The 144179-nt window shown below is 40.4% G+C and overlaps 1 protein-coding gene and 1 long non-coding RNA gene across 5 annotated transcripts; both read right to left on the bottom strand.

Annotated features, from left to right (window-relative positions):
- Nucleotides 1-40870: 40870 nt before the first annotated feature.
- Nucleotides 40871-45209, bottom strand: LOC118214912. Its single transcript, XR_004762715.1, has 2 exons — nucleotides 44695-45209; nucleotides 40871-42548 (listed from the first exon to the last, which is right to left on the bottom strand). It is a non-coding gene; the product is annotated as an uncharacterized LOC118214912 (long non-coding RNA).
- A 3670-nt stretch (nucleotides 45210-48879) lies between these two features.
- On the bottom strand, nucleotides 48880-100704 carry LOC118214843 (TOX high mobility group box family member 3-like). Of its 4 annotated transcripts, none has more exons than XM_035395106.1 (7): nucleotides 99806-100704; nucleotides 67946-68011; nucleotides 61554-61808; nucleotides 52176-52439; nucleotides 51643-51873; nucleotides 51416-51496; nucleotides 48880-51002 (listed from the first exon to the last, which is right to left on the bottom strand). In XM_035395106.1, the coding sequence occupies exons 1-7, from the start codon at nucleotides 99905-99907 to the stop codon at nucleotides 50160-50162; spliced, it is 1842 nt and encodes a 613-aa protein (XP_035250997.1). In that variant the 5' UTR covers nucleotides 99908-100704; the 3' UTR covers nucleotides 48880-50159. The 4 variants fall into 4 exon arrangements, with proteins under 4 accessions (XP_035250997.1, XP_035250998.1, XP_035251000.1 ...); XM_035395107.1 differs by having other exon boundaries at nucleotides 61554-61805; XM_035395109.1 differs by having other exon boundaries at nucleotides 50160-51002; nucleotides 51643-51870; nucleotides 61554-61805.
- Nucleotides 100705-144179: the final 43475 nt, after the last annotated feature.

The raw sequence follows: 144179 nt of genomic DNA, 5'->3' as shown, positions 1-144179 counted from the left end.
TCTATTACTGACATAAAATTTGCATAATTACTGACTGCACGCATTATAATTTCTCAATGACACCAAAAAATCTGAATGTATGATGATGTGCACCTGGTGGAAACATTTATTTGCAGGATGCGGAGAATGGCAGTGAACAGAATGAACTATGGGGCTTACATTTAACAGCATCCATGTGCACAGCTGGATAGAACTGGATAAAACATTAAGCTTAAATAATCTATAGCTACAGGACCTTATTTATAGGCAAAAGGCTCACCTGTTATACTGCTCATACAGTATATCCTTTGGCTTCCAAATTCAGTTCACCACTGAGCCTGAGTGTCTAGAGTGTCTAATGTGACTGCATGAATGGTACCATGATGAACACTGCACTGCTATCCATCTTGGTTTGAATCAGGAGGCTTGCTTTGTATGCAACGACATGCAATATTTGTTAATGCATGCAGCACAGTATCTCAAACAGAAGCAGTACCGTCATGCCTATTTTACAGGCAATGCATTGTAGAATTTGTAGTTTCTGGGCAGTGTAGCTAAATCGAATTGTGTTTTCATGAATTATTGAAAACTATTTTATGGAGCTTTGGAGCTTCGGCTGGAGCAGAATACCAAGCACTGAATGGAGTTGAGATCAAACAGAGCGCAGAGCAATAAGAACTGAATCAATGCTAAACGGATTCCAACCAAATGCATGACATTTTCCAAAATCCTAACTGACATACAGCTTCATATTCTGATACATATGCAAATAAAAAGAAAAGAAAGACAGAATTTGGTTTTTTAACGGGTAAGAGAAGTAGACTCATTAAAAACATACAGTGGCAGGAGCAGTGTCTCCAAACTATTCAGTGTAGGTTCACCCAATTCAGTACAACGTTATGGGTAAATTCCAGAACATCTCTGGAGAAAATGTGAAAACTGATCGGATTTTAGTTGTACATCTACTGAGAGATATTGAACCTGTTGCAGTTGGAATGATATAAACACAAGATACACACCTACTTTATTGGACTGTACTGAAAGCTTACTTGCTGAATTGTGTGTCAACATAAAAATTTAACTTGATCACAAGCATTGCGTAGATAATAAAGTTTTTGGCTGTGTTCTATAGATGCTTAAGCGTACATATTCATACCAGGCCACGTAAATATATGAACCAAAATATTTAAAAAGTATAGGCAGTGCTATTCACTTTATGTTTATTTGAAAATTTAATACACCTATACAGTACTACCTTTGTGAGCTCACACTAGGTAGGAAAGTATAAAACCAGACTTGTCACAAATGTAGAAAGGGTTCCTCAACAAAACAACCTTTCCTCTCTGTAAGCATTACACAGAATGCAATTAAAATCACAGCAACAGAAACACAGACACATTTTTCATTTATCTTTTTTTTTTTTTTTTTTTTAAGAGTGAAAATGGACATTCCTATCCTAGTCACTAAATTTGGCTGCAAATCTATGGGTACATTAGTTTTTACTATTGGTGCTTACTGGATGCAAGTTATATCTAAAGTTAATGTATTCACTGCATAAATCTGAGGCCGTGGTTGAAAACTCACTGTAGACCACCCCCCCGATTACATAAATATAGGCATATATAACAGCAACATATGTTTACATACGTTTATGCTTATTTTAATTATAAACCGTTTGATCCTTAAAAGGTTGCACTTAAGACCGGTTGAAAAGCAAAGAGAGATAAGACCAGATGTTAATCACACAGAAATGTCTTTTCCTTTCACCATCTGAAAGGGTTGCCTTCATAAAGGTCCATTAGAAGTATTTTCCACTACCTCACAGGGCTATATGCTCATGTGCTAGCCAGAGCAGAAAAGTAAATAAACACCAAGCATTTGAAAGTCTACCCTTAACCTCTGTTATGTTTTACTACTTTAAAACAACATTTCATAATTAGATCTGATGAGTGCAAATGAATCCAGACCTGAATTTTTTCAAATAGGCACAATATTCCTTCTTGTGTAATAAGAGTCTTAGAATTAAACAGTGATTAAGTACAGTACCTGTCTTTATTGGCGACATTTTTTCCCATTTAGCTTTTAAACTCAAGTAAAAAAGGATCAAGTTCCTACTCTGTTGTTCCCTACATTATCACGTTTACATTTATCAAATTTACAGTTTTCAATTTAGTTATTCAACACATTCATCCAAAGCAAAAGTGTAGTTAACAGAGTAAGCAAAAGGCAATCAAGCCAGATTTAGATTTTGTAAAACAGAATTAGCAAATCACAACATACTACGAATAGGCTACTGTATATCCACATCAAGTTCATCCACTCACTAAAAAATATGATTCCGTTAAATCTCAGTTATTAAAACATAAATACATTTCACTGGTGCTGAATGTCTTTATAGTTCAGTCTTATGTGATGTGATGAACAGAAAGGAGGCCAGAAGTTTGCCTTTCTGGACAGATAAACTCAGCGGTTTCGAGTTAACACTTTCCGGGAAGAAAATGACTTCCCAATTTACAAAAATTTCAAACTGCTAACCATTAAAACGAAAAGAACTAACTAACTGAAAAACCTATAGCCATTCATTTTCTACGGAATCTCTCCACTCTACTGAATGTGTCTATAAAATTCAGAGAGAAAAGTAGGTTGCTAAAATGCACTTAATTTGGCATGATAGATTGAGTCCATGCTTCACTGACTGTAATTGAATCTGTGACCTATTTCTTTAGAAGAAAATTGTCCCTTGGGATTCTGTCACTATACATTTTAATGAAATTCAATAGACTGTCACAAAATTTGTACATTTTCAACTAACTTAACATCCTCCTTTTCCATTTCTACATCTTTTTGGTGATACTAATTTGCATAAGACATTATTAGCATGCTTGGAGGCCAAGATACAAAAAAGTCTCTCTTCATAAAATCAGTTCTTTAATCAGTAACAGCATTTATTCCGTTTCTTCAGGAGCTTATATACTGCCTCAGTAATAATCAGCTGCAATATTATATTTGCAATGAACCGTGATCTTTGACTAGAGCGCTAAATTGATAGATTTGAACCATGACTTCATTAGATCCCACCTGAATGCCAAAAACAAAAAAACAAAAAAAACAAAATTGACTCGGTGTCTTAACGGTGTAGCACAAACCAAGACTCATAATGAACAATCTGCTGTAATTGCCATGCTTATGTGCTATAATTAACCTTTAATATGTCACAGGCACAGGAGTCTGTATGCAAAACACACTCCTAACAGTTCAGAAGAATAATGACTATGTACGATGCATTACACAATCAGATTTTGGGGGGAATTGCAATAAACATACTGTAAACACAATCTGTGGAAAATAAACGCGTAACACAGAACTGAACTGCTGGAACAGAATCAAATAATTTAATTACCAAGACCCACTCTAACAGATGCCATCCAACAAATCTGCTGTCTGACTGAAGGCATTAGTGAAATAACAGAACCCACTGTTATATTTTCTGGAGAAAATGCTGGCGCATCCCTCAAACAAACAATGAATGAATGATAAAAAGAAATAAACCATTCTGAATCATCTCTGACCAATAGTGACAAGGGCATGAGGGGCTCTTTCAGTACTTAATGACATAATAAATTGTTCTAAAAAGAAACCCTGCTTGAAATTGGCCTTCAAACACTGAAAGACGATGTCCGCAGTCACAAAATTACAAAAACGAACAAGAAATGACTGCATAAAACAGGAAATACAAGCACTGAGCTATATCTGAATCCTCAAATGTAGATACTCCAATAATGATATAATCAGCCAAACTAAAACTTCTGAAAAAACACTGGAGTTTATTTGGAGTATCTTTGATAGTTTCCCGAAAATGAATCTTCCAGGATCCTTCGGGCTGCACTTGTGGACTGGCCACTTCAATTCAAAACACAAATTTTCAATTAAGTCCCAGTCTGGAGATCGAGACGGCCATTGCAGTACAGTAATGTTCCGGTCAGTTAACAGTTCCTTTGTTGATTTTGAGGTATGCCTGAGATCCTCTTCTTGCTCAAAGAACCATCTGCACCACATTTGATTTGGGTCTCCTGGTTGAGGGAATCGGGTTTTGTTTTGCCAAAATGTCTGGGACGTGCCGGAGTTCATGATTTCACTGACCTTAAAGAGACGAGAGCCCCAGGAAACAGTGGATGTAAAAGAACCAGTTTTCAAAAATCATCCACAATATTTCACTGCAGGCATAACGTTCTTTTCAACAAAAGTGCCCATCTTCCAATTTAAAAAAAACACACCATTGGTGGGGCATGGCCAAAAAGCTTGATTTTGGTCTCATCGGACCATAACACCAAGTTACAACTGAGGTTCCAGTGCCATTTAGAAAACTCTAGATGCTTATTTTTAGATCACCATCAACAGAAGATTTTTTTTCTGACATCCCATACGGCTCAAGGCCAAGTTGTATACTCGCCCAAACAATATAATTTTTTTATTGCGCCACATTTCAGATCGTCCAGCTATCTAAGCCATTGTTGCGATAAATACAAACGATCTAAAAAGCATTCCACATAAAATTGTACGAACAAAACAAAACCTGTCGCCGTTTACACAAGTACTGTTCAAGCAGCATGCCATGAAAATACTGCAGCTGCAGTATCAGAGTCGGTAGGCGGTAATCAAAACTACGTGCGCTCTACGAATACGGAGATAATAAGAGGAGATGACAGCACCTGTCAAATGTTTAAAAAAATGAAGAGAGAAGAGAGAAGAAACACCCGATCGGGTGTGCCTGAGGCAACTCCAGTCTTCAGCAGCCAGTGTTCTTCTGATGGGACCTTAAATTAGAATTGAACATCAAAGTTCGCTGTTTCCACAGACAGAAAGCATGCCGTGATTCAATGAAGAGGTTCACTTAGCAATGCTTCATAATGTATGAACCTGCTTAAATGTGCATGTGTCTAAGATTGAATTTTGCGTAAAAGCATCCAGTTATATTAGAAAAGTAGAAAAACTAATGTAATTGTACGAGCTTACATTTACACGCATGACCTAAATCTGGGCTGCCCAGCCCTGTTCCTGATTATCTATAGTCCTGCAGGTTTTCACTCCAACCCTAATTCCGGCACATCTGATTCTGCTAATTAGCAGCTCATCGAGATCTCTAGCTGTTGAATGAGGAGTGCTTTGTTAGGGTTGAATTGAAAACCTACGGGACTTAAGATCTTCAGGAACAGGGTTGGGCAGCCCTGAACTAAACAACAGGCAAGGTACCAAAATGGATGGGCCAGAAATAGTTAAATTAATCGTGAAACAAACAAAGAAACAGGGTTAATTTTACTGAATCTAGACACAAGAGAAAGAACACGGGGAGGAGGGACATGGCTTTTCTATGGAAAATGGCCGCCATGATTAAAAGCTCTGGACAGATAAGCTGTACCTCCACATTATATCACACAGGTGCCATTGGTTGGGCAGCCAGCCTGGCAGACAGGTGAGGAGGCAACAACAGTACCAGATAGCGCTCTGTCCCTCTATTGCAGGTACCCCCAGGGTCAGACACAAGCCAGCCTGCACCCCACTCTCCCCATCGGATACTACTACCCCAACGCTAAAGCCCCCCCCCCCCCCCCCCCGTGTACCCACAAACACTCCTCTGCCAGCCAATCCCGCCCCTTTGATTATGCTTAATGGCAGTCTGGCACCAGTCCTTATTTATCTGAGGGTTTGCTGGAGCCCCACTTCTTTTGTTACTCCTTGTGTGAATGGCCTCCCCCGGGGGAAAGGGGTAATACTGTAAGTGCCCACCTGGAATCAGCACCAGCTCTTCACCCTCAGTGCGTCAGTGTCCCAGCACAGATCCGCGAAACAAATCCGGCGGTTGTCAGTTAAACCACAGTGAAAATTAATCAAAATTACTTTTACATTACATTCATTTGGCAGACGCTTTTATCCAAAGCGACGTACAAAAAAAAGTGCATTTCATGGTCGTAGACAACTGCTGAACACGGGTTCAGTAAGGTACAATTACTTATTTTGTACTTTTAGACTCTTTGGTCTCTAATCAGTGGATGCAACTTGTTCATTCATAGCAGGCTGAATCACATTCCATTTGTCGTCATGAGGCCAAAATTAAAATGAATTAAATAAGCTATAATAAACTTTGGGGAAAAAATGCAGTTAAAACTGAAGTACACATACACAATTTAAATAAAGTAAAATCAACAGACGACTCGTTCATCCGGAGCTTGAGGTTATGTGACTAATCACCAGAACGGTCTGGAATGGCTGTATGAGCAACGATGAGGCATCGGCACAGAAGAAAAAGGGAAAGCTGAACCATGGCTCAGCTCCTTCAGAGCTTTGTGTCAACTGAAATAGTACCCAGTTACAGTCATTATATCAACAACACACAAACCAACTGACCTTTTTTTTTTTTTTTTTTTTTTTTTTTTAAAAAGCCACCGGGGCTATTGTGATTATTTAGTCTGAGTCACAACAGAACTGGACATTGGTGTCTAATTCTATGACGTCGTTCTTGGTTCGTTGGAATCTACCGGGAGCTAGGTATCGGGTATTTTTCCTCATAGCACAGTGCATATTACTCAATGCTCCACAGTACCCCACAAGCAGTCCAAGATGTGCTACTGTCTGTATTCAAGGTCTTCTTCGATCATGATGTGTTGCTGTACTGCAGATCTCCCCCTGCGGCAGGTGGATTACAATATTGAAACTGCATATACAGAAAGACCAAACAGAAACATCTCCTAGACACTCTTATGACCGGAAAAAAAATGGCAACAGTATGAAAAATGTGCTTGAAATCACTCAAAATCCCTCACAAATGAGCAGGAGTGAATTCGAGCAGCAAGAGATATTCAAAATTGAGCTGAGGGACAGAAAGGGTCTAAACAAATATGAAAATATGAAATTATGTATTAAATTAAAAAGAATGGTACTAGAGAAAGTATTTAAATATCCTAAGGAAGGAAGAAAATTCATGTAACGTAAAGAAATGTCTGGATATTCACTCAATTTCTTTAAATGTATTGCGATTTTAAATAGATTTATTATTAAAAAAACAGGATTAGCTCACTGAGATTCAAAATGTCATTTGAACCAATACCGTAAGAAATAAAAAAGACAGTCATTATTAGTATTCAATCTTAGTAGATAGTGTTATTCATATTCCATATTATTGACCAAATTAGTGCCTCTTTGTCTCTACAGCGCTTGAGGGATAAAGATTTGAAATTCAACACGATCAGAACATACATAAAACAGATAGATTTAAAGGGTTGTAAAGACTCTTGATCTCGGCCTGCTCCAAGGCCTTTTTTTAAATGTAATTTCCAGAGCGAGATGGCATTTTTAATAGAAGGAAAGACAGAATTAAAGAAAGGGGAGACGAAGGAAACCATGCCTGGAGGGATCGGATAGAAGCACACAAGCCACAAGCAACTACATTTTCATTTCAGCACCCTGACAACAGAAATGCAACATGGATATAATCTTCCACTTGACTGGTGCTTTCAAAGAAAATGATTGTCCCCCCTCATTGTACGACAGCTTAGAGCTACAGTGCAAAATGGATTTATTTATTTCTCTGAACAAAACCAGAAATCCACCCTGTTGCTTTAGCCAGCATAGCACTCCAGTTTGTTCAGTTGCAGCGTCCAACGTGACCAAAAAATATTTTATAAATCACATTTAACAGGCACACCGCCAGGGCCATCAGATGAGGAGCGTTAGTCTTCTTAAACACAAATTAAAACGCACAGCCTGCAAAATTGGCTCCATGCCTGTAGCACAATATTAGGCACTAACCACAAAAGAAAAACAAAACAACAAAAAGCAATGTGATATCTGTAACTGTGCGACAATGACTAAAAATTTTTTTAAACTGTCTATTGTCCATGCAGGAGGTTGAAGGGAAGAGACTTTCAACAGCAACACAACATGCAGCTGTTCCTCTCTCAGCAGGGTCCCAGCCCACTTCAACACAAAGGTCTCTGTTTATCTACGAGAAGGCATGCCCAGAACGGCTCTGTGAAATGATTGAGGTTTAACGGAAAGCGCAGTCAAACAAACACACAATGTGTGCCCGCATGCAAATGCGATCCATTAAACGAATACGTTAAATGCTTACTGTACAGTAAGTGTCATACCCAAGGTATTACTGAAGGAAGCATTTGCAACATCAGAAAAATTGCACGGTGCTTTGTAAATGTTTATCAACAGATTATTTAAAAATGTAACTGTGACACAGGGTAAGGAAAAAAAAAACACACACACACACACACACACACAAACAAGAAAAATGTACCCAACTCTCCCCAGGTTCTTCACTTACAGAGGCAAAATGTGCAAATAGTTGTAACAGCAGGGGAGGACGCACAGAAATGACACAAAGCCTGACACAGACAGCCCCGGAGGGAAAGACTGTGAAATAATGTTGAAGGCTCTGTAAACCACCAGCCAGTCCACTTAGAGTACACACAGCACTGAAGGGCACTCCTGCCACTGACAAAGATGGATTCAGAGAGCCAGCGTACGCCTTCCGTCTTAATGCTACAGTTTCGCACACTATAGGAAAATCATATGATGTCTTTCCAACCGTTTACACACAATCTGTGAACTTACTGTGAAGAAACAATTTTAATGCAGGGGGATTTTGAAGTTGTAAGAGAACCCATTTATTTTCCTTTGTTACAGAGCTGTATATGGTTCAACCGTAAACTACATAGTGTAATGGCAATTTGCTGAAACAGCGCAAGATTAAATATTAAAATGCATGTGGGCCCAACGACTGTAGAAACAATAGTGGTTTATAGTTCATTGTAGGAAACTTATTTTTATCCAAGTAATTCAATACAATTTCTTAAATACAAATTCAGTAATGCGCATGTTCTGTATTACACTGAACAGTATACACTATGCTATGACTATGATTAATGCTTTTGGGGTACTAATGCACATTACTAAAACACAACTGCATTATGTCACTAGTTAACTAAAGTCATCAAATTAGCTAGCTTTCTTAGTTTCACAATCAATATTGTTTTCTTGTTTAAACCTAAACAGTAATGTTATCAGACAAGAAGCAGGTTATGCAGTCTTATCCTTGTTTCTCTGTTCTACTTTCACTCAAAAAATACATGAAAATGAACATGCTGTCCATTGAGAGAGAGAAAAAAAAAACATCCTGGATCGTAATTATTCTGTTTTCAGGGCTGGGCAGAGTGGCAGGTTATTGACAGAGATCATTCTTCCGTCAGTAAATGGGATACTCCACTCAAAGAACGCTCTGCTAATGACAGAAATCTAGTGAAAACACATCAGAATGCATGAATATATTCAAAATTATTTTCTTTTTTCAAAATGAGGCAATGATATTTCCGATTTTGATGACCACACACCTCTGCCACCACACATCCAACCTATTATTTGGATCACATGAATAAATCAATAATACTTTTTTTTCTCCAGTGTGTTTTCCGTTTTGCAAGCAGTGCATTTGCGCCCTTTTTCTTGTTACGGTGTTTCTGAAGGAAAAAAAGTAGCACTCTCACTGAATTGTGATTCAAAGTTAAGGACTAATGGTGATTGAATCCAGAGGTCAGCTTCTCTTGAGACAAACCTGTCCTACTTACGAGCCAAACCCTCACCACCAATACCTTTCAATTACTCTAGATGGTTACACACTGTTCCCCTCCCAGACGGTAAAGAAAATCATTATTATTCTCAATGACAAGCTCTCCTTTATGGAGGAGACCCCTGTTGCCTCCAGACACTGCAGATTCTTCCTCAGGAACATCAGAACTATCCATCTGTTTCCCATCACTGTTTCGTATCCCAGATCCTAGCGCAGTCAACTTTAACAAAATGAATAACATACAATTCTGTGACACATAATTTTTCAAAAAGTCGTTTTTTCCCCATCATGCCTCTCCATCCATTTCTGTAGAGCCCATACTTGTCCAATCATACGTCTCAGTCCATCTCTGTAGCACCCATACTTGTCCAATCATGCCTCTCAGTCCGTCTCTGTAACACCCACATTTGCCCAAGGAGCACTGCAGTCGAAGAGCATGTATTCTTCCTCACTTGGGACCCCCCTGACCCCCACAGTACCACAGAAGACCTGGGGGGAAGAGTATTTCTCACTGATGAAGCCTGTGTGGGGGCCAGGTATGAACCCAGGGAACCCTGGCCCACTTAAACTCACCATACCCACAGCAGGGCAAGGTCAACTGTGTCCTACCACTGGTTTCCTGGCCAAGGCCACTTACATCTCTGAGAGCAAAATGTCCACTGTACCACAGAGGCTTGCGGAAGCCTGTATTTTGAAATGATCAATAAAAATGAGCTCAAAAAAGCTGTTGTTTATCACAGTACAATCAGGCACATTACGGTGACACTATGTACATCATTAATTACATTGTTGTTATATTACTTGTCTGTAGCTAGTGGTGTTACTAGCTGTTCCAGTTGCATCCCCCTCATTGATCTTCCACAGGCTATTATTGACTACTTTTGTAACCAGGGCTCTCATATACAAGGACTGGCACTACTGAATTCTAACTGGCTGGCTACAAGGTAGAAGACTATTGACACAATCACATTCACATCAAGATGATCGACTACTCAGCTTGCTAGCTAGCAAGCTTGTATCATCTATAAAGCTAGTGCTAAAGCTATGCTGTCAATAACTGCTCATACTTTTAAGCATTTAAACCCTTAAAATACTCAAAAACATATGTAACCTAAAGTTTTGTCACCAAGTATCTCAAAATCACTGGCTGATTAATAGTGGTAAAGTTAAGGCAAAGATTCTCCGTGTTTTGAAGAGAATGCATGCTGTAGTCTGTATACAATGTATATATCCAAAGTTAGCAAAGCAAATTAATTAGCACATTGTTAAGTGTGTCTGATTCTTCCTTCAGATATTTCAAACAGTTTCTGGTACGAAATACAACTTTGGTTCACACTCAGGTTCTTGCTTTCACATACAGCATAATGTTTACACTAAGCATGTTACAAGTTTCAAGGCAAGTTTCTGTCACAAGGCTAGCCAAATCTCATGAGGTTACTCCTTGCATTATTCGTTCCTATATTTAGCATCCCCTCTGCCAGAGCGCTCACAATGAACACCCTCGATATACGCATGCAGGAGGAAACAGTGAGAAAGAAATCCACACTTCTTTGATTAATTCACTTAAACACTATCACACTATCACACATTAAATATCCGCACACACTGTTATACCCCCTGAAGTACCAAATCCCCACAGACGTTTATTAAATCCGGGCCTATTTTTAGGCTAAATATTTCTATTGCAGACATGTATTTTGGTACAATTTTTCAGGCTGATGTGTATTAATGCTGGTCTTGTTTATGTTCTTGCTTTATTTGTTGCTCCTGTAATAATTTGTGGAGATAATTAGGGCCCTGAATTTTTCCCAGCAGCTTTTAAAATTTTTTCTTTTTTTGGTTTTTACTTGCAGTTCTAACCTCCAACACTAAGAGGTCGATACAGGACAATCTGAGGTCACATGTTAAATAATCAATAAAGTGCAGTGCCTTAATCATAACCTTGATTATTTCATTACCATAAATGATAAGCCAGCTAGTCTGCAGGTGGAGGTCCACACACCCACGCTGAAGCACAAACCTTGATTTCCATTTCTGTACTTCCTGTACTGGAACCATTGGAAAACACGATTATTCGATATGTGGATAATGAGTGAGCTGATATTTTTAAACTGCACAAACCCGCAAAACCGTGCAAAGCAAAATTAAAAGGATTTCTTGATATTAGATAGAGATGTAAATTAATATTTGCATACCATTAGTGCTTAAATCGATGCCTTGAGGATAATGACTGAAATACAGGACAAATGGTTGCCAGGTCACATGCCTCATAATGTAACTTAGCTTTGTTTAAGAAAAGTACATTTATAAGGCAATCTTTCAAAAATGAATAATTTTGGGACTGCTGTTTGACTCAAACAATTAAGGCACTGTTCTAGTTCTCGTACATATCCAGCAAAGAGAGGCAGTCATCATGATCAAACTAGTTCGCTGGCAGCAATCATCTAAAAGTAAAATATTATCCACCAAAATGCACGCAGAAACAAAAAAACGTAGAACTTTTTCAAAGTATGAGATCATCACAACATAATCCTTATCACGAGGAACATGCAATCTTCTAAACTTATTAAAACTTGCATGAATAAAACATAATTAGCATAGGTTAATTAAAAGCAGCCCTACTTTGCACATTAAGATTTCATTAATTGTGATGATTTGAATTTATTTAATGAGGGAGCAATTCGTTTTTCATTCAGGCTTTATACCCTGAAAACAGATATTTGAGGTTTTTTTTTTTTTGGTTTTTTCTTCCCCCCCCTACTGAATCTGATTAGACAGGAAGACTGACAAGCCGAACCACTGAAAAACTGAAAATCATAACATTTTAGCAGAGTTAGCCATTTTACTGTCATTTCTTTGGAGCACAAACAAGCTAGAGAATAATTTAAGTACAATGCTGCAATGTCAAACAGGTCAAGAGCTCAATTAATTACTCCGAGGTACTCAGAATGACTCATAAATCAGTGCAAAGCTGAAAAAATACAGGAGATTCAAAGCTTCTGGTACCGGTACTGCTATACGTCTACAGTACGACATTCAGCAGCTATTTTCCACAGAAAGATGGAAACCCCAGGACACTTAGTAAAGTTGGAGGTCCCCACTGGCCCACTTAAACTGCATCTATAAAGTGTTGCTCCTGTAGTTATCTTTTATTAAGTCTTGTAGCAATTATAATCATGCAGCTGTTGGACCAGATGCCAGCACACCCTGCTCAGAAGTCATTTTCCCCAAATTAAAACCCAAACACAAATGTTCACTCTGCTTTATTAGCCCCAGAAACTGCCAATCAGCGAGAATTGCACGTTGGCATTCGATCGTCATCATCAAGCCCTTTCCTGATTATGTGACAACAAATAGAGTGTACAATAATTCGATGTGAAACGGCCAACTGGTTGTTGTGGTTGAGGCCTTCAACACACAAAAAAAAATTTGTCAACCGTATTTCCCAGCACTGGGGCAATTACACCGATAATAAGCGTGTTTGTGCCATTGAGGCTGTCATCCTGTTCTGTCTGACAGCCACGGGGAGACAAGCCAAACAATGCTGGGTTCCAGATTTGATGAAGTATCAGTGTCTCCCAAGCCTATTTGTGATTACAGATGCATAAAATGAAGATCAAAAATGAAATGACAAGAGACTTGCTAAGATTAGCATTGCCACTCTGCGTACCTGCGGTTCTCTGTTGAAAACATCAACCGATTTCAGGTACATCATGGCAGACAAACTCTCAAACACACATTTTTATAAACTTGAATGTAATATTACATATGAATTTTTTGGCAAGTCTAATTATTACCTGATCTCGTCAGTTCTGTTGTGGTTGTAACAACTCAACTGAAACAGGTTGTAACAGTATTTTGAAACCTACACATATTGCCATTGCAATGATGTGATTAAACAATCCATCAGTGAAGGATGAGTAATTAATTAGCCGATATAAATGAGATTCTCTACACAATAAGCAGAGGCTACATCACTGATTGAATAAGAAGGCTCAAAGGACATAATTAATAATTATCAATAATACAGGCAAATTGTACATGTGTATAAAATCTTCATTTTGATCCCCTACTTAATTATCCTAACAATGAAAGAACAGAATTACACCAAAACTTCTGTGTATGTTTTTAATGAAAGAAATAATGGCAAGATATGTGAGGGTTAGGGGAGGACTGCACTGCAACAATTTTCAATATTCATAATTTTATGGGAGAAATTTGGTTTCATGGTCAAGAAACATCCTCTCACAGTGGATTTAACTATATTTGCAAACCTTTCTTTCCCTGTTTTAAATAGCCTACGTGTAAGTTTTTTTTTTCTTTTCCTGTTCAGGGAACTTTCAAAAAAAGTTTGTTACAAAGTAGGCCATCATAAGTTACACTTACTGTAAATTCACAGTCCCAGTAGACATAGAAGATGAATGGGTATAAATATTGTACTCACATTACTGAGAAGAATTGCCCTTAAATTAATCCATCCTCAACCCCTAAATTCAGAGTGGGTTCATTTGCATTAATTCCATTTTTTACAGTGAAATTTTCCATCAATCTGGTCACACAATTTAACAGTTTGAAAGTTTTAAAACTCAAAGTTCTGTCTCCATAATGCAGTTGATGGGGGTGGGGTATTTCACGAAAACATCAATAAATGGACCACAATCAATGGATTATTAAACTAGATGGCAAATGTAGTTACTTTCTACAATCTTCCAGACCTGCTGCTGCCAGAGTTGGCAAGGAAAGAGCAAGGAGAGGATGGTGGAGCGGGAGGGGTGAGGGAAAGGGAAAGGTTGGGTGACAGGCAGGGGGAAAGGGAGCTAATTTCAGCAAACCTCTTCCATGAGCATACAGTATACACAATATAGCATTTTACACCTCTAAAGACTCATAATATCTTTTGGTTACCAAATGTCCTTTTGGAGTCTCCAAATGGCCTTTTTGGAAACCAGCCTACACATAACTTAGAAAACACAATGTAGAACACTCATTGTTGGTGGTATTGTCATCAAATTTGAACCAGAATTTGGCCAACATCGTGCCTGTGGCTCCATTGTGTTTCTAAGCCCACCAGGCACAGCCATCTGTAACCACTCAAAAAATAAGAATCTTTTACAAGAGAAAAAAAAAAACACTTCCACCATGTTTGAGCTTCTGTTACTTTGTTTCAGTAATATTTTAGTAATTCTGACTCTTGGAAAATAAAGTCAGGATTATCCTTGTAGACAAAAGGATTCAAGAATAACTATTGTATTTTGGGAATGTCATTTTCAGACCTGGGTTAAACAGGAGTGCTACATAAGTGGTTAAAAGACAATCATTGTGTACATGAGTATTGGCATTTTAACACTATCACACTGAAAAAAATGAGCGGTATGTTAATGTAATCCACAAATATTCAGCTAAGATACCTTAAGAATAAATAATGCTTAACTGATTTAAGTTTATTATCTATAGCAATACATTCTGTTGTTCAATATGCTAACATGACTTTTTGTCTATTTCCATTGACTAGGCTCATTAAAAAAAATTGTATTGTTCTCTTTTTAAAATCCCCACTCCAGTTTCCAGATGACTGGCATTTATTGCTTAATTCCAATTAAAGTGAACTTCAAGCTGTATTTTAACTCAAGCATCAAAGGAAAGCATATACTTCCAGTGTGCAGGTGCGCATTACAAATCAAAGCTGACAAAATAGACCAAATGACAAACCCGAGCCGAAGTCGTCCCCTTGAAATATTACCGTTTAAGAAACGGAGCAAATCCAAACTGTCATTAGAATGCTTTTCGGTGAAATGAATTGCAGCGTGTCACAGAGCCCATGTGACCAGTCAGTGCTTTTTAAATGAATATGAAGAAACTCACTGGCTGTCATATTGCGCATGAAATAATGAATGACAACCAGCGTGAGAGCTTTAATGCCTGTGCACAATGCGTATCAGGAGAGAATGAATATAAATCATTTATGGACTTAAACACATTCATTTATCCACATGTCTATCATTTTAATTTAATCACTCCGCTGTGTAACTTTTTCTGTATTGCCTCACTCTAAAAGCTGGAAGCCCATGATAGATAACTGCCGTAGCAGGCAATAGTATATCGGGCTACTGTTCTCCAAATGCCTCTTAAGCGACTTGTATTTATGTTTATATCTAAAAGGTGAGTCCTAAACGCATTTTCTGGAGGCAATGTGCCGGACCCAGGTCTTCTTTGAAGGTTGAATCCCATTCAGACATCTAATTGCACATCTAGTATCCACACTACATACTGAGGTACAGAAATAGCTCTCTTTGAATGAACAGATGTTTCAGCATTTTCATAGCAGCTGTCAGGGACGGGTTACTTGCTGGCATGTACCACTGAGTTACTGTAATTGAGAGGTAGCTCTGCAAGAAAGCAAAAAAAAAAAGACTCATATCTGTCACAAACTGCAACACTTATTGGCAGCATTTATTGATAATGACTGAAGGCTTTACAGGATCTTTAAAAAAAAATAACAACATTTTGTAAACGGAGCCCTGAGCTGGGCGGATTCAAACAGCCCGGCTCCGTCATCAGAGGAGCTTTAAATATCCGCCCTTCATCGGCCAGTGTCTGCTCTCTCTCCCCTGTCACACCGAGGCCTCGGGGGCAGAAATAGGTTTGGGAGTCGTGAGCGATCTCTCTGACATTCTCAAATGCAGGGATGATGAGACCGCGCTGCAGTCTGCATCGTGTTTAAAGCCATCAATTTTCATGCTACATTTTTTTCCTGTGCGCATATATATATATATATGTATAAACGTTTGTATGCATGCATGCACGCATGGTATGTATGTGTGTATGTATGTATGTATGTATGCATATATGTATGTATATATGAATGTATTTATTTATTTATTGGAAAGTAATCTAATTTATTTAAATCACAGCAGAATTATTTCAAATCTTCACTGACAGTCCTTTTTAAATAATAATAATAGTAATAATAATATCTTTATTTGTATAGCACCTTTTATACTGAATGCATCTCAAAGTGCTTCATAGGATTAATAAAAGCAAGGAAGACAGGAAAAACTTCTTCTTTTTTTTTTTTACTTGATTGGGAGCAGTAGTCAGTATCCCAGCAATCTGCATTTCTGCCATCTGAATAATGGCTTCACTAACCCACACAGCAAGGAGTGCTTTGCCCTTATCGCAGTACTGCATAGACAAATTTAATGCAAGACTTCTAGTACAAATTAGGAATAATATACACATGTACATGATTTTTTATTGTATGTGTGATTTTTGGATGCATGTATATGTATTTTTGTATGTGTACATTTGTCAATATAAATTTGGTATTAACAAACTCATATGTATGAACTGCATGACTGACATCTGTTCATTGCATTTACTGTTTTTACCAGTGGTCTAGAGAACATGGGCAAGTCTGAGCTCGAGCCAAAGCAATATTCAGAGGCTTTAGTCTTACAGAAGTGCTGACAGGGTCCATATTTACATCAAAGGGAGGAAATATGTTCTGTGAATGTGCAATGGTGTAATATAATAAAGTTACAAATATCCAATTATCTGTCATTTTAATTTGGTGGAACAGGAAACTTTCCATTTGTTTACATATTTAATGCACTTGTTTTGACTGAACTCTCACTGCCTTTTTGATTTTAAAAGTGATTGAATGGGCAATAATCAGTTTCTAGTTCAATGCTACATTAGAGTTTACTATGTCGAAAGGCCTGCAGGACCTGGCAGTACACAGTCATATTGCATGAAAAGACATCTCAGCCAACAAAATTCACTCTGAAAGCTACACAAACATTACCAAAAGCACAGTTCAGCCATCGCAGTCCGCCTTAATATTTACACACGTTTGAGGAATCTTCTGAATGTAACTCCAGTTCAAATCACACCAGGCCTTACACACACACACACAGACACACATGCATGCGCACAGAAACACACACACACGAACACACATGCACGCGCGCACACACACACACATGCATGCGCACAGAAACACACACACACACGGACACACATGCACGCATGCACACACACACACACACAGAGCGTGCTTACGTTCCCAGGTCTCTGTGTACACGCCAAAGAGGCTCAAATACACCCAACAACAAAGAGCTCAACCAATGGCACAGTCCACCCAACTGCTTCGTGAAAAAAAAAGCAAAATGCAAGAGAAAGAGGTAATAAATGTGTCAGCTCTGAAAGGCTTTGGTGGTGGGGGCCATCGCCAATACGAACGCGTCCTACCGAAACAATGCACAGCGATCAATAATTCATAACCGTTCAATCATGGCAAGCATGTGGGCTCTGTGCCCCTCACTGGGCACAGTCCTACGACAGCAGCTGCTGGCAGTGGAGTCAAAGCGTGACATCGAGGCGAGTGAGGCACGGAGAGCGCGTTAAGCCGAAACAGGGGCGACATAGCTCAGGAGATAAGACCGATTGTCTGGCAGTCGGAGGGTTGCCGGTTCAAACCCCGCCCTGGGCATGTCGAAGTGTCCTTGAGCAAGACACCTAACCCCTAACTGCTCTGGCGAATGAGAGGCATCAATTGTAAAGCGCTTTGGATAAAAGCGCTATATAAATGCAGTCCATTTACCATCCATTTACCCCTGTTCAGACATTTATTTATTTTATTTATTTATTTATTTATTTAGTTTATTTAAACAGGGACAGTGTACAAAAAACATTAACCTTATATAAAACAAGGAAAGGTGTAATGTACCGGGTTATAGCAATTTGCTAATTTCCACCCGTGGTCCCTGGGCAGGTAAGTAAGACATCATTTTGCTTTGCTGCTCAGGCCCTGGTTTCAGCTTTTCCCGCTGCAGTCTGCCGTAACGCGAGGAGACAAGGGGACAAGATGACTCCGTGCTATTCAAAGAAACATCTGTCTTAGTCACTGATGAGCTGGCGACACGGATTCCCCGCCTCGCCTCGCCCCGCCCCTGGCCGCGATAAAAATATCTGTCCATTACAATGTGGAATCAAACGAACGCGTCGCCAGGGTCCTCGGCCTGGCAGAGAAGGAAAGCATCTGGCCAGAATCTACCATTGATATCTGGGTAATGTAACTGGCTCCACTGACAGAAATGTACAAGCATAAGCCTGGCCAGGCACACCATGCACAGAGTTTCTCGCTATACTGCAAGTACTTTTTTTTTTTTCTTTCTCTCATACAAGTGTAAAAAATAGCATGAGGAGAAAATATTGATTGACATAGCGCACGTCTTTTGCTGAAAACATTTTGCTTGCTCGAAACCTCAGAGGGAAATGTGCATCAATAACTGCGTGGGATGAGAGAAATATAACAAGTGTACAACCACAGCAAACACGCCTGTCTTTGAAAGATAATTACATAATGAATCTAATTAACATCATATATGAAATGAGCTCACAAGAGAACCCGCTATGGTTTTGCTTGCAAACACACACACACACACACACACACACACACATACATACATACAGTATAGCAGCTGATAATGAGAAACACTGCTGTAGAACACAAGAATAATAGGCTTATTTTAAAGCGTTGGTGTGTTCAACCAAGGACTTTCCCTGGATAACGTTTTTTTCCCCACTCACATAGGAACCCTTAGTGCTTTATAAGAGTCATAAAAGTTAATAGCACTGTTCCCCACATATACTGCCATTACATTTTGAAAAATAGAAATTGTTGTTTTTAAATGAAATTACAACTATACAGCAAACAGGAAAATGACTCCATAAAACTGAAATGGCCATCATGAGGCACAAAAAGATGAAGCCCTGAGATGAATTGAAAACATTCTGCAGTACACCATTCTGCTGTTTTTCTGCAGGGTACAACACTACAGACATTTTGGAATGTCATGGCCATGCTTACGAATGCTGTTTGTTTAAAATTCACACAAAGAAACGTGGCTTTGAACTTCTGAAAGGCGTGGGCAAGCAGGGAGGAGTGGAGTATCAAGGCGGACACCATTTTGTGTGATCACCGATATCTAACAGCATCAGTAAAAAAAAAATATATATATATATATTTTTTTTAAAACCTCAGACTCGGAGTGAATAAATCACTAAACTAAACGTTTGTTCACATACACCACGGTCCCACAGCAGTATCTACAGCCCCAAGACATGTCACAAGACACCCGAAGGGGTTTCCCTTTAGGTAATTACATTCTTACCAATGTTTGATTGCATTTAGCTCAGCTGGGTCCCAGACAGCGAAATAATATTAGCCTTTTAACATGTATAACATGCCCCTAACCCGCCAATTTCAATTCTCCGTTTTCCATCCCATGCTGTTTTGAGTGTTTCCGTTTGTTTAGCTCCCCCTTGTCTCTGCTAATGTTTGGATATTTTTCAGCTGATTTTATAAACGAATACAGTAATACAGGATAGCTGGGCAGCAGTGTAGTATAATGGGTAAAGAGCTGTTCTTGTACTGTAACCTAAAGGTCACTGGATCAATGCCCAGGTAGGACACTTCCGTTGTACCCTTGAGCAAGGTACTTAACCTGCATTGCTTCAGTATATATCCAGCTGTATAAATGGATGCAACGTAAATGTTAAAAAGTTGTGCAGGTCTCTCTGAATAAGAGTGTCTGTTAACTGCCTGTAACGTAATGTAATGTATACCAAAATATGACCTTCACATGTCAGGCTTCAGCCTGAGGAACATTGCACTCACATGCAGCATAACTTTGGGGATGTACTTTCCTAACAAACCAACAAGAGTCAACACTCGCGATGAATCACACAATCCTGTGTAGGCAAGGAGCCCAACTGGAGCTGGCAATTCAATGTGAAAAAACATTCTCTGGTGATGCTGCTGTAAATATTGTACAAACTGAAGCAAGCCCTAGGGCTTTACTAGGAGCCCTCCCTCTGAGCCTTTTTATTCATGAGTACAAATTATACCTTAAGAAAATGTATTCATGGATCCCCATATATATGTACATCACATAAGAGGCATTTAGAGAACAGTAGCCCTATATACTTTCACCTGCTACAGCAGAATATCTATAGTATTTGCTTCCAGTTTTCAGGGAGGTGAGGCAATACAATGGTAAAATCAAACACCCCAGTCAATGTAACTAAAAAGCGTTGTGATGCTACATAGCATCCAATCACACAGTAAATGCTGACCTCCGCATTTCCAAACAAGCACGAGGGGGGGTATCGCTGTTTTACCGGCTGCTACGGTTACACAGAACTCTATACACCAGCTTCCAGAACTTTGACCTTTCCCGGCGTTCCATGCGAAGGATATGCGAGCGACTTGCAGTACAAGTCTTTTTTCTGCTGTATTCATTGCGCTGGCCTGTCACGCCACTTTGTTTGTATAGCAGAAAAATGAAGAATTCCTGTTCTAGAACTAATTAAAAAAATTATACATATATATATATATATATATATATATATATATATATATATTAAAAGGTGTGTTTTGTTAACTTTGCATAGTTATTAAAGAGCTCTAGTCACTGCAGGAAATGAACAATAAATTTCCCTGTAACGTACAAGAAAGTGAAACCTGTCACGGAGGTAAATGTCAGATTTAAACATAGTAATATATGTGACGTGAGGAGAAAAGAGCGCAAGGATTTCAACATAACAGTGAGAACACTTGTTTAATGGTAATTACTTGAGTCTTTCTATTGTCAAAACAGGCAATGGCCCTCGCGAACTAAGCGTGTTTTTTTCTTTTTCTTTGATGAGGATAGATTCGTGAGTCGGCATTTACATTTCGAGAGAACTTCTTAACGAGTTAAAACAATGAAGGCTCCTGTTTTCATCACGGCTGGCATGTTGCTCCACATTAACATGCCGAAGCTTTACATAATGACTGCTATTTTATGCACTGGTGACAAGAGATATAACCCAAAATGCTGTGGCCCACTTCCTATTTCATGCCTGTTTAGTGCCAGATTACATAATGCAGCTAACTCAATATTCAAGGTTCACGGACAAAGAATTCTGAATCAAAAACACAGTGCAGCCCACTTGTAAACATACTGCTCGCAGGAATAACCTGGGATGGATTAAATCACAAAATACATATGTAATGGCACACACTGTTTCTTTCCCCCCATTAATCATTAATCTTTTCAGCATAATAAATGAGCTTACAAAGGGATCTTCATTTGAAATCTAGCCTAGCCAATAACCTTGAGGCTTCATGTAAAAATGTTCAGGGAAACGAGATAATTTGAAACAAGTGGCTGTTCCTCAACCAGGCAGCTAATATACATAAAGTTTTTTTTTTTTGCTCTGCCAAGGAGCAATGTTGCCTGCTCACACAGTATGACCGTTTGCAGAAAAACATAATATCCCCTTTTAATATCCCCTAGTCACTTTTAATATCCCCTAGTCTACACACTGAAAACTTCTCGAATAAAAAATAAATAAATAAAAGAAATCACACAAAACGAGGGATACAGAAAAGAAAGTGAAAAGGCAAGGGTGGTCGAGCACTTAAGAACCCATGAAGGAATCTGTAACACTGGACAGTTTTAGCAGCGAAACTTTCCACCAGGATCGCTGCCAAGTTACATAATGACGTACTGTAAATGAAAGGGTCGATTTACATCTAAAATGTTCTTATGGCAACCACATGTTAGCCATACATTTACAAGTTGAAAATGCAGCAAATAACTTCTTTTTTTTTTTTTTTTAAGATTCAGGTCTTAATGTTAACATGCCTTTTTTTTTGGGTTTCAGTTGAGTTGACATTGCAACCATGTGGCCAACACATTTAGCAAAGTTCAGATACACCTCAGAGACAGATGACATTCTGTTTTGCTTAGTTCCCTAATATCGTTAATAAAGCATGCCTGTAATTTACGAGTACATTGTCTTTACACAAATTTTGACACTAAGTCCATGTGTTTGAGCACACCCAATTTCTACAAAAACGACCACATGTGAGAATATTATCCTCTGGGACAGACACAATTGTTACCAGTTGGCTGCATTGTACCTGTATAGGCTACTTCCTCTGAATGGCAGGGTTTTTTTAACGGAACCAAATGTGGTATCACTGAAGAACATAAATTATCTTTACCCACAATGTTTCATCATTATATTTCCTCACACATGAAGTGGACTACAATTTGGGAGAGGGGGGCGGGGCCAGTCCTAGCGTCGGGCACTAACAAAGGGCACAAACTCGTGTTTATGAAATCTGGTAACTCGCCAACATTCACTGATTCAAGCAGTGAGCAGCTCACCTGTCCCATGTTTATCTACGAAGCATCTGCCACAGTACAGTAAAAAAAAAGGAACAGGAGGCAGCACCTGCCTTTTTGTCTTGCTGTACCCTGGGGGGATCTCTTAATTCGTGCTTTTTTTAGTACTCAAGGATGTCCTTAGCCGCTTCATTCTTTTAGCCACACATACACAAGAGGATGACTAAAGAGGCAACTCCCATTAAAATAAATTAAAATGAAGATTTGTTTTGTTCACACTCCAACCCTTTAGCAACATCTTTAGCAACTGCTTTAGAATTAAACTTGGATGCACAGTTACTACATTTTAAAACACTGCTTCCGTCTTTCGTCATTACAAAATTACAATATAGCCTATATACACATACATACATAGAGCATTTAAGCCCTCATTCTAAAACATCACATTAATGGCTCAGATGTGGGACCTAGGAAGGTCACAACATATGGATAACTTGGATAACACATGGCCTAGACGATCACTCGGCACCATTCAGTAATGACCTTGCCTTCTAAGGGTATGAGCACATCCGAAGAATAGCAGGAAAAAGTACATACATCATTGCTTTTACAGCAAAAATAACTGCACTTGAGCTCGGCTGAAATGGCGGGAAGGTCATTAGGATTTAAGTGGACAAAACTGATACATTTTCTGAAAGTAGGGACGGGTGTAGGTAAACATTCATTAAAATTCCTTTAAAATGTTAATGAGTACTCTCAGATACTTATTAACAAACAAAGCTGAGTTCACTTCTTCACAACAATGCGCTTAAAACTATGCAGGTGTAAATGATCTCCACATTCTGAACTGTCAGGCATCTCCTGTTTTGAATCTGTATCATCAGTAACTGTCAACAGCCATTAGACAGTTTAAATAAATACACCCAGTAATTTTAATGCAAGCCATACAGTTTTCATGGCATGGTTATAATTCTAAATAAGTATAATTGAAGAAAAGTATGTTTCCACCACATATAATCAACTGCCTCACAAGGTTAAACTTACAGTACTGTAATTTTAAGTGCTGTAATTAGTTATTTACCAGACCAAAAACCAATGGACATTTTAGCATATCCCTTCTGTATTTCAAAACATGATTTCTAATCTTGTGTACAGAAATAAAGAGATCTAAGATTCATACTGTATAGCTGTAAGGAGTGCGTGTACACAGTGCATGAACTAATTGAAGTGTAAGCAAGCTAATTATGACCATATTACACAGGCCAGCAAACCCTGTCTTGATTAGGACACTGAGTGTACCATGGGTGAATCTCTCATGCTTGGCTGGGTCTTAGTGAAGCCACACGCTCATTAAGATAAAACAGGTGACAGCATTCTATTCATATAGTAATCCAGGCTAAGAAAATATGTAATTCTCAGCTACTGAAAGTCGTTTGGATAAAGCTGTGTCTCTGACACAAGGTGTTATTGTTTAATATTTCCACAAGGTAAAATATGTGCAATTACTGAGCAAACGCATACCCGCACAACGAGCAAACGTATGACAATAGGCGTTCAGAATCGGCCCTGTAGTACACTGTTGACAGATCATAAGGCAATATGGACAAATGATCTATTTAGTTAAACTTCCCATTTGGGAGGGGCTTTGGGGTTATTGCATTTCAAAGGTTAGGGCTCCTGAACCAGAGCTGTATTGTTCTGCAGTCAATATTTGTCAGCGTTCCGTGTCTCCCCTCTCTTTCTCTATTTACCCCCAGATGAGCCTCGAGCAAGTTTCAGAATGTGTTCCAGTTGCTCTGTGTTTGACTGGATTATAATACCGGCTGACAGTCCGGACATGTCTGCAACAGATGGCTCTTTACATATTTTCCATGGCATCGGTTACATGTTTTAGAAGGAAACTCTTTCATGCTTGACAGTGGGATCATTAAAGTACCATTTTTCACGATCTTGATTACAGCGTTGCTGCAAGGCAGATGTTGAACAAGCGGCGGGCTAAACGGCTTGTATTGTCGCGGCTTTGTCTGCCGGCTAAACCGGGCCGTTTTTCCGATTTTTTTTTTTTTTTTTTTTTAAACACGTCAAGTTCAACCGCCCGATCACCAGCGCTCCGTCGCAGTACCTCCTGCACGTTTAACCGCTGTTCCTTTAAGGCACGCATCGTCCCCATCAACCTTTTCTCTGTTCAGATAAACGCGCAGGAGTGCTTTTCTACAGTTTATTGGCGAGTATTCTGTAATCTCACAGTCGCAGGCACTATTTGAAAGGAGAAACTCAAAACAAAGGCGAGACTGTTGTAATACCGGAGCAAGCTGCAAGATAGGCGGCAGCTGACTAAATAGCCTTTGAAAAGCAGGAAGACTCCAGCTGCAGCTCCTAGAGGACCATTAACATTTTTCACCAGCAAACAGAAAACCTGGCCACTTTAATCTGCGCACATTTTCCCTTAATACACACTGCACCCTGTCAATGTGCCAATTTAAATTTGTTGGAAAAATTGTTTGAAAAAAAAAAAAAACCCAGAAATATATATGAATATATAGCTTGTACATTATTCTGGCATTATACTCCCAAGAAAAAAATAAGTTTAATGGCTCCCACTGGATTTAGTACAGCATTTTATATGACTCACATCAAAATACTCCTCAGGAGGTTTTTAACCGACACGTTAACTGTAACATCTTAAATGCCCCGATACCGAAAACCACTCCCACACATATCTATATGAGTCAACGGGTCTTTTAACAGCATGAAAAATGACTTTGGCCTCACACTCTAAAAAGAGAAATGTGAACAATGTGCTGAATACATTTAAAACATGAAGGCCAAATCACTTTGTCACTTTAAACATTCAAGAAGCCTGCAGTCGTTTCTGCAGTCTTGGCCAACTCTTTCTTGACTGCAAAAAAGAGATTGTAAAACATACATGGCAATATAAAAAATGAATAACTTCACCAGTGAATGCGATCAAACCTAATTTTTGTCAGAATATTATAATTTTCTCAACACAGATGATAAAAATGTTATTTCAAACAGCACTTATCAGCAACGTATATTTTCAGATTGCATTTGCAGCTGGTGGAAGACTGCTGGTGAGCAAACTAAGGATTCACATCACTTCAATCTCTATCTTAAAAAAAAAGAAAAAAAAAGGAAAACAGTCTTCTTTTCTCATGTTGCTATGAAACAAAGAATGGCAAGATGTGGGGTTTTAAGAGGTGGCAAACAGTGCTTTGGTTATGAGTACGGGCCAGATAAGAGAGTAGGGCTAAGCACTGTTCCCATGCTGAGTCAGTCCGTGAAGACAGACTGCAGCAGCAGCAGCTGGCTTCATGAATAACTGCCAGTCGCAATCAGAGCCAAAAAAACGCAGCTAGCAGGCTACATAGAATCTCACAGCCATATCACCTCACTGTGAGCAGGCAGCCAGAGCATCACTGCGGGGAAAACATGGCAAGTAACATGCGGGTAAAGTAAGCAGGCGTAGCCACTATATCTTTATTCCTAGGCCGATTATCTCCTTCACAGTCCGCCATACAACTCTGAATGAGTCAGAGAAGCAGCCCTTTTTAATATCTTTCATGAGAATGTACGGTAGAAGATTCTAGCAAATACTCAATATTCAAAATATTCAAGCACCCTATTAAAAGTTTAGAACAATGTTTCTGACCACAATCTGATATGGAATACCCATTTCATAGAAAACACCACAGCTTGCAAAAACCCTGTGTGGAGTACAGTAGTACTATAGACCACATGCAAACAGTTCCCCTATGGTTTGGATACAGTATCATTAACTAAGCCTCAGTCCGTATTGGGTTGTTGAAAATGTACTCCAGAAAATAATGTGCTCCAAAAATATTTTATGGGAAAAAAAAATAGTAACGAATAACTAATGCGAAGCATTCGCATACTTTCTGTAACTTCCCACAAAATGTTTTAAATTATTTAAACAGCTGAAAATGAAAATAAACTCAACCCAGCGCTACTACACGTTATAAAGCTGTCAAAATAATGACAGACGAAACTCCAGGCAGTACTGTGCACTAGAGTACAGACATAAATTGCTTCTGACTGAAAACGCCATGCCAAGTAAGAACTTACATCTGCAACGCTGCAATACTAAATATAGCAGAGGTTTTTGGTAAATAATTGCCACATGGTTGTGAAAAATAACTAGACCCTTTTTGCTGGGCAGTACACTGTTCTTTTGGGAACAATCTACAAACAGCCGTTTATTCTCAGGGCACAGACAAACAGAGATTTCCTTGTGTCATATGTCAAGGCTATAAAAGAAAAGAATGATTAATGAACTCCAAAACTCTCTGGTACCATTATATGACCAGCGTTCCCCACCTCAATTCTCTCTTTGTTCAAAGACAGCTTTGCTCAAATCCCGGATGGGAGGGGCTTTGAAGCAGCTGATAAAAAGAAAAGCCAAGCTGTGGCTGTAACCAGTGCTTGTTTAGCATACTGATAATAGCATTCTTTTAACACAGAGTCTAAAATCATCTCTGGTTGCAATTTGAGACGAGCACCCCAAGGACACAGTAACAGTATAACAAAAAAGGAATTGGCGCTTTATTCAAAGTGCCTATTAATCATTTCAGTGTTTCGTTGGTATTCCAGCATGTAGTGTTCAATCATAGCTGAAGAACACACACACAAACATATATATATATGTGTGTGTGTGTGTGTATAGTTACATACATACATACTGTACATATCTGACATTACATATAAACCAGCACGCTATAGATGCAGTAGTAACACCTGAATGCTAATCTATGCGGTCTCTCTGTGTGGTGTGCAGTGTGACGTGCAGTGACTAGCACATGTGTACGTATGCATACCTCACATCAGCTTTTCTGTGGGTCGCTAATGACACGAGAGTTAATTGTAACGGTTGAGAGTGTTGCCCGAGGAATCGGTTACTGGACAGCATTAGTGCATTCCTTATTCAAACACGTCCAGCCTAATCTGAAGAATTGAGGAAGTGAAACCCCTGGAGATTTATCAGGAAAATAAGGACACTGATAAAGCCAGCACCTGGACTGAGGCAACCACTCAGTCACGCATTGCCGTAACTCTTTAGACATGTTACACAGTTCTCCCCCCCCCCACCCCCCCCACCCCAAAAAAGCCAAAAAGCCGTTGCAGCAGGCATCGTCAGAGCATTATCAGAGCCGTGACTCAGACAACGTTCTGAGTCAGCCGACAAACATCGATCTACCTGGTTTTACATGTGAAGCAGCTGCCATCACTGTAAGCGCATTCCATTTGCACACAACATTGACTCTTATGAAACCAAACCAAGGGCAATTCAAGGTCACGCCAGATAAAGAAAACACGTAAGACAGGAGCAGGGAACTGCACAACGTCAGGAGCGTAGACCACTATTAACCGGTGGTCTGCGCGCCTGGCGTTACTATTACATAGAATGCAGAATGTTGTGTAAGTCGCTCTGGATAAGAGCGTCTGCTAACTGCCTGTAATGTAATGTAATGCAATGGTAATGGAATGTAATGGAAGGGAGAGTCGCAGTTGAGTGCAGCTCGTCCAATCTCCGTTCCTTGCGATGAGCAACGTTCTCTCTTGGCTGAAGCCATTATCCGAGTTCCTGTTGAAAACTGATATGGGCAATGAGACTTGGCCGTCGGCCTGATCATGCTGGAGAATGCCAGGCTCGCCTGTGATCCCCACCCATTGACTCTGGTTGCAAATGAGCTTTATTTCCTTCATTAAAGGGCAACATAAACATTACAAATGCTATTGTTAGGAGAAAACATATTTCCCCAAAGATTATCTGATGCATAGATATGTGTAATCAGAACATTTTGCATTTTAACCCGATATTTAAAGATACGTACACAATGCTGGCTTCAGTTAACATTCTTCTTTAACTTACAATTACATCCAAATATTTTCTTTCTGTTATTTCAAAGCAAAAACAATCCGCTGGATTGGCAAAACCTCAAACCACTTAACTAATTTAAGAGCAAATACAATTCAATCAAACAGGACTTAGTGTTTTGTTTTTTTTTTTATTTTTTATTTAATGAAATCAACCTTATTCTCATCAGGGTCCCCTTTATGGTCATAAAGATGAAAATCAAATAATATGAAAGAAAACAGGAAAGGGTGGGGCCTGAAAGCTGGCTGGGTCGTTTTTGTGCACGAGCGCTTCAGTCCAAAGAATCTCCAACTTTACAACTGCTGCAGGTCTAATACCATTACTGAAATATACTAAATACAAAATCTAATAAATCGAGGAACATCGTCACGTTTGATTTGTGCTGCATTTTTAGCAATAAAGCAATTCGTGTAGTAGCCGTTTCACACTTTTTTCTTCCTTATCTGGTGACACCTGTGGTTGATCAGGTTGATCACCTGTTCTCTGCCAGAAGCACTGTATCCTATAGGATCCAACAACAAGCATGGCCCAAAGGCCCAATGTGGGGCTATGGCAACCAGAGCAACGTCGCAAGTGGCCCAGTTTGGCTCTTCATTTTCCAAATTTCTGGTTTTCTTTCATAACTGTCTCACTTTAAACAAAGTGCAAAAAAAAAACTATATCAATATGCATCAGTAAATATGGGTATGAAATTGTACTAATCATACTGCAATCATAAATAACCTTTTTTTTAATAGCTAGATAAAACAAAGATAATAGCCTATATGTAGGCAGCGTTACCCGTTTACCATTAGGACAAAGCCTAGCATCTCTCCAGCCTTTCTGTGTGAGATACTAGTGCCACAGCATTTGCTGCACTCCGTAGCAAATCCATATTTCTTTATGCGACAGCATGACTTGTTTATTACGGACAAAATGTGCCATATGGTTTAACAAAAATAACTTTACAGGCAGTAGTTGCTGCTGCAGTTGAACCGGCAGGACTGAATGACAGAACACCGTAATAAAATCGTATTTCTCGTCAACCATGCATTTCCTAGACATTTTCCTGGCTTGCATCATCTTAACTCACTTTCAAACCTGGAATTATTTCCATACGTAACCATGACAACATACGGAAGGAACACTACTGCCAAGCAGCAGTTGCAAAGGCAGCACTACTACAGTTTCACAAGGGGAGGGGTCAGAATGATACCGAGTCCAGCGATGTAGAAACCGGAGATGATGATGGAAGTGAGTTTTTATTCGGAATATGATGAAGCCATGCAGGAGATGTAGCCTGCAGTCGTAGCCTGTTGGCTTTTCCCTGGCTTGCAGAAAAGGACAGCGGCTTTTTCATAGGTTACAGTTCTGGGAAGGAATCTAAATTCATGGAAGCTGCACAATGGATGTATTCCCGCCTGCCGTCCAAAAAATGTACCAGCGCACCAGCGGCTAGGTCGGGTCAAAGAGATACGATTAATATTTCTACCTTGCCATTCTTCACCCTGAAAAGTGAAAAGAGCTGGTCCTTTAATAAAGAGGTGGCAGTTCACCGGGGGAAAGAGCCAAAGGCGCCTCGTGAAATAAAGATGGTTGGCATTTATTCAACAAGCTACGCTTAAAATATCTGAACAACGGGCTGCTGGGTGGCTCATTTGGTTAAGACACCAAGCTATGGCATAAGGACGTGCCCTACAGCCTCTGATCAAATCCTGACCGGGCCAGTGCCAACTGTAGCTCCAGGTAGCTCCATAGGTAGCTCCATAGCTCCACAGGGCGATGCAGAATAGGTGTTTGTGTTGCCTGGGGTTTTGGCAGGGTTCAGTTTAGTTAGGGGTCCATATTTCATTATTCTTCAGCAGGTCAATCGGGCGCCTGTGGACTGCATGCTAAAGCTGAATATGAAAGGTCCTGCTCTGATTTCACTCCGCGCCATCTCAGCTGCGGTCCGAGGTGTGAAAAAGAAACATCTGACAAGGCCGAGCGTTTCGGGAGTAGAACCGCAGATGTCTACACTCTCCAAAACGCGTGGGGTTTGAATGCGAACGAACGCGCCTGCGCTTGCAGATAATTGGGCCTGTTCAGACCCCAATTTGGGCGCCAAATTCAACACATATGAATGTGGTGGTCTGATCGTACTTTTTTTGTGTAATATCTGAACGTGGTGAGATGAAAAATACATCATATTGTAATAATACACTGCCTAAGCTTTTTATTTATTTTTCATTTCTTCTCGCCAATTTGAAATCGGCCACCATACTGAACATCCCAGTGGTCCAAAGGACCAGTACGGAAAAGAATAGTGCCCATCCCTGTACGTGTACTGCAGTCCTCAGCCACAATGACTTCGCAGGTGGACTGCAAAGTGAAAAAAAGAAGCAGTGGCTACATCCATTTCTGAGGACGTTCATGCTAACAGGCTGTCTCCCAAACTGACACATGCAATTGAGTATTTAAACTGAGACAAAACCAAAACAAATAAAAGGCAGATGTTTCAAAAATCATGCCAGTCCTATGAGCGTGGTTTTGTAATGAAACAACCGAAGTTCTGTCTTGCCAACAGAGCACTGGATGCATAGTTGCCTTTGGCTTGTGTGGTAAAGGCCTGAGCAGCACTGCCCATAACAAAATAAAAAAGCACAGATCAGTGCCATTCTGAAAACAGATACTCAACTCCTGACCTAGTATTTACCATATTACTTCTGAGGACAATAGCCACAGAGCTTGGTACAGGTAAGATGCACCAACGATTAAGCAGCAGTACTTCATCCCAACAGAAAATTGACAAGTGACCGTACTACAAGTTGAGCTTGCGTGACCGCTCGCATTCTTCTGAAAATCACCCACAATGCACTTCACATGCTCCCTCGCGACAGGGACGGATGCTGCCACTCTGTTCCACAGAACACGCCCCCCCCCCCCCCAATTCTGATTAATTGCTTGTTTCCATAAGTACTGTACCCGCTCACCTCACACATTGTGTGGTATGTGCCCCGAGCTGTCATCCAGGGGGGAGCATGCACTCGCTGACATTTTAAAAACCGGAATCGGGGGGGGTTCATTCTTCTGCCCGTCTTGTTACACGTTCAGCGATCTGTCTGTAAACGCAATTGTATTAATTAAATGTCTCTGCGTGCCAACACAGACAGGGAGAGAGTTTTTTTTTTTTTTTTTTTTTTTTTATTAAACAAATGTTATCACAGCAGGTTGTCCCCCAGGAGAACAGAAGAGAAAAAGGCGTGAAAAGAACAGTAATAAACAAGTTCTCCATCCTTTTGTTCTGGCTGATGACAAATTAGATCCAAAAATGGCAGCGTGAGAAATATGCAATGATTTCTTTCTTCCCTCACCCCCCCCCCCCAGCCACCCCCTCACCCCCCCTTTTTACTTTTGTGCTCCCATTTATCCAAAGAAGATCAGTCCCCTGAGCGCCTTTGGAACAAAAAGCTACCGCTACTGAAAATGTCTGTAATACTGTAGCTTCCAGTAACAAAAGAGAGAGGAAAAAAAGCAGAACATTCAAAGACTGAAATTTACCAAGGCTTAATAAAGAAATTATATTAAACATCGACACTGCACATAGGATGAAATAATCCCACTATGAACAGAGGGAAGTAATCAAGTGACTAATAAAAAGGTGTAAACCTGGATTCCAATCCCTGTAAGAAATACATCAATAACAAAAGACAAAATGGTGGTATGCAGTGTCTCTTTGCCAATGCCCCCCAAAAAAAAATATGAATCAACTCCTGTCCACTATAGAAATACGACCAACAAATCCCGAAGCAGATTTAATTTTAGCTTCCCGGGCAGCCACAGGTTCCTTCGGACCCACAGGACACGCGAGCGTAGCGGATATGTATACTCTTTAAATGCCACTGGGATCAGGAGCCTGAGGTCTTATGGAACATATTGTACCAACCGTGGCCACAAACCATGACAGCCATTCATTTCAAACAGAATCACCAAAAGCTCGCGGAAGGTCAGGTAAAGTGTAACTGAAACGAATTGCGTGTCGGTGTATGGTTAATTGGGCCACAGCTCCGCACTAGAATATGGTATACAGTGCATTAATTGTGGAAAGAGCTTTGTAGTGAAGTACTGCGTAATGCCAGTTTTGTTTTTTGTCTGTAACAGTTGGAAATACATCCCCCCCACCCCCTACACACACACACACACACACACACACCTCAAATAAATGCTTGTTAAATATACAATGTTTCTGATCAGCCAACTGAAAAACTAATTTCATTTTCTCATTAGATGTCTCTGCCTGAGGCACACTCGTGTCAGTTTTTATTACACCGAAAACAGAAAATTAAAATCACAGAATGAAAATCTTTTTCAGAATCACAGCAGTGAATCACCAAATCTAAAAGAGAGGGAGGGAGGGAGGCTGCACATAACATATAAAGATCTGCTCGTTTCTTTATTGCTGCAATGAATTTTAAAGTATTTGTGACCTTTTCTTTTAAAGTGATTGCTGCCATGCAGTCCGAGACTACATTTGAGATGCAGCATGATGTATTGATTGCACCACTGAGAAATATAATATCTTGTATCTGGAGAACATTGGACTGGACGTCTGGCATGGTACAGCATTAGCAATAGACCCCAGTTCTCTTGGCTGGCTGTAAATCCTGCGACTAACATCTTAAACAGGAATTTCTCCAAAGATTCATTAACTGTATATTTACTGCTAACGTCTACAAGGGTGTTTTGGAGTCCAAGGCCAGATAAATGATTTATCACCCAGGAAAACTTTGTAAAGGATTTCGAATCGCTACACTACTTTATCACTTATGACAGGAACATAAATGTTTTTCTTTCGTTGTTGGAGATTTACAACACTGAGTTTACATTACCATTACATACCAAATGTCATTAAACATCCCATGTGCATTCAATTTTTTATTCCAAAACATGATTTCTTACCACATGCTACATACTGCATACTACATTGTACATAGTGCACAGAAAAACACACACTTTAGAGAACAGAACTTCTTCACCACTTTAATAACCTTCAGAAGATGTTCCAGAGTCTAAAGGACTCTGCAAATTCTGTAAAGGAAGACTGTTTATATTTCTAGCTCACCATAAGAGGTAATACATAATCGCCACAACACAACTGATGCAGTGACAGCTTCTTTCCCCAACCACTGTATACGATGAAATACCTAGGACATCAACTTTGACAGGGAGCAATATAACATGGTTTTATGACCATTCACTGGGGTGTACACATGACAAATGGTGTTCTAAACCATTATCAAAGAACAGGCAATTCACCCCGCGTCCAATCACCTCATTCTGACGGCACTGTCTGTCAGACGGAGCAGTATAATTGGGTAACAGAAAATAAAAACGGACAGCGAGCCTCATCTCTACCAGCACAGGTTGCACAAATAATGTCAGAGCTGTGCAAAAGAAGAGTTTCAAGTGCAATGCAAAAGAAATGGTGGGAGGTGTGTGCTCATACCCTTAAACATAGGGTGTGCGCGCACACACACACACATGCATGAACACACACGCACACACATGCACACACACAGACACACGCACACACATGCACTTCCCCGCGCACACACACACACATGCACACACACGTGCACACACGCCACGTGCACACACCGTGCGCACACACACACACAAATCTTTTAATATATACACATCTGTGAGTCTCTGACTTTCCGTGTAAGGAGATGCTGAGGGAATACTGTGAGAGGTGCTATTTAAATCCATGCACCAGCGGGTCAGTCACACACTGGTAATGCAAAGATAATGCAAATCCAGTCACTACATGACTTTGTGGTCTTATGAGCAACAGCTGTCTGGGGACCAGTGAAGCCATTTTTTCCAGTGCACATGAAAATGTATCCCAAAATGGGTTCAGCCAGAGACATACAGTAAAGGCCAACACCGTATATTCAGAGAGGATAACCTTTTAAAATGAAAAACAAATCGCTGTGGTTTAATCCTCGTAAACATTGTCATTTATAAGCACATTGTTTTTAATACACCTCCACTACTAAAGTTATACCCAACATCGTACCTTTTCAGAGAACTACATGTTACTGAATGCAGATAAACAGCTAATTAATTTAAGGTCACTTTATTTAAGGTCAGTTACGTCCATGTCGCAACCACTAATAAAATACATTTTATGACTCACATTCTATGTGCATCAGTGAAATTAGGCTTAAATAATTCCGTCATCAAACCAGTGTGTTTATATCTAGGCTTTTTCCTGCATTAAAATAATACCAGCACATAAAGTAAACAGGAAATGCACTAGAAAGTATATCTGTCCCCAGGTCAGTTTGTCCCTGACTCAATGAACACATTTTGCATTTGTTATGGTGTCTGCATCATTTCAACTTAAAGCTCACACTACAATCCAGTGACCCCCCCCCCTCCCCCTCCCATCTCCCCATAACACATTCATTGACCCACAGAGGAAATAAATATGATTTAATGCCACTCTGACAAAGGCAGAAAACAGGAAATAAGCCTACACCGCTCTTCTGCGCTGCACCTCAGCAGCAAGGCTCGCTCAGATCTGGCCTTGCCTCTGAAATTCGGAACTACACAAAATAACTACAGTAATTTGCTTTTCGTGCTGCTGAAAACACCGTTATCAGGTACCTTGTCAGATGTATATTCTTATAAGAACAGTAGGAATGATGTATTGAATGTTGGGGGGAAAAAAACTGGTGTCATCACTGTACCCTCATATTCTGTAGAAAGCACCTGCTGAGCTGAAAACAAAGCAGCATCATAGCCGTATGAATACAAAATGCACACGCTGCAAGAGAACTGCAATGGCTGCTGGGTAATACCAGCAACACCGTAAGACACTGACTGTTTCAGACAAAAAAAATTCTTGATATAGTCCTTCTTTATTTTCTGCATTTCCCTGATGCAACATCAGCAAGGGGTCTACTACTACTGGTAATAAAAAATAAAAAAATACAGAGCCTGATATTTCAGCAACTTGACCTTTTCATAAAGAAACTGTATTTAATGTGTAATTCCGCAAAGTACCCTAAGCTCTTAGCTAAATAAAGGTCAACACAAATTCTCATCTCATCCTGCATCAGTTGAATTTTCTCTTGCATTTCAACACCGCAGAATGGGCAGGGAATTATTTGCTTGATTCTCAGTTGGACATTAACATGAAATGATGTTAGCACTGGAAAGATCCCCCAGTTCTGATAAAGACTTTACTCCACACCTCCTTAAAAATACCATCCTTAAATAACTAATGAGTATGTATCTTTTACCATAAAGCATGCTTTAGCAAAGCATAATGGTGCTAAAACAGATTTCTTTTAAACGGTGCATTGTGATCATTTCACATGAGGTAAGTAAATAATTCAGTGACAATTAACACATCCTTCAGCAATGCCTGCTTATTAATACATGTGGTTAAATATACACATTAATACCAAGCAAGTACATATTCTGAACAATATACCTAGTGATTAGAAAGTGAGGTTTTCTGCACCTCCGAATTTGTAGAGCTACCGTGTGTAATCAGTGACTCACACAGTCAAACCAATTACACCTCCTCCCCATTTAATGTTTTCCCATGGTAGCGAAATCTTTTGATGGCTTTATTGATTCAGTAATTATTAACAGCACATTATAGTACCTCCCATTATGAGCTTCATGGAGCCTCATTCTACCTGAATATAACAAATATCTGAGTCCAATGTGGCAATAAAAAAATAATCACTCAAATGTAAAACCATATGCATCTCCTGTGTATATAAAGAGGATTTCCCCCCCCCCCCCCCCCCCCCACCTGCATAATTGTTGGTGATACAATAATTTAATGTTTAAAGGAGAAATGTAAAAAGAAAATCGCTGCTGGACGTGACTGAGTTAATGCCGTTGCAGTTAATGTTACAAGCAGTGTAGTGTTGAGGCCAATGCACATTCCACAGTCACTCTCAATGAGATTCTAGTTCCTACCAAACTTCCATTTTTATTGGAAGGAAGCCCACAAGTCTGAATGTAAAGAGGTAAGAAAAGATGTGTTGTCCTATACATGGGAGGGCTTTGGAACTGCGTGAACAGGAAGTTGGGGAAACAGTGCCTGTCAGGGAAACACTGATTGATGATGCCGGATTAGATTATGAACACAAAAACAGCAAATTAGGGCCAACATGATAAACAGACTGACCTCTTCCCTGAATCGCACGGAAGCAAAAGACAGATTTGAATCACATTCTGATTAAGCTGCTGCTTCAAGTTACACTGAAAGCAAAGACTCCACCAAGCTCCATCATACTTTGCATCGCTAATCTACACTACAGTCACTCTGATATAAGATATGGACACAGAAAGGAGAACTAAAGCTCGAAAAGTAAGGATGGGTATTAGAAATCACTTCACTGTGGGGGCCTAATTAAACATGGACACCATCGATTGTCAGAGCACTTACTAAATTGACTGTCCCAACTCAGTTCATTGCATAAGGAAGGGGAAATAAGTAAAACTACATAAACATGGATATTTGCCTCAAATGTTTTATCATGCATATGTAGTATCACTGGGCTGCGAGGTCATCAAGGTCCCAATTCTAAGGAACTGAAGTGCTTTTTACACACACAGCGCCTGTGTCACACACTTACGCAACACAGGACTTACGCACACCTGAGAGACACACACCTTCACTTTGTCTGGAGTTTCCATTGTATGACGTTTCCCTTTATATAAAAAAAAGCCCATTATTCAGCACTACAGGCATGGGAGACTAATTATAATTATAGTCCGCAGTATATACGTTTAAAGGGGTTTCATTTTTGTATATTAATTTCCCAGATGTAAGAAACAATAGACCCACATGCACACATGCAAATACAGCAGCTTACAAGCTCCATTTTCATAAGGGCATTGAGGAAAAGAAACAAAAATAAAAATAAAACAGCAGAAATTTCTGCAAACGTGTGGTGATATTCACACATGTATTTAAACATGAATGCCATTTCAGTTTAACTTGAGTTAAACTTGAATTTTTATCATGTGATTCATTTGGAAATAAGTGTAAATTGCCATAAAATGACATTTCAATGTTGAATCAATTTCATCAGCATCGCATTAAAAAAACTCATTGCTGTCCACTCCAAAAAAAATCAGTTTAAAGCTGTAATTCCATATGCTGGTCAATACGGTTGGCCTATTTGTTCCACCTCTTCATGTGAGCATTGGCTGCATATACAAAACCAGATTTAAAAAGTGCATATTTCAAGCCAGGGTCAGGTCTTAAGTGAAGTAACTCGCAAGAGTGTTTTTCTTGCTCAAGTCTTTTTCAGGAAGCAATAAGTTGGTCATTTGCTTAATGCCTTACAAAAATGAACAAGTTATGAAAATATTTTAAGATGATTAATGTTATTTTTCCTTTCTTTTGACTACTGTGCCAGTTCTGGAGGGAACTTTCCCAGCCAAATCCTGCTACAGCATATACTGTAAACCTCAAATAACATGTAAGTTTATGTGCTTGCTATAACATACAGACCACTATAAAAATCCAAAGTCACCGTAATATGGGTATGTAGACACGCAAGATCAGAGCTGTGTTTTCTGGAATGGCTGAGGTATTCTGGGCAAGAGCTACATTTGGATGTGAAGGCTATGTTTATTTTACTGGTTTATGCTGGGAAGAAACCAATTTGAATGGCTATGTGTGTATTTTTTTGTGTGTGCACGCGCATGTGCAAGCATGCGTGTCTGTGTGTGTGTGTGCGTGTGTGAACAACCGAGCGGTAAGGAGGTTATTCTAATGTGAAGGTGTGGAGGGTGCTGTACTGTCCACGGGGCGAACACAACCTCCCCAGCCTTCTCTCCCTTCCCCAGCCCCTCTCCCTCTCCTCTAATGTACAAACAATGAGAGAGCACAAACAATGGCTCACTCCGAGCACTGAATGAATTCTCAGGTCAAGCACTAAACCTCTTTTGACAGAAACACAACCCACACTTGTTCTCCTCGAGAGTGACTGACCCTCCCGGCAAAGGAATAATGAATTCTGGGTCTCTGCGTTAAGCATATTATACTTGGGGGGGGGGGGGAGGATTGTGTTGGGATTCACAAATTAAACAAAAATAAAAAAAGTGGATCAAGGCATTCTCCCCCTCATCTCTCCCCAATGCCCATCGATACTACAGAAAAGAAAGTTACAGGAAGCCTAAATAAACCTAAACAAAAGAAGAAAAACACCATGTATGACCTCAGAGACTGAAATTTTGTGCTTCAGCCAGAGCAGTCAACCATGGTGGTTGTGAAACCGGAGGCAGCATATCCAATTACACCTTATCAAGCTCATTATTAACCATGCAAGCATTAAAAGGAAATTAGTTGCACTTTACAATGTTTTTTTTTTTTTTTTTTTTAAATAAAAAAAAAAAAAAAAACTACCGACGAGATTAGACAATTGGCAGCTCTTAGCAGTACTGCCAGAGAATACAATTTGAGAAGGTCAACAGTGTTTGAATGGGGAAGAATAAAATCAGTTTGCAGAAGAGGCCAAACATGGCGGCTCATTGAAAAATATCCTTTGGAAAGCCTCTCTCTCTCTCTCATATATATATATATATATACACACACACACACATACACTGTATTTATATGAAAAGTGTACAAATTTGGACAAAGGCACCAGCCGTCTTGTTTAAATAAGAATAAAGACTAATACTCTGGCCTTGGAACACCCAACGGGCAGTGTTTGTGTCTCTGAAGTAGTTGTCGCGCCCCACAGTCGGCGCTGTGATAATGACCACCCTCGTGGGCGGTGTCCCAGGGCCAGGACGGTGTGCTAATGTTCATGAGAAACAGCAGCGGCGGCTGAGAGTGCAATCTGCCAGGCCGGAGATCTGAAGGCATGCAAGCTGTTGGGGAGTCCATGACACCTCCCCATCGCCCCGCCTGCAGGTCAGCCACCGTACATTACGGTGGGGGGGGGGGGGGGCATCCCCCCCCCAAAAAAAAGAGAGAAGGGATGATGCAAATCACACTGCAGGTCAACAAAGAGAGAGAGAGCTGGGTAACACAGCAATACCGGAGATCTCTGGCTGTCCTGAGCAAAGCTAACGTAAAAAGGCTTTATTGTCACTTCATTTTTCTTAAATACACACTTAAAACTGTTTTTACATAGATAGATACATTTTTAATCATCTTGCTACCTTACCACATTTTGTTAGAAAGGTTTATGCGCTTTGTATTTTCTATATGTTCATATGCTATATGTGTCTGCTTTACATTAATTTAATAATGAAGGTCTATGCATCCATAAACCGTATTAACTTTAAGTTGTATGTACCTCAGCTTACATGTATGTTCCCTTTGTGAAAGGCATTACGGTGTACATGCATGTGACAGGCTTCCACCGTCATCACACTCTGTTTAATTGCCGGTCCCACAAGCGAGGGCACAGTCGCTAAAATCCTTAAACAAACCCGGGATTTCCCCCCTGCTTCTCCCTCAGGGTTCCTTTCTGGAAAACTTGTCGGTTTACAGGGTCAAAGCCAGCACCTCTCCCCATTAACCTAAAGTCAGGACTGTTTCCATTTGATTTTCAGGTGCCTCATTAATTTTCTCACCCTAAGCAGAAAGGGCGGAGATGACTGTAGGTAGCCCCGCATTTCCAGCCATTTATTATCAACTGACCTATTGGGGCTTTGTGTCTTGTCACTGACAGATGGATTAAATGTTGAGTGTTTAACCCTGTCCCTTGGCTTTGCCCAATATTGTACACTTAATTTCTTGTTTTTTTTTTTTTTTTTTTTTAAACCTCTGAACATCTGAAACCCAGCAGTTTTAGTCACCAGCTTCACATAATTTTTTTTTTTTTTTACACACCGAACTTGTGTCTAACCTTTCCCTGGCTTCCTTTGTTTGCCTTTTGTTTCGCAACAGCTGTTGTCGTGCGTTTTTTTTCTTTTCTTTTTTTTTCTCGGTCAGCTGTGATTGCTTGAGGCGAAACAGGAGCAGATGGTGTTTTGCTATGCATGAATTGAGCGTTAGAAGAGTTTTGGACTGAATAGGCCAAGTCTGAATGGTGTCTATGCAGCACCTGCCCCCCTCTTAGCTGCGAGAACACATCACGGTAGCATGATCTGTCTCTGTTCTCCCCCCCCCCGCCCCCATTGGATGGGGGAAAAAACACTAGGAGAACCTTGTTGGGTTCTGTCCATATTTATTGATCTTCCTCAGAGCAGTGGCATAATGTGGTACACAGTCAATTTGAGTTAATTGGATATGACACAGCATGCACATGCAATCTATCATTTCAGTCTCCTGGTGCACTTTATCAGTTTTGTTGCCATAGAAACATGCGAGCTCAGTAATAGCTTACATTAATGGGCTAAGTAAGTTGCAATGGAAAGCAATTTCAGAGTGGGGTTCTGCAAAGAATACAAAAGCTTATTGGAGACCAATGAAGGGAAATGGATCATAACAATATGAGGGGAAAAACAGCCACGGCCGTAGCAGCAAAATTTCAGAAAGAAACTTCAGCTCGTCACATACCACGGGCTTGATATGAGGACATTTTTCAAACCCCTGGATAGTGTTCTGTCTTAATACAGAAACAACTCGAATCGCTGACAGCTTGCCGTGCCATTACAAAATAAAATATGTCTGTGCAAACCAAACGCTGTGCTGTGTACAGAATCTAAATGAAAAGAAATAAAATGTGTGCATGCAGAAGCAGGTCTTAATGTAGCTCTCTCCAGTGGATATTCAAACTAAATATTATCAGTGGCGTTTTTTTTCTCTTTCTTCCCTGCTTTCCTTCTTTCTTTCTTCCTTCCTTCAATGGTGTTTTCTTTCCTTTTTCTTTCTTTTTCTTTCTTTTTCTTTCTTTCTTTCTTTCTTGATACCATTCTAAAGAGTTAAGAATTAAATTAGAATTAAATCATTATAGAATTTCTCAGGGATGTATTCCTGAGGCTGTGTGTCAGTTCCCTATCCTTGACAGCATCTGTGTGTGAAAAGTTTAGTTTCTATTGTTGCTTGACTCTTTTGTGCATTGGCTGGAGTTTAACATTTGCTCAATGACCTTTTAAGGGGAACACTGGAGACTGTTTAAAGTATCCCTGACTGTACTTAAGGAATTTGATCCAGTTGCTGTGTGCTGCCCTAACCTTTGTTGGAAGTTTGCAAAAAAAAAAAAAAAAAAAAAAAAAATTTTTAAAGTGGTCAGCTAAGGCTTTGCTCTGACTGCAGTAGAAGGATTTAAATGACACGGAGAACAAAAGAAAAAATATTTTTTCCCCCACTAAGAGGCCCCTCCCTGCAAGGCTCTTGACACATTACCAAACAAAACTGCACTTCAACTGACTGCGGAAAAGGAAGGGCAGTCAATAGCCATGGCAAGAAGTGGAGTCAAGGGCAGAGTGAAACGCTTATTAAGAGAGAATTGCGAAACACGTCAAGTCAAATCAAGACTAAGCCACGTCTTATGAAATGCAACCCGCCTGCTATTAGTGGTTAATATCCAGTGTTCATACTCAAATCCCCCCGAAATGCGAAATAAGGCAGCTTACACAGTCTACTGCTTATTAGTTCTGCATTACATTAACATGTCAACGTTGGCTCCTGGATGGTGGGTTCCAAGGATTAGCCCTTGGTGAACCAACACCTCAGATTCTGGAATGGAATTCTGACCCTTGCCAGTACTGAAGAGCGCTACAGCATTACACACATCCGGACATTACTGTCACCCAGAGGTGGTGGTGGTTAACGTAGGCAGGACGTTCGCCACCACATCATGTGACAGCGGCTGCCCGAAGCCATCCGTGCGAGCCCCATTATTGGCTCAGTCCGACGGCACAATGTCTAAGAATCGGCGTCCTCCTGAACAAGCCTCCGAAGATGAGCACATTTGTCAAGACAAGGGGGGGGGGGGCGAGAGTAGCAAATCAGTTAAGATTTCTCATTCCACAATCAATGAGCATAAAAAATACAGGTATTAAAGTTTCATAAAACTGCTAATTTGACTGGACTAAAAGTCATTAAATAATCCATCACTGCCAAAAAACAGAACTGATGACTAATTCAAATTCAATAAAACAACATACATTGAAAGAAAAGGTTTTAAATTAAGGGAGGGAAACATTTTGACAGAACAAAGCACAATTTGATATTACATGAATCACCATATTCAAAATCTTGTACAGCCAGCATGAAGTAAACTTTGTAAAATAATCTCCATTGGCATTTTTTTTTTTTTTAACTGCCCCAGTTCTGTTCAGAATCCAGAGATGAAGACAGACACTCCCTGATGCAAACAGGCCCGTGGTTTCTCTGTATTTCTGGCTAGCAGAAAACTGGTCTTTTTAAATACAAAGCACAATAAAATCATCAATGAAAAGTATCCTTAAACTATAATTATTTCACATTGTAATGAAGCAACAGATGGAACATTGTTTGTAGAAATTGCATTGCTTCCTGCAATAATAAAAACGTAAGGACAAACGACAATGAGAACAGCATTAGTAGTAGTGGTCCAAGGGCAATACATTCATTAATGAAGTCCACACTGTAGCATTCTTTGTCAACTTTTTGACTGTTTTGTAAAGGCGCCAAAGTTTGCCAGCACAGAAATATCCAAGTGTAACAAAAAAAGGCAACATTGGTTCTCTGCTCCTGTCACGATTGTAAATCCTGACGAAGAAAGAACTACCTGAGGAGAGGGGATGGTGACGGGGGGGGGGGGGGGGGTAAAGGGACGGGGGCGGATGGGGGGTGGGGGTAAGAACAAGTGCTCTGTACTCCACTTGGTAATGTAAAGCTCCAACCTATTCCAACAGCAATTCTCACTCTCTTCGGTTACCATTTGCAATCAAAAGCTCAAACATTCACATTATTTTTCCAAACCCGGTGTATTTGCCTTTCCAAGCAATTTGTTTGGGTTCTTGTTAATACCCGAGCAAATCATAGGTAATGAAGTATAACCAGGGGTAGTCTGCCTCCTTGGTGAAAGTGGCATTCACTGTTCATGGTTATACTACGCCTAGTAATTGTGATGACTGCAGCAGACTGTATATTATGAAGTAAATTAGACTGTACCTTAAAGAAGGTTAGGGAAAGAAAATAATAAAATGACTATCCAAAAAAAAAAAAAAAAAAAAACAGTCACTGAAAAGCCTGTAGCCTGTTTCAGCAAATGACTCATTAAAAGGGCATTGAGTACAGAGTAATTGCCATGCTCTTTAGATAGACATTATTACTCAGTCTGCTTAGCATTTGTTGAAATATTACATACAAAATGATGCATTCTTATTTGATCCTGTATGATAGCTGCATGCACAGATTCCAGTACCCATTATATATATAGCCTATATTTCTTCAACTGAAAATATCATGAAAGAAACGAGAAACTGCAAACCGAGTAGTGGAGATTCTCGCATAAACCAGACACGCCCCAAGCCTTTTCATCGCAAAAAAAAAAAAACCCCTGAAGCATTTAATCCATAATACATTAAACAGCCTGCATAGTTATTTGTTACTGAGATAAGGCCAACATGAACTCCGAATCATACTATTAAAAAAATACTACCATACTATTAAAACTGCGTAACAAGAATTGTGTATACATCAATTATAAATTGAAGAAGCGCATGTTAAACTTTCTTTTTAAGTTTTGCCACAGTGTTATTCGCTGTTGCACAGGCCACAACCGGAAAACCAATCAACAAGCGCGACTTTCTTCACGTTTCTGGACGTATACTAGTACCGGTACCGGAAAAACAGTGTCATAACATAACAAGAAAATAACAGCATATGCCACGCATGCAATTACTTTGTAAGCGTGTTTACACTGGGTGTAAATATATGTCCGCGAGTCACAAGGAGAGTCGTCCATTCCAGATGTCCCCACACCAGTACTTTGCTTACAGTTATGAGTTATATTTATATTAAGCTATCGTGCTCGTTCATAAGGCTTAAACTACTTAACTGTTACTGCAGGCTACAGCATGTTACTTCGGGTTAGACCTACCGCTTGAAATGCGTTGCTTATAGCTATCGTTGCTTTTCCTTGGTTGCTTGGTCTCTTGAGGATAGCCCACTAACACTGGTCTTCCAAAGTTCAATAAACAGGTCTTCCATTCGTGTCCAACATCCATGTTTTTTCCCCTGCCATTTTGCTCATATTTTCCTCTCCATGGCTCTCTCAGATGAGGTCAATGGCAAGTTATATTGTTGGAAACTAATGTACCGGTGCCGTGGAATATTTTTTCGGGAGCAAATACGACATTGCGGCCATTAAAACAAACAAGTAGATCTCACAAGCAAGCAAAGTTGTTGACACGCGGAACACTTTGTTTTATAGATTTCACTCATAGTCATGAAACAACTGTTTTGTAACACGGCACTATTTGATTAGTTAGTAGCAGTAGTTTAAATTGCGCTGTCTCCCTCACGATCCAGCACGAACCACAGACTCACCAAGCTTCATTGCTTTTAGAGTAGGCCCTAATTCAGAATAGGCCCTAATTTAGAGCGGGCAAAACTGTGGACTACAATTGATTGCTTCTAGCCTGCAGCATTTCAAAGGAGATCAGCACAATTTACTGACTTGGTGAGACCAATTTATTTATTTATTTGTTTGTTTGTATGTTTGTTTGTAACACCAATCCATGTATAGATTATTAAAGTATTTGTAGCCATCTCAGTGGAGTTGATATTAGAAGGACTGTGACATTCAGCATTCTTGCACCCTACATTATTTAGTTAAAATATACTTTCATTAAGGCACAGACATAAATTAGAAGAAAAAAGTCACCTTAAAAACTCAGACTGAAGCTCGTATAGGTGCATTATTTCATTTGAGGCAAACTTCATCTGTACATCTGGAGGCTATCACTGGCGCATGCTAACCTTGGTATCCTTTCACAGTCTAATACAGACTACCTAAATAAAAATAAATGCAAACAAAACATTATTTTAAATGGATATTAAAGTCCATATGAAAGTACAGTTTGCAGTTTTGTTTAAACAGATAATTTATCAGTGCTTTGGGGGGGTGGGGGTGGGGGGGGGGCTGGCAGTCAATATATAACTTGCACGTGAATAAGTGGTGAAAGATTTTATAGTGAAATCACAGGCTTGACTCTGAACATCTGTAGCTGCTTCTCACTTGCCTCGAGGATATAAACGAATGCATGCCTTCACGTCCCCCTGCCTGACATCAGACACGTAAATATGGGTCATATCATCTGCAACATATCCTTTTTTATCTATGCATTTATACCAAAAACAATCTTTCCATAAAGGTTTGATCTGTGGACTTACATGGTAAATGTTTGGGCTGGCTGTGTCAGAGCAGAGCGAAGTTGTAAATTGTAAAAACCTTAGTTTGAAATTGTGACCACCACACGCGAAATAATTTATTGATGGTGCTTCCACAAATATTCCTAATCGGCTCATCCAGAAGAGGCTCAGCTGTTATAAAATGGCCATTTGCAACATGGTACGGTCACTCGCAAAACATCAAGCAACGAAGCCTGGCAGTGTAGCACCCCTCCACTGTCAATATATTTATTTCCCAGCAGAATCCACTTCTGTCAACTATCATGTGAATACACAACAATGGCGTTGATGAGGTTCATTATCCTTGTGTGTGTGTGTGTGTGTGTGTGTGTTGTTTTCTTCTCATTATTACAATATTCCTGCATTAACAATATGGCCACTGTACTACCATTACAGTGTTCCACCTGTTTTGTGGGGTTAGCTTGGGTCGGAAAAAAATCTGAAGCCAAAAAAAACAAGCTTATTGGGGAAGTCTGTAGCCCTCTCAGCAGGAGCAGGTGTTGAGAAGCGCTAGCTCATCTGCATGTGGCTTTGTGAAGAGGGCCCGTGTTAATTAAAGATGAGGAAATGCGGTAGATTTTCTTCTGTGACAGTAAACCTGCCACATGGTTTTAGCGATGCGGGTCAACAGCGGTAGGGGTTATCGTGGCGACCGCATTGTATCTGTGCAGCGAGCGAGAAAACGTAGCGCCGCGTTGAGCCATAAAAAACAGCTTTCGCAACTGACTCCTCCAGCGACTGCTCTGCACTACAATGCACTTGGCCAGAAATGAGAAAAAGGCTTCTTCTTCTTCTTCTTCTTCTGTTGAATAATACAGATTATTTCGGTTATACAACTGCACTGATTCAGATAGGATATGGATATGAATGGAGGGGGGAGAAAAACCTTTTCGCATGTATTTTGTAGTTTGGAATTATTTATGGTTTCTGCTTCTACATGCACACTAAAATATTTGCCCAGTAATGTATTTGGAATGTGAAATGTAATAAACTGAATTCAGCATGACTAGAATCAGAGGGGGGAGTGTACTTCTCTGTTGAATAAAACAATACAAACCATTCAACATTCATTTGAGATTATATAAATAAAACAATTTTCAGCTGCTGATATACAGTATGTAATGTGTGTGTGTTTTTTTTTTTTTTTTTGGCTCATGTACTTCCATAGCCTTCATTAACCATCACAAAATAAATCATCTCTCTGTTAAATATTTGGTTACAGTGAACCCAGTGTGATGTGGTTATGGGGTAAAAGAAAAAAACATCAGCATGCATTATTAATATCTCTCACCATAAATCTGCTTGGAACAATAAAATTCCATTTCCCAGAGCCTTGTTATTGCATTTTTAAATCTTGTGTTTGGTAGCCATGGACACCCATTTCAACATTCTTGCCTTGCCCATTAAGATTCAGGTCATGCACAAGACTTGCTGTTTCTAATTTTCATTTTATCATAAGCGGTTTAAGAATTTTTGCCAGTGCTTATTTGCAGTTTTCCAACAGACCACTTCAGTACAGATTCTGACAGGACAGATGCTGCAATTAATCATGCAGGAGAAATGGGAATTGCAGCCACAATGAACCCGAAAAGGAAATCATTACTGCTGCTGCTTTTGTTCCAAAAAAATCTGAACACATTTTTTTTTTTTTTTTTTTTAAATAAATGAATTTCAAAAAATGCACTTAGTATTCTCCACTTTCCAAATATGCTATGTTCCAAAGACTTTTCTCACCAATTTTAGCTTTATGTTGTGCTTGAGAATAACCTCCCCACCCCCCACCCCCAGCCAGAAGCATACCCGTCCAGCTGCTTCACACACTTATTGTGGATTTATGATAATAAGTGTTTGCCACCCTTCCCTCCTCCAGTCTCCATTTTTGCAGTGAGAATAGAACACCTGGAGGACGTGCAGAAACTGTGGCCATTCAGACGCACACTGCATCAGGGAAAAAAAAAAAAAAAAAAAAAAAGCCAGAGAAATTGGTTTGTGCAGGAGAGTGAGAATGGAGATTGTTATTGAGACATATCAGTTACACGGCTGACCCTGTCCGGTTTGGAGCACTGGTTGTTCATCACACTCAAATTAACGTGACGTTGGTGGTTAAAAACTAGGAAACGGGAACAAAACATAAGGACGGAGTGTAGCACAGTGGGTAAGGAACTAGACTTGTAACCGAAAGGTCGCAGGTTCGATTCCCGGGCAGGACACTGCTGTTGTACCCTTGAGCAAGATACTTAACCGAAATTGCTTCAGTATATATCCAGCTGTATAAATGGATACAATGTAAAATGCTATGTAAAAAAGTTGTGTAAGTCGCTCTGGATAAGAGTGTCTGCTAAATGCCTGTAATGTAATGTAAATGTAATATAAGAGCTTAGATCATTCTTTGTTGCCATTAACCCCCCTTTCCGTTGTAATGTCTTGTCAGGCAAAAGTTCTTCTTAAGAATCTTTAGCGCTTGCATGAATGGGTTCCTTCAATTACAGGTGATCAGTTATTCCTACTTGCAAACAAGGAAGTAAAAAATAGAATACTTATTGCAAGACTTGGTGTGGTGCGTATATTAGACTTAGAATGAGTTTGCTCTGTTTTTCCCTGTACAACCAAGCTACAGTTTAAACTTAACTTGCCTATTAAGAGCTCGAAACAAGTTGCGTTTTATAGGGAATGCATTTATTCTAAAGACAGAGGTAAAAAGCGAGTGATTTTTTCTTCCTCCAAGCAGAATACAAACAACTGAACTGCAGCTACTGTAATGCATAAAAAGTATAGAACAGCAAAAATACACTATATCAGTGTAAGAGAGCCACAGGTTATCTTACCAGTGTTTTAATTAAAGCTTCACACATGAAAACTTAACAACATGTGATATGAAAGATGTACATCTTTTTCCTCTTTTTATTTTTTTTTTTACAGATTTATCTACAGCTGGCACAAAGTACTCCCACACCTTTGTAATTGGCTTTGACAGTGCAAAAAAAATGGTTCTGCTATGTCTTTTTTTTCTCATAGTCTGTGATAACAAGGGATTGGATAAAAAGTACATTAAGCTTCAAATCATCAAAATGAAAGTAATTTATACTTACAATAAAATATTTGCTTTCAACGCAAAATACAAAAAAAAAACAGGAACATAATTTATGGGTCTATTAAAAGTCAGGTACTGTAAATATAGTACATGAATACAAAAGGGTGATCTTTTTTTTTTGGAGTGCCATTATGTATTTTCAATTTTCAAATATATTTTTCTGGTAGTAGAACTGGTCTGATTTTCTCTCGCATCCTGACATACACACAGATTATTAAAGTTTTGATGTGAAATTACATGGAGTCGGGTTTTTTAAATTTATTCCTTAATCTTTGCCTTATCAGTTCCTCCATCAAACAACCCTTGTGACTGAAGTTCCAGTCCAACTCAAGATGGTCAGACAGTACGTGGTAAATAAACTGTACTCTGGTATCTTCCATCTTGAAATGCAGCACGAATTGAACTTGCACCTTCTCATTGGCAATAATTAAAACAGTATAATCTGCTGGAATGTTGAGGGGGAAAGAGAAGAAAATATTACATTTTCACAATATACTGGCCTCTGAAGAAATGCACATATTTATCAGAATTGAGACTGGTTGCCAGTGTTGTAAATCGTCGAGTCTCAGCATCACCCTCTTGTTTAAAGGGTTTCCTTCACGAAAATCCGCAGAGAAGTCTTCTATGCTCAGGTGTCGCTGTCCCAGTCTGCTCATTTTGTCCGTTAATGAAGCAATACCACCATAAATAAAGCTCTGCCATTCAACAAGAACAGGACATCTCATCGCAAATATTACAGCGTACCATTTTCAATTACACGCCCTAAATCAGTGTTCAGTTCAAGACTGAGAGAAATTTAGAGGGAAAAAAAAACCAGCAAACAAACAAACAAACAATGGGCATTCAGTCTTTGCTGTTTGTCATAACACAGCCTATTTTATAGACAAAATTCTTCTCAGAGGTGTCCCTTTATGCATTCCTTTCTGCATATTCATCAAGAACAGTGGACAGTTCCTTTTAAAATGTACCGATTCTCACACACTTCTTAAGTGCAACGTAGAAAAGCAACGCGGAGTGATGCTTTTTATTATATTCGTTTTTTTCTTTGAATAGATTTTGGCTCAGTAGATGCTGACCTGGGACAGGACCTGGGCGTGGGCATGTGCCTGTATTTGGGACGGGTGCTGTTGCTGGGGGGTCGGCTGGGGGCTGCCCATTGAGGCTGACCCCCCCACGGACTGGGGCGTCGCCGGGGAATGCTGGGGCGGGGAGCACTGCGATTGATGCTGCTGCTGCTGCTGCTGCTGGAGCTGCTGAATTTGTTGCTGGTGCAACTGCTGCATCTGCATGTGCTGCAGCTGCATGTGCTGTTGCTGCATCTGCTGCTGCTGCTGTTGCTGCTGCTGATGCTGCTGCAGGTGGTGCTGCTGCAGCTGCTGCTGGAGGTGCTGCTGGAAATGCTGCTGCTGCATCTGCTGCTGGATCTGCTGGTGGTGCAGCTGCTGCTGCTGCATCTGGTGGTGCTGCAGATGCTGCTGCATCTGGTGCTGCTGCTGCTGCTGCGACGGCGGCGGCGGCTGCATGGGGGGGCTCATCTGCACGGCGGCAGATCCGCCCGGGCCCATCCCACCCCCGCCACCGCCACCGCCCCCCCCACCGCCCATCTGACCCATCAGCTGCGCGTTGGGCCCGCCGGGGCCGGAGGCCATGCTCTGATTGGCCACCGCCACGGAGGTGACGATCTGGCCGCCGGGCAGCCTCATCTGCAGCGGCTTGGGGGCGATGGCGCGCGGGAGGGCCTGCTGCAGGGCCTGCGCGGCGGCCGCCGCCGCCGCCGCCGCCGCCGACATGCCGGGGTGCTGGCCCAGCGGCGAGTTGAGGATCAGCGACGGCGACAGGTTGGTGGAGGCCAGCGTCTGCTGCACCGAGCGCATGGTCTGGGCCTCCGCAGACTCCGCGGCCGCCTGGGCGGGAAGGGGACAGGGGGAAAAGCGGCCGTCAGTGAAGTTAAAATAAGCCAATAGCGCCGCAGCTAGCCGATCTGAATTATTATTTCAGAACACGGACCTAACTGGCACAGCTTAGGTACTACTGAGAGGATAGTATCCATCTCTGACATCTTCATGTACACGAATCTTCTGTGACAGAAGGCTCAGGCATATTTGCACTCATGTAAGCCATCTCAAACAAAATTTCACTGATTAGACAGGCTTGTCACATTTGGATTGTTAATGCTTCTGAGTTGCGGATCGAATGCAGCCAGAGCACGGCACATTTGCACACATCCTCACTGAGAGACCTTGCATGTATAATTCACACACGATTCGACAGAGTAAAGATTTCTCCTGTGTTTAGCCCATGTGAAAAAGAAGCTCACCTTTGATACCAAACTGGCACGGTACGCAGCAAGGGCTTTCAGGTAGTCCTTTTTGGCCGCCTCTGTTTTGCTCTTGTAGACCTGCATTAACATAAAGGATATGTTTGTAGAGAAGGTGATGCATAGAATAGAGTGCAATTCGCAAAATGTATAACAAAAACAACTAACAGACAGTTACGTGTGTTTGTACACAGAATCTGTGTCCCATTATAGACCTATTATATTACCTGCTTCTGTTCTTCGCCTAGGCCGTCCCACATGGAGGCTACTATTTTGGAAACCTCGCCGAAGGTGGCGTTGGGGTTCTGGCCCTTGATGGCGGCCTGGGTGTCCCTGAAGAACAGGGCGTAGGCGGAGACGGGCTTCTGCGGCTCGTTGGGGTCTTTCTTCTTCTTCTTCTTGGGCGTCTTGGGCTTTTTAGCGGCGTCCGGAGCGGGCCGCTTCTCCCCGATCACCTGCTGCGGAACAAACGGCCATCTTTAACAGACCTTCAGACGATGACCTGGTGACCGTACTGTCAGAGAGTTTCTCTCAACTGTACCATTACAGGTATCAAATGAGTCCCAGGAGAGCTGTGCATAGCACGTGAGATATAGATGCATCATGAAAATGAAAAATATGAATGGGGTACTCAGTACACATTTTTGGAACTGTAGATCCATGACAATGAGGAACCACCATATTTTGCCCATGGACAATTTCACAAGTCTCACATTTTGTCGAGTCGTGCGTTGTGTAAAGTCAATGTACACACACTCACCCTGTTGCCATCATCCTGGTCTTCTTCGTTGATTGAGCTAGACGGGGAAGGTGTGGCAGACTTGCTGGCTGGCGGTGACGGTGAGGTGTGAGGGATATTTGGCCCACTCATGTTTAAGCCCAGTTGAGCGTTGAGCTGGGATTGGTTGATTGTAGTCAGCTGGTTTCGGGACATCATGGCAGCAGGGTTGCTCATGTTGATAATGGATCTCATGACCATAGCAGGGTTGGGATGATATTGGCGATGGTGGGCTTGGCCAGAGTTCTGAATCAGAAAGAGAAAAGCGGGAGAATCACCGTAAAAAGCCGTGAAATTAAAACAAGAGCACCACAGCCAGCTAACCAGAATTATTATTTCAGAACACAGACCTAACTGGTACAGCATATAGCAAGTACTACTGAGAGGTTAGTATCCATCTCCAACTGCTCATGTACATGAATCTTCTGTGACAGAAGGCTCAGGCATATTTGTACTCACGTGAGCCATCTCAAACAAAATTTCACTGATTAGTCAGGTTTGGCACATTTGGATGTTAATTACATCTTTCACACATTTTAATTTGTACCATATGCAAGCATATTAATAATAATAGTCTCTGCCTGCATCTTACCAGCTTAGAATGTTCAGATATTACATGCCTATTGGAGTACTGCAAACATAGTAATAGTAAGCAAATATTGTTTTAATCACAAAAAACACACTAAAAAACAAAACCTATATTACTTCCAAAACCACAGCGAACCTCCCAAAATGAGCGCAGCTATGTAAATCTATCCAATTTCATTCCTTTCGATGCTGAAATGGATATGCAGGGACGAGACACCTACGGAAAAACGATCCTTTACACTGGCCAACACAAACATGGCGGGAACGCTGTTAGGCTGCCCGGCCTGCCTCGTGATGTTACTTTACATAAACGCTCCGGACGAAGCATTTCGGTTGCGTTCAAAAGCTTTTATGGAAAGCGAGGGGAGATGGTGGCATTGATTGTGCCGAGAGTGAAATTACTGGTGCCGCCACTCTTCCAGAGGGAAGACGGATCAAGGGGGCACGAGCACTGACAAGGAATAGTGAGCACAACAAAAAAAAAAAAAAAAAAAAAAAGGTGATTTGTTCTCCCTCAGCACATCCATCCGGTATTCAGCAGCACAAACTCAATCTCTTTCAACATCAACACAATGTCAAGAATGCACTGCGCCTGCCTTTATTGAAAAGATGATGTCCCTTTTTTCTTCGTGCAATATTCTGTGTACACCTTTTTCAAATACAAAAAAAAAAACACCTTTTGCAGCCTGTTTGATATCCGCGACATCCGTCACTAGCCAGAAGCACATTTTACAAGCCAATAACATTATTCAGTGTGTCTATGATGCTGCTTATTTAAATATGCTTTGATGGCATAACTTATCCCAGGTCAATTCTAATCGTGGTATACAAACAATACGAAATGGCAGATATTTAATGATCATCTGATTCAAAGAAATGACACCGTAGACCTAATTTTTTAAATGAGAGATAATTGAGCAAATAAACAGTAACAATCTGTTTATTTAAATCTCTTTATTATTATCCAGCAAGATAAGGACATGCTGTCAACACTGTTCTACAGTAACTGCAAAACAGAACTTTAAACAGACGCTGACAGACTCAACTCCAAGCCTCATACACTATGCAAACGAATGCAGTTAAAACCAGGAGGAGTGCACTAGTAGCAATATAAACCCTGGGCAGCTCTGCTTCACATTTCATTGGGATGGGAGCGTTATTAAAACCGATCCTGGAAAACTGGCGTTCGGCACCGTCGCTGGTCGTGAGCCAGCCATCACATCTGTTGGATTAAGTAATGCATTAAAGGATGAACGGACACGGAGGAAGGGTTCGAGGGTCACGGAGCATGTGAAGCAGAAGCACGAAGCCTCACAGAGGCTACACTGTATGTATGTTTTTTTTTTAAAAGGGGGAGGGGCACTGAGCAAAGGTATTTGGAATGTAGGTGTAAAGAAATGGCATTTGAGCGGCCTAAAAAGTCACGTGCCTCTCCCCCACTGTGAATGCTGAGCCCCCCCGCCACCCCCCCTCACCGCCCTTCTCCTGCGAGCGTGCGGACTGACTCACGTGGAGTTTGCTCAGGACCCCTCCAAATTCTGTGTTTACTTGCCAAGATTTTGGGATAGAACTGCAGCCCCCTCTCGATATGTTTGCTCTGCAACCTTCCACCAGAAGCAAAGTTTGCGGCTGTCCACAAAAAAAAAAATCAACAGGAAAAGTGAACGCGCAAATGTGGCCATTTCTTCTGCCCGTTCGACAAATTAGTGATTACATAAACTCCATATATCCACTCTCCCTCCCCTAAATTAAGAGTTGCAAAGCAAATGTGGGAAGAAACAAAGCTGTGAAAACAGCTTGACATCTACCCTAACGCGCAAAAGCTAACACAGGCCAACTGGAATGAGAACAACTCAATGAGTCAATCAAATGTACCAAGGCCAGAATCTCGTTGAAGAGCCTAAGGTCTGTGCCTGCAGACATTGGAACCAGAATTTGGGGGAGGTGGGGAATTTATTAACGGAGGCACCGTGTAAGCTATAACTGGCTGAATGGAATGCTAACAAGTTCAATTTCTGTCCAATCAGCGACAGTGCTCTTGGAAATGTTTCATTGCAGGAGTGGAATAAAATCATCTATATGGTAATTATGAAGACGAATCCCCCTCAGTTACTTTCACCAGCATGAAAGGTCAGTCCTATTAAAGATAGTTTATCAGTCCCCTACACATAATTCCTTCACTGTGCTTTTAAAACAGGAGCACCGTTTTATTTTCCTCCACTTAGAGCAACCAGAAGACTTTAGCACTGAAAATAGGCGAAAAAAAATCATCACAGTGCTAGGAAGAGTATAACAGGATGTGGACTCATTGTTTTTCACCCCTCCTTCCTGCCCACCAGACATCTCTCATTTTATATTTTGTCTCCTTCTTCCTGAGCCGACATTTCTCATTTTATATTTTGTCTTTTGCTCAAACATAATCTCTGTCTTGTTCCTTTTTCTCCCTCTCCCTCTCCTCCCCCCCCCACCCTTTTTCATCCTTCCCCAGTCAAGATAGAGTCTGCCCCTCCCCTTCCCCCATCCTTCACTCATTTCTCCTGGTGCACTGTGGGTATTTAAAACTTGTTCAACATGATTTCATTTCATTTCAAACACTGCCCGAGAAAACGAAATTACAGAATCAATCATACAGAGGGTCAGGCTGAGACTTCATCACACATACTGCATGCTTGCATGAATATCTTTCATTTCTGACTGACCCAATATGTCACAATAGCTGTCTGGTCACACAAAAAAATAAAGAAAAAAGGAAGGGGGAAGAAATCCTATTTCTGAAATTGATGTACAACTGATGTCAATGCTACTCAGCTTGGACTAGAGATAACAAAAAGTGCACAGAAAAAGGTTTTTAAAAGCTCATATTTTCCCGTTTCAAAGAGATGTTCTATTCTGCGCGCTGTCACTTTCCAGATGATTATCTAAACAGAAAACCAGCAAGAAGCCAGGGGTTTTTTTTTTCTTCTTCATTCATTTATTTATTTAATGAAAAATAAGCTAAGTGACCAGAACCTTTACAGTGATTTTTTTTTTTGGTAATGCCTTGGAGCCAAGATTTCCTTTTCAGCACAATGCCATGAGCCAATCTAATATAAATCAGGAGCACAATAGCGCTAGAGTAACAGCTATACACACACATAGCGAGTGGGTCAGTGTCAGCCAGCTGCTCTTTGTCAAGGTGGATGTGTTCCGCGAGCAAATCGAATATAAATCATACGCACAATAGCAGTTGAGTAACAGCTACACACACACAGTGAGTAGGTCCCTGTCAGCCAGCTGTTCCTCGTCAAGGTGGATGTGATCCAGCCAAGCTCCAGCCAAGGCTGTAGCACACCACAGAAGGGGAAGAGAACTGTGGCTCATTGCACTCAGTTATAATCTAATATAATCTGCTCTTCTCAATATTTCAGATAGAAAAATCCTTAAACCGTTCCATTGACAAAAATAATTTACAGTGTGTGTGACTTCAAAAAATATACATTCTCTTAACAGTGACACAGTAGAGACTTGGATTTCATCAAAGATTTATCTTCTGCAAGCAAGTACCAAAAACAAACAAAAACAAAACATAAGCAAGCATGGTTCGATGGGCGCGGTCAACATTCCACACTCATGAGATCAGTTACCTCAGCAGGATTGGTCAAGACAGCACGTGGATAGAAGATGCCTCCCCTAGGAATCTTGCAGTCACCAATCTTGAAGTCACCGACTGTTTATAAACCGCTGCATTCCAGTGACTTCCTCTTTTTCCAGCTGCACCCTACACGCACGTCTCTGGAAAGACAACCCCGTGTAGCAGGTTGACCCCATTCAGAGAGAACCGAGATTACCTGCGTACATCAGTCAACGTGCCGCTCCGACGTGATCAGGAGTGAGGACATGATTCATGAGAGGGTTACGCGGAGGACCCAGCTCAAGAACAACGCCCTCTCTGGATGCTGTCGGATCAAAGTAGATAGAACCGCGGAGATTGAGTCGCTAAGCAGACTCAGCAAGCCCTATCTGCACCGCAACGGAACGCAATCCCGCATTCGTGTGTACAGAAATTTTTTTTAAAAGCTACATTTTCAGCAGAATTACGACTCCGTATCCAATTAATCTCAACGTTCACCATGGAGTAACTCAATATGGGCTAGTACTGTAGTGTTATATATATATATATACTGTACAACAGCTTGATTATGGGAAAGGGCGAGCTATCATATCCAGTGAGTAGTCTCAGAAGTCACAGAAGCTCAACCGAGCTCAACAGAAGGATCCAGTGGAGCAGGATCATCACTGGCTCATTGTCACTGGGTCAGGCCTGGAGGCCACACATGGACCAGGCAGAAGAAGCCTAGCCATGCTCGACTGCCTCTGGGAAAAGCTGCTGAGACAGGAGCAGAGAGCCATGTTATGGCTTCCCCAGAGGTCCACGAGGCAGAGGCGGCACACACCGACAACACTGTCACATTCTAGAGAATAAGAGTCTCATAATTACCAAGGGAAGGGGGTTGAGAAGCCATCCAAAGGCAACAGCAGCACTCTGCGAAGCCGGAAGCCATATCCCACGCCTTTTTACCACACACCAGGAAACATCAGCTTATTCTATCCGATAGGCTAATAAACATTCGGGGAAAGCTAAATGGACTGCATTTATATAGCGCTTTTATCCAAAGTGCTTTACAATTGATGCCTCTCATTCGCCAGAGCAGTTAGGGGTTAGGTGTCTTGCTCAAGGACACTTCAACACGCCCAGGGCGGGGTTTGAACCGGCAACCCTCCGACTGCCAGACAATCGGTCTTACCTCCTGAGCTATGTCACCCTCACCAAGCTAGGAGCTATCAAACTAGCGAGTCCACCAACGTCCACCACTGTTTCTCATATTTGGTTTTAATGACGGAAGATAAGACCCGCAGATAATCCCGGCAAACAGCTGGCGAAGTGACTGTTTGAAATTCAAAATATAACTTTATTAATATCAGCACGTGACACTGGAGAGTAAGTCAGCACAAAAAAAAGCCTTGTCTGTGATATTCCTGTACACGGTGATGGTATTTAAAGGGGTATCGGTTTGGAATCAATCAACGTGGGTTGATTTTACCTAATCAGACATATGAGGTAAAAGCAAAGTTGTTGGTACACAGCAGAATGACAGGCTTCTGTTGTTGAAATAAAGCCCTATGCTAGGCATTCAGCTTCAGATAGACACCAATGTCAAGTGGAATAGAACAACTCATATCTCAAGTAGAAGTGAAAAGCATGCATATATGCATGAAATAAAAATGTAGTTAATTTCCTCTCATGTTTATGATTAATTATCTAAACTTCATATGAGCATCCATCTAATCATGTAGAAAGAATAGCATGATCTTTCAAAACATCATTTCTTTCCACGTTGTTCTACAAAAAAAAGAGAAAACAAGCCTCTAGATTTTAGATGGTTTTGCAAATCATGGCAAAGTGGACATGATTTTCTAAAATAACATTTGCAGGCATGTGTGTTATATAATCAAAAAAAAAAAGGCATGAAGTGGAATCAAGATAAACCAATGGTGACAGTTTTACCTCTAATAGTACAGGGCCCAAATGAATCCAAATCAGAAAAATCAGCAGATCTAACAGGCTTGGGGGGAAGCAAGCTGGGAAAGAAAAATGAAAGTCAGAAGCTTGTTAGGCAAGCAGATTAAAAAATAATGACTCCAGATTCTGGGCTTCCAAGAGATCTCTGCAGCAGAGAGCATCTGTAGCCAATTTGCTAAACATACGCTGCATATTAGGAGAAGAGGAATTACTGCAGCACTTGGCAATTCGTCTACAAAGAGGTAATTTGAAAATAGCACAAGTATGCTGATTGCAATCTTGCAAAAAAAAAAAAAAGAAATCTCAACTCAGAATTGGACTGTTAGTTACTTTGATGAGAAAGGAATATGATCCAAAGATATAGTAACCATCTTCTCTGTGTGCTAACTAAGAATTCAGCAAATTATATATTGTAGTCAATGGATAGTCAGTCATATGTGTGGCTTTATATTCCCACCTTTTTATTGCTGTATAAACTATACACAGTGAGTGTATATGTAAGAGTGAGAGAGAGACTTCGGAGTAGAATACTGCATTAAAATTATATTTTAAATTGTATTTTGTCTTCCTTCTCGTGATCAACAACCCTTTTCTACCCCTTCTACAGCTCATAGCTTTTCCTGCATCTCCAACCATAATAATAGAAAAAAAAAATCTGCAGACTGTGTCACTGCAAAAAGCTATGAGGAATTAAGTAGAAACACGCCGTCTCCGATGTCTGCTCACAGTCACTCAAGAACACGCCGCATATGCACGGCGTTTAAGACAAATGATGTTTGAAAATTAAATCTATGATCTCCCTCTGAAGTCACGAGAACAGTCGGGAGTGTAATTGTTTTAAGGTTCCATTTCTTCCAGATGTAGAAAGCTTAACTGACCATGAAATGAAAATTCTTTAGGCGCAAACCTATGGGGTTCCATTGCACCACACAGATATGTTAAAACCTGCAATTATTTTACGAGCAGTTTGTGGGGGGGGGGGGGGGGGTCTTTAAAACTTACAATGCATGAACGAATTAGAATGTAAATAAATACACCTATACTAACAGTATATTTCTTTCCAGGACCACATCACTGTCATTGAGTCTATGGTGTGTTGCCATGGTTCACGCCACTGGAAAACACAATAGAGCACATTCCCAATGGCTTTTGCATAGACACCACTTCTAAGCTCTCAACATTCCAGCAGTGCAGAAAAGCACCTGGATTTCTGTGAAAGCCGTGCTATGACAACCCCTCCTGCTCCCCAATACCACTACACTCTGTGGTGGTTATAAAGTGCCACTTTCTTTTCTCTAATTTAATAATCAGGAAATCACAAAACTGTTTTGCTTCCTTGGTACTGACACTAGTAATATGACTGGCAGATATCTTCTGAACAGTAAAGATGACGTAAAGTAAACTGCCAAAATCTGGAACTGAATCCCTCTTAAATATTTTCCATACCTGCTCACACAGTAAATCATGACAGGCACTGTTATGAGGAAATGGTTCATTTCTTTACATGTCACAACATGAGTGACATGTTTGAGATATCACATTTAAAAAAAAAAATTTTGGTAACTGATTCTGTTGCAGGAATTACCCTGTGAGAAGTTCTAAATGCTGGGATGCCTATTCGTGCTGCGAGGCTGAAGATGGCCAAACACTGTAAGGTCTGGGTGGGCCTACATTGGTAGAGACACAATACTGTAGTCCTGGAACACCGTTTCTGCCCCCAGACAAAGAGCGAGGGAGACTGAAAGGAGAGAATAGCCAATGTAAACAGTAGCTCAGGAGGGGATGAGCGCACTCTGGCCATGCAATAAAAAAAGAAGAAGGAAAAAAAAAAAGAAAAAGCACCCATGATCTACAGCTCTCCTTTCACATTCATGAGCTGCATTGTACTGTACTCTTTTGTAGATGCGTCGGCGGATGGGTAGACCACTGCAATGATTCCAGAAGTACATTACATGCCATTAGCTTTGGCCTTTCATTGACTTGAATCACTCAAGTGGACCTAGAACCAGAAGTGCGGGCCACTAGCTCAACAAAATGGCACCCAGAGCTATTGATATCCCAGACATTTATGCCTCAGGCAACCTACAGAGCTCCTGGTAATTGGTGTTTATACCACACAAAACTTATCCTTACAATACTCAATGTGGACTCACTGAGTGCTAAAACCATAAATATTGTGTCTTTTGAGAAAAAAATACCGTTTGCTTCCCCCCCAAACAAAACGATGCAGAGCAGTGCAGTGAAACACTGAGCTACACGCTTTCCGAACACCTCATGTGACAATGTACTTAAACAATGCATCAGCATTTTAAGGCGTTTGCAGAAGCACCATGAATAATATATGGACCCATAAAACAGTCCCACTTCTGAGTTCCAGTTTCATTACTCCTGGGTGCAGATGGTGTGTGTGTGAAAATATTTTATTTTTATACACAACTCCATTTTCCTACGCTGACAGCATTTCTCAGTATTTCTTTCTAATCGAAATCGTTCATCATTTGAAGCCATTTAACAACTTATTTTAGCACAGTCTGCATTTCTCCCAAGCTAAGTGACCGGAACATAATCTCCCATTCATACATGCTTATGTGATGTACTGTAGAGCCACATGCATCAAGTCCAGAGGAGGAAAGAGTTTCAGCTGTTATGCTTTTTCCACAGTTGTGTTTCTACGCTGGAGTAAGAGCGCCTGGTTTTCCTAATAGGACTTCATTCAAAACAGGCAACAGCTGCTGCTGAGACTATTATGAACTCCACATGGCCCAAATTTATTTACGCTATTTATTCTATGAACTTGACATGTTTACTTGTCTTAATAAGAGTATGTGGAACTCTGAAATTACACTTGCACTGACACTGTAATTATCTACGATGAAAAAATTCTTTAACTTCTCATTTTTCGCTTTTGAGTTTTCTAGGTCTATTAATTATTTATTACTGTGAGTTTGCATCATTAACCCAGCTGACACAAATAAATGTATTTTTGCAGTTAATATGACTGTGTGACCTTTTCCCAAAAGCGTCTCAATTGTTTCTTCAGCATCTCATTACTTGAGCACTTCTTCCTTTTTTCTTTCTTTATTTATAAATCTGATACCGCTGGTTGTAAATTAGCACGCAGCCTGCAGACATAAGTGAGTGAATCTTGTGCATGTGCACAACGGCATGATGGGAAACAGGCTCGGCCGTCGTCGTCGTATCGCGCTACTCACCCCCGGCAGGCCGTTGCCGCGGACGACCCCCTCCTGGTCCATGAGGTTGCGGGAGATGGTGATGGAGGGCAGCTCCAGACTCTGAGGGGGGAACTGGGGGGTGAACTGGCCCCTCTGCGAGGACAGGGACTCCGGGTGAGCCGGGAAGGGCGAGTCCACCTCCGAAATCCCCAGGCCCGACTCCGTCTCCGGTGGAGGGGTGATGGGCGGGATCTCAAACTCCTCGTCCCCCAGGCTGGGGGTGTGGAATGTCTGCTGCAGGGAGGGATTATAGAGAAGGACGCAATCAGGTTTCAATCTGATTAGCTTCTACGAATTTTCACAATGAGGTCAAACTGCACAGAAGATTCAAGAAGTAGCACCAATGCAAACCAATTATGCGAGCAGAAGTAGGGTATATTGGGATTGTAAAGCACATTTCTTCAAACAAAGGTTAGGGAAAACAAATAAGAAAAAAAAAAGAATTTGAACATTTATCTGAACGTATGTACAAGTATCAATCTATTTCAGGAAAAAGAACAAGAGCTGAACAGAGTGCATCAAACCCATAAATATCAACCAATCGCTGGAGAGGGAAAGATAAACCTTTTTAATCTGTGGGTTAAATTTTAACCAAATGAGATGTTTGGCTGAAGTGTGGAGGAAGTACATGTCACAGACAGGTTTAAATAATATTTTCAAAGATTATTCCTCATGGGCAGAAGTGTTTCTCTTTGTTCCCCCTTTGCTTGGACCTCTAAATCTGCTCATCAAACAGCTTAATCCCACTGACTCTGAATTAAAGCCTCTGGTCACACTTAAATTGCTTATTTTGCCATTTCATGATGGAGTTTCTCACCTACTCCGTTCATGCCCGCGGTCTGCAGATTCAAAGGCAGACCCAGAATTACTCTGTCGGGAAAGACACCGTTCTGATACATGTTAAACATCGCAGCCTGCCGACAACTGTTATGGAATTGCATCTGGGTAGTAAAAAAAAACATAAACAAACAGTCGCAGGTGCTGAAGAGGGGTTGTTTATCTCAAAAGAAGATTGAGCACACAATCATGCACAAAAGGTAATGCATATGATTGTTTATCCCCAAGCACGAAGGCTCACACCAGGGGTAAAATATGCTCTCTCTTGTCTTTGGTTCCAGTTAATCTGCACTTAGAAAGACTATCTGAAAAAGCACAAGTCACTTCTGCCTGCACATAATCATGAGACTCTCTCTCTCTCTCTCTCTCCCACTCAGGTTCGAAAGCAGCCAAGGTGAGCAGCAGTGCGCATATGTTAGCACTTCCTTGATTAAAGTGTATTAATATTGCTTGCACTGCTTTAGCGCACTGACACTCAAAATCAACTCATTTTCTTCTGTGAGTTTTCTTTGGTGAAATAGATAGAAAGTGCTTATGCAGAAAACCATTTGTGTTTATTCAGAATATGTACACACACGTGCACACATGCACACCCGTGTGCATATGCACACACAAATACACACACACACACATACATGCACACGCACGCACACACACACACACACACATGCATGCGTGCACGCGCACACACACAGACACACACACACACGCAGTGGCCTTCCTCCATTCTGCAGTAGTCGCTCATCAGGGTTCTCTATGCAGGTACACCTGGTGTCTAACAAATGACTACCTGTGTGACTGTTCACTCTATGGCTCCACAGACTCACACACCAGTTCTTTCGGTCAATCTGACACCTTTCCACTGCCGACTGAAGGCGTATGAAACAAAACCGTGAAATTCATAATAACAACAGGCTTCAAAAATCTGTCAAAACAAAATTGTTGCCTTGAAAAAAATGTGAGAGACCTAAATTCACAGCCCAAACCAAGCCTGTTTGAAATGGCTCCTGTGTACATACTTTTCCATACAATATAGGTTGAATCTTCAAATCTGCAAGTATAATTATCCAATCATCAATTATTATTGACATCCTTGCAAACAAACATTTGACTTATTTATTGAGTAGCTACATTTCTACGAGGAGAGCAGCTAATGATGATTGTTCCTGTAGGACAATATGGTGCAATATAAATAACTTGTTGTGGAGATGCTTTGATGCGGAAAGGATTTTTATAGAAATCTAAAGTATGAGTCTGACATAAAGCTCAAAGACCAATGTAAGATAGTTCTGTCTTTTATCCCCCTTCAGCTAAACACATATCCTTCTGACCTTTCAGCCAGAAAACAACAGATCCTTGAGAATGAAATTTTTTTTTTTTGTAGTTGTGTGGTGGGTATCGGGAAGGCCCGAGGACCATTATCAAAGAACACCAGTGTGTATCAAAACTTGTCATCGTCCCCCATGGTTAATACTGATGTCACAAATCAACATCTGCATGAGCTGAAAATTGACATGTACGAAGTAACAGCTCAATTTGGCTACACAAGGTGTCAGCTGTCATTTTTGGTCGCTCATCCGCGGTGACGAGCCGTCAGAAAAAGCCATGCCTGGCGAAGCAGCTCCCGAGTTGCGCCACAGACACCATTAGTGTCATTTCACATGAGGCTGGCCTACCTCTGCACCGAGAAAGGCTTACAAGGGCCTCTGATCTCAGATTAAGATATGCAGAATCGACTTTCGTCCCTGCCAACCGCCCGATCGTCCCATTTAAATTGTCCCCGAAAGCTCGGCGGCGAAGCCCGCTGCCGAACCAGAGGCTGGCTCGGGACGGAGGAAGAGAAGAGGCTTCGTTCTTAAGGGTGGATACATCTGCAGATGAGCCACAGCACGCAGGGTTTTGAGAAACGCAGGCCCGGGTCACAACCATGAGCTCTGCGCCGCACAACTAATTTCAGCGAATGCACTGAGCCTCCCAGGGCGATTGTGACAAATAACGTCACTGTGGGGGTGAAGAGAAATTTGGGGGCCAGACAGTGGCACACAGTAGTACAGTACAGTACAGTGGTTTATGGCAAATCCACAAATTCACAATTTCACTGCAGATAGATGTGGGCATTGGCATAATTAAGCTACTAGTCTAGCCATTAGGGTAAAGGGTATTACAGTAGCTACTAAGGTAAAAAACATTTAGGCCTGTATGCAAAACAACCTTCAGAGGGTTTCACCAATACAACTGTAAAATAACTTCCTTTTGACTACAGTTTTATATTAAATTACTTTTCTTTTGAAAATGGAATGGGAAATGTTCAGACACTAAGAGAAGAGTAATTAAGTTATGTAAAACATGGTGTAGCTATGACTGAGACAGAACAGGCTTATGCTCATAAATTTATTATTAGAGTCTGGTCTTCAGTTTTAGCTACACGTCCTTATGTGTTCCTGTAGCACAGACTGAAATCAGAAGTTCAGCAGTACTGCCTATAGGAAACGTTCCAAATCTGTATAGTGTGGGGCCAGGCAGATCAGCTGAAGAGAAATATGCCATCAATATTTTCAATCCTTCAGAAACACTGTTAACCAATTTGGGCCGTGGAATCACCAGTGTCGATAGCTTTAATGCCGCATTTCAATTCCTATCTATGAAGTGATAAACACCAATTACAGCTACGCTGGAGCAAAACAAGCAATAAGGGCTTAGAGGAACGCAACAAACTGTCACACTACTTTTATTTTCATCTATCTGATAGTAAATTCACATGAGGATCTACTGTATGTTGTTAGCTGGAGTTAAATGACACTGATGCTCAATGAATGTACAATTCTCCTTTAGAGACCAAAAGCTTTGTTGCAGGTGAAACACAAGCTGTCACGCTCAGATAAACGCCATGCTATCTAACGCTGTAAATGCAATCGTTTATAAATGGCAGCTTATCTAATATTGTACAAGAAAAATGTTATATATTCCTTCCACAAAATCACTATTATATTCTAGCTGCTGCAAGTTTTATAGAATTTTCTAATTAGGCCCAGATTTGAAAATGCAAATCCAACACTTACACAGAGCTGTTCCATTTGCAGTGGCTTTTGGCAATAGGGCTAAAACCAAAAATAAAGGAAACAAGAGTACTGCAATGCAATTAGCATTAGGCTGAATTTCAAAAAAAAAGTATCCTGAAGTAAAATTTGTTAATGTATTTAAAAAATAACAAGTATCAGGGTCTGATACAGTCGGATGACACTGGAGCATACACAGGAGCTATCCCCCTATTCCATGGTAACCCCCATATCAAGGGCTGACACACTAAGTGGATTATTATTAACATTTCAGCAAAAAAAAAAGAACCTCATTTTAGTGTGAAATTACACGACTCAAAAAAAAAAAAAGAAAAAGAAAGTTATTTTAATTCTCCTCCGGTTCGGGGTCACATGAAACAATACGTTTCTGCGACTCAAATCCCGCTTTAATTAGAAAAATAGAATCTGCGGCGTGTGCGCTGCGCGGTCCGTTTTTAATATTGAAAGCGAAGCCCACAGCGACGGGCCATCTGCAGCGCAACACTGGAAACATTTGTTCCTTTTGATAAAATGCAAATCTGCGGGGCTGTTATATCAGGTCCTCGCAGACCGCAGCCTGACACACAGCGTTTTCACAGCTGGGATTAAATTGTTTCTGAACAGCTGGTGCTGGCTGGGCTCTCTCCTTCACGATCTGGGCTCCGAGCGTCTCGATGTGGAAAAAAAAAAAAGAAAAAAAGAAAGAAAGGAAGGAAAAAAAAGAAAAAAGAAAGCCTATCGAATCAAATGAGGAAAAATGACCCCCGTCACAAACAGCTCCTCCTGGTTCAGCTTTGTGTTCAGATCACTGTATCAGCAGCCAAACCTTGACACACCATGCTCCCCCCGCTCCCCCCCCCCCACCGTGTGTTATTTGGCTTCTTGAATACCACTGATGCTGAAGCAAAGCTATCTGAACAGGAACAACAGCCCTCTCTGTGCAGGACTCCGTATTGTACGTGGAGAAAGGCAAGATCCATTACACATAATTCAGGCGGCTCGTTTTTTTTTTTAGCCGCGCTTTACAGAAACTGTGTCCCGTAGGCTTTTGGAAAACCCGTGCCGTTTCTACCTCTCTTAAATCTCAGCGTTTTTTTTTGGTTTTTTTTTTGGAACAATGCTATAGAGAGGGCTTGATGAATGGAGGAGAATGATGGCTTCTGGTTTGTTAGGGCACAATACAGTCAGAGGAGGGGAAAAGTGAACGATACGCTTACGTAATAAATTTTCCGAATCGTTGAATGAATCGCTGTTCATCCGAAAGCACGGAAAAAGAGATGCATTCAGAAAGGTTTGCTTCCGTACTGCTCAGCACAGAGTCCTCTCCTGTATGTACTGTACTGTGGCTTGTTGAGGCGTCTCAAACGACTCTAACATGATGTTTTAGAGATTGCGGATCTGCCCGTACAAGACTCATTGAAAATTCACTCATGAAATTCATACCAGCTCCCTTCTACGCATGTTCCTTGATCAACTGTCTGAACCGCGGTGAAAGACGGGCAATTATATATAAAACTTTCTGAGATCTAACGGCAGCGAACTGTGGACTGTCAAGATATATTCATCACAGAGCTTTCAGAATGTCAGAATTATTTAAAAGCCTAAACTTAATGCCCGGAGTAATCTTAGCCATAATAAAAGAAGCCAAAATAACAACATGAAGCAATATTATCATCACCCCAAGATTCAAATGTTATAGGAGCGAGTAAAGCATACTGTCATGTCCTTTAATGATTTGGAAAGCTTACTGAATTACTTCAATGTTGCACATGTCATTTGATCGTTTTATCTGTTTAAAATGAGTCAAATAACAACTACATGTCACCAATCTAAGTGGTCAAAGATAAACAAACCTAACCAAAGGTCAACATTACAACCCAGTCACAAAATAACACATTCTTCCTTTTAATCCTAGTGTAGCATCTCTCCGCGATGGAGCCACAGGAACACACTGTGGTCCGAGACAGCCAATAGGCTCTCGAAAGCCTTTGTTTTTACACCATAACCACATTAAACAAATGTCATTCGCCAGCACTTTCAGTGCCAGTTCCCTTCACGGCGAGCAGACTTTTTGAATTCTGACACATACACATAGCCCGAGCCCTTGACCTCCACAGCCTTCTCCAAACTCACACCATTCGCTCGGTGTCATGCTTCCTCCGCGCTCTTCTTCATTCCGACCCCCCCCCCCCCCCCCCCGAATGAAGGGAAGCATGGACGACTGCGCAAATGGAGAAGTGTCATCTCTTCCTGTTTCTCATTAAACCCTCCTTTATTCTGCCCTTCATTGGAAAGGGGGATGAGGGGAGGGGGGGGGATGTGGAGGGGGGGAGACATTTGAAAGCTGGCAATCAATCTCATTTGTCTGCTGCACATCTCAACGCTGCACACAAAGGGCCAAATGAAAGAGGGGGGGGGCAGGGGGGGGGGGGGAGAGAAAGAAAGAAAGACGGAGTGACATGTTGAAGAGGTACTTACATCACCAGCTGCAAGAAGGACCCCATTAGCTTCCGTCATGTTCATGTAGCTGTTATTGTTCCCAAACTGCGAGAGACAAGGAATAAACATTAGAATTTAGACGGGTTTCACAGTGCAGGCCTCATGTTACTGAAATATGAGCACATCCTTATATGCATAACTTACGTATGCTTAACTTTCTTAAAATGTAATGTTTTATGGTGGCTAAGGATTCTTTCTTTAAGCGTACAAGTGATGTCACCCTGTTGCCGTTTAGAATAGGAGATGCAGTCAATTCACCACCAGATAACAAGAGTTTATTCATTCAGTCTTTATTCGTATTTACAGAATGGCGGCCATTGACCAGTTTGCATCATAAAGCCCGAGCAAGGAGGCACTGAATAAGGCTTTAAACTTTCAACAAGCTAGAAGAGAAGATGCAACAGAGGTACAAAACACGTATGGAAGGAGGACCCGTATAACGGGAGGGGCTGATAGCATACAAGTGAGTGTTTTAGTACGGCTGAGGTGCAGTTGGCTGCTTTATAAGAAAATGGCAGTGTTCTCAATCCACCCCCACACCCACCAAACCCCCCACCACACACACCCACACACACAGCCCTCTGGCAGTGTGGCAGACACTTCCTTTATTCTGAGACACAAGTGCACTGACAGGTAAGAACAATGGAACACAGAATGAAGAATTATTGGCCAGGCTCTGGGCTCTGAGGTACCTTTCTATGACCAATGACAAACCCCTATCTACATCCAGAATGGGCTGGGTGGGGGGGTATTGTGGGGGAGGGGGTGCTGGCATTTCCTCCTGTGGCTTTATGCAGAAGCACAATCCAAAATGAACCAAATAATCATATTCACATGTGACTTGGGTTAAAATCATCCCATTGCATTACAAAATTCACATACTCTCACACATTAAAACGCAGAACAAGAAAATGACTCATTGGATTTTACAAAGGCCAAACACTGGAAGAAACAAATTAAGATCAGAGTAAAAAATGGATGCATTCATTTATTTATTTTTACTCTTTTGGTATCTCTGACTCTCTCTTGCTCTTTCTCTCCCACTCTCTTCCTTCAGAGCAGTCCGTGAATGCAATTACTGAAAGAGATGTGGCTAATCATCTGCGAATGGTATCCATTAATTAGTATATGCCCTGGAGAACGACGAGAGAACGGGGAGTGATGTCAACAGCACAAAAACACAGAAGTTGGGAACGGCAGGCCCACAAGCATTTATGTGGCAAAGCAGGTTGTTTTAAGTGGTCCAGGTCATTGATGAGCCATTTGATCTTACGTCCACGTTAATGGCGTCGGCCCTCTGCGCTCAAAGCAAACCTCAGCTATGCAGATAGCCTCTGCTGAAGAACAGCCGTCAATCCACAAGGCCCAGCGCTCCCTTCTCCAGCCATCTTCTGACTCTTCCTCAGCTCTCTCGGTGACTCTGAGCCAGACTTTGCTGGGCCACAGCTGTCGCAGTATGTGACTAGGTGTGACAGCAATCAACATCGCAGAAGCTTATCCGCACGCCGATAATCTTCCTTAGACTGGCACGTCGCAAAAAAATATTATTAACACCCCTCTATATTCAAACACAAAAAAAATTCTACAGCCTTATGTGAAAAGAATCGCGTGCATCATTGCCTCGGCTGCTTTGGCTCATGCCTTGTAGAATGTGAAACAGAAGGCCTCACGGGAAAGTGTGTGGTTTCAGGGCACTCCGACGCAAGAGGAGGGGATATGAGAATTCAAGTGCTTCGTTTGCAGCATAAAGCAAACGGAGAGAGACAGAGAGAGAGAGAGAGAGACAGGTGGTCCAGACGCGCCGAACGCGTACAGAAGTATTCGTGTTTGCCTTTAAAAGGGCCGGGCACAGAGTTACTCATTAACCTCAAAAAAATTCCAATTACCTGCCCCCCCTCGGGCTCCCTAATGTGTGCCGTTGTTAATACACAGTAAATCAGCCCCACTAATATTTACACATTTTGATAAGGGGACGCAATGCACGAACACAATTACACACGCAGCACAGTACATTTTGTCCTAAAGCCAGACACCGGAGAAATATATCTACTTAATTATGGCCCCGAGTCACCTATATTAATCTTGACCATTAACAGCTTGCTAAGACAAGAGCCCGTATGAAACCTTAATTAAGAAGAGCAGCAAGTAGTTATTTTTAATTTGTTCTGTGATTGCATGTTATGTTCATGTTCGCTGTCGGTCTGATTGAGCCAAATGCCAAATTAAATTAACTGTGATTGGGAGGTCTGGACGGCTGTTGGCAGAGCCTGTACAAAAAAAAAATGGGTCAGCACAGACAAAGCGTGCTCTGTAATTACAAGACGAGGAGCCGGGAGAATGCTACTTCAGCCCTGCTAGCATAAACAACGCTGTACACGGAAAAAGCCTTTCGGCTGCTACAGGTCGCCTGCAACCAGCAGTCCTTTCTGAGGGTGGAAAAGTACGGACGGAGTGTAGCACAGTGGGTAAGGAACCGGGCTTGTAACCGAAAGGTTGCAGGTTCGATTCCCGGGTAGGACACTGCCGTTGTGCCCTTGAGCAAGGTGCTTAACCGAAATTGCTTCAGTATATATCCAGCTGTATAAATGGATACAATGTAAAATGCTATGTAAAAGGTGTGCAAGTCGCTCTGGATAAGAGCGTCTGCTAAATGCCTGTAATGTAATGTCAAAGACACCGAAATTCTGGGGTGGACAAAAACGCGATCATTAAAAAAATAACATTTTTACGTTAATCAGTTGCTGTGTCTGAATGCGATTCTCCCCTACTGGACCAGCAACAACAAAAAAAAAAGTGTTAAAATCACTGCAAAGGCAGAGGCATTGAGTTTAGTCAGAACAGTAGCAGTGCATTTAGACATTTCCAGCTCGGTGTGCATTTAGCCCACTTGTGATATCTCTGTTTCTGGAGGGGCTCTGGAAGCAGAGAGCCAGCAGCCAGCACGGATCGGTTTAAAATAGCCACGGGACACCAGGCTTTTATTAACGGAGAGGCTCGCTAGCTCCACCCTCTCACACAGAGAGGCAGACATGACTGGAAGACAGAGGAAACATTGTGTTTCCAGTCTCTGCAGTTTTCGTTTTTTTTTTACCCTTCTGGCAAAGATATAAATAAATATTTCAGCAAGGGGAATTAAAAATTAAACAAGTACTTCTCTGCAATGAAAAGGCAACTTTTTTTTATAAAACATTCTTTGAAGGACAAGAAGGAAAGAAGGGGCAGTTTCTTTTGTCACGCAAATTAAGTCCTTGGATTAATTTCTTCTTTTTTTTGAAAACTGTCAAGAGATAATTAAAAGGGGCAGTTCACTGTCTGAGGTTTTAAACAGCATTTCAGTTTTACTGCATGTTTTTTTATTTGCTCAGACAGTTCTTGCATGTAATAAAAGTATATTTTAGATATTTACAGAACGTCTGACATCTTGCTGACTTTGCAATAGCTGATATAAGGGGCAGTTTGTAGTTTAAATTTAAAAAAAACATACCCTTCATGTAAATACAAAGCAGTTTGTAGAACCTTATTATACCTCCAGGAGTGCCTGATTACTTTAACAAAAATGACAGTTAATATTATTTATCTCACTGTTTGGAACCGTTTCCTACGATGCATGTCAAAAACGTGGCCCAGCTTCCTTTATCAACAGCACAACAAGCAGAGAGCAGCAAATTACTGCGGGAGAGACAGGACCTCAAAGCGACAACAAATCAGCAGCACTGAGAGTGGTTTGCGCTTGTCCAATTCCAACTTGTGGGGGGGAAAAATGATGAAATGTTCATGTCACTTTCACCAGCTGCCATTAGACAACCCCACATCTTTTGAAAATGTGGCTGCTTGTTGTCCTCAAAAGGGATGTCAGCACAATTTACATTCCCGCTCAGCCTCAGCCTCTGTCTGTTCCAACTCCTCATCCGTAAATTTGGCTCAAATAAAGTTCGGCAAACGCAGCTGAAGCCCTGTTCTGTTTCAGAGCAGGGACATAAACGTAGCTTCGGTTTCATGTTGTCAACTAACTTGGCAACTCTGAGCATGTAGCAACACAGGCAGTGTGGTAGCCATGTCTTAGCCAGGCCGGCAGCATCTAAACCATACCACTCTGTCCCTGGGAAGAACAGGGCTGGAGCCACTTTAAGCCTGAGCCATATTATTTTCCTGAAAATAATATGTATCGATGATTCAGATATAAAATTTTTTTTTTTTTTTTTTAAGTGCTAGCCTATTCATTTCTGTACCGCAATTCAAGGTATGTATATTATAAGATAAGTATGACTTCCTTGGATATATACTCAATACCTCTGGCTATATATCCCAGCACTGTGCTGTAGCAGTAAAAAAAAAAGGCCAACAGGATGCTGGGATATATTGCCAAAATTATTGAGTATAAATCCAAGGAAGCCATACTTATCTTATACAAAACATTTGTTAGACCACACTTGGAGTGCTGTGTGCAGTTCTGGGGACCGTACATCAAGAAAGATATAGAGGCTCTGGCAAAGGTTCAAAGAAGAGCAACCAAATTGATTCCTGGTATGAACGATAAAAGCTATGAGGAAAGACTTAGGATGCTTAATCTCTTAAAGCTTAGTAAAAGGAGACTCAGATTGATTGATTGTGGCTTTTAAATTCAAAAAGGGGATCAACAAAGTGAACTACAAGAGATTCTTCAGGTTGGGTTCTGTACAGACATTAGGAAGAATTTTTTTTCACACAGAGAGTAGTCAATGTGTGGAACAGTCTGCCAGGTCACATAGTAGAGGCAGAAACTCTGGGAAACTTTTGTAATATCTAAAAGTACATACAGACCAAGCAAACCATGTTTTGGGGATGTTGTCGCATGAGGAATAAGATGCTTTCATTTGCAACACATAGCATGCACCCTAAATAATTGAACAGTGCCCAAACAGGACTGCACATTTTTTTGCAAAAAACTGCATTATAAAGGGGAGGGGGCGACAGAAAGTATATGAATTAATTTCTACTTTTCATATTCTTGAAACGTACTGCAGCAAATGAGGCTTTAACCCCATAAGGCCTGAGGGTATTTTTAGACTATCCCTGCCTATTTCCATGGAGCCTGAAATAATGACCAGCTGCATTTGAAACGTGGAGCCACAGATTTAAGTAGCTATTTGACGGGTGTGCAGCTGCAGGGTCTGCACACGATCCAGCTGAAAGTTGAGCAGGGTCTGTTTCCATGTGGAAATTTGTGTGCATGTCTCTGTCATGCTGCATTAACAGCTGGCGTCCAGGACTAAGGGAACAGGGCAGTTCACCTCTGACCCCCGCTGGAACCGATCCAAAGTCCAGTTCATCTCTAAACTCAGCACAAATGCATACTACCACCCTGGACCAGATCCAACTTTGTATAAACCCGCTTGAACGAGGACATTCAAAAAATGTACAAATACCATTACCACAAAACATATTCAAGAAACACACACATCAATTCAAATAAAATGACAGGTTCTCATTAAGAACTGGCCATTTAAAGCAATAAGGAGAACTCACTGTATATTTAATTATGTATTTCACTGTATACAAGGAATACTATGCAGGATTTCATAGGCTGTGTTTACAATCAAGTAAGTCTCCTCCTCCATATTCAACCCTACCCTCTCACACCAACCAATTACTCCAACTAGCGTAGCTAGCTGGATGGCTAGAGATAACGTTCGTACTGTGAAATGAGGGACCGTAACAGTAAGAAGTCAGATTCAATTATAGCTTCATTAATTCCATCATGTTGAAAGTAATAGTGGTTTTATCACTGGAACCTTTTGAACATTTCAGACCCTCCCAAAAATCCTTATTGTCTTCTGCAGCAGGTCAGTTCCAACAGAAAACAAGACAACTCCACGTAACTTTTAATCCCCTTGGCTAAATTCAGCTGACACTGCCTAGGAAACGCAATTCCAAGGTTAACTGTTCTTGAACGAGCCCTCCCGGCTTGTTTTTATTTATTTTTTTGCTTCGCTGTCTCCGGACTTCATCGCTAGCCAGCTCTGCAGCCACGCCCACTCCCCCCCCCCCCCCCCCCCACACAGAGGAGCGCCACGCCCAGAAACAACCCGGACACATTTTAGAATAACAAATACAGGTAAAGGCGCACCGATTCGGCGAAAGCGCGTAATGACTGAAATTCACCAGTGCATCACAGACATACTTTAGTATGGTTATTTTATAATATTTTCAAGGTAAAAATCCTGCATAGTGTGCCTTTAAAACCCTCAGCAGTAATCCACAATCCATGCTGCAGCCACTTCTCTCTCTCACACTAATCTTCATCTGTACATTCATTCAGCCAGGCACATAATGCAACGCACCAAGTATTGATCTGTTTATTGCGTTTTTACTGCACTCAATTTATAAATACGTATTTGTATATAACAAACAAAGGAGGCACTAAAATGATATAAATAAAACATCTGAAGAAGGAAAGTAATAAAAAGGTGTAGAAATAAAACTAAATAAAATGTAACCAAGTATGGATTTTGTGTCACAAGAGACTAATTTTCAGACGACTGCAGTACATATTCAGGTAGCATACATAAAGACACATATAGGCAGGCCAGAAAATGCTAGTCTTACTGCTTTATAGTTGATTGCAAAAATAACCACGTTTCCAAACCGTCATTCAGATATTTATTATGTGACTGATCATAATATTTTCATACACTGTATTTGAATATGGGTACTGCTCTTTAGGACATTGCTTCCATTAATGTTACTCAAATGATCTGTCAGATAGACAGACTAAATAACATCCTTACAGCAAGACATCTATTAAAGGACAGGCCTAAGTAAAGACACTTGTGTTTTTTCCCCCCTTGTTCTTTATAATGTGATGTACAGTTGATCTGGTACTTTGCATGTAGATTTGGCAGAATGACAGCTTGGGTCTCTTGGTCCAGTGGAAAGAACAAGATGAAACAGGTACTGCAGCCTCTCCACCCCTCTCCCAGCTGCCGCCTAGACAAATAAACTCTGAGCTACCTCTTGATTTCAAAGGCCCTCGCAGTCAAATGTTCTCTCGTTTACAGACCAGTTTACCATAAAATCCGAGCAGCTGTTCTAACAAGGTCACTGGGCATACTCAACCCAGGCAGAACTCACACATAGAGTATGGCATCAGTATTTTATTTTATTTTTTTCTGTAGGTATCCTTTTTATAACCAGCTTCACTGTGTACCACAGGCTCAGTTTTTTTATCAGTAGGCAGAATCGGTTACAAAAATTTAGTTCAAGTTTTTATTTTATTTTATTTTATTTTATTTTTTTATGTCCAAGGTGCTGTAAGTCAAACAAGGCACTATTACATGGTAGCAGAGTTTAAATTAAGTGTTTTCTCCACTCAAGGTCAGTTTTTCATTTTCAGTCAACCTTCACTAGATCACAGCTTGAAGGGAAAATTGTTTAGAAATAAATGGCTGTCGTTTATGAACCTGCCATTGTGAAAAACCCCAAGGTAAGATTTTGCTGGCAGATTCTGAGATGGATTGTACTCTTAGCATTGACACCACCAAAAAACATGATTGACAAACCTCAGAATTGGAAGAAAAAAAAGTTACAACGGACCAGCTGGCAGTTAAGTTCTTTTGATGTTCATGTCATCAATACAATAGCATAACTTTATATTTTATCACACCAGTTGTCTTGATATAGCTTATATTTAGAGAGATGCTTGCTTGCTGACACAAAAGGAATAAAGCACACCTGGACAAACATTTTCTGCTTTAATGTTCTCTAAAGTAATATATTATTGATTTCCAGATATGTGCAGCTGAAGGATCAGTGAGCATCCTTTTACAACAGAACTGCGCGCACAAAAAAGTGCCGTGTTTTTTTAATATAAAAGAAAGTTCTGTTTATAGGCCTATCATTTGTGAATAATCCACAGAGAGAACGTCAGCGTGAGATTTTCCACAAGCAGAACAAGGAGTCGTGTTGTACCGATTCAGAGAAACATCCCACCGCACTGGGTAAAATTACCAGCGGAGTGCATAAGAACTGCTCTGGCTGAGCAGTGTTTCTGGATTTTAGACTAACATTGTTCTAATCTACAAAGAATCCACGAAAAATTCTCAGGATGTTTTGTAAAACGATAGATGCAAGTACCCATTTCCTCAAGAACATAATATACTGCCAGAGTCTGCTGCAGGGATTACAGAAAAGAACACGTGTCAAGATAAAATAGTAACCTAAGGGATCGTAAAACATACCATGTCTACTTAATTCCTAGGCTATTCCTCGGGGAACGTGGAAATTACAATTAGTAATACTAATATTGTGGCCACAATTCAATCAAATCTCAATGGCAGATTTTGTCATGTGTAAGAGAGGAATTTACTCAATTTTCCCTTTCCCACAACCACAAAACTCGCGCTACATGAGTAAGAAACAAGTGACACGATCAAATTCAGTAGTTAAAGTTAGTGGCAAAGCATGCTGTCATCAGACCTTCCTTACACGGTCTTGAGAATCCAGCACAAGCATATTTTCCTGCATCAAAGCTGCGTATGATTGAGTCGGGACATCTGAAGCAGGACATCCGTACGGTACACATTGACTTGCTCTCATTCGGGACCCTGTGCTCTAACATCTGCCTCGGAACATTTTTTACTCTCGCACACCGACGTGTGGAGTTGTGTCAGCTTTCCCAAGAACAAGCAGGGGCGACGTTTCGACGTTTCTCCGCCTTTGATGTGAAGGGGTACGGGAGCCATTGGCCCCTCTCCCATACAAAAGGGCTTAGGCACCAGAGACCCTCGAAATCCCGGTGCTGGCATCCCACAATGAGAGTGGAACACAGACACCCTTTTTTTAGGAAATGAAATGTGAACGGGGGGCACTTGGTGGTGTTGTCTTGCATTCGCCTTTGAGCGATGTTCCAGGGTTGTTTACGATGGACAGCTTTGAAGTGGGTCCAGTTCAAGATGGTATCAGAGGCATTGATTTAAATCATGGAAGCCTTTTTTCCCCCCAAAGCTTTTCCACCCAGAGGGCCCAGAAAAGTCTTTGAGGAAGAGAGGGTGGGGGAAGTTTACAATCCTTCAGAAGGGTATCTTTCAGTTAGCAACAAAACACCATCACTGTTTTGAAACTCTATTGTTTTGGCTGTTAGCATTGCTTGTGACCACACATTCAGTTTGACAGGAGAACAGAGGCTCAGTAACCTGGCCTAAACTGAATCCGTTTGAAATCTGCAGAATACAGACTTGTCTCTAATTGCTTTGTCAGCAGACAAGCATTTCTTGATTTCCATGACTTGATTACAGGTTCATTATAACCAGCTCTTATACGGCCATAAAAAAAGAATGATGGCACCATTAAAATATGCGAGAATGTCAACCATCCATCTTCTAATTGATTAGCATCTAGACTGCATAATGATAGGCAAATTATACATACATATATATATATATATATATATATAACAGTAATTGGTATATGTATAGTAATATTTATAATGAAATATAGTGCTTTTATAGTAAGAGACCGAGATGACCAATATTTACATGCATTTCCACATGACCTGAATGTACTGTGTGAAGAAACCATTCTCAAGATTCATCCGTAAACTGGAACAGATGAGTTTGGCCTACGATGGCCTTGGCCCTTGTGCTCTCCATAGCATTGTTTTAGATTTAAAAAAACCACAGTCTGCACAATCTTGACCAGCGTTAAATCTTTATAAATCTGAGAAGCACAAACCGCAGAGGGGTGACTCATAGAGTATATCAGTCCATTATACACTACAGGGCTGACTGTATTAAACAAATGGATCTGCCTGCAGCTGGAAAAGGAGAAGCAATACGGGAGAGCAGAGGTTATTGTCTAATTTAAATCTTGGCTGCCTTCCCGGAGCTCTACAAGATTCCAATTTGTGGCTGTGTTGCTTGGCGCTACTGACAGGGGCCCTGCTGCAAATACAATTTGGGCCCTCCTCCAGAAATGTGTCTGCAAAAACTGCCGATCAACAAGTCGGCAAAGATTAACAGTACGACCGGAGAAAATTAGTTTAAATTATGGAAACATGTGGACCGAGGATGTTTTTCTTTTCGCTTAATTCTTGCAGCAGCTATAACACTTTTGACCCCAAGCTCCACCGAGACCTCCCTTTTCTGACTCTATATGGCGTGACATTACAGTTCTCTAATGCTCTGGTTTTGTTTTAGGCATGAAACAGATTCAAGTCCAGAGGGCAGTGGGACTGAACAGCTGTTAATCTCGTACCTGTGCAAAAGAGAAAATTAGCTATTTCAAGTGCACAATCTAAATAAATTACCTTTCATATATTAATTTCTTCACCAGATGTTGTCTTCACAAAAGCACTTCAGATAATAACTCCAGCATGTCTGGAAACCATTTACAAGGCATTATTTATTTTCTTCAAGACAAGCGTTCCCGTGCATGTTATAGAGAGTATTGATCTACATTGTTATTTTAACATTTGGCATTCAAAATAAATCACCATTCCATTATGGTGTTAACTGATTATAACCAAGCATTTCTTCCCTCTACAAATGTACCTTCATGGAGGCATGAGAATTAAGACGCATCAAGGAGTCCTTTTTTCATAATTACTCTGCTGCTGAATACAAAAGGAAAGAAAAACTGTCAGTGATAATAAAAAAAAGCACCTGCAAAATGGCAGTTTTAGATATCAATGGAACCCAGCTGTGTTTTAGAGGATTCTCTGAGAGAGAAAAAAGCTTTGTTGAAATAGCAGGGCATTCATTGTTTGGAGGGATGAGAGAAGAATGAAAAATGTCTGGCAGAAGTAATTCATTTGAGCTGCTCCACTGGAATAGCAATGGGAACTATCACAACAGAACCCTTTTACTCTCAGTGCAGATTTCCCATAGGATAACATTAAGTTAAGTATTTACATTAGCCACTGATATATACACCAATAGCGTTCAATTATATTAAGCAGTCTACTGAGAATCTACCCAACTGCTGGCCAGCATTTGGACTGGTGACAAGATACTGTCATTTCATTAAATTAGTTCTATTTTTTATTTTTTTATTAAGAGCAGATTCCATTAAGGAACGTGTACTACAGGAGGTCCAGCAATGCATTACTTGCAATGCTCAATGAATAGCTCTTCTATATGTGGCTCTAGACTTCAGAAGAAAAATGAAACATATTTCCAAAAAATAACAACAGCTAATACTACCACTATGCTGACTACAACTTATAATAATAATAATAACAATAGTTATTATTGTTATCATTATTATTGACTATATAATTAACTATACTAAGATAAGATCTTATATAGCTAGTGAATATATGTAGGAGAACCCATTTTATATCCCATTTAAATTCCAATCTTCTTCTCTAAATCAGTTTTTGAAAGTCCTTTGTTTCCATCACTGGACATTGCCAGCCTCATTAAATCTTAAAACCATAACAGAAAATGCACACTAGGGCAGCATTATTGCACAAAATAAATGGAAATGATACAACTGCAGAGTTCATAAAGCAAGCAATTTTGGGCTATTTCATTGTTTCCCCAAGCAATTATGTATACTTGCTTATTCACAAGGTCAGAGCATGATAGTGCTGCTTCATCTTTAAAGTTGTAAACAATAAAGCACCATCCGGCCTGTGTAACACAAACAGCACAGCGTCTGGGCTGGACAGATGTGTTCACATACCAGCCAGGAAGCGAGGCAAGACAAAACATTTGAGTTGTATCGGTTAAAATCTGGCCATTTACAATGAGCAGAGACCTGAGAAACAGCTTATTAGTGTTGACTGTTGAGACCCTGTTATACTCAAGCCATACCTCAAACAGCTGAAAATACTGGCATGGTTATAAGTGCCTTATTAAACAGAACCATGCAGACAACAAATGTCGATATAGATCCCATATCATTCTAGCATTTTCCTTTAATCTTTTATTTAAAATATGTATGTTCAGATTGGCTGTGACCCTTCACCCTCAGCTAACTATCATTTCTATTAATCATTCAAACACTGAAAATAAAGTATAAAACTGTTTGTTTTACATGTTGAATACTCATGTCAACGCAGAACTTGATAACTGTGACCGTGAATTCCATGTACTGTGAACAAATACATCAGTGCTCACTCCTGTGTTAAACATTTGTATTAAATGTCCCTTTATTAACAAAATGCACCTTTGATGCCATTTGCCACAGCATGCTCACTCCAAGCAAACAGAAAATGATACTACCCCTTTATCTTTCTCACTTTTAGACAATGACAAAGGCTCTTGGTGCCATGACATGTAGGATGCCACAGTTTTGTTTTTTTAAATGTTTCAAGTCCATCCCTTGATAGGCTCTTTTAAAAACTTTAACTCCCAACATTATTGCCTCCATATGCTTTACTCACCTTCTGTAGTCCGACATTCAGAACAAAAATCTACACGGGCTATCTCTCACAATATTAAAAAGCAACCACTTTCAGTGAAAACAGGGGGGATAGTGGTACAAAGTCCCCACTAAAAAAATATGGCACTGATGAATGAAGCGGTGAAGATCCACCCAGCGTTCTACAACCTGGGCTCGGTTCCCACCACGTGCACCGCAGTTCCCCTCCATTCATCTTCATTAGGCCTCCGTTTGACCTGCTTCTTCACATCTCTGTCAGTGCACAGTCTGCTGGGAGTCCGCTGCACTTCCTAACAATGTACCCTGGAACTCTTCGGTGTGATCTCCAGGATGGGCGTCTTAATCAGGGCCTCTTTCAAAGCTAATGATAGACGCGCGCCTTCCCCCTCTGCAGGATAGTGATCATGATGATTAGCCTCCATTGTAAACAAGAAAAGATTCGGAGGAAGGGGACATTTCAAGCAGTAACTTTTTTTTTTTTTACGAAAAAGAGGGGGAAAAAAACCCACTTCTTGTCATCAGCCGATTGAGAAAGATCAATTCTTGCTGAAATCTTCCCTGGAACACGTTCCCCACTTCCAGTTAGCAAAAAACGTTTGTTGAGGCACAAATTTAATTTTACACTGTTGTAAACAAAACAAATAAGCCTACATGATATATTGAAATGAAAATACATTTTAAAGGCTTCAGATAAGCAAGCGTTGTATGGAAACCTGGTGCGGTACTGGTGTCGTTATGCTGGGACTGCTGAAGGATTTTTGACCTTCTGTAGGTCATGAATCCTCCCTGTTTACAATGGATCCACCAAAGGCTCCAGACTGCACACCACACTGGATTCAGATCCGGGGTCATGGCAGCCTATGACCTGAGCTCCACTGCTCCTACCCAGACCACAACAACTGCTGGGATGAGCTGAAGATGTTTTTTTAAGGAATAAATTACTTAACACTGGCTAAATAATTGCTTCAAAATACATAAACAACAACAAACAAACACCCCAGGTCTTTCAGCAGTGCTTTCTCTGGGGTGGCTTTTGAGATGAGCTGCAGTAGGTTTAGCATGTGTACATTCATGTTTTCCCCACGGCCAATCACAACAACCACTGTCAAAGCATGAAATTCTGAATCAAAATGTATCTGAGGCAACTGTCAGTGAGTAGGGATACACATCATAAGTATTGTACAAGCCTCTCAGATGTACTCAAGATGTATATCGTAGTCAAAAGCAGTCTCAAGAGTTGCAGACGGACATATTTTAAATAATACAATTTTAGAAATATAGAATATAAAAGTATTTTCCAAATACCTCAAAAAAACCTATTTGTACAGTACACCTAGAGAACCTACATAACTCATTTGCACTATTTCTCAATTAGCTCCTATTAACAATATTCACATTTAAAATGAACAAACCCTAAAAATCCATTAACTCTAACATTCATCTATATGCAATTACACAGAAAAGGTCATCTATCACATTATTTCCTTGGTAAGAAATGTTATGAAAGGGGATTTAAATAGCAATCATATACCATCGATAAGGTCGAAAGCATTCATTAGAATTCACCCTTCTAGCTATCCAAATGAATTCAGCCAATGCAAGCACTTACTTGTAACCTCTCTGACCACCATTCTCACAGAATGTTATTTTATAAACAGCCAAAATGCCCTCTCAATTGGCTGGGTAAACAAACAAAAGGTGCTTGACAATTCATGTGCATTATAGACTCCCGGGACATTGTTGAAATTGAACAGTTGTAAAATTCAAATATAACCATATGAATATTAATACTATGTCTCCACTGTGCACGAAAAAAATCAAATCGCATGGTTTAAGCTACTGACAAGACTTTAAAATAGAGAGAGTGAGAGAGAGAGAGAGAGAGAGAGAGAGAGAGAGAGAGAGAGAGAGTGAGAGAGAGAGAGTACATAGTTTTAAGACAGCCTTTTAAAATAGATAAGACAGCCACCATGTACTGATTCCAACGGGATATACTCCTCCAGAGGTCAGCTTTAAATAGCACGTTTCTCTAAAACATTCCTCTCCCACCACTCTTGATTCCATTTTATTTTTTTATGGTCGGGTCTACACACATCTCTTAAAACCACCACTGCAATCCCAATGATTTAGTAGTCGGCCCGAGAATTCCCAAGTGGAACACAGGACCGAAGGAGAAAACGTGCGCAATCTCATTACAGAGAGAGACCGCGGAGGCAGCCGGAGAGAGACAGGAACTGACCAACCTGACAAAGGCTACCGCCGCACAGCTTAATGGGCTGGATTTAAAAGTAGAATCAAAAGCGCCGCACGTGACCGAAGTCCATTGTGTGTCCAAGAATATTACACCTCTGCCACGTATTCAGAGGCTAATGGGGTTTTCCTGGAAATACGCGTTGAGCTTTTCCAACCGCCGAAGGTCGCCGCGGCAACGTTAAACAGCCGTGAACCCGCGTAAAACCATGCAGCGTATCATTATTTTCACAGCGTTTCATTACGGAGGGTTAACCTTGGATAACTCCGAATGAACGCTTTAATCAGCTGCCTGTAATCTGGCCGATACCATTTAATCATTGTTTCTCTTCCCCTTTATCAACTGGTGGAAAAAATATCCATCTGGGCTCTTTAAAAAAAAAGGGGCTCATTTTAAAGGTGTTTGGATAGAGAAAACCCACAATGAGGTGCTGAGGTCAAGGCTGCGTTGGTCATTAATAAGGCCAATTAATCATTTTCACTTCCTATTCATGGGCTACCAGGTAATGCTCTCAAGGTGTGGAATTGTTTTGGATTACTTATGTGCTTTTCTTTTCATACGTTCAACATGTTCAACAGTGATATGAAACCATTAAGTATGCTGATACTACGGTTAGCCATATACATATGAAGGCCGGTGGTGGCTTTGAACAGCAGTAGTAGTTCATATGGCCTTGATGCAGACCATGCCTAAAACAGTTGTGTTTAGCAAACTAAGGAAATAACAGCTTGCAACTCATTTTAAATCACGTCTTGAGATATAAAATAATATTTTGACTACAAACAAAAACAAACTAATGTAGTTTTCTCAAAGAGAGATGCTTTTGCCACCCGATGCATCAAACACTCCTTATGATCCACGCTTTTGCTGCACGTTTGCTGAAAATTCTCCTGTGTCAAACACAGCAAAACTGCTGAATTAACAGTAACTAATTTCTGAAAAAATGGGACATCAGACACAAGCACAGCAAAGTGCTGTTAATGCACTGTACACAGGCATCACTAAGAAAGACAAGGCGTAGCTGACTTAGGCAGTGTTATTGGACTAAACAGATTGGATTATTACTATTTATAGTATTAGAGGTTTTGAGGTAAGAATGCGAACAAAAATACGTTTCATAAATGTGTGGCTAATTTAATCCTCCATGCAAAAAACCACTAACTACTATTCATGGGTTTTAGACTCAAAAGTATCTAACCACTGTCTATCAATGTGGGGCTAGCAGAAGTCTAAATAATCAATCAGAAGTAACGGAAAAACACATCCACTGTGACCTGTAAATCATCACTGACTTCCACCAGCACCTGAGCAGGTGCAGGATCAAAACAAAGCAGTGGATAATGAGGCAAGTGGAAAACCTTGAGAAATTATTCAGACTAAGAGTATCAACAGAGAAGGCCACGGCTCAATTTCCTTAAAAAATTTAAAATAAAATCCACATTGAGAGCTCCCCCTTTCCACAGTTCCACATTCCCTCCTCTGTCACTTCCATCCTGTGCCACCCACGCCAAGCGCAAGATCTGGTCTGTTCACCAACTCATTCATTACAGCGATGACTGTCCCTCTGGGCAAAGTCCAAATCAGACAGGCCCTTGAGCCAGGCCCATAGCACTGCTTGGAATACACCACAAAGAGTGCGCAGTCCAACAGAAGACAGGGGGACCAAGGGGGGGCAGGGGGGATTGGGGGGGGGGGGGGGGGGGATTTGAGGAAGATATCCTCACAGGGAGACAACCCAGTGATCATTATATTCTGCACACAGAAACTAATTTGTGTCATTTGGCTGTCTGTTTCAATATAAGGCATGGAAGTGGAAACTGAGACAAAGAACACACTGGAGAGAAGAGAGAAGCAGCTGTGTTTACATGAAGCTCAAACTAGTAGCTACACCGTTCCTCGCCAGGTAATGTCAAACCTTTAAAGATGACATGACAGCAGCAAAAAGCATTTCTACAGAGTCGTGCAAACTGAACGATTTCTAATGATTACTCATCCAATCACTCCTCTTTTTTCCCCTTTTGCTCACCCTTCACTCTCCCTCCATCTCATTAAATTTTCAAATCTGGTTTATACTGGTGAAATCCCTGCCATCAGATCTAAGTGGGAGTGTGTTGTAATACACAGTGACACTCTTGTTTGCAGCACTTGCACCAATCACTACCAACCTTTGGAATAAAACGGGGTGGGGGAAAAAAACCCTTAGGAAAGGAGTTTTTGGGAGTGATTTTTGTCAGGAGTTGTTCATCGTTTACTGACACAAATGATTTGTAGGTTTGCTAACAATTGCGGGTTGCAATCGAAAATCCTACCTCAGTTGTCTACCATGTGGAGAAGCAGGACAGTGTAAATGAAGCCCATGGTGACTAGCTGGTGGTCTTCCCCCCATATTAATACTCTTTCCAAAGGCCAGATGGAAGCCAGCTGCAGAGTAACCCTAATTGGGTCTTTATTAGAACATCCTAAATGCAACATTCAATTACGTCCAGAGGAAAGGGTGGGTTCGGTTTCTGTTTAAGATGCTTCTGGGGCCAGTAAAGAAAAAAAAAAAATCACATCAGCAGTGAAGCAATCACTGCACAATTTTTTGGAACCGATCTACAAAGCAACCACTCTCCCCTTTTAATACGTGTATGAAATAAATATTAGAGCTGAGCCAGCATTGACACAAACCATATGGTTGGTGGCTATGAAATGAATGACTCCACCAGCATTACCTCAGTTTTTCCCCATGATCACAGTGCTGTCTGCGAGTCATCAAATGCGCAGTTTTTTTTTTTTTTTTTTTATATATATAATCATTTTTATTTATTTTTTTTACTGTCGGTTAGCAACCTATCCAATCCGCAGTATGGTTTCAGCATCATGAAAATGAAGATAACGCAATGCAAGGAGAGAAGCACACCATTCAATACAGTGAATACAAGGGAAAAGAGCACAAAAACACATCTAGCACAACCTCAGTCCCTCCAGGTTCACAGGGACAGACCTGCCCACGATGACAAAAGGACTCATTCCGCCAAGCGCACGTTAGACCCAGATCATTTTGCGTATAATGGCACAGAGGATGGCTTAACCACATTACCCATCTGGTTACTGCCTCCCGCGAAAACCAAACGATTTTGCTCTAAAAGGATTTTATTTTTTTCCCATTCCTTTGCTCGCATTACTCTGACACCAGGCCTGGCCTGCCTAGTGTGTCTTTTTTTTTTCTCCCCACATGCTAGCCAAATGATTAATTGCCCAGGGTTGTACAGTCAAGCTCCATAAAAGACAGAGCATAGAAATGAGCTGGCTGGTTTTAAAACAAGGTGTCCTTGGAGCCACAATGGCGATCTGGTAGCACAGACCTGGGAGAGTGCATTATGCTTCAGCGGAAAAAGGGACCATAAAGTATCTTCTGAATGACATTTGTGAGTTAAGATGGTCTTTTATAGAGAGAGGAGAGGAGAACTAAGCAGAGAATGAACACAATACAGCGACAATGCTTTATATATATCTTCACATTTTCAACTCAATCTATACCTCAGAAACCCAAACAGAAAAAAAAAACATGCAGCAGGCGAACAAATTCTCCAAACAGGCTTTTTCATATCAGTAGATGACGCACTGAGCACAAAAAACACAAAAAAATGCAGGGGTGACTCGATGCAGTGTTATTTTACAGCCTGCCCTACAATATTTAGATTTGTGAGATATGCTATCTACTGCAGAAGGGGAAAAACTAACATACAAATTACTTTCACGGGAAAACAAAAGATTTCTCGTAATAGAATACTCTTATCAGTCTAATGCACATTGATAAAAAAAAATCCAATTAAAATATGACAGAGTATGATGGTGCTTTTTCTATTTATATTAGCTTTCGTTGAGACTATTAAGGTATATTTATAGGGTGAAGCGACTGTAAAGGCTACATTAATGCCAGAGCAAATTGGATTAGTAGAGACTTTAATAGGGTAGCCACTCTGTGATATATGACTGCCTTCACACTGTTGGGGCAATCTACCATTTCTCAGTGTGAGCTCAGACAAGTATGATGAGGACAGATCTGGCAGTAGGCTGTATGGCATGCTAACTGACTAAATGACAAAAAAGAAAAAAAACTAAAAAATGTTTTTCCTTTTCTTCTTCCTTTTTTCTGCAAACCATTAGAGCTGCTTTCAATTCAAATGGATGAAACCGCTGTACTGGAACATTATCTATGATTACTGAAGAAAATTATGACTCTTTTGTGTTACACCGGTCAACCGCTGAGATTTGATGCAGCAGAAGAAACGGGTATTGCTGGGCCCAAGAAAATGGATGCCATTTCTATCCATTACAGCAAATTTAGGTTAAGTTTCAAAAACCTTCATAAAAAATGACATGGATCATCGACGACCTTACAGTACACCACTCCAAAAGTGAATGATCCCATAATGCATTGCTCCTTTGCTGAATGACCTCACAGCACACACATCACTCACTGTGAGATCTTTCACAATAGCCATGAGTGGACATGACTCACCAAAAAGTAAAGGTAAAATAGAGTTCAACTTTTGAGATAATGAGTCGGTTATTACAATAAGTTGTAAACGGTGAGACAAATTTTAGATTGTTGTATTTGCTGTATTATGTAAATATGTCACAAAAAATATGAGTACAGTGTCCTATTCACAAAACTTATATAAACACTGTAATAGGTCCCAGTTCCTCCATCTAAACAAGCTCCAATAATTTTGATTCGCTCGCTATATAAATACACATAAACCTGATCCCATTTCTCAATCTAGGAAGTTGATCTGTTTGGCTCAAAGAATTGTGGGAAAATTCAGTCTGTTAAAAGGTAGGCTAGTGGGAGCAGCGGCATGGAATGATCAGCTCTCATGCTATATCAGTTTCAGTCCATTGCCTCAGAACATCACCCCAAATAAGAAAATAAAATGTCAAAACCCGAATTCAGCTCCTCAGAGAGAAATGCGAGTCGTGACAGGGGAACAGTGCTGAAAACAAAGGGAGCCATTCAAAGCACAGAAACAAAGCCAATGACAAGCTAGCCTGCATCATTCTGATAGAAAGCGAAAGGGGGCAATAAACAATACCGGGTGATTGCCATTAAAACATTACAAATTTCATCCTTCAAAGGTCTGCAAGAAGAAAAAAAAGGTTTCTGTTAGCCCGATATTGATTGAAAGCATGTTATTTCGTTTTAAGAAACAGACAAAAAGTGTTCAACTGATTTGACAGATTTACAGGAGGAGAGCGGTTTGTCTCTTCAAATGATATGGTCCTCACAAAGCGAATTACTTCGTGGCTCAATGTTCCAAACAACACATGATGATAGGAGAGAAAGTTTTGAGAGAACAAGCAGTTTGTGGCAACAAAAGGCAAACATTACAACAGTATCTGTAGGTCATGATCCAACTACTGTGTTCACAAATCACAAATAAGTGAGTAAGCTGCTCAGTGGCACAAGTGGATTTGTTAGCCATGGTAGGCAAAACTAGCCATGGCATGCTAACGGCAGCCCTTCCACACAATATAAATTGCCAGATTTCTTTTTGCAGCTCAAAATAGTTACGATGATGACACATGAACAAGTCTGAAGGGAAACAATCAGATTGCACTCACATAAAATCTGTTTAAATTTCATCCTTAGAAGCCATACCAGAACTTTGAACTGTTGTGGTTATACCACTGAAGTAAATCCAGGGTAGTTGAAGGGCTATAATGTACAATTCCCACATCGTATGCGTCTAACCCCGGAGTAACCTCCACAAAATCCTTAATCTTTAACAGTACATTATTTGGGCAGGACTTCCAAATAATAAACAGACTGCTGTGGCATGTTTACCACAGTCAGGATAGAAATGATTTTCCTTTAATTCTGCTGTTAACTACCCAGTAGGATTTTAGTGGAACTATCAATTACATCAATCCCAGTGGAAAAAGTGGAATTGTACACAAAAATTTTTCTCCATCTCATTAGAATAACTAAATAGAATTGTGCATACAATTTGCTGCATATTATTTACTGTACATTGTATTACACATCGAATCAGCACCCAACCACCCACCCCCCCCCCCATCCCAAATAAATAAATAAATAAATAAATTCAATGAATCAATGATCACTCCTTAATGAAAATGAAAAATAAAATTTGTAGTTAAGATGTTTATACAAAGTCGAGTGCATCCTCTTTCCGAATGATGAACTGTGAAAACAAGCACAAAATGTCCAGGCCTTATGTAATAATATTACAGATAAATCAGGTTCAATCAAATCAAACATCAAGCTGAAGCATGCAGTTAGAAGCAGAACATGAAGTCAATATTTTCAATGAAGACTGTGCAACCTGCGATGGCCACTTCACTGCAACAGTGCTTTCAAAAAATACACTTCTCTCAACGGTAAGGCTGAACACTGTGTAGGACAAAACACTTATGAAGTCACCCATCCGGAGATGATTGACTTGTCCTTTGGAAACTGCTTAATTCAGAGTAAAGCCAGTTCCGAGGGCACCAGGAATTTCTTCCCAGTAATAGGTCAGTGAAGTTGATCCTGTCAGAGATACAGCGAGACAAAGCCAGAATGGACCAGCTTATCACATACAGAAAAAAAGGAGGGGGGGGGGGGGGACTTGTGGAAGACATTTGTCTGATACTTACAGATATACTCTTCCATCTGAATGACTGAGAAAAAGTGCTTCGGGGAGTTCTTTTTCATTTAATATTGTTACCGCACTGGCTAGATATTGTGTAAAATACCACTGATTTTGAACCACAAGCATTATGTAGCATTATGAACATTATATATACAGTGCAGTCATAAGTATTTGGACAGTGACACTGTTTTTGTAATCCAGTACATTGGATTTGAAATGAAATAATGAATATGGGGTTAAATTGTAGACTGTCAGCTTAAATTTGAGAGCACTTACATCCATGTTGGGTAACCATTTAGAATAGTAGCCGATTCTGTAACACACAGTCCAATAACCCCCCACCCCCCTTCACCCCCCACGCCATTTTAAGGGACTAAAAGTAAGTGGACCAAACAATTCACATGTGGTTAAAGTGTAGATTTTCAGATTTTATTTAAGGTATTAAGGTATTGTCTTGATTCTAGGCTTTTGATTGCCTTTGGAGTCTGTCTGGCATTTGTCAATAAGAGGATCAGAGTTATGCCAATGAAAGTCAAGGAAACAATTGTGAGGCTGAGAAATAAGAAAAAAAAGGAGTCAGTCAGAGAGACATAGGCCTAACCTTAGGCTTACCAAAATCAACTGTTTGGAACATCATTAAGAAGAAATAGAGCACTGGTGAGCCCAGTAATCGCAAAGGGCCTGGTGGGTCAAGGAAGACCATTGCAGTTGATGACTGAAGAACTCTCACCAAAATGAAGAAAAACCCCCAAACACCTGTCTGACAGATCAGAAACACTCTTCAGGAGGCAAGTGCGGATATGCCAGTGACTAGTTTCCGCAGAGGACTTCACAAACATAGCTACAGAGACTACACACTGCAAAATGAAAACCACTAGTCAGCCACAAAAACAGGATAGCCAGGTTACAGTTGCTAAAAAAGCCAGCAGAGTTCTGCAAAAAGGTCTTGTGGACAAACAAGACCAAGATCTACTTGTATCAGAGTGATGGCAAGAGCAAAGTGTGGAGGCAACTACCCAAGATCCAAAGCACCACGCCCACCTCATCTATGAAACATGGTGGAGGCAGTATTATAACTTGGATATGTATAGCTGCCACTGGAATTGGATAGCAGATTCAATCCTGAAGTGTACAGAAGCATCTTATCTGCTAAAGTTCAAATGCCTCCAAACTCATTGGATGGCACTTCATCCTACAGCAAGACAATTATCCAAAACATACTGTGAAAGGAACAAAGGAATTTTACAAAGCCAAAAAATGGAAAAATTCTTGACTGGCCAAGTCATTCACCCAATCTGAATCCAACTGAACATGCATCTCATAAGCTGAAGAAACACCTTAAGGCAACTAGCCTCCAAAACAAGCAGTAGTTATAGATGGCTGCAGTACAGGCCTGGCAGATCATGACCAGAGAAGATACTCAGCACCTAGTGAGGTCAATGGGCCACAGAATTCAAACAGTCATTGCATGTGAAAGATATGTGACAAGGTACTAAGCATGACTACTTCCATTCTCGTTACATTAATATGCCCCAAACATTAAGTTACCAATCTACACGTTAACCGCATATGAATTATTTGATTACAAATCAAACATTGTGGAGTACAGAGCCAAGTAATGAAAAAAAAAAATGTCTTTGTTCCAAACATTTTATATTAATTGCATCAGGGAGAACTGAATCAGTTTAATTCTAAGCACCATTAAAATTATGATAATTAAGTGGTTTAATAATCATGATTAATTATAATCATAATTATAATATCAGAATTCTTGATTTGGGATAGGAAATCTGCAATTAAGAAGCTATTTCATACTGAGTACAGTTGTTGAGACACTCAGTAATTGCTACTTTAGGACCTAGGATTGCAAGTACAATGGCCACTTAATGTCAACACAAATTTGTTTTGCAATTATTAAGTAAATGTGCATCATTATACTCAACAAAGAATACTTAGCTATGAATTAAGGCTCATACACATTACTTTGCTTTCCAAAGGTTCCTGATTGCTGGGCTACTTTGCACCAGTTTGCAGCTAATCTGGACTGCATCTCGTTCTTAAAGTCACAGAAAAGTACACATTCTATTTGCACTAGGCTAATCCTTCAATTTCAGCAGGTTTCCCATAGGTTCAAACAGTGTACGTCAACAGGCCAAATTAAACAAACTATTCCCCCCAAAATATAAACAATGATCTTGTTAAAAAAGCAATATTTGGGACCACACACACACACAAATATTCAATGTTGGTCCTAAAGCACTGCAAAGTGTAAAAAAAAACAACTACTGATATACATGTGTTAATGAAAGCATGGCAATGTGGCTCACAACCATGACTTTTTAAGTCATACTGCACCAGCAAACCTGCAATAAAAGCTTCATGAGAACAGAGATTTGGGTTTGTAATATTTCCGCTTACTACCTGATAAATAGCCATAATCCAAAACAGTTCAAAATGCAAGAATTACTTTGCACTGGTATTCATTAGCAATGCTGGTTCAAAATTTACCAGAGTTGCAACTTTTTGAGCACACTGTACTTTTCTGGAGGAGCCATGACTTGCATTTTGGTTGTATGTACGCTCAAGAGGCACACTAGCTGACGTTTAAAAAATGAATAATGAAATAAATACAGAGCCTGTTTATCAGCAGCAGTGGAATTGAGGATGTGTTTTTTAATGACAGCTACAGCAGTGCCCTGTTAGCAGAATGTTTGCATATGTGAAGTCTCCCAGTGCTGTACCAGAAGAATGTCTGTCCCTCAAAAGGTTCAATAAAATGAGAAGATAGTTTAATGTTTCACCGGAATTTAAACATACACATTTACCACTTCAGTAGTTAAACATGCAGTGTTTTCACAGCACTAAACTGCCTGTGTAAGACTATGCTTTTGGAACAGTGTATATTTCACTGTCTACAGATTAAGATTTTTAAAAATATTTCTTAATGCCTGGATATTGCTTTTTTTGCTTCATGAGAAATACATCCACTTAACGGAGCTAAACAATAATTATTTCATGTTGATGGACAGGATAATCATATTATCGCCATCTATTATTATCACATTATAGTCATCTGGAGGATGAATCATTGCATCCAACACAGAACAAGTTTATTTTTACCCTTGTGCACACAGTGTTGTTGCATGTCGACATTGTTGTTCAGGCGCAATATGGCGCAAGGTCAAGCCTTGTGGAGCGAATGTATACCAAAGCAGATCTTTTGCCAGCACAGTCAAGTAAACATAGCATTTGTGACCCTGGCACTTCAGGCAGTGACAACAAAATAAAATGGATCTGAAGAACCAGCATTTCTCTGTCACACAAACCGCACAGACTTCAGAAATGTACTTTTTTTCTTCTTTTTTTTATTTTTACTCCTCAGTTCCTTTTGCCCCATTGCAGAGACTAAAGCACTCTCTCATTCCTGAATCCAGCCACGGCTTCCATAGCAACCATTTTTAATGCAGAATGAAATGAGGGATGGAAGCTTTCAGTTGCTGAAGCTCATGATGGGGAGTTCAGTCATGCATGTTTTTTTGTTGTTTTTTTTAAGACAGCACAAGGGAGGTTTTATCTGAATAAAATCATTTCCAAGATCATTTGCACACTAATAGATAAAACACATTTTTGCGGATCTAGTCTGCAAGTATTGAGAGTGACATTAAAATGTATTTATTTATATTTGTAATATTAAAAAAAGATTTAGAAATATACATGCCCCACTCCAAGATGTGCATAACAGGCCTCTAAGTGACATCAGGCATGACAAAATGCAGAATGTGAACTCTTAAATGTTTACTACACATTACCAGGCCAATGGGTCTGATATTCTGGGCTTTCGGGACCACCAAAACATAAAAACAGTGATCCAGTTGGGACTGATCAAACTCATTAAGCACAACCATGTGACTAAATTCTTATTGCCTCTGTGTTTAAAGCCAAGTCCTGGTTGAGTATGTTCAGAATGTGTGCAGTGCTCTGCAATGAAACGGCACCAGCTGTGCACACCACAAAGTTACACAGTGTGTGTGGGAAGTTGCTTAACCCGTACATTCCCACCATGGAGTGTGAACACTAGACTGGGCGATCCTGGGCTGGAAGGGGGGGGGGGGTTTGGCTGTAATCTGTAATCTCTGGTACTTTCTTCTTTCCCACTATTCTCCAGTAAACACCACCGAAAGCTTACGGCAGAATCTTATCATTCCCTATAATCCTGCCTTTCACTGATTTAGCTCATTTATATGGATAACATTGCCTATTTACATGGCCTATGTTATCACACATATATGGAAAGGAGGTTTCCTTTCAGTAACGGTGCAGCAGGTTTTAGATAAAAATGGAGCCACCGATATGATTTTTTTATTTCTGCATGTCAGTTTTACGGTGAGACGCACAGGCGATATGTCACTTCACATTCTCTTCCCCTGCATGGCTACCGAGAATGATTTGTACTCGACTTCCCCCCAGGGTCGGCTCCATATTCCACTCCCAGCTATATACTGTAACTACAGGCTTATTTCTTTTTAGCTCCTTCCATTATCCTGACCAAAATCTATCAATGTAGCAAGCTAGCTATAACAACTTTTTTTTGCTAGCATGCTAGCATATGTGATTGCTCAACTGGTGTAAACTGCATATTGCAACCGCAGTGAACACTGTTTCCATAGAAACTCGCTCTATCATAACAAGAGGGGGGGGGGGTGCCAGTGGCTCAGTGCAATGATTCAAATGGATATGAGTGCTGACTGCACGAAAAGGTAAAATAACATAGTGTTGTGTGCAGTTTTATTAATGTGCAAGTTTTATCACTTTATTTAAAAAGCTTTACTCATATGGGATGCCGTATGTCCTCGAGGGAGAAGGAAGGCGTGGTCAAAATGCAAGAATGCTCTTCACAACGCGGGATATCCCGACACCATAGGTGTCAATGAAACACACAACGAAATGCACTAACTTGTGTTAAAGCATTATTTTTCTGCCGCACAGACCAAGCAGGACGATGCATTTGTAAGCGTGCACAAAGATTCAAGGTGGTTTTTTTTTTTTCTCAGCCATCACTGTAGTCTACAGATTTTCAGATCTTTGGGTTTCCCATTACAATGTGGTAGGAAGGCAAAGTAGTGCCACACTGGAGCTAATGCATTTTCTGTCAACCCAATCTAGGGCCTCCATCTTGTCTCTTTACCCCCGTCTAACCTACTAGCCAATGGGATAACTTTTAGCATATCAATTGTAATTTGATCCCACAGCATTGCTTGCACTGTGCGTAAATGCCATGTTTGTAAACTGCTGTAGTGCTTTCAGAAGAGACGCTGTGTAAAGGAACTCTTGACACGTGCCCTTAAAATGGTGAACTAATGGTTGGGACATTACTGAAATAACACCATGTGTGTTTTATATACCACAGTATATGGTGTTACAGGATATTAGCCCAACGTCTTAATTTTTTTACCAAAAAATTAAAAAATCAATTTATAGAGCTGGATATTTACTGAAGCAATTCAGGTTACATACCTTGCTCAAAGGTACAATGGCAGAGCCCCAACCTAATTCCTCTAATTCTAATTCCCTAACTATTATACTACACTGCCACCATTCTACATTTGAAAAAGCACTACAAAGGCTTGGACAGTGGTAATCCACCTTTGCCTTGTGACACTGTTCTACATCCATCCATCCATTATCTACACCTGCTTATCCAGGGCAGGGTCGCAGGGGGGGTGTTGCAGCCTATCCCAGCATGCATTGGGCAAGAGGCAAGGAATACACCCTGGACAGGCCGTCAACCTATCGCAGGGCACACACACCATTCGCTCACGCACTCAAACCTGTGGGCAATTTAAAGTCTCCGATTAGCCTTCCTGCATGTCTTGACATGACTGTGGGAGGAAACCAGAGTAACTGGAGGAAACCCACAAAGACACGGGGAGAACATGCAAACTCCACACAGAAGAGGCCCAGGTTAGTATTTGAACCCAGACCTTCCTGCATCATGCCACCCGTTACACCGTTCTGCCCCTCCATATGCAAGTCAATGATACAGCAGAATTAATGATGACACACAAGTTAGGGAGGAAATGTACTCATTAACATGAACCAAACACGAGACTGCAAAGAACCCACCTGTTGTTAACACTCCCTATATGACATTGGTCTAATTAGCAGGACACTTTGCCGAAGTGCCTTATTAAAACGATGCTGGGTTCACAGCTCTGTACCAACACCAGTATGCTGGAAGCACTTGGGCTTCATCCCATCTGCTGCTAATGGTTGCTGCCACTACAGCCAATGAAAGTCAGCATGTGAAACCTGTGAGAATGCCATTACAGTCCATTAGACTAAGAAAAAAAAAAACACACACACAATATCAGAGGTTGATCTGTTTCACTATGCATGTACTAGTTAGAGGAAAATGTTCTTAAGGACACAAGATCTGCTTCGGAAACTTAAATAAGCACAACCACGTATTAAATTCAGAAACAGAATAGAAAAATAAGTTTTCCTATATCTATGCTTATAGCCTACAAAAAAATAAAATAACTTTTGGAAACTATCTAAAAAATACTACTCTTGGTTCCTTAGTCAGTCTTGAAAGACACAGGCTACTTCATGACCAAAGCAGATACCTACACATTTCAAGTGTACATCTGTCTGATTTCTGCGAATATCAGTTAATACCACAAGCATGTAAGTGTGTAACCATGCACCGTACAATAAAATCACACAAGCACAGCCATTATCCCCTACACACTGAATAAAATAAGTAATGCCAAACTTAATGTATATGTACAAAACTGAGAATTACTCTCCAAGGTTACTGGAAGTACCCACTACATTGGTTGCACTGTGTTCAAACTTATATCAAAGCTTTTTATTAAAGGCACACCCTGCTGTGACAAATCTGTCAGACATTTGAAGAGAATCCAGATGACAGAATATTAAACACAGGATTAATGCTTGGGTCTCACTGAATGACAAGGCATGCTAGGCTGCTGGTCTGGAGTGTTTTAAATCTGCCATTATGACTCTTTTCATCAGGATTTTTGCACAGTTCTCCAAGATTGCAGCAGCTCGTTTTCACTGTGATATGTAGGCCAACAAAGAACTCAGCTCTGGAGCTGCAACATTCTGTTCTGTTCTCAACTGCCATTTCTCCTCATACAGTTTTAAAATAATGACTCAAGTTTATTGGTCGTGACCACGGCAACAAATCAGGCTTGTGGCCTTTGGCTGGATTAATTTGGTAGACATAAAGATCGGTGTGATGTTTGAAAGAGTTTCAGAACCCTTTACTCTTGACTGTCATTAAAATTTCATTATTTCACAAGCACAACTTTTGAGAAGGAATTATTCATGAATCAAGCTGAATAATTATTTGCAGCATTAGTAAAGGCAGTTTAAAAACAAGTTACAAATCAAAAGCTCAAACTGTACCGCTCAAACAGAAATAAATATGTATACTGCCTTCCAAATAAACACAAAGGTAGCCTGCAGCATGCAAAATAACTATATTAAGACGAAGACCCAACCATCTTAAAGGTGCTTTCACTTTGCACTTTGCTTCATCTAAGAAAGGCTCCACAAGCACAATGACACACTCTGGCACACATAAACATTCACAAAAGCAAAATTCTCTTGTTCATTTTTGTATTTTTCACCTTCCAAAATAAAGAGAGGAAATAAAGAAGATTTGCTGGTCTTGCTCACCACTACACACCACTGCGTTTATCAAAGATGAAGCAAGAAGACAGTTCACCGGGGGGAAAAAAAACTGTTTATGTGAAGAAGTTCTCATGTATCATCAAGACCATCAAGATGAAGCAGTGTACTGACATCATCATTTTGTTGTGGCCTCTATTCCCCGTACAACAAGGGGCACTTCTGATCTCCTGTAATTCTTCCTGCTATCAATTCACAAATATGCCTGCTCAAATTTTTTTATTGCAGACATAAGTCTGCATGTTCTGTGGCAGGAATATAAATAGGCTACCTTGAAACCAATTTTAGCCGTCGGATGCCCAAAAACACATTTCATACTCAATGATACAATGTGAAAACTCACAGAATTATGGTGGGGTGGCAGGGAGTGCTGCTTGATTGCATGTTGCTGCTACTCAATTGCGCCCTTTAGTTCTCGTCACACCAAAAGGCACAAAGAAGTTGGTTAAATTAGTTCTTGCAGTAGTACATGTGTTAACAGCACAGAAAAATATATTGTGTAGATGCATAATTTAGGCCTAGATCAAACAAACAAGAACCGCAGAATGACTGCACACCCGAAATTCAACTAAAGAAAATAAAAATAAGGATATAATTGAAGGCACATGGAAGAAACAAAAACAAATAAATAGTACGAGCAATGCTGGTGGCTTCAACTTGGACACTAGCTTGCTTCTAGTAAAACCTAGATTGGCTTGCACAGCAGTACTACATGCATTTAGAGTTTTGGTTCCAGAAATTAGTATTCACAAATCTAACACGTGTCTCCAATAACATTTTCTGTTATAGAGCAACATTCTTTTATCAGTAAAGCACATTTCCAGGAAAAACTGACAACCATATTGCTGCTTGATGAGCAACAAAGATATGATGTTCGCCTTCTATGTGCTGAGCAAATTAGATTTTTATTGCAATGCTATGATCATGGCCAAAGGTTTCAGGCTAATGCTAACCCAGCAAGCCATCCCATCTCTGCCTATGTGGCCAGATCAGTGCTGTATTCTGTGCCCTCCATCACTCTAGTGAGTGTGCTCCTCTCACTATGTCTTATGCACCAAAGAGTGCTCACTTCTCCTGAAAAATTAGCCTAGGTAGGGAAGGATTTAAAAGCCTTACTTTGGGACAAAACTGCCCAATCGTGACTCAGAAACAGTCATTCCTGGGCCTCCCCGATGAGGCTCTCTGGTCCGAAATCACCGACATATTTATAAACATTAGTGAGTTTTGTTGTGAAGCTGGAAAATTATCAGGAAGAGGACATTCCTACAGGGCCTCATAAGCTAACCATGTCATCTACACAACACAAACAAGGCACAAAATATGAAGTAGTAAACCCAGCTGGGGTAGCCTAATTACCCATCATAATTTATTAGGATGATGCTGGCTAATTGGATTAGAATACCAACAAATGTGTCTGGGGAAAAAAATAGACTAAGACAAATTATTCTTTTAGGTTCCTCATGCACACAAAACAACTTTATACAACTTTCAATGAGAAATTTTTGAAGGGCCTTGTTGACTTCCCAACACAAAACCAAGGTATTATTTTGCTCATTACATACAGGCCTTCGTAGGGCTTTTGCCAGGTTTGCCAGAATGTCAATATGTCCTCAAAAACAACATTAGCCAACTAAATCAGAACCCAGGTTTTTTTTTTTTTTTTAAGTTTTGTTGGAGCATCTGTTTGCAAACATAACGAGGCTTGAGAGAGTTTCGCATAGGCTAGTTTTGACAGGGGAGAGAAAATGTGTCATCCAAACAAATGAACATTAATGCCTTCCAAAATATGTTGTGCTTTAGGAGCCAGGGAAATACAATGACTTCATCTTTGAAACTACAGTTGGCAGTGGTGAGGATTATTTAGCAAAGCCCCAAATCATGAGGTGCTCCTGAAACGGAGAGATCAAAAACATTTGCTTAAAATAAACCTCAATTACCCTCCCCTCCCCGCCTCCCACCCCACCAAACCCAACCCCTCCAAACCCAACCCCTCCTCCAGATTGAAATCTGCCATTGTCTTGCAATCTATACATAACACAAATGACAACACTTTATTTATGCCAGTCCTACAACCGTTGATGTCAACTATTTGAAAGATCATAAACAGTTTGTCTAATTCAGGCACAAAATGAATTGGGTAGACTATCAGTTAGGCCTATGTAGCTTTGCCTATACTTCATACTTATACTATACAGTTAAATACGATCAGACCAATGACTGACTAGCATCACTTCTTAAACGTGTAGGCAATATTAGTGAATCAGAAGCAACAAGTTGGTATCACTAATTTAGTTCTCATTTACTCTCCTCTGGGATTGATTTACATGCACTGAAGGCACTCAGTGTGGGGTAACCGATAAAATAACTCCATATGTCTTATTTTCTGATAGAAGAAATGCAGAATAAAAGAAATGCAGATGAATGGACTAGAGAATAGAGCGTCACAGGTTCTTGGAAATAACATAACATGGGTAGTATACGTGCAACACACATTCTTGTGTGGTCAAGACTTTTGTTAAATTAACTTTTAAAACACATGGTAGACTTACAGGAGGGCTTTCGTGGTTTCTACAAAAAAGGGAGAGAAGTGCAGTAGCCTAATTCAGCATAAATATGCATCTCTTAATGCAGGTACAGCATAAAGCTGGTCATTCTTATCTGAGCTGTCAAATAATGACACTTCTAAGATATAGGCTAAACAAAACCTAGTACCTCGAAACTTCGAAATAATCATTCAGACTAACACGACAGAGGTAATTTAAATGTTTTGATTATTCAACAAAAAAAGTCAAATTGGTGTGAGATTATAAAGAAGACCGGGACAACTGTGCAAAACAACGATAACATAATGTAACACTTCACCTTGTTGTAGTTGTAGTAACCCAGGCAGTGGGAAAAATCCAGGTTCGATGGCTCTCCGGGAATAGAAGTCCCACCGGCAGACGGATAAAATCTTACATCCATGATCCTTCGGAATCTAAGGCAGCGTTCTGATGGACTGAGCTCGAATTTAAATGCGTTTGAGGTTCACTCTGTTCTCTCCCTTTTACAATCCACGTATAGCGAGTTTGTACGGAGAGATCGCAAGCTTTTGTCGGGACGGTTCGGAGGGAGAGATTGGGGAAGGGGGGGTAGGTAAATGTCTAGTTTTGATAATCCTCTTGCTGGCGCGATACTTGTTTGCAGTTTGTTAGAAACTCAGACGCAGGTATGGTAGTGATCAGGCTCTTCTTTCAAGACTGTTATATCCGAGCCAAGCCGCAATGTTTGCCCATGCATTTGGGAGCAGCTGCTGTACACAAAGAAGCCACGCGACCGGCGCAGAGCGTCTTTCCACAACCCCTCCAAGCTCCGCGAAACAGAAGCCGACAAAACAGAAAGACAAAATATATAGTAGAATGTAGGCTATCAGCCCGTTCAGGTTAGAACGGTCAGTCACCACCCTCAAGCACTTTTCAGACCTCCGTAGCCTACCTTCCCTGTTTTTAGTTGGTTCGTTTTCTTTTTCAAGTTTGTTGTTCGGCGTGATACTCGAGTAATGGCATCCCCCTTTTCCTCGTGATGGCGATTACATTCGCTTTAAAAAAAAATATTTACTGTTTATTATTGTGTATTGTTTTTTTTCTTCTCTTAAGAAACAGCAATAATAAAAAGTCTTCAACACACAACGGTGTCACGGTTTGTAGTTCTTAAGTGCCGGAGCGCCCCGTTCCGTCTCTGGCAGAGCCCCTGCACGTTATGAATAAGTGAAACGCCTGAATAACCGGGGCCACTCCTCGAGCGCAGATCGCCACTCCCCGTTTAGCCAGCAGCTGCCTCAAGGTAAACACACGCTCCAATACACGCCCCAGTTACTGTTACAATCTGGACGGGGGTAATAGGCTATGTTTGTATTTTTTCAGCACTTGACATACGACACTTTTCACTTGGTTCGTTTTCTCTCTTCCAAATTTTTTTTGTAACGATGAGTTACACGAGCGCTCATTAGACGATACAACATGCCCATTAGCACGTTGCATAGGGAGGAGACATTTAAGCTATTTTGCATGGCAAGGACTTTAGGAACGGATAGACAACAAGCAAAGAAATAAAAAATAATTAGGATATATTGTTTGGCAGATTAGCTTGTGTGGACTTCCACGTATTTTAAAGCCATTGATATTTTTGTAAAACCTGTAAGACATTTATTCATTAATTTGTTTTGTTTTCCTCTCTTTTAGGTGGTCTTTTGGCAGGTCACATTACATTCCAATGCTTTGCAATGTGATTAGCTTGCAACAAGCTTGTCACGTTGAGTCCTTATATCCACTTATGGAACGCATAATATATTTGGCATTGCACCTACTTCCGTGTCTACTTGGCCTACTGCTGGAAAGTTGGCATGAGTGCACTGGGGTGTGAGAATGAAAATGAATGGTGGTTGTGACCATAAAGAGGGCCCTGACAAATTAGGCTGCAAAAGCTGACCCTATTGGGAGGGAGGCCATGTTGCTAACCATCTCCCCAGGGTGGGAGGCCATATTGCTAACCCACTCCCCAGGGTGGGAGGCCATGTTGCTAACCCCCTCCCCAGGGTGGGGTGGCCATGTTGCTGACCCCCTCCCCAGGGTGGGAGGCCATCTTGCTAACCCTCTCTCCAGGGCGGGGTGGCCATGTTGCTAACCCACTCCCCAGGGTGGGGGGTCATGTTGCTAACCCCCTCCCCAGGGTGGGGGAGTCATGTTGCTTACCCCCTCCCCAGGGTGGGAGGCCATCTTGTTAACCTACTCCCCAGGTTGGGAGGCCATGTTGCAAACCCTCTCCCCAGGGTAGAAGGCCATGTTGCTAACCCCCTCCCCAGGGTGGGAGGCCATGTTGCTGACCCACTCCCCAACCCTAACCCCAGGCTGGGAGACCATGACACCTCTTTTATCGTGCTTCATTATGATCTGGCTATACACCCTGCCTATCACTTTTACCTGTCTTACCAAAGACATGATCTGTAACCACTGAGACTAAAACAAACCTCACACTTTCACACTTATAGTAGTAAAGAAACAGAGGCCGAATGCACATTCATAGAAAGTCCTCTAAGTTACACAGTCCTAAATACTAGATAGGTTTGTATTCAAACACCCCCCCCCCCCCCCCCCCAAGGTAAAAGTCATAAACCCCACATTGCATGAGTTCACTTCCTGGGTTTGTATTTCCCAAGGAGAACAGGGCAAGATTATCACAAGAGTGTGCCTTTCCCTTTAAATCTTACACCCTGTTTCCTGTGTGAATATGATTGCGTGGGAGTATGTGCATATGCTTCCAATGCATTAGCTGCAAGATGTATTTTCAATTTATTCCCTCAAGATTTAACAACATAGATAATAGTACAATGCAATACATTCAGTAAACTTACAGTACAGTTTCCATGATACAATCTAGATTTGATCTACAGTCCATTGTGTACACCAGTTGCTCTTTTAGCTGGTAAGCTGGAGCCATGTGCTAAATAGTGAAAGCACACGTGTACATTTGTAAAGGAAAATTATGAAAACACGTCAAAAGAAGCAAACCTCTCTAGTCCCACCAGGGCTGAATAATTAGCTTTACACTTCATACAATCATGGAATGTATTTTTCAACCTTTTCCTCCTGAGATTTCAAAGTATTTCAGAGAAGTACTTCAGATACTTTTGATGAACTTTTGATACATTTTTCACAAATTTATTTTAATTACCCTTGTTTTTTTATATTTGTGGTGTGTGAGGTAGTGGAGATGATTTATTAAAAAAATTTTTGTGTTAGTTCTCCAGTCCGCTCTGGGTTCCTCCACACAGCCAGGTTGAACTGTCTCCATTCAGTAAGCTAAAAACAAATTATCTTATGTTACCCTCGGTTCACATTTAATTAATTGGGTGCAAAGTAATTATATCACTGCATAACACTTAAAAAAATATTAACATAAAAATGTTCATTTATGTTTCCTTTCAAATAGACTGCCCGCATTGTGGCAGCACACCCAAAAACACTGTATTTTTTACAACATTACATTTTATATATTTTATAATTTTAAACATTTTTTTTTTAAATTCAGACCTCTGTTACCATTCCGTTGATTTTCTATGCTTACTTAGTTTGAAATTATGGTTTTAATGATGTGGTAGTATACTGTGAATTTCACATCTGTCTAATTTGAGGACCAAGACAGGGGTGTAACAAGTACCGAAAACAAATTCTGAAATCAGGACACTGAGGTGGCAGGCGGTGGGGGTGGGGGGGGGGGGGTATGGGGTGACTTGGGTGAGGGGGGAGATGGGATGAGTTGGGTGGGGCATGGTGGGGGGGGGGGGGGGCGCGGGAGGATGGGGTGAGTTGGGTGGGTGTTAAAGACGAATAGAAGAATAAAATTAAATATTTGCTTTGAAAATGAACATAAAACTATTTTTTTAAATACAGAGGACGTGACCTCAGTGCCCTCAATAGTAGTTATGGCCCAGTACCCAAATAAGACAGATGGGCTGCTCTGTACAGTGCTTTCCCCAGTAAAAACCTGTTTGTGAAACAGTACTGTCCCTAGTTAATCGTCGCAGTCACTGCTGAAGACTTTTTGGCAGACAGTTCCATTTGGGCCCAAGGTTTCTTGTCTCTTCTTTTTTTTTTTTTGGTAATTTTTTTTTAGCTGGTAGCGAGAAACTGAAAGCCATAATTATTATGATCTCGCTGGATCTTCATCTTGTTGCATCAGTACAACATTGTTAAAGGATTAACCAGCCACCTTCATTCATTTTCTACACTGACTGCGCCCCCCACTGCAATGATCTACATAAACCTGAACGTAATATTTTAATAAAACATCACACGCTGTGCCTGCCATCAAAACATATCCACTTAGGCTTAGCTGCTAGTTTTCACAAAACGCTGCTATACTGCACTATTTAATTAGGTATAATTACAGCAGTAACAGTGAGACATTTATTTTCTACCTCATTTAAAAATATGGCAATATACCCTTGCATTGGGATTTATTACCTGTCTTGTATCCTGTTAGATTCCCATAGCTGAGAAATAATTTTAGAAAAACAGAAGCTGTGGCAGACCCAGCTAAAGTATAGCATTGTGATGCGCACTGTGGTCTGGGATCACTTCCTGGCCATGGCCAGCGCCGACTGTGTCCAAGTGACCCCATAGCATTGACCAGGGAGGGAGTGTTTCAGTAAGAAAGGTGTTCCCTACCTCATACTGTAATGGCAGCTCCTCTGGTCGGTTACCTGCGAAGAGGACACCTGGAGACTATGCGTGCTGTCATATGTAGACAGGGGTGCCACCTGGGATTTGGGGCCTTGTGAAAATATCCCACCACCCCAGGCCGCCCCATCCCTGCACAATTTTTTTTTTGAGGGCCCCTGTCAGTCATGGCCCTCGGAATCATCGTGGCCCTAGGAAACATGCCCCTCCCTCCCCCCATGCGAAGCATCAGTATCCCTGTCCAAGTTAATGCTTAAGCTACAGACCTGGGTCAAATACGTATTTGTTTTGGATTCAAATACTTTTCTACGCTTTACTGATCTGGTCTGGTGTATTGGAACCAATGAAATACTCTCAAAAAGCGCAAAACCAGCCTTCCTGTCATATTGGCAGGCTCAATTACACCAGGAAAGATCAATAGAGCACAGAAAAGTATTTGAATCCAAAACAAATACGTATTTAACCCAGGTCTGTTAAGCTATGCCTGTTGTGACAATGAACTGCTCATACAGGTTACATGTGAACAATCAAATTGTGCCTAGCACCCAGAAAGACCTTCCTCTGACTCCACTCTGTGCAAGCTTTGCTGTCTTCCTCAGTGTGAAAAGAAGCAGCTGGTGACACTACGTGTTTTGGAGGAGAGCTGTGGATGTCTGCACTCTCCCGAATTGGCAGTGGGGTTCGTGTGTGTATGTGGCTGCGGTTGCAGATGATTGGCCATTGCAGATTCAGGTGGGATTTGGTCATGTTCAGCTCTACATTAGGAACCACATCTAAAAAAGAAAAAGTAAAAATATATACAGTGTATAGTAGTAGAACAATACCAACTGCTGATAACAAAATGCCTTATAGTGTAAGTTTACATATATTTGTCATCAACACACTATAAAGCTATCACAGTCTTCCTGGAGGGATTCAATGTTTTACATGATAATGAGGAAGCGCGTCTATATGCCGCATTCCATTTTGCACAGAGGCGCTGATCCATTATCTGCTTTGCCCAAATGCCCCCTATTTTCCCCACACTGCAAGGTGCGGTGTTTGTGTGGTCGTGGTAATGAGAAGCAGATTGTATTCTCAATAATCTGAATGGGTAGTTGCAGTGAAAATAGCCTTTTCCTTAATTTTATCAGAAACAATTCTTATATCCAGGCAAAAAAAAAAAGTCCATATGCTGCACTCATACTGCAACAAGAATGAAGGACAGAACATGTATATATATTTAAGTGAGTACATGTAAAATTCTCATTTAAGGTGATACCATGGTGGCTTTTGTTTATACAGAAGGTTCACACAGTGCAGTCTGTGCATGAGTTGTGCTGTGCTGTGTAACTGACGACACACCCTCTATGGGACCCTCAGGCACATGCTCAGCCCTCGTAAGCCCGACACAAAGCCAAAGTGGGTGGGATCCTGGGAGCGTTAACACTTTTAGTGACACAGAAAGCTGTAACACCTTTAGCTAATTAGGTATAAACTTGTCATTCTATTTCCAACAAACCGTCTCCAGTACAGCGTGAGGTCTAATCTTCACTGGTTCCAAATCCTATGTGGTGTTGTTTTAACACTTCGAAGAGCATGGGTTTTTTTTCAAAATTCTAATTCATACTAGTGCTGTTGAACTCCATTGCGTTCAGTTACCTGTGTTGATTGTTACATCAGCATTAGAATGTTCAATTAACAACATTATAATCACATATCTATGATCGTAAACAATAAAGGGTTAATATACCATTTCTTCATAAAGGCTGAAGCTATTTGTTTATTAATGACCAGCCACACTGTCCAATGGTATCTATTGTATACCGCTGTAAAGTCTTCAGTTCAGCATCCAAAATCTTTCTGGGAATTTTTGTAATGGAAACCATTTAGTTCACCACAGAAAAAGTTGGCAGTTATTTTGTCAGGAAAAGGTTTTTTTTTATTTTTATAAAATGGCGCATTACCTTTCCAATTTGAGGGGGACAACAGAAGAATAGCACCGGGCTTTCTACACAAATAACTCTGTGATATCTCAGAGAGTGACAGTCCAGCAAAGTGATCCATCTCTTAGTATACACATATCTCTGACAAATGGAGTTCTGTCAAAGTCTCACCGATAAACCACTGCCTGAAGCGACTGACGGATAAACATGACAGGATAATGCAGCCTGAACCCACAGAGACACCGTCCCTGTAGAAAGTAATTTAGAATCTTCTAATCCATCGCTCTGCTTTGGATTTTAGCAGCTAAAAATAAACGTGGTCTCGCAACACGTTGATTTCAGTTGCACATTATTTTCGATGAAATGTTGTTCTGTTTTTTTTTTTTGTTTAAAAAAAAAGAAAAAAGACGGGCACTAGCCTAGCTGAGTGACTAGCAGGTATACTGTAGGTCTCTTTCAAACAAAGGGGTCTTTAAGATGCAGTTGTTTGTAAAATGCATTCCTTTCATTAGCTATTTATTATCTTCAGTGTTATATCAGCTAATTCCATTCTAAATATGCATTTATGTGCAAAAAATGAGATTAAAGCTTGACTCAAACAAATAGTTCTAATAGTATTTTGTTTCAATGCTGTACAGAGTATGTGCTTTAAATATTTGTATACAGTACCAACAGTTCTGAATGCATCTTGAAAACCAATATACACTCTCAGAATAATTTCACGAATGTTTCTCACTACAGAGTGTGAGATGAATCACATCCAGTGTTTTCTGTTGATAATTGTGCAACTGTGTTGTCCCCTATGATTAATTTGCAATTTAAGAAATAAATCTTGTTTGACACATTCTTGCAAATTGCTTCAGTGCAAGGCAATTTGTCAATTATGACTCTTGGAAAATAATTTGCTCTTTATAATTAATATGATTTCCATTAATGAAAGCCTACTGAAATGGAGCTATATATTTGTTTTCAGACAGATCTTGTAACGGTTTTAGATTGATGGGTCTCGGAGTCAATGAAATGGCACGAATCCTCCCACACACGCAAAAATAAAAAATAAAAATAAAAATAAAAAGCTTTTCTGGGCCAGATTCTTTAGAACTAGAATCGTCATCCAGGCACCAGTGAAATAATGACAAATCACCAATGTGCTGTGATAAATCTTCCCCATACTACACGATATCATTCTCAATGAAAAGCTGTCTTCTGCAGTATTAGTTATTTTAGCACTCTTCATTCATACTAATTAGACGAGGCCTTCATTGCCTTTTGCAGGGAAAAAGGATATTTCAAAATTCCATTAAAGAATGCAGATGTATAGAGGTGATTGGCATCGCGTGAAAACCTAGGCAGTAATTACATTACATGCTTTGGTATCTTGCTACCGTTTGGTATTTCTCCCGGCTTTTCAGTGATGATTTGTGTGTGGATAATTAACATGCATATTTCCTCCAGGCAAGCTATAAACAGAGGGGAAATATAAAATGAAATGAAATAAATTGACAACCTGACATTCCACAGCAACGTCTGCCTGGCGTGTGGACATCCTGTGGATTGCGATGGTGCCTTTTCCTAGTACAAGTGTAACAACCCTATGCGGCACTGACTAACACAAAAGTCTGCCACCTGGTCATTCATGCAACCCATTCAAGTGTCTCTGTACTACAACAGGATCTCTGAAGTTGCATCATAAAATTAAAACATGATAGCTACGTGTATGGTCATATGAACATGACAACAAATTCACTATATCAGAACTAGACTTTAAGTGAATGCACATGTTACTATATACAATGCACTGTGCTACATGATATGTGCCACTGATATAAGTTACGGGGCGACGTAGCTCAGGAGGTAAGACCGATTGTCTGGCAGTCGGAGGGTTGCCGGTTCAAACCCCGCCCTGGGCGTGTCGAAGTGCCCTTGAGCAAACACCTAACCCCTAACTGCTCTGGCGAATGAGAGGCATCAATTGTAAAGCGCTTTGGATAAAAGCGCCATATAAATGCAGTCCATTTACCATTTACCAAGTTACAGGGGTGCATCATGTATTGATGAAAACCTAGGGGAGTTAAGTTAGACTCCATATAGTGAAATAAGGTTAAAACCTGGATGGTCAAGAAGGAAACTAACTTTGTGGAGATGATCTTTCAAACACAGTTTGGTTTATTCAGAATGATACCTTATAGGGGAAAGAGCTTTGTACCCCTGTTTACAGACACATCTCTCTAAAGCTGACATAATTGCCATTCTTCCTCTTGCTTCGAACTGGCCAGCATCAATCTTTATTGCAGGGCTGTCAGATGTGTCTAACTTGTCAAAATAAAACCCAAGTCCTAGCTTGAGGCATTCTGAAGTGGTGAAGCAAACCCATAAGATTCCTGTAAGGGTAACAAAAAGGAAGACATGCCAAAGGGAGACAAGAGCCATAGATCAGAGGGGCAATTTTGCTTGTACTGCACAGCTTATGCGAACACTGACTTTAGCCATATGGTGTGTATGGACAGTATTTATAACAGATCTGCTTTTCACAACGTATTACAGAAAACGTGGAAAGAAAGACAGTGTTATGGGTACTCTATGTAATTTGTCAAAAACAATTAATATGCTCACTGATCTTGATAATTACATCCTACATACCGAATGTAAGCTGCAATGTTCTTTAAGCTTAACATGTCCTTAATATCTCCATTCCCGGGTTTAATTAACCGTTGAGCAAGCTAGCTACATTAGCGTGTTAAACTGTTTGTTTGCTCATGATAAATGTGCTTCACTATTGAAACACCATTGTGGCAACAAAAAAAAAACCCCATACTATATATAATACACACATAAGGCAGAGAACATGGTAATTTACCTTTCTAGAGTTTGAGAGTAGTTCTGTGTAAAAAAGTTCAGGGGAAAAACATTATTTCACTGAATGAAATAGGTGCAAGCAATCTGCCTTGAGAGAAGAGAAGCCTGCAGTATTTATAATGGAAAAAATTCAATGTGACATGTTGAGAATGAATTGTTCAGTCAACCAGAAATATCCCTTGTTCTAATGGCCTGGGACATTCAATGGCATGTTCTCTCCCTTACACCACCCCCATCCCCCATATCTCCCTCCTTCTCTCCCCCCCCCCCCCCCTCTCTCTCTCTGACTCCCCCCCTCTCTGTTTCTCTCCCTTTCTCTCTTGCTCTCTCCCTCTGACTCCCCCCCTCTCTCCCTCCCTCCCTCCCTCCCTCTCTCCCCTCCTCTCTCTCTCTCCGACTCCCCCCTCTCTCTGACTCCCCCCCTCTCCCTCCCTCCCTCCCGCTCTCCCCTCCTCTCTCTCTCTCTCCGACTCCCCCCTCTCTCTGACTCCCCCCCTCTCTCTCTGTTTCCCTCCCTCTCTCTCTTGCTCTCTCCCTCTGACTCCCTCCCTCTCTCCTTCCGTCCCTCCCTCTCTCTCTCTCCCTCTTTCACCGATAGAGAAAACTACTGTCAGCTAATGTATTGTAATGGGCTATGGGCGCCATGTGCACTAATAAAACATAACTATAGTAAACACACATTTCCGTAAGACACTATCCATTCCTCTCGTTGGTGCTCATAAAACAACACAATGTGAAATGAAAGTGATGAACACTAAACCTAATCGACCCACGGAGAGGTTGTAATTGAATGGATATTAGCAAGCTCTCTGGTAATGGCTCAGTGTTGCTTCTTTCAAAATAGCCATATACTCCAAGAGGGTAACCTTCCAATAATATTAAGGAAATCTCTTTACATGCTCTACAAACAGCTTCACGGCTTTTAAAAATAAGTGTCCCATAACCAACTGGGTTATCCAAACCCATTAGTTCAGTCCGCACTCCTGGACCTTCCAGCCCTGCTCTTACATCTGAAGGATCACACGGCACATTAAGTTCATGCAGTTCAACCTTGACCGAGTTAGACCAGGAAATGGACAGTGTGCACGGGAATGAAATGGAATGATTTTACACAAGTATGAGAGATGGAGATGGATGGTCTTGAAAATACTAATGGAAGGACATTTTTTTCTATATTTGTATAGGAACTAGACCAATTGAGTTTGTACGATTTTATATATTATACATTTATTTCTCTTTTATTTGTATTCCCTAATGTAATATATCCAGGGGTTATATTTAAGATGTACTGTATGAGGGTAGTGATGGCCTCTCCTAACACGTTGGTAATTTGGTTTAAAACCTGTCTTGTCCAAACATCGAGCATCAGGGGTAGATGCCATGGTAGATGGATAGATGTGTGGACTGACAGACTGACAGATGGGTGGACGGACGAACCTATGGACGTGTCCCTCCCTCTGTTTACTCTGCTAATCACATGACCCCCCGCAGACTGGTTACGGGGACGTGATGCTCAGCTTGTTTTGTTTTTCCGGAGGTAGCCTCACCTCACCACCTGACTGGCAGGTATTTACCATTCCGGCTGGAGCTACTGCATTACCCCAGCCCTCTCCCTCAGTCCCGCTGTGATTAATGTTGCTGTTTCACTCTTTCCTGCCTGTTCCTCCTCTAGATTGTGCACGTGGTCAATAGCGATTTTCGGCTCCCATTAATCGCCTGTTGGCAGCGAGAGACCTGTTGTTTCGGTAACAAAACGGGCCATACTTTTCACCGGTGTGTTTACTCATCCGGCCTGACAGCGTTGTCAACTGTTCACCCTCTCCTGTGTCTCCCGATTCCGAAAAGCTATTCTGTTTGCCATTTGAGCACACATCTCTAATGCTGGTTACGGTGTGCAGTGAATCAATAATTCATGCACCTTTCTGTTATCAATAATCACGTAAACCATGGATGAAATTTATCAACGGAAGTTGTTCCGTAGAAGTAGCATCTGTTTAACATAATAAAAACAGTGTAACTATTGTTATTTAATATAACTTTGCAGCTGCGTGATGGATAAATCTAACGCAAAACATTAATACCAAACCATACATAATGCATATTAAACCATAAATGGCTCATAGAATGTTAAACACTGTCACCCATAGCTTTTGAGCACCATGTAATGCAGGTCATAATACCCTGTTACTCAGATCATTGCCCTCAAGGTCCAAGAACTGCTGGTTTTCCACCCTCCCTTTACCTGGATGTCAGATGCGAATACAGTCTGGCCAATCAGTAGCTCTAATTGTTCAGTTAATTACCAGGGGGAAAGGAAAACCAGGGCCGGGTTTCGATTTGAGGTCCAGATGTGAGTATTCATGTCATAATAATTTAAAATTCATCAGCAGAGGTGGGAGGTCCAGGGGTCAGAAAGTAAAAGTCCTGCCATGTGCTTCTTCTACCCATGAACTCAGCCAGCTGATTTCACTAATTAGTTCTATCTTTTGGTTGAAGAATTGTACTAATTAGCAAATCCAGGTTATTGGAAAAAAAATACTGGGGAGAACTTTTATTTTCTGAACTAGGATGTTCCACCTCTGGCCCTCAGTTTGTCTCTATCACATGATCTCTATGGATTTAAACTTTTATTTTCTGAACTAGATGTTCCACCTCTGGTCCTCAGTTTGTCTCTATCACATGATCTCTATGGATTTAAACTTGTACTTTGATTGTTATCATCCGGGGGTCCCTGTAAGCACTTGACCGGCACGGCGATGTGACTAATTATACAACTGAGCAGCTAATTTTTTCAAATTTATAAATTCAAATTCCTGACCTAATATGCGGAGAGTGACAGGAAGGAAAGTGGACATGGATGGAAGGTAAGATGCACACACTACGAAAAACATGCCCGTAAGCAAAAAAAAAAAAAAAAAGCAACAATATCTGCCTGGAATACTCAATATGGCTGGAATACTCAATAATAAATAAAAAAATAGGCCAAAGAAGATAACAGTACACTTACAATTAAAAATAAACAAGCATCAATTAAGCTCTGAGATTGATACTGACAGGGGAATCTATCAGCCGGGGGGGAAAAGACACCCTTGAGTGGTGTCTGGATGTCATTCAGGATTTAACAGACAGGTTCTTTAGGGGAAAGATAGAAAAAAAAGAAAAGTGGAAAAAAAAGAAAAGTGAATAAGAGAAACAGAAAAGATGTGCTGCAGATGCTACAATAGCACTGTACATAATGGAGTAACTTGAATTGGAATTTTTCAACATTTTTCCAGGGGCAAAACAGCCGTCACCATTGCAGTTTGCCCAAAAAATTGAACGTTCATATTTTTCCAACTCATAAATATATATATATATATATAAAAATAAATAACCATACATACTGTACCATGCAATGTCTGTAGACATATCAGCAAGACACCCTTTATGGCAGCGATGAGGTACAGATTGAATGTTCTCCTTCCCCTTCCTGCCACAGGTTTATGGACAGCATCAATATTTCATAAAGTTTTCCAACAGACAGACAGTTATCCATTATTTTCTTTCCCCATTACTTCATTTTTCATAGGCCACAGTGTGATTTTTGCATTGTGGCCACTGTCAAAATAAACGCATTACAGATAATAAAATGCATTAACGATCTTCAGCAATTGTGAAAATTGCTTGAAAAATTTCAGAAGAAAATTACGTTTAATCTGGATAAATAATTCTCATGTCAGAAAAATATGTACATACTGTTGCAGTCACACAAAAATAATTTGCAATCATTTTACAAAACGTAATGTGTGTGAAATTCAGCTTTATTATATGGCATTCTCTTACAAGGACACCAAACTATACTGACAAATTGTGCCACTCTAGTTTGTCAGATAGGAAACAATAAACCTTTTTCATGCATTTTGTTCTTGACTTGATATAATCTGTTATTTCACTTTGTAACTATAATTTGGGTGTATATTTATAATTATTGTACAAATACTAGTAAGCTAGATAGTTATTCTTTGTTGCCAATAATGTTTTTTTTTTTTTTTTTTGTCTTTGAGTGAAACTTTTTGATAGAATCTATTGATGTGTGGCAGTTCTGTAGTTAGGGTCCACAAAACAGACAGTACTAGGAAAATAAAACTTTTTTCACCTTGGGCGATATAAATAATTTGGTTGATTTTTTACTTATTTTTTTACTAAAATTGAGAGGAACAAGATAACTTCCCTTTCTCCTCGAGTGAAAAAGTATAGATGTGAATATCGAGATGAAAAATACACTCCTACAGTGCCTTGAAAAAACATTTGTCCCTTTCTGATTTTCTTTATTATTGCACATTTGTCACACTGAATGGTTCCAGATCTTTACACAAAGTGCAGTATTAGACAAAGAAAATCTCAGTAAACATAAAACATATTTCAAAAACTATTTCATTTATTTAATGAAAAAGTTATCAAACACCCATATGAAAAAGTGATTGCATCCTCAGTTACTCAATCAACCAATTAAACAAACTGATAGATTTAGCAGATTGAACACAGCCAGCCTTGATTCCTACCAGTCCTGTTGAATCAAACCTCACTCATATTGAACCTTACCATCAGAGTGAAGTAGTCACCACAAAGTTTCTACAAGCACACTATGTCACGATTAAAGGAAATTCCTGAAGAGATGTTGAAATATATCAATATGGAAAGGGTTACAGAGCGCTGGGACTCCACCGAACTGCAGTGAGAGCCATTATCTCCAAATGGTGAACACGTGGAACACTGGTAAACCTTCCAAGAAGTGGCTGGCATGCCAAAATTTCTCCAAGGGCGCAGCGATAACTCATCCAGGAAGTCACAAAAGATCCCAGAAGAACATCCAAAGAACACCAGGTCTTTATATCCACAGCTAAGGTCAGTGTTCATGACTCCAGAATAAGAAAGAGACAAAAATGGGATTCATGGGAGAGTAGAAAGGCAGAAGCTACTACTAACCAAGTGGAAAATCAATTCTTATCTCACATTTGGAAAAAGCACCTGCATGATCCCCAAGCCTTTTGGGATAATGATGGAAATGGACAGATGAGTCAAAAGTGGAACTTTTTGGACCAAAAATTGGAACTTATTTCCTCATTATGACTGGTGCAAAGGAAATACAGCATTTCACAGTAAGAACAGCATACCAACAGTCAAACATGGTGGTGGTAGTGTGATGTTGTGGGGATGTTTCGCTGCCTCGGGACCTGGATGACTTGCCAATATGGAAGGAACCATGTTGGTAGCAAAGAATTCTTAAGGAGAATGTCAGGTGATCTGTCTGTGAGCTGAAGCTGAAGCATAATTGAAGCTTTATGCAGCTAGACAATGATCCAAAATACTCAAAAGCAAGTCCACATCTGAATGGCTGAAAATAAACAAAATTTTAGTTTTGGGGTGGCCAAGACAAAGTCCTGACTTGAACCCAAAATAGATACAGTGGCATGACCTGAAATTAGTAGTTCATGCTCAGAAATCTACCAATTTGTTTGAATTAAAGCAGTTCTACAAACAAGAGTGGGCTAAAATTCCATTATTTAAACATTTTGCCTAAAGAGATGAAACCATTTATTGTGACAAATATGCATTAATAGAGGAAACCAGGAAGCAGGCAAATACTTTTTCACAGCTGTGTGTAAAGCCTTCCTACTCTTCTGGGAAGGTTTTATACTAGATGTTGGAGCATTGCTGCAGGGATTAGTGAGGTCGGGTACTGATTGGGCGATTAGGCCTGGCTCGCAGTTGGCATTCCAGTTGATCCCAAAGGTGTTGGATGGGGTTGAGGTCAGGGCTCTGTGCAGTTCATTCAAGTTCTTCCACACCGTTCTTGACAGAATCATTTCTGTATGGACCTCGCTGTGTGCCCGGGGGCACTGTCATCCTAAAACAGGAAAGACCCTTCCCCAAACTGTTGGGGAAGCACAGAATCTTGTAGTATGTGATTGCATGCTGTAGCATTAAGATTTGCCTTCACTGGAACTGAGGGGCCTAGCCCAAACCATGAAAAGCAACCCCAGACCAAGGGGAGTCCAGATACTTGTGGTCATATAATGTATGAACGAGCTCCATAGTAATTAAAGTGTATAATTGTTTTAAAAAAACATATTTTCCTTTAATAAAAATGACTCTCTGAGTAGATTGAATCAATGTAGACTTCTACACACACCTGGTTTCTGGGCACATTATTAGTATGCCAGTGGATTTGTTGTAGATTCTTTACGTAATGGCTTCCTGTTTCCCATGAGCAGGTGTTTGTGGAAGCCAAGCACAGCATACAATCTGCCCACAGGCCATGTCAACCCACAGCAGCAGAGAAACCAGGTAATAGCCATGCAGCTGAATGGCAAAAGGCTCCATGTGCATGAACTTCAGTGCATTGAGCCACTTTTCTACCAGCAAACAGAATGGGGCACCGGGGTTTAAAATGCACAACATGATTTTTGTTTGTGCACCTTCTGATTGTTGCCCATTAAACCTGATTAGATGATACTAGATGTTGGTCACAATTAATGTTCTGGAAAACAACAAACCAACATTCATTTGATTGCCCATCCATTGTGTGTTGTGCCTCGTGCACTAATTATTTGGGATATTGGTCCATATGTAATCGAGTGACCTTAATGAGCTAGTGTTATACTGAATCTGTGACAGCACCGTGCTTCTTCCTACAGTAGATAAAGCACCATTTTATGTTCAAATGGCTAGATGTGCATTAAAATCAAACTGCATCAAAATCAAACAGAGATAGAATGTCCTGTAAAGAGGGGAGAGGGAGAGAGAGAGAGAGAGAGAGAAAGGGAGAGGGAGTAGGAGAGAGAGAGAGGGGAAGGCAGAGAGAGAGAGAGAGAGAGAGAGAAAGGGAGAGGGAGTAGGAGAGAGAGGGGGGAGGCAGAGAGAGGGGAAGGCAGAGAGAGAGAGAGAGAGAGATATTCTGTTCTACAGCACTGTCTCACAATGTTTTGATGCTGCGCCATTAGTCAAATCTCCATTGCCGGGGAAATGCATGCATAAATTCTACACATTTGTTACCATGGCAACAATTCACCATGTCATTCACATGTCAAGCTGCATCAGTGGAGACGAAGCCCATTGTCTTGCATCTGACAGATTTCCCTGCATCAGTATGGCTTCCCGAAAAAATATTCAGAGCAGCCTCTTTTATAGTGACAGATATTTAGGTCATTCACTGGAGCATTATTTTTCTTTAATGCACATTCAGCTAGTTTTCAGCCTTAATCACACAACAAAAACAGCCGTGGAGAAACGGGGGAAGAGTGCACAAGCCTCGCCGTTTCTCCTTCAAAAAGACGGATTAAGGAAAAATTCAGAGGCACTTCTTTCAGATCACACCTCAGAGACTCTTTTTCAGATGGGGGAGGTGGGGTAGGGTAGGGTAGGGTAGGGTTGGGTGTGTGTGTGCGTGTGTGTGTAGGGGGTCTTACCATCTTAGATTTGGCTGTCAAGATGAATTTAACATTCACAATTGGGAAACACAGCATTTGTCCTCCGTGATATTTCGCAACAATGTTCGGTATAAAATTGAAAAGTATTCTTTTTTTTCTCATTTTCATTTGAAACAAAACTGAAGAGTCTCAGAAACACGCCTCATTCTGCTGATTCCATGTCCATTGTGTTAGCATTCTCTGTCATTACAATGGATATACTACATGCAAATATAAGATATGAACAGGCATGGCGTAGACGTAAACAATGATGTCATTAAAAGAAGATAAGGTCACCACAAGGGATGGGATGTTTATGGAAATTATTTTTTGCACCGCATTAATAATAGCTTTCACACACAGGAAGTGTTCATGTAATGAAAGACGAGGGTTTACACTTGTGAATACAAATAGATGAAAATATACTGCAATCAAATAAAGCAAACAAGCTTGATTGCTAGGGGGAAAAACTATAGGAAAAAGATAATGAGGTGTCATTGACTGCATTTATTAAAGGAAAATTACATTGCTGTACAGTTATATTGGTGGCCTTGTAGAATAATGCTTGAAGAATATTTGATTGTAACTCAGAGGTTGTGGGTTCAGTTCCAGCCTGTGCACAGCTGTTCTATGGTAAATGGTAAATGGACTGCATTTATATAGCGCTTTTATCCAAAGCGCTTTACAATTGATGCCTCTCATTCGCCAGAGCAGTTAGGGGTTAGGGGTTAGGTGTCTTGCTCAAGGACACTTCGACATACCCAGGGCGGGGTTTGAACCGGCAACCCTCCTTCAGCAAGACACTTAATCTGAACTGCTTCAGCATTTGTCCAATTGTATACATAGACTGCATGTAAAAATGTAACCTGCTCTGGATAAGAGCTATTGCTATATATCAGAGCACTGTATGGCCAGTTGGCTAGAAAAGCTGGAACTAAGTTTACAAAGGAGCAAAGTTGTCAGGAATTAACTTCCAAAACATATGGCTAAAGTGACCATAGACTTCTGTATTCTCCACTGGTTTGATGTTTAGTTATTCATTCATAGCTTACTTTAAAAGGATTTTATGCATAACAAGTATGGGAGACATTGAGTATTTTTAAAATTTTGGAATATTTATAACTGAAGAGACAGAAATAGATATGCTGTCCATGCCCTACTATAAATATTTATGTACGATAAAATAAAATCTGAATTTTAATGGTAGCCAAAATTATCATCATCAAATTGTCAGTCTTATGAAACATTTTACATTTCCTCATGATTAATATTTATAAATATGTAGTTACTGTGTTATCCATGCTCATTACCGTACATGTATGTGTAGTGCTTTACAAAAAAGACAAAGCTTCTTTCAGACAAAGCTGTGAAATCAAGACAATGGCAAGTTCCCGGAAACAACATCTAAATCATACATTTCAGCTACCTGTATCATATCTTTAGTGTAGCAACCTAATACGTTTTTTTCCAATTTAGCCTTATTATGAAACCCAGTCTAGTCCTTTACATCTCTCTCATTGGTGTCTTACTGTTCTTCACTACCGTGTCATTTCTGAGTGGACAGATGAACATATTCATGTGCAACGCATATTAGCATTACAGAATCTTCCATGTTGTATGGCTTTAAGCCACCCCGTTGCCTCAGTGTCGAAATTATATACCGCCACTGGAAATATGGATACACTACACTTCAGGGGGCGATATAGCTCAGTAGGTAAGAGCTGTCTGGCAGTCGGAGGGTTGCCGGTTCAAACCCCACCTTGGGCGTGTCGAAGTGTCCTTGAGCAAGACACCTAATCCCTAACTGCTCTGGCGAATGAGAGGTATCAATTGTAAAGCGCTTTGGATAAAAGCGCTATATAAATGCAGTCCATTTACCATTTACCATTTACTTCTTTATCTAATTAGCATTAGCTTACCCTATGCTACATGCAGTGCTATTTCACACCAGCTGTACAGCACAAACTCACAACACTGGCCTGGGCACTCTCGCGCCTTGTCATTGACCCACTTCCTGGTTTACGTGTCACAGTCCTGTGTAGAAAGTAACAAGAGTAAAAAGAGGATTTGGCTGCATAGCTTTTATGATACTGCAATCTGATTTATGTGCGGCTTCAAGGGAGTGGTACAGTAGTTAGAAAGGGCCTTGGCTTTAATGTTGGGAATTTAAAGCCAATTATCATTGCTGCGGCATCAACTTAAAATAATTCATATAAATAATTTCATTAACTGAATAGTTTGTATTCTGAGTGCAAAGAGCATGCAAAACTATTCGATGACATCATTACAGCCTCCCTGAAATTAGGGACACATTTCAAAAAATGATGTTGGATGTTGGCATGAATTTGAAGAAACCCACACATTCAGATCCATTGTTAAGACCATGAATAATACCATCCAGCAGATGAAGTGCAGTGTTAAAACTGTTTTTTATGCTTTAATTTTTTTTTGCTTGACACTTCCGCATAAAAAAAAAAACAAGCTTGTTTTCCAATACAATACGGCCAATGAACCCATTTGTTTTGCACGTTCAACACTGCGCCCCTAAGATCCATTAAGTTGTTTCATTTACAACAGCTATGTAGAGATCTAATCCAGCAGGAAATTAATCAATACAGCACAGGGAGGTGGGCTGGGAACATGAATTACCCCAGCCAGATTGTATTTGCTGCACACTGACAAGGAGTCGTGTTATAATATCTGATGTGTATAGCACTGCTCTGAAATAATGAACTGAATAAACCTGTGGAGAGCTTCCTTTCATTGGCGGCAGTTTGATTCTGGCCCAGCTTTGATTTCCTAGGCAGGTCTGGGCCGCAAAACAAAGAAGCAATAATATATGGAAAGATACACACTCTTATCTCCATGTCAGACACACACAATGGAAGTGTGTTGAACACAGGAAAGCAAGGACGCAGTGAACTCCAGGAGACATTCAAACCCTAACCAATTTGTCAGCAATACTTTTGCGTTACGGCTGTATTTTCCCCATTTCCGATCAACACATAATCAAATATAAGTATGCTTTGATAGCAAAATTGTAATATTTTACCCAAATGCTCATCGTTCACAGTAGATTTTTTACACTGAACCACAAAGAAACATTTCTATTATGTGAAGCCATTACAATTATGAAGGCACAGGGCAATATATGCATTTATTTAGCGGGGGAAATAGGCCTATATGATATTGAACAAATTATGTATTTTTATGCCATCTCAATCTATCTGCCCAGCAACAGCTCACAGATGCAAACAATTCAGTTATGCGCCAATAAAGTACTTGGAAAATGTGAAAAGATCAAACTAAATACTGAAAATTAGTGTGTACACTCGAAATAAACTAGGCAGGACAAATACATATACTTTCAATTCCATTTTTTTTGGACAGCGTATAATACCACCAATACTTTAGTTTTCTTCTAGCAAATCCCGCAGTGCTTCTTTTTTTTTTCTTCATCTCCATTTTCAATCAATTTCTCTCTTGGGAGTGTGAGGCAGCAGGAGAAAAAAACATTTATGCTCTGAAATAGTCCTTCACACAGGCACAAGGAGTTCATGGTGAAAGCAAGGTATTACCCCAGCAAAAACCCAGACCTTAACAGGGAGGCACAAGATGCCTCACACACACACACACACACACACAGTTTCTATTCCATTAGAGGAAAATTGTTCGCTGGTTATTTATACCGTTTAAAATGAGAATTCTACCAAATAACAATAGCGGAAGGCAAGAGCAAGGAGCAGGAGTCGTGTCCAATCCATCCTCTATAACACACAGACACACAGACACACACACACACACGCACACGCACACACACAAGCGTGCACGCACGCATGCACGCACACACAAACAAATAATACAACAGCACAGAAATGATTAACTTGGCATAGGACCTGGAAAGGAGAACTAGTCTATATTTCCTGTATTAAAAATGAAACAATGGCAGCGTTATATAATAATATACAACCATGTATCCATGGAAATGGAAAAGTAATTGATGTGCCCTTGTATTGCCAGTGAGTTTTATATACCCAGCTGAATACATGAGGGAAAAAATTCAATCAGAAAATCTCTTTTATATTCAAAATCTGTTACACAGACTGTACCAATGAATCCTGTGCACAGTTGTTTAACAAGACAAAGTGAATAATATTGTATTGCATTATGAAAATTGTATGTATCTGTTTCTCTGGGGCTGATTCAATCCTCCTGCAAAGCTTTTAGGGCTATCTCTATGACCCAATGCACTTTCCTGGAATAATTTTTTATCATTGCATGTAATGTCATAATTCATTCTTGACTTAAAGACCTTATGCAGGGATTTTTTTGAAAATTGAGAGAAATTGAACTATGTGTAGTATTACAGTAGAACAATTTCAAATTCCAATGACATTTCAAGGACATTTAGCATATTTTGGCTACCAACACTATATAATGATGTGATGCATATTAAATATTGGAATATTGTGAGAAGATTTGATAATGGACACTGAAATTAAGAGTAACCATTGGAAATGGTTCCATTTTATGCCGGTTGCTTGAAATTCAATACATAAAACTCCCTAGTCAGATCATTAATGAAGCTTACTTAGCTAATGTCCGCTAGCTATAAAATGAATATTATCCTGGCTTTAAGACTGCATTTTAGGATACTACACTGAGGATCCCACAGAATGAATTAGCTTACTTAATGTAGATGGATTGCCTTAGCCTACTTTTATAGCTAGCAAGACAGGGTTTGGAGTCTGAAACGGGTTTGGAGAAACATTCCATTCAAACCACTCCCAGTTGATTAACAGAAGGACATGGATCAACGAGACAGGTTAAGCTTAATACATCAAAATAATAAATAAGGAAATACAGAATGCAGGCTGCGAAAAACATGGAAGCAAGACACTGACTGTGAGGTCATGCGAAATAGCGAACTGATTTTTTCCTTTTTTAACGTTTTCTTTCATGACGGAGTTTCGTGTGGGAGTAGCAGACAGAGAGAGAGAGAGGTGCTGACATCCTGAGGCCACTTTTAGGAGTAATGAGGCATTAGCCAAAGGTGTGGGATGCCCCCCCGACCCCCCCATTGAATGAATGCATTGCACCAGCAAAGCACAATAAAATAGAGACAAAGAGTCATGACAGCAAACAAAAGCTCACTTACCGAAAGTGAAACCTTTCCTAGAAGACCTTTCTGTCCTCATATTTATTTGAATCCTGCAGTTAAACCCTCTAACATTCTGAATCCCTGTACATACCATGTGTGTAGTAATGTAGCACTGAAATCATTTCAAATGTCAGTGAAAAACATCTTACAGTTGTTTTTTTCCTACAGTTTTGGGTCCATAATACAGAAATGTTACATCCATGCCCTGATCTTGTTCATGGGCCTTTTTTCCATTCAGTGAGAGGGACTACATTTTGAGAGAGCTCTGTATGTTGAAGAAAGTGATCGCTGATTCATTTTAACATGTATTACACTCCTTGTCATCAATCCTGAACTCTGCAATGATGTTGCGTGCCTATCGCCATATGTTCTGGACACCGAAAGTAAAAAAATATCAGACCACCCTCAAGCCTTCCACATTGAATGCATTAAAAAAAAAAAAAAAATCAAACTCTACCCCTCCATCAAGGAGAGAGGTCTGTGCAGATTGATTGGCTTTTGTGGACCCTCATCCAAATAGCCTCTTTTGATGCGCCGCCCATCATTACAGCAGCTTGTTCTTGACCCCGCTGCACTGAATACGAGGCTATTAAAATGCTACCATTTGCTTCTTTTGTCTGAGTACAATAAAAAAAAAAACGACTCTACCTTCAGAACACAATGCGGCTCCACAAGTAATCTAAACCTCCGGGATGAGTCACAGGGCCAAAAATAACTGCCTGGTGAAATATATGGACCCTTTGCGGATTACATTTATTGTGTTCTGCAGATACACCTGCTGGGAGGGGGGAGCTTATGAGAAATTTCAATGCTTCAATCACTTTGGATATATGCAGTTATGAACGAAAAGCCGATCTGCGCCCCCTAAAGGATGGGACAGGGAAGAGACACAACCGAGACACGGATGTTTTAAAAAATGACGGCATTTTTTTTTTTTGTTATGGTTCTTTTTTTTCTTTTTTTTTTTAAATCATCCTTTATCGCACAGGAAAAGCATGTAATGCCTGGTATCGCAGTTTAAATATGTAAATTGCGTTACAATGTCTGACATAAGGTCCAGAGGAGGGACAACCCCTCCCTGCTGTGTCATGTCATGCAGTGCTGAGTGTGATTTTACAGCCCATGCGTTTGAGATGCCAGCGCATATGGCCCCCTCGCCCTGTCTGCGTGGAGGAGTCAGTCCTGTCAGGAATTAAACTGCGTTGCGCTCGCGTTCGAATTTGCCTAAGATTTAAGAGCAGGGACTTTATTTCTCTTGTGCTGCTAATGTACTGTGTCTATGCACACAAACACCACTCTCTCGCCCTCTCTCTCTCTCTCTCTCTCTCTCTCTCTCTACCCTCCCACCATTTTCTTCTTACTAATGTTCGCTGAAGAGAATAACATGCAGCTACAATTAATATAGCCTAGGGGACATAATAATACATTTTACTATCACTTTCTGCTCATTGAGAAACTTATTCTGTAGTTAATCACAATTGCCCTGACTATATGTGAATTATGACCCTTTAATATTGACTTGAAAAAAAAAAGTCACAGTTAATGACATTTTAAATGCAACCTGGATCTCAAGATTTTTGCAGCATTGCTGCCAACTGTTATCAACAAAGATATGAGGGCCTTTGGACCAATTGGCACCAAAAAATAAACAAGCTATCATAAAATATGGAAAAGATGTGAATTTATTGGAAACTATGAGTAGTCCATCTGAGAAATCAGACTGGAAATTTCATGGATTGAAATTCTCTTAAGTTCCTTAGTTTTTTTTTACCGAGGCCAAAATTCAGTGGGGGTCAAAGCACAGGCCCAACAAAGTACAAGCATGTGAGCGTACCTGAGAAATGATAGTGTGTTTGTTTCTAAATATGCATGTGGTTAGTGTATACCCAAGAGGATCTGCTGTCCATCACACCATATGCGAATGCATGCAGAGAGAATGGGGGAAGGGGGAAAGAGAAAGAGAAAGAGAGAGAGAGCACAAGTGTGTGCACACGAGATAGAGAGAAAGAGAGAGAGAGAGAGAGAGAGAGAGAGAGAGACCTTAGTAAGCAAAGTTAACGCTGGCCTTGCGGTATTGATTACTCATTGCTCAGACACAATCACATAAAACCACTAAAAGGCATTAAACTCAAATGGCAATTTCTTTATAGGTTTCAGTTGTAAATGTAATTGATGGGGGAAGTCAGTTCATTTGCTTTTCTCGCACATTCATAATGCAGCTAAAGAATGAAATGGACCTACAGAAATTGTCAGTCGAAATGAAAACGTGTTTTAAAATCAATGGACACCACATGAGAGAATATGAGCGGTGTTCCTAGTGAATAAAACGCTTGTTTCTGTTTTGTCATTTCATCCAAACACATGCTGCCTCACGTCCAGACAAACGGAATAAAATACATTAGGCGAGCTGATTTAAAAGAAAATATGCATAACATAATTGCAAACTATGCTCAATCCATGCGAGGGGCACAAAAACAAAACCTTTCATTAGGCGTATGTGCATATGACTAAATCAAAGCCAGTGTTCTGACAGCCAATTGGGGCAAACATAATTAATGGGACACACAGTCCATTACTGCTACCTTTTTTATTTGCAGGTAGAATAAGTCATCCCTTGAACATACATCTGAAGTTATATTAGGCGTTTTCACATTTCTTCATGAAATTGCCTTTTGATTACTTCCATTACTGCTCAGTATATATATATATTTTTTTTTACTGTGGAGCTATAATCCTGAGCCTTTGCCTTTGCAGGAAAGCACGAATTGGAAATAATAAAGACTGAATCTGCCAACTCTACCAAGCAATAACACTGAGACAAGCAGCTCAGCTCCTGTTAGCTACAGAGAGTAGTTAGCTCATGAAACAGACCAAAATTCAGTCCCAAAGTGTCACTTTACAATTCAGAAAGAGAGTAAACTGGGCCAATTTTGACAATACCTTCAGGCATGACAATAAAATAAAATAAAATTTTTTCCTAACTTATATATAACTTGTCCTAACTTGTATATATTGTTCTATTGTTTTATTTTTAAAAAGAAATCCTTCAGACAGGAGCAGGAACAGACCAAATACTCGTCTGCAGTCAATGCAATTTCCTGTAATTCTGGCACAAACTGCACTATTTTGATATTTTTCGAACATGCTCTGTAAGTATGCTACTGGCCATTGTTACATTCCAGTTACATTTCTTGTGTAAGTATAGCCTGTATGACTACTGCTCACTGCTTGTCCTGCTCTCTGCTAACAAACCAATAAACCTTCAGGCCTACATTGCAATCGTGAACTGGAATTAAAGTCTTGTAAACTACATAGTTTTTTTCTGTGCCAGAAGAGACTAATAGCCAGTGCAGTGTAATCTACGCAATGCGATTATCACAGCTGCTGTCTGTATTGTGATACGACCTACACCTGATAGGCAAAGTACTGCGCTTCTCAGGTTTCTGTTCCCATAGTCTGAAGAGGCGATGCAGCAAACCAAATGTGGATTTTACAAGGTTATGTGGTGCAAACATGTATTCTATGAACTATATTAGTTTAATATTAGTTTCAGTTACACTACAATTTATAATGTGACCAAACCTTAGGGTTACCAAAATCAACTGTTTGGAATATCAAACAAGAAGAACGAGAACACTAGTGAGCCCAGTAATCACAAAGGTCTTGGTAGGCCAAGGAAGACTTCTGCAGTCGATCACAGAAGAATTCTCAAAAATGAAGAAAAGCCCCAAAACACCTGTCTGACAGATCAGAACACACTCTCTCACGATACAGGCATCAATGTGTCAGTGACCACTGTCCTCAGAGGATGCACTGCAAGATGCAACCTAGTTAAGTGCAAAAACAGGATGGCAAGATCACAGTTTGCTGAGAAGTACTTAAAAGAGCCTGCAGAGTTCTGGAAATACTCTGGACAGATGAGACCAAGATTAATTTGCATCAGAGACTAGTGATGGCAAGAGCAAAGTATGGAGGCCAAAAGAAACTTCCCAAGATCCAAAGCAAACATGGTGGAGGAGGTGTTATCGTTTGGGCACGTATGGCTGTCACAGGTACTTGCCCACTTGTCTTCAATGATGAAGTAACTGCTCTTGGCAGCAGCAGAATGAATTCTGAAGTGAACAGAAGCATCTTATCTGCTCAAGTTCCCACAAATGCCTCCAAAATCTTTGGATGGTGCTTCATCCTATGGCAAGACAATGATCCCAAACATGCTGCTACAGCAACAAAGGAGTTTTTCAAAGCAGCCAAAAACTGTAAAAATTCTTGCCTAGTCATGTCATTCACCCAATCTGAATCCAACTGAACACACCGTTCATATGCTGAAGAGGAAACTTAAGGCAACTAGTCCCCGAAACAAGCAGGAGCTGAAGATGGCATCACCAGAGAAGATACTCAACAGCTGGTGATATCTATTGGTCACCGACTTCAAGCAGTCACGCAAAAGATATGCGACAAAGTAATAAACATGACTTCTTTCATTTGCACAACAATAATATGTAACTTCTACAGTACATGATGAAACCAAAATGTAAAAAAAGCCCTTTATTAAAAGCTGAGAATCTGCACTTTAATCACACGTGAATTGTTTGATTACAAATCTAAAATTGTGGAGTACAGAGCCAAATCAAGCAAAAATATGTGTTTGCCCAAAATATTGTTGAGCTCACTGTATGTTTTCTGACCTTTTTGCAGTTTAAATAAAATAAAGGATGTTTAAAACAAGAGGTATGATTATAATTATGTGCAAATGCCCTTGATAATCCTTACCATAAAATATACTGAAAGTATACTCATTGGGGGACATTATGGTCCATTATGTTTATTAGAAGACATATTACATGGCAATAAGAATACATCTTGCCTCACAGCAAAAACATTACAACCTCGCTTAAATGAAATGTATATACTGAAACTCAATAATGACACGATTGTTCTTTTAAATTCACATTTCCATTGGCTAGCCGCAACATGCCAACAAATTTCCCATCTTAAAAACCACACCTTTCTATGGCCTTTGTGACATTAATCCTTGCAGTGGTTTTTATGAATCCAGAAAATCAATCAACCATCGCAGGCTATTTAAGGGGACGGTCAGCAGTTACCGGCTATTCTAATGAATAACCCGCAATGTCAAATCCAATCAGGGACAACATTAACACTGTGACATGGGGAAAGTAGGGAGAAAAAATACAAGCAGTCCCCAGCTCCCTGGTGCTATAAAGCTCGGCTTTGTGTGCCGGAGAGGAATCACAAGCGCAGGAAGACACTGGTGACACCTTCCCACCTCCCCACCCCCCGCCCCCACCACCCCACCACAACCACTCTTTTTCTAGTCACAATCGCAGATGGAATTTCATTGTGTCCAAGACGTACCGCGTACAGATATGATACGCGCTCTCGCTCGGCATTAGCGTAACTCGAACTGAGCTTATCCCCCGAAAAACATCTTGAACAAACACGCTACGAGAGATTCCGTTACACTTGTTAGGTGGAAAATGGTGCCAGGTGTGAGTGCCGTCGTTCCACTTCAACGCGACCCGTTAACCTGCATTGTGTTCACGTTCAAAAGCTCGAACACGTAGCCTGTTATTTAACAACGTTTTGATTTGTCACACAGTTCGCCATACTACACACTTACAACACATACAGTAAAATTTGAATACGACTGCAAAATGCATGACATGCAGCCCTACAGTTTACACACAAGTACATCGCTATGTTCGACAACTTTGTACAGCTTCGTGGTTACAATTTCAGCAGGTCCCTGCAGTTGAATTGAATTCTTCGTTTACCTAAAAACACAAAAAGAGAAGACCCAAATAAAATAATTCTACGCATCTAAGTGATCTGAATGTTGTGGCAGCTTGAAAAAGCTGCAGAGTGGGCTACAATATGGACTTAAACAGCTGAACTTTGCTTGGTTTGTGTAATAGATCACATACAAAAAAAAAACACCTGCCAACAGGCATACTTTTAGTAACTACCTCGGGTTCTCCGTCAACATTTCAATATTTACTATGGAAGATCCCAGAAATGTCAAATGTGCAGCTAATTTAAGCATCAATTCTACCAGAATCACCAAATACTGTGGATACAACAAGGCAATAAAGCATTGCTTCTGTTATAGTAATGTAGCACGTGTATGAAGAGAAACTAACAAATATTTAATATTTAACTAAATATTAAAACTGTCATACTGTGCAATATACTACCCGTATTATTCTAGCTAACACATGACTATTTTCATAAATATTTCAATGTGTATAATCAAATGAGAAATTTATGGTTAGGAAAAATCACTTGCCATAACTTTTGACATTTAACGGTAAAATGACCTTCACTGATGAGTACACAATTTCTGTATCTGATGTCAGGAAAGCCCTTAGACCATATATCAACATGCCACAGCTTGAAGGTTAAAATATATTGTCCGTGTCCCCATCAATGTTCACATTTTTTTATTTATTTAAATCTTATAAAGATTTTTGAGGTGCATTGAAGTGAATTGCAAAGCAGATTCTCTAATGGAAAACAGAAATTCACATATTTTCTCTCAAATGCGTATCCTTTGCTTAAATAATGCAGCAGTGTTCTTCATTTTAGAGAGGTTCTAATCTTCTTAATCATCAGACCGTTGCCAGCATCAGCTAAAAAGAGCTACATTAGAGGCAGTAGGAAGAAAGGCTACCGTCTACAAAACTACAAAAGCCTACAGTCAGCAGGAAAACAGCCTTGTTCAGTTTCCATTAGCCTTGACTTGTTTAAAGCCATGTTCTAAGACTAATGAATTGTGGATATTCTCTATTTTTTTTTTTAGCACATTTTCTGATATAAAGATACTTAGATCTTTAGCTTTGAATTTCAGACCCAGCAACATGTTAAGAAAATGCAAACTGGACCTCATCATAACTACATAACTGAATTTCACAGAAACAGCTTTGTGTTGCGTACGAAAATATATATATATACGTGTCTCCACCAATTTGTGCCTTTGCATGGAAGTGTTTGTGCTAGTGTGCGTGTGTGTGTGTGTGTGTGTATGCGTGTGTGTGTGTGTCTGTGTGGGTAAGGGGGCTGTGTGAAAGTAATATCCATTAGATTTATCGTACTGCAGTTCCCAGTCTCTCTGGTTTTGCCTGAGGGGGGCTATATTACATTTCATCACAGTTTCATTTTCTCTGGCAGATGAGAAATGGCAGTGTTGTTGCAGTAATGTAGTATGTTCACTTTAAATCTGATCTCTAATAAAATCAAACACATCACGGCACTTCTACAAAAGGGGACCAGGAAAAAATGAAGCACCATCTGTTACCATATCAAGGCTGCCTAATTAAAGCATAAAAAATCAAACAAATGCCAGAGAGGGAGTGGTAAAGATAATAAATACAGGTGAAAACAACCTGTGATGAGAAAATGTTGAACAGAAGAACAGAAGCTTTTTGCTTTAGTAAATGCATCCCACGCCCAGGTTCTCCCTGTAGATGCTGCCCTGCTCTGTCATCCCGGTCTTTACTCAAACTCACCACAGACACGGCCATTTATAAAAAGCAAATATAAAGATACAGTACAGCATTTTGCTTGTTTGTTTGTACATATCTGTGCAACAGATGCCACTTACAGTACCATTGCTGTTTATTCACAGCCAGTAGAAACCTGTTGCAGCATTTTACTGTTTTTGGAATCCCAAAAATCACTGAAAGCCCCTGGAATTGTCTGCAAAACACAGACAATCCAAGAATTAATATGTGCGCAACTCTTTGGAGGACGAAGTCAAATCAAGAAAACATTAGATAGATAACCCTACAACGGATGCCCACGTTGATCCTAGGCAAGAGTAAATTCAGGATAGAAGTAAACGCATAGACAAAGGCAAAAACAGAACCAATGTTTGCGTAACTCTTTCACAAACATGTAAATTCAGGATAGCGAGAAATAGAAACCCCAAATTGGGTCACGTGACCCTGCAGAAGATTGTAAAATCAGATTACCAGCGAACACAGGCAAACACAGGACTGGTGTTTGTGTAATTGCACAAGGGTGCAAATACCATATGCCAACAAAACCAGTGTGGTGTAATTGTTGGGGAATGGAGCTTGCAAGAAAAAGGTCGTGAGGTTGCCCCCCAGCTGGGGTGTTGCCAGTGAACTGCTTCAACAAAAGCAGGTTTTTCAAAAGGACTGTGTGTAACAATCCAATCTGTGAAAATCGCTCTGGATGAGAGCGTCTGCTAAATATGGAAATATAATGTAAAGTGTGGGCAGTGCTGGCTACCTTGGCACAGGTTTGCTTCAGCAATAACAATGGGGCTGTTTTTTTTTTTCAGAGACACATAAACACTGTACCCTACACTGTATATATGAGCTCCTGTAGAGGTGAAAGTTGAAGTTAAACGGGAGAGTGTGGCATTCTCAACTCGCAGCTGAGTCGGACGCAGTGACCCTTTGCTCCAGAGACATGCTACGTTGATTGCTCTCTGTCTCTGTCTCTGTCTCTGTCTCTCTCTCTCTCTCTCTCTCTCTCTCTCTCTCTCTCTCTCTCCCTCTCTCTCCTTTGTTGAGGCCTCTGATTCTCAGAAGACAGTACTTGTGATATTACAAATTCACCAGCGCATTTCCCCTTGTTTTGTGTACTGCAGCAGGGATTTGCAAGGAAAGCTTGATTGTAGCACAATTGACATGACCGAATGACCTCTTCTTTTTTTGCCACAGGGAGTTTATATATTCGTGGCTATATTCATTAATATTAAGTCTGCCAAAAATGCATGTCAAATACAGACAACCGGTATCAAACAGCAGGTAGAGGGTTATTAACATGGCTGTCTAGATAATAAGATGAGGGTCACTTAGAGCCATGGACGTGTAATTAAATATAATTTTTTATTCCTGTAAGCAGAGGGGCCCTTTCAGCATCTTATCATTTAATGAGGGCTAATGCACAAAAATGCTATTAGCATCCATTTGCAATTTTCAGGATCCAGCTCAATGTTGTTTGCAACAGGAGGGGTGGGGAAGTGCTATGGATTGAACATATTTTTGAGGTACCTTGCTTTAAGTAAGCAACGTTGTACTATTTTCCAATGCAGATGTCCCTTGCGCTGATACAAATCAAATCATATAAGGCTTATTTAAGAGTAAAGTGGAGCAATTGCAGTTCCACAACAGTTGCAGGGAATCTGAAATCTTTCTTAAAACAATCATAAAATGTTGAAATACGTTACACTGTTGTGATATTGCCAGCCAAGCCGGTGCCATAGAATCACAAAGATATTCTATATTACTGATGTAATATTTTAAATTCATAAAAAGATAATATACCAACTCACATGGACTAACAAGTATGTACTTCTTATTGCATCATGACATAAAAATGTATATATATATAATATATATACTGTATACATACTGTATTAATGTCATGATTCCTGTACTGCTTTAAACTGAGGATTTTGTAAATTTCTCCTACTGTAGCAGTTAGCCATGTTTTCATCAGTCTCACTGGCATTGCTTGCAAACTACTGGTACTAAGAGCCCAGAAACCCTACTTTGCAGACAGCACAATGCATCACTCACTTTATGAAGGGACTGTGTCATACTTTCATTAGACTACCCTTTTTTTAATCAAATTGAACTTACCTCACCCTTTTTTTTTAACAACTACTACAGTAACTGGCAGAATGCTTCTAATAACATGTTGTGCAGGTCTAGGCCATTGTCAGTCTTACTGAGTTTGGGGATGAGAAAAATAATCCCGTCCTGAACTGGTCCCAGGGCGGGGTATCTTCCATTCAAGCGCAGAGTGTGCTCTAACAAAGTCCGTAATTCGTCCAGGTCCAACTGCTTTTTGTTTGTCGCTGACGTTAAAATGCCTTAAAGCCAGGGTGTTGAAGGGGACTTCCTGTAGATGTAAGCCTCCAGGGCTGTCATCAGTGAGCTCACAAAAGCCTGGTTATTCCATTATGTACCAGATTCATTGAGAGAGCATGTGCTTCTCTCCAAAGGCAGTCTCTCAATGGGGTGCTTTGAGAAAAGTTTTCATTATGACGGTCATAAATCTGAGGTTGCTTCTGCAGTCCTGCAATTACTTTCTTGAGGCCCATAAGTAGCTTTGCTAGCTTGTGTCACCCAAACCCCAACTGTAATATTTTTTCAGGCAAGTTGAAGTGAAATGCGAAATATGGGTGGATCTAGAGCTGATAAAAAAGGGCATCTTTTGCATCCATAAAAAAAGAACATGCTAGTCAGGTTCAGCAACACCTTATATGGCGGGACAAGACAGCATGCTATCTATAATTGCATACAGGCACTGGCAAAGGACAATGAGAAATGCACCCAGAGGCTGAATGCTTAAAGAACATGCAATAGCTGAATAAAGAACAAAGAGAGGTGTTGTAATGTTTTGTAACCATATTGGTTTGTGGCACCTATGAATGGTCCAGTGAAACCTCTCTTTCTTTCTGCTAAATAAGAGAGAGAGAGAGAAAGAGAGAGGCAGTGAGAGAGAGCAAGAGAGAATAAATTATTTTCAGTAGGTTTATTGTCAATTTCAGAGTGCCATCTCCAGACAGTCATTAAGTAAGTTTTGTTGTTTCAATTATCGACAGTAAAGCAATCTGTTCATAATTACAAACATTTGCTTGTAGCAATTACAAACAGTTGCTTGTAGCAATTTAATTTGCCTTTTCTAATCTTGTCTGTAATTAGAGCACACATAAGCAGAGCACGGGAGTTATTCAGCTTCCAGGCAAACAAGGCAAGACCAAATTCCCCATTATATCCAACTGCTTAATGCCTCTGGCCTCCGTGCACTTGCTGTAAATGTAGATATTTCTCACATTTTAATCCATTTGACTCACTTTATCATACGGTACAAAGCCTGCTAGTTGCATTTTCTGTAAAGTAAAGAAACTACATTTCCTTTTTTTAATATACATATTCCAAAGGTTCAAAGAACATGTTCTGTGAAATACGCAAAAAAAATGAAATGCCAATAAATGGGGGGAAATTGTTCATGAAAAAGCTATAATAATTACTCGCAAACCATATGTTTGCAAGCTTTACATAGGAAAAATACATCCACAGCCTGTCATGAGGCTGGATGTTGGCCAACGGTGGGATGCATCAGATGTGGAATGATCCAATGAAGCGGGGTTGGGGGGGGGGCGGGGCTGCAGGTACAGTTTCAGATCAGTCCGCAAGGAGAGAGAAAAGAAAGAGGTGGCAGGGGGTCAAAAGTGTAAAGAGCGATGGAGAGGTCAGAAAAGATAAGGGCAAGAAAATCGAGCGCGGTCCGTGACGGGCAGCGTGACATTCGCAACCTCGGTTGGGTTTGGAATACGGAGTAGCCCATGGCAGCATACCGAAGAGCTTTTAAAACAAGCACAGAATATGTTTCTGTGAAAGGCTGTCGGGGCCCAATTAAAAGCAGGAGCAAGCTGCAGTGGCAGAACCCTGTCCAAAGAGGACACAGCAAGGGCAGTTCGCACAGACTGAATCACATACAGCCTCACTCCGCCCGTCACCTGGGCACCCACACTGACTGACACCCTAAGCACAGAGGCCTTTTTGTAATCTATATTTGAAATGCTCCACGCCCTTCGGCCGTCGGACTTCACTCTGCTTGTGTTAGCCTCATTGCTGAAAATCGGTGGAGGACAGCGCAAGCTCGATATTGAGGGGGTGCCCATTGAGGGGGTGCATACGACGCCGGCTTGGCGCACCTCTCCACCCGCGATGTTTCGTCCGTCACGGTCAAGAGCGCGTCGGCTCCGCCGCGGCAAATCTGCCCGAATCGCACCGCCAGAGAGAGAGAGAAGCAAACGGGCTGACAAGCCGGAGAGCGAGCGCCTATCGTGTATCTACAACAAACATCCGCTCGCACGTCAGACGCGCGCGTATCCGTCTGCATCTGCGATTCTATACGGGGTCTGCGCCGAGAGCCGGTGTCATCCCCGACACAGAGAATACAAAATGAACAGGAGAGGATTCAGGGGGCTATTCCGTGCGTATTCTGTGCCTGTTATTTGCCTCCATGGGTTGTTTCCAATTTATTTTATCGTTTTATTTTTTTTTTTGTGTGTGTGCAGTTTTGGACTTGGGGGCAATTAGGCCTGTGTGATAACATCAAATCGTGCATTTTCCTGAATTTTCCATACAGTATGTATATCAGGGCACGCGCACACGCACACACACGCATGCACACACACACACACGCATGCATGCGCACACACACGCATGCACGCGCACACACACGCACACACACACACACGCACGCATGCACGCGCACACACACGCGCGCACGCACGCACACACTAAATCTTTCATTTTTCGGCAGAACCCCATTTTGTTCCATCTTCGGGGCTTCCTTACCTCACACGATGGCTCTAATTCCCCTCAGAGAGTGCTTGATGGAAGGCTAACAGCATTTTATATTGTTGATACACTTCTGACTCGGGCTACACACTCTCAATTACAGATGGATGATAGCTGGTAACCTAGTAACAAATGGGCTGTGCTGTTTAGATGATGTCAACTGCCTTTATCACAACAAGCTCAAAATAGGCACAGGCAGAGTGGGCTCGTGGTGAGGCCTCTAAACGTCCTCCAATGCTGCTAAAGAGTTTGGTCATTCGTGGATCTGCAGGCTGAGTGTAATTATTGCAATCATTGGGAATAATTATTACCCAAGTCCCCGGTGTTGCCTCTCAAGGTATTAAAATTGACGTTTTCGCTTGTTATTAAATTTTTTTTTTTTTTAAGCTGAAATTTTGATAAAGCCGTCATGCTATTTTTTTGCATATCTTTTTTTTTTTTTGCCGCTCTGGAAAAATATAAAATCTGCTGCAAAGGAGGTCAGTGCCGTCGAAAGCACTGGAAAAGTACCAGTCTTTTAATAGTCTTTACTCCCCAGCCATTACACCCAGATTGGATTTCAAATTGCAATTCCTTTCACTGCCGGTGTGTGTTACATATGCAGCAGTGAGCAAGGGATCCTGTAATTATTAAAGCAAAAAAGAATGATATCAGTGGAAAGATATTATAAACGATGTCAGATCTGTCTCACTTTTACAGAAGAATCTGTGAAGAGATCATTTCGCGTTTATGCCATTAGTGTTTCTCCACTTGGGGTTGAAGGGAGAGACGAAGGGCAAGGAACTATACTAAATAATCATATTTATAGGTGTATCTCTGACTGTTTCTGATCTTCATCTTGGGGTCTGTGACCTGAATACCAATGAGAGCTGTTACATAATGAATGAGACCTTTACTTGGGGAATTAAGATTAGCCATTGACCCGTTTACGTCACCACCTCATTTGAAGAACTTAAACCTCACTGGCTTTCATGCTGCAAAATTGTCCAGGATTAAAATAAAAAAATTAAAAAAAGTTAATTCTTCTAGTAGTTCTAAGTGAACCAATGATATTCGTCTTGTATTGAAATCAAAAACTCAAGTCCACAAATAGTAGATGTAAAATATGTGCAAAATGTGGCTTTGCTTAACTTGATATACACATTTCCTTATGCGTTTACCAGCGAGGGTCAGCCAACAAAGAAAGTGGGACTGCTAGTTTTCAACCTTAATGAATAAATCATTCACTGCCTACCCCGCCCCCTCCACCACCACGTCCACTGTTTCTGAACCCAACTCCCCACCCTTGGCCATGACACATCTGCTGTTTTCAAAGAGACACCCCCCCCCCCCCCAAAAAAAAAACCCCACCTACCCCCTTCTTGCTCACATTGTCACAGTGTCTCAAAAAAGATGGGGGCCACTGCACGATCAGGATCTCTGCCAACAGAAATTAAACTCTTCAAAAAAGATAAACATCATATTACTTCATTACCCTTTTAAAGCATATGCAAATCAAAGCCATTATTCCCTCCTCTTCTTTTTTTTCCAGCGAAATGAAGTTCATCTGGCTGGGATTCAGTGGCTCCTTTTGTCGTGACTGGCCGTGAATGGCTGAACTGTGTGTCTCCACGTTGCCCATTTCCCATCACTGAATTAAACATTAATTCGACTCGACAGCAATAAATAACATTTATCACAATAGGGATCTAATAACGATCCTGCTCGCAGTGCCTGCTCATCAGCGCCGTTCTGCTGACAGCTACAGATACGCAATTAGCATAACAGCTGCCCATGACAACTGTATCTAAATCATTTTGATGCAAGACAACTCTTTGATCTCCCTTTCACATTAAATTAAGAGCGGAGTGCTAATTCTCTCTCGCCATCCACTCTCTTTGGGTATTGCTCTTCTTTTTTTCTTCCCTCAAATGATCATCAACATCATCATCATCAGTGCTATCATTACTATTGCCATTATCATTATAATCATCATCCTCATTCAGCGTGTTGTGTTTATGGTGAAGCTGCGTACACCCCTGATTTGTCAGCGGATGTCCCTCACCGCGAACCGAACAAAGTCACTGGCATGAAGGCCTCTGTCACAAGCGTGTGCTCGGTGGCCATTCAAACTGATGAGAAAACGTATTAAACAACAATGTTTTTGCACTCAAAGTTGGGGGACAGAGCAGGCGTAGCGGTTAAACTTAACAGAGGCCCGAATATCGTTTCAGACAAAAGGCTAGCGCTGGCGTGATATAAAGGGTTCTCCGCCTTGTACAAAATGGACAGCTAATTTTTCTGTGCTGTGGGTGACAGAACAATGGGCAACATATCAAAGTGACACAGAGGCTCGGGGATGAAGAGAGAGGGGGAGCGCCATCAGATCTCATCCCAAAGGCCACATTTCAGACAGCTCGCCCGAGACTGTGATGCGAGCAGACAACTTGTCTTGTCTGTTTCCCCGCATGAAATACCTGCTCTACCCTCAGAGCACTCTCCTTTTTACTTAAACTCCAAAATGTTTGAACAATTCTCCAATCAGTGAAACATTTAGAAATTAATATCTTACAATAACTAAATCAGATTTTTCTTTAAAAACCAGGCATGAGTTCCTTGAATACAGCTGGTCATACAGATCAGACAGAAAGCGTATGTAATATTTTGGAATACAACATTACCAGAGAACATTTTGTGAATCCCCTCCCCTTGTGAATCATCTATTTCAAGTAATAGTAACATCAACATTGCTTGATAACAAGCTTCTGGTAAAGTAGTATCATTACATTTAATGTTTTTTATTTATTTATTTTACTGCGATTACATGAAAGTTTAATAGTTCAATTCTTTTTGTTTTTATTTAAAAGTATGATGTGTTTCTGGACTAGCCTTCATGACTGAGATGTTGCTAATCCCTCAGCATCCAGATGTAGGGAAGGTTTACAAAAATATAAGTAATAGCAAGACTGAATCAGTTAGCATTTATTTAGCATAGTTAGCTTATCTTTTATAACTGTGTTTCAGGGTAAACACACAGCTTGGGTTATTTCTCTTTCTTCTTCTGTTCCACCATTTCAGGACAAAATCCCTGTAATCAGCAACTCAAAAGACGGCCAATTTTGGCACTAAATTATCTAAGCTAATCTGGAGCACAAGCAGCCCATTGTTAGTAGTAATGTTCAGTTACTTAATGATGATTTACAAAGATCAGGAGCTGCTTGAATCAGTTATTAGCTGCATGTAGCAGCCTTCTAAGGCATGATTACAGAACAATGCACTTTGAACAATGCGCATTGACTCTTTGTTTTATGATCTTTTCTTCCACAATAAAAATTCAACATGCATTCAAATGAGTGCATTTGTCAGAATGTTATTTTTTAGAAAGCAACAATTCAAGTGCTGTTTTCTCAGGCAAGGTTAAGGACATAGCACAGTGTGGGTGGACAGACTGAGGGCCAAGATGCTTTATGAATTAGGAACGCATGAATTCATGCATATTCTGCCAACTACTTGCCTTGTATACAATACAGAATTCTGTTCAAATAGACACACTGTAGCTTAGATGTTTTGCATAGCCGTGAATCAAAATACTGCTGCAATACCCACAGGTAAAGCACCACACATACAAAACCTGTACACATAACAAATACACAAGTACACCTGAGAATATACAGGACTACATGCCTCGAAAACCACATATCAGTGTCTAAAAGAAATTATATGACAGCATAACCACAGAGGTATGATCCCTTTGGGAATGGGGGGGGGGGCGGTTTGGTACTATGAGTTGTTTGCAGTTTTGAAGGTTAGTTAAAAAGAAATATAAAATATAGGCCTAGGTAGGACATCATTAGAACATTAAACAGCTATTATAATATATATCTCAATTGCATTTTCGTAAACAATAAAAAGTACATTACAAATTATGAGCTGAAAAATCATACGGAATGTAGACCTATGTGTGTTGATGAGTAACTGAAAATTATTTATCAAGAAAAGACACAAAAGTATCAAACTGTGAGCTCAAAGGAAGCAGGGGATGATCGTAATGGTATGGTGTAAGACCCTAGAAAAATTGCTACCAACTTTCTGATTTTAGATCAATGCAATGTGCAGTTATAGAAAGAAGCGTCTTTTATTATTGATTATTTTAACGAACGGAAAGCGTGGGTCATTTCCATTTAATGCTCATTATTATCAGTATTTAATGCGATCATCATAGCAGTGATAATAACCAGGAGAATCTATAAGTTGCAAGATATGGATGCTCGAAAACACGGAATCGTTTATGTTACTTCCAGGATCAATATCCCGTCAGGTCAGTCTATAACTCTGAGGCCTGTATCCCGCAGGTTCTGCTATACCTTTACAGAGGGAAAATATCAAGCCATTCTGCCTGAACAACTACCGCTGTTTGCCGTCTCAGGGTAAATCCCTACGGTGAGCTGCGGTTGAACACCGTAGCAAATATTTACAGCTGCATTAGCAGCACGCAATCTGTTCTGTATTGGATTCCAATGTTAAGAATTAATAAGCAGTTATGGGACTCCAGTGATGTCCATATTTATTAGCTCTCACTGTTATTTAAAAAAAAATAAGGTCCATACTTTTAACACTGCCCTTATTCTTAAGTCCCCATAGATTTTTTTTTTTTTTAAACAAATGTTTTTATTGACAAAAAGAAGCAGAACAGTTTACAAAAACCTAACCTCCCATGACCACAATCAAAGATTAAAGAAAATAAGTATTAACCTGGAAAAACAGACAGCCCCTAAAGACTAAGGAAAGCATTTTGAGTTCAATAAATTGTCACCACCTTTGTCAGACCATGTTTCAGATTCAAACAGCCTATTTCCTGAAATAATGATTCTGTTGTGGCATAAAGGATTGTGAAGATTCCATTTCCATTTACCATCCACATGCTTCTCGACCCCCTTTAAAATCCCTATTGTATCCATTACGTTCGGTCCTAAATGTAGCACAAATGTTCGATTACGAATGACAGAAAGTACAATATCATGAAGTCTGATGATAGGCATAGCAAATTCCTGCTCCGAGGCTTTGCTAGAGACTGATGTTGATTGATTAAACCCTGCTCTGAGTGGGCGCATGCTGAAATGACTGGTGGTAAATCTAAAAAATTAGGTAGTGCAAGCACCAGGTTTTCCTGATTTCTTTGGTAATAAGTAACTCCCTCCCCCCCCCCCTCCCCCCAACACTGCAAGGTAGCTAAAATCTCTTCTCAAGGCTCTTGTCAAACATATATTCCATTGTGAGACATTAATTATATAAAATAATGTATACCAATTCTAATTAATCCTTTGTGGTATGCTTCGCTGCAGTTTTGCACCTGTGCATTTAATTTAATCATTTCTGAGAGTACAATGGTAACAGTCACACCTTGTAAGGGTTGAGATACCAGTCACATGCTTCTAACGTCACACGATAAGAAATTTCTGTGGGCCCTACTCATTAGTACGGTGGCCCACAAGGCCAATTGCGCTTCAAAAGCAAAAGCACAAACATCCCCGTCAAAAGCAGCTGTGACATGTTCCTCTCTGTACAAGAGTGCATCCCTTTGTGTGACTCCCCCTAAGTGGGGCGGGGCACTTCTGCTGTATCCCCTGGTTTTGCAGCGATTCTACTCTTTGCATCGTTTCTTTTATTTATTTATTTGGAGGGAATTTATCCTTTCAGGTATGTGTCCTTGTTCAGTTCGTTACCCCACACGTGAATGCACACAAATACCTCTGCATCTGTGGGGTAAACAAAAAAATATGTGGAATTGTACAGGAGCCAACCAGGGAATCATAAACCTACACATGTACACACACACGTGCACGTGCGCGCGCGCACACACACACACAGGGATGTTAATCAAACATACTTCAACAGACATGAAAGAGCATATATAAATCTTACACTGCTCACCACACAAGAGCAAATGGCCAGGTGTTAAATTCACATGATCTAAACAAATACCAGTTCTCCTAATAGATAACAGTGCAAAACTACAGTAACTCCCTGCTTCACACCTGTTCTACTACTCCTGAACTAGCATTACAAAAACCTGCCTGGGCATACACTATTATTTCACAAAAATAAAAAACTAAAAAGTCATTCTTGTTATTTTGCTGTACCGATCACCAATTTCCCCTTGTTTTTCCTCCTCCTGGGGCTAACAGAAGACTGCAGAGTACTTCATTTTTTTTTCCCTGGGAGTAAATAAGGATCAAGCAATATTATCAATCTTATGGGTTTCGGAAAAAAAAAAATATTGAACCAGCGTGTCAGCCCTGCTATTAGCAAGATTAATTTGTGCCGTTTTACATTAACAATGTCCCTACAAGAACAACATTGATTCCCTGTGTATGTGTCTGACATAATTTCCTTCCCTCTTTTCTTCTATAATTTGAACGTAAGGGAGAAAAAAATAAAAGTATTAATTTAATGTTGCTGGAAGGGGCTCACACTGTACCAGTGAATAAATCTCTGTTATTACTACCCACAGTTCCCTGTCAGGCCATACATTTTCACAGCACATCATAATTAATTGCACCGCTAAACTATTCTGTTCAATTAACCATGAGGCATGAGAAGTAGACCGCTTTGTTCTGGGGCCAAAACACAAACAGCTTTTACATAACTACCAATCTGCTCTCCGCGTGCTCCCTGCTTGGCACTGTACATCTCCCATGTGGCTCAAACAAAAGTCAAGGGACAGGGTTATTGCTGGCCAATAAATGGGGCTCTTACTCTTCTACCTTACTGTGAACTAACTGCACATATCCAGTATGTACTTTCTGGTACTCACAAATAGCCTATTGTTTCTGGCACACTTGTAAACCAAGACAAACCATATAAAAACAAAAAATCAGCACCTGCCATATAAAAAGCACCAACCACTCCCTCCAAACAACTATTTAGATGGAAATATAAAACACACATGCACACATATACACATACACCGAGCCTACATGCTTTACCATAACACAAATAATCTCTAAAGAGGACATACTTTAAAATTTAACCAGGATTATATTGAGATTTGTATCTGATATTTTGCATATGTTTTGCATATCTTTGCAAATAAGCTAAGTAAATCTTAAAATCCCCCTGAAAACAAACATTCCACTTTAAGTAAAACATTCACAAGTTGATTATTAAAATAATATGATTGAAATATGTGTACTTCATTCAACTGTTTTTTTTCCCCCAGTAGATAGCTAACATTGAAACATTCTTACTATTAATATAGCATGGTCATCGTAATATAACATGCAGCTGACATGAATAGGCTTATGCATAAAAATGGAGTTTGAACTTGGTCATGTAGTTGTTCATATGTTTGTTTTTTCATATTTTTTGTATATTTCATTTAGATGCATGTGGGAACGTGACTGAAAACCATCCATTATCATATCATTTTACAAAGATTTGCAACATTCTTATGACATTTGCCTCATTTGTTGGATGGTTGTTGGCATACAATGCTTCAGTTTGCAGCTTCACAAAGATCTAGATCATTCTGAGCAGAAGGTGAAGGTCCAGAATTGATCCTGCGCAATGTCATCTGAGCAGAAGATCCAGAATTGATCCTGGCGCAATGTCATGTCGTTTATGCAAAGTTTCAAAGGGGTCAAACAACAACACCTGTGCTAACTTCATGGCTCCATTCGCACCTGGGCTTACGTAACGCTCGCTGCGAATCGCAAAAAAAGATGGACGCATCCGCGCTGAGCCGGTACAGGTACAGGAAGCCTGGGAGGAGCGACCAGCAGAGCGCCTTCACAGTGTGGGGTTTCTGTTTGGAGATGTCTTTCGTTTCACAACACGGGGCCCCGGTGGTTTGTTTGGCAACAGCCAGGGTGTGTGTGAAAGGCAAGCTTAATCCACATTAATCTGAGCCAGAGGCAAAAAAGGGAACGAGGAAATGGGGGGGGGGGGGGTGTGGACAGTGCTATTTTAAGGTCCCCGCTCAATCACCCACACCATTATGGAAACCGCCCGTCCAATTTATCAAAATGAACACCTGTCATGTTCCCCGCATGACTGAAGACGTCTGTTGTTTCTCTGCAAAAACATTAGATGCCAATATGTTAATGTATTGTGTTTTTGTATAAAAGGCTTTGACAAACCTTGTTCTTTTTTTAAATCAAAACAAGGCCCTGGCTGATGTAAGAGTTAGCAGCAGTTAAAGCTGTTAATGAACCTATAATTAGCAACACAAGATGGCTGCTGCTTGTATGCGTTTGGTCTTGTTTCCACGCTATGCCAGCTCTGCTGTTCTCGATCATAGCCAGCCCTGTTGGATAAGGATAACATCACAGAAGCACGTAGCTTACATCTTTCATCTTAATAGTTTGTGTCATCTCCGATTTCAGCACCATGCAGTGCCTTCCTGAATGTGCCACCAATCAATATTATTCAACACTTTGACATTACCATTTCATGAAATAATTTCACTGTTGTCTTAAAAACAATAAAAAAAATAAAAAAAATTTCCAGACATTGATGCTAAGCCTGGGATGAGACAGAGGAGCCCAAAAAATGGCAGTATTCACTCAAATGCACCGGAACGTAATTCACGATTTACGAGTTATATTATCTCTCCAATAAACGGAGTGTACAATATTTTTTTATGGCGCTTTTTTTACATTCGTGTTTAATGAGAACTGTTAGGAATATTTATGTGCCCGCGGCACTGTGAACACCGGGACACTCAGTTGTCTCAGTATTAAAACCCGAGGGTCGTAGCCATTGCGTTTCATTCTAAAAACAGCTTGGCCTGTGATATATATATAACGACCAGGGCTTTCCACACAAGACAAAAAAAAAAATATCATCGGAACTTGTCGGAAGCAATCTCGGAGCAAATGCGTTGTGTAACAGAGAACGTGTACATAAAAACACCCTTCCGTTTGGACGATAACATTTATATCTACCGAATTTCCAGTTTCCACCTAGACATAACAAAAGAAAAAAAACAAAAAAAAACAAAACAAACATTCTTAAGTCCTTGAAAAAGGTTGTATCGTACAGGCATGCGTGAATGTACCCACAAACATACAAATGCACCCCACAGGAAGCACTGCCAAATTAAAAGGAGAAGGGCATTAGTTGTAGCATCAGACAGTTAATTTAGGAGAAAATAAATGGAAAATGATCACTCTGAGCAGTGATACCCGCCCACAGACAAGTGTCATTCCGAACAATAGTTCTTGGGTTGTAGAGTTCTGTAAGTTCCATGTTTGTACCGGTCCGTAGGGCTCAAGATTCCATCATCCCACTCCACTTCCTCTTAGGACTGTACCATTGAAAAGCACATAACCTCTATCATATGGGATCTCTCCGCAAGATTTCTCAAAAGGCTTGATACCTTTTTGGAGACTGGTCATTCACGTAGACTGGCAGGAAGGTAAATTACTTCAAGAGACTTAAATGAAAATCCTACAGTATATTGCCAACATCAGAATGGAGGTGAGGGGAAAAAAAAGACAAGATGATGTATGGAGAAGAAAATGCTCATATCGCTGATACATTTCATTACCTTGGATTAACTGGGAAATTAATATGAGAATGTATGAGATTTAATAGCATAAAAAAGCCAACTGCCACCTCATTCCTGATCAAGACACATCTGCACTGCTATGACAAATTAGCATTTTAATCAATCTGGGAATCTATTACAAACCTATCCTCAAGTGAATGATAAAAAGGTTAGTCTGATGTCTGAATTGGTCTTGAATATTTAGATTTTTTCCCAATTTGACCATCTCAGCACTTCAATTTACTGTATCATTACTCAAAATGAAAATGAGAAGGGGTCTGAAGGGTTTGTATTTGAACAAAAGAGGGAAAGTAGATTATGTACATTCAAAACCTAATTTCTATTACAATTCCATTATTCTTCTATTAATCACACATTCCCTCTCCCTTTGCTCCTGAAGTAAAACTTGCTCATGAAGTATTCATATCCATTCAAGAAAAGAAATTGGAAAGGCTATCAGCAATGTTTAATTTATAGTGGTCTTGTGATCACCAAGAGAAACATGTACCGTTTCATGAGTGCACGTGCAGTTATCCCACAGTGTAAGCCACCAAGGAACCTTACGTTTGCCCTTTTTTTTCCTCTCCGTGACAGTGAAGAGAGTCTTATGTCTTTTTGTTCTTCTGTTCTCTCATTGTACAACTACTATTCATTAAGCAAGAAGAGAGATTCAATGCATACTGATTACTCTAGAGGCCTGGGGCTGTAGCCATGGAGAAAGGTGCAATT

Source organism: Anguilla anguilla, chromosome 16 (assembly GCF_013347855.1).
Source record: "Anguilla anguilla isolate fAngAng1 chromosome 16, fAngAng1.pri, whole genome shotgun sequence".
NCBI lineage: Eukaryota > Metazoa > Chordata > Actinopteri > Anguilliformes > Anguillidae > Anguilla > Anguilla anguilla.
Note: the sequence above shows the minus strand (reverse complement) of the source record. Positions and strands in the feature narration are given on the sequence as shown.

Bases quoted from the DNA above. Each gene is read 5' to 3' on its own strand.
- LOC118214843 (XM_035395106.1), bottom strand. From the start codon at position 99,907: ATGGATGTAAGATTTTATCCGTCTGCCGGTGGGACTTCTATTCCCGGA. The intron at 68,012-99,805 runs GTGAAGTGTTAC...TGTCTCTCGCAG, and splicing joins GTTACTACAACTACAACAAG to TTTGGGAACAATAACAGCTA. The intron at 51,874-52,175 runs GTGAGTGTGTGT...TTTGTTCCGCAG, and splicing joins ACCAGGATGATGGCAACAGG to CAGGTGATCGGGGAGAAGCG.